The following is a 144,179-nucleotide window of genomic DNA, read 5'->3' on the forward strand; positions in this document are numbered from 1 at the left end:
GTCCTCTTCGTCTTCCTCCTCTTCACTCTCCGCAGGCTCCACAGCTGCTTCAACACCACCATCTGGACCATCCTCCTGCAGGAAGGGCACCTGACGTCGCAATGCCAGATTGTGAAGCATGCAGCAGGCCACGATGATCTGGCACACCTTCTTTGGTGAGTACATCAGGGATCCCCCTGTCATATGTAGACACCTAAACCTGGCCTTTAGGAGGCCAAAGGTTCTTTCAATGACACTCCTAGTTCGCCCATGGGCCTCATTGTACCGTTCCTCTGCCCTGGTCCGGGGATTCCTCACTGGGGTCAATAGCCAAGGCAGGTTGGGGTAACCAGAGTCACCAATTAGCCACACACGTTGTCTCTGTAGCTGTTCCATCACATAAGGGATGCTGCTATTTCGCATCACATACGCGTCATGCACTGACCCAGGGAACATGGCATTCACATGGGAGATGTACTGGTCAGCCAAACAGACCACCTGAACGTTCATCGAATGGTAACTTTTCCTGTTTCTGTACACCTGCTCATCGTCTTTTGGGGGTACTAAAGCCACATGGGTCCCATCAATGGCACCAATTATGTTGGGAATATGTCCAAGGGCATAAAAATCACCCTTCACAGTGGCCAAATCGACCTCCTCAGGGAATACAATGTAGCGCCGCATGTGTTTCGTCAAGGCAGACAACACTCTAGACAAGATCTTTGAAAACATAGGCTGAGACATTCCAGATGACATGGCCACTGTTGTCTGGAATGAGCCACTTGCCAGAAAATGGAGGACTGACAGAACCTGCACTAGAGGGGGAATTCCTGTGGGTTGGTCGGATGGGGGACATCAGGGCTGGCTCCAGCTGGGCACACAGTTCATGTATAGTGGCTCGGTCAAGTCGGTATCGTAGTATGATGTGGCGTTCTTCCATTGTCGACAGGTCCACCAGCGGGCGGTACACGCGAGGATTCATCCTTCTCCTCGCAAGTCCCAGCGGATGGTGCCTAGGAAGGACAACATGGAGCACAGAGTCAAGCAAGTCACAGGTACGTTCACCACTGCATGCACAGTACACGAAAAGGTATGGATGGCTATGTTTGGATGTGTGGCAATGCAAGGCCTAGGCCTGTGTGACGCAGTTGAAATTAAGCCATGTGGGCCCTTGAAATGGTGGCTGCCTGACCGGTGAAGTGGGACAATGGGATGTGAGGTCAATGCGCTGTTGTGGCACACCGTGGCGGTAGGCGGTCGAAGACCGCTATACGAACCCGCATTGGTTAACATTGAACCCTATGGGATTCAGGAGCCAATGACGATGTGCGCCGGCGGTCGCGGTACCGCCATTTTCTATCTGCCTAATCACTCGATACCTGTTCATCCACAGGAGAGGACCTATACTGCAAGTGCTGCTGTGACCTCGGTCTGGAAGTGACAATGGCTGCTGCGACTGGGGAAAGGGGCCCTGCCTTCACGTCTGAAGAGTTGGAGAAACTAGTGGACGGGGTCCTCCCCCAGTATGCTCTACTCTACGGTCCTCCAGACCAACAGGTGAGTACACTGAGTGCACATTGAATGGGTTATGCCTGTGTGGAGTGGGGTGGATGTAAGTTGTTGGGGTGGGGAGAAAATGAGGACTGCAACGCACGACAGATGAGAGAATGGGCCACATGGCAAGGTTGGGGAGGGGGGGGCATGTACTCCAAACATGCCGAAATCTCACGTTTTCTCTTTCCCACCCTGTACATGTCTAACAGGTGAGCGCCCATCAGAAAATCTACATTTGGCGTGCCATCGCCAAGGAAGTCCGGGCCCTGGGGGTCTACACCAGACGGGGCACCCACTGCCGCAAGAGGTGGGAGGACATCCGCCGCGGAACCCGAAAGACCGCCGAGTCACTGCTGGGGATGGCCTCCCGACCTAGGAGGGGTGCCAGTCGTACCCTGACCCCCCTGATGTCCCGGATCCTGGCGGTGGCCTACCCTGATTTGGATGGGCGCTTGAGGACATCACAGCAGACACAAGGGGGTGAGTACCTGCACATTCTGCTATCCTTAAGCGCAGTTGAGGCGTCTGGGTGGGGGAGGAGGGCCGTGGGTGACACTAGGCCAGGGCGCTTTCTGTAGTGTAGTCCCCTCCCTTAGACATGGCCCTGTGCCCCCACCCCCCACCTCTGTAGGGTGCCAAGTACAGCTATCCATGGTCCTGCATCACCCATGTGCACGTCTGTTGTCCCTAGACCTGTTGGCCTAGTCAGAAGTACTGAGTAGTGTACCCCAGTTTCGCAGCTTAGTGCATGAGGCACCTGTGTCTGTCCTCTCCGCCAACGGTATTGACAAGGCATACACTCAACTTTGTTTTATTTCTCCCCCCACCCTTATTCTTTGTCTTCTTGTGCATTAGCATCATCAGGCGGAGGAGAATTGGCGTCGGAGCACGAGGGAGCTGCAAGTCACAATGCCCCGGTGGGCACTGGAACAGACACCGAGGGCACCAGTGATCCGGAGGGCGAGGGGAGCACCACAACGGGGACCGGTGAAGACACCAGCGACACGGACACGTCCTCGTTTGGGAGCTCCCTAGCGGGGGCGGCAACATCCGGGCCCCCCGCCTCCACAGGTACAGCCGCCACCCAGCGCTCCAGCTCCGCCCTCCCAGCAGCCCCTCAGCCTTCGCTCCGTGCCCGCTCGCCCAGGAAGGCGGGCGTCTCCTTCGCCCCAGGCACCTCAGCCCCTGCCCCAGTTACCCCTGCTGCCCTCAGTGCGGAGCTCATTGACCTCGTGAGGACGCTCATTGTTGGGCAGACTACCCTTTTGAATGCCATCCAGGGGGTGGAAAGGGAGGTGCATCAGAGCAATGCCTACCTGGAGGGCATTCATTCGGGTCAGGCTGCCCTTCAACGATCGTTCACTGCTCTGGCCTCAGCACTGACGGCAGCCATTGTCCCTGTCTCCAGCCTCCCTCTTCTAACTGCCTCCACCCTTTCTCTGTCTCCTGTCCCTCAGCCTATCCCAACCACACCATCAGACCAGCCTGCACACACCTCAACACCCAAGGCCAGATCATCCAGACACAAGCACCACAGGACACACAAGCATTCACCCCAGCAACACCCAGATGCAGACATTCCAACAGTCACTACCACCTCTGTGTCCCCCTCCTCCTCGTCTCCCTCCTCCCTCCCTGTGACGTCTACACTCACACCTGCATGCACACCACCATCATCCAGTGCTTCCATCACCAGCACACCCTCCACTACAGTCCTCACATGTGCAGTCACCACCCCCACTGCCATCTACACGTCCCCTGTGTCCTCTCCCACTGTGTCTGTCACCCCCTCTTCCAAGACACATAAACGCAGGCAGACACCCAAACAACAGCCAACCACCTCACGACAGCCTACGCCTCAGTCACCTGCACCCAAAGACAGCACACCTGACTCTCCTACAACCACATCCTCTTCCTCCACTTCCATCACCACTTCTCCTACCCTTTACCTTGGTCCTAAGAAATATTACCTCTCTAATCTTAACCTCTTTCCCTCCCCTGACCCACCCCCTCCATCGGTTAAGAGTCCCAAGAGCACCTCAGCCACCACCAGCCCACCTTCGAGTGTCCAAGTGGTGCATGGCTTCTGGAGTCCACCCTTTGGCGGCAGTGACACTTCACTGAGCAGCAAGGGGACATCCAGCCCACCCCCAGGCAAGAGGACACGTAAACTGAAGGGCCGCCGTGAGAGGACTGAGACGGCTGCCCCCAAGGAGCCAACAACGGCCACTTCACCTGCCACAACAGCCAGGGGAGGCAAGGGCCCGAGAGCCCCATCTAAGGAGCGAAAGGGCAGCAGGGCGGAGAGGTCATCCATCAGGAGCGTGGAGCTGGAGGGCCCCGCAAGCCCCATCCCGCCTGCTAGGGATGACAGCAAAGGGCCCAGGACTCTGTCCCCGAAGGGGCCTGACACTGCACAGTCGGAGGGCGAGTGAGCAGGGTGTCCAGCCCAGGTCTGGCTCCCTAGACTTCCTGGAAGAGCACCGCTGAACAGGGCCCCGCCGTGCAGACAGGCACCGCTGAACAGGGCCCCGCCGTGAAGACAGGCACCGCTGAAGAGGGCCCCGCCATGCAGAAGAGCACCGCTGAAGAGGGCCCCACCGTGAAGACAGGCACCGCTGAACAGGGCCCCGCCGTGAAGACAGGCACCGCTGAACAGGGCCCCGCCCTGCAGACAGGCACCGCTGAACAGGGCCCCGCCGTGAAGACAGGCACCGCTGAAGAGGGCCCCGCCGTGCAGAAGAGCACCGCTGAAGAGGGCCCCGCCGTGCAGAAGAGCACCGCTGAAGAGGGCCCCGCTGTGAAGACAGGCACCGTTGAACAGGGCCCCGCCGTGAAGACACGCACCGCTGAAGAGGGCCCCGCCGTGAAGACAGGCACCGCTGAACAGGCCCCGCCGTGCAGACAGGCACTGCTGAGCAGGGCCCCGCCGTGAAGACAGGCACCGCTGAACAGGGCCCCGCCGTGCAGAAGAGCACCGCTGAAGAGGGCCCCGCCGTGCAGAAGAGCACCGCTGAAGAGGGCCCGCCGTGAAGACAGGCACCGCTGAAGAGGGCCCCGCCGTCTCATGCACCGCTCCGCTGGGCCCTTCCTGTCAAGCACCACTCCGCTTGGCCCCGCTGTCTCATGCACCGCTCCGCTGGGCCCTTCCTGTCAAGCACCGCTCCGCTGGGCCCTTCCTGTCAAGCACCGCTCCGCTGGGCCCTTCCTGTCAAGCACCGCTCCGCTGGGCCCCGCCGTCTCAAGCACCGCTCCGCTGGGCCCTTCCTGTCAGGCACCGCTCCGCTGGGCCCTTCCTGTCAAGCACCGCTCCGCTGGGTCCTTCCTGTCAAGCACCGCTCCGCTGGGCCCCGCCGTCTCAAGCACCGCTCCGCTGGGCCCTTCCTGTCAAGCACCGCTCCGCTGGGCCCGCCGTCTCATGCACCGCTCTGCTGGGCCCTTCCTGTCAAGCACCGCTCCGCTGGGCCCTTCCTGTCAAGCACCGCTCCACTGGGCCCTTCCTGTCAAGCACCGCTCCGCTGGGCCCCGCCGTCTCAAGCACCGCTCCGCTGGGCCCTTCCTGTCAAGCACCGCTCCGCTGGGCCCTTCCTGTCAAGCACCGCTCCGCTGGGCCCTTCCTGTCAAGCACCGCTCCGCTGGGCCCGCCGTCTCAAGCACCGCTCCGCTGGGCCCTTCCTGTCAAGCACCGCTCCGCTGGGCCCCGCCGTCTCATGCACCGCTCCGCTGGGCCCTTCCTGTCAAGCACCGCTCCGCTGGGCCCTTCCTGTCAAGCACCGCTCCGCTGGGCCCTTCCTGTCAAGCACCGCTCCGCTGGGCCCGCCGTCTCAAGCACCGCTCCGCTGGGCCCCGCCGTCTCATGCACCGCTCCGCTGGGCCCTTCCTGTCAAGCACCGCTCCGCTGGGCCCTTCCTGTCAAGCACCGCTCCGCTGGGCCCTTCCTGTCAAGCACCGCTCCGCTGGGCCCCGCCGTCTCAAGCACCGCTCCGCTGGGCCCTTCCTGTCAAGCACCGCTCCGCTGGGCCCTTCCTGTCAAGCACCGCTCCGCTGGGCCCCGCCGTCTCAAGCACCGCTCCGCTGGGCCCTTCCTGTCAAGCACCGCTCCGCTGGGCCCCGCCGTCTCATGCACCGCTCCGCTGGGCCCTTCCTGTCAAGCACCGCTCCGCTGGGCTCCGCCGTCTCATGCACCGCTCCGCTGGGCCCTTCCTGTCAAGCACCACTCCGCTTGGCCCCGCCGTCTCATGCACCGCTCCGCTGGGCCCTTCCTGTCAAGCACCGCTCCGCTGGGCCCTTCCTGTCAAGCACCGCTCCGCTGGGCCCTTCCTGTCAAGCACCGCTCCGCTGGGCCCCGCCGTCTCAAGCACCGCTCCGCTGGGCCCTTCCTGTCAAGCACCGCTCCGCTGGGCCCTTCCTGTCAAGCACCGCTCCGCTGGGCCCTTCCTGTCAAGCACCGCTCCGCTGGGCCCTTCCTGTCAAGCACCGCTCCGCTGGGCCCCGCCGTCTCAAGCACCGCTCCGCTGGGCCCTTCCTGTCAAGCACCGCTCCGCTGGGCCCCGCCGTCTCAAGCACCGCTCCGCTGGGCCCTTCCTGTCAAGCACCGCTCCGCTGGGCCCCGCCGTCTTATGCACCGCTCTGCTGGGCCCTTCCTGTCAAACACCGCTCCGCTGGGCCCTTCCTGTCAAGCACCGCTCCGCTGGGCCCTTCCTGTCAAGCACCGCTCCGCTGGGCCCCGCCGTCTCAAGCACCGCTCCGCTGGGCCCTTCCTGTCAAGCACTGCTCCGCTGGGCCCTTCCTGTCAAGCACCGCTCCGCTGCGCCCCGCCGTCTCAAGCACCGCTCCGCTGGGCCCTTCCTGTCAAGCACCGCTCCGCTGGGCCCCGCCATCTCATGCACCGCTCCGCTGGGCCCTTCCTGTCAAGCACCGCTCCGCTGGGCCCTTCCTGTCAAGCACCGCTCCGCTGGGCCCGCCGTCTCAAGCACCGCTCCACTGGGCCCCGCCGTCTCATGCACCGCTCCGCTGGGCCCTTCCTGTCAAGCACCGCTCCGCTGGGCCCTTCCTGTCAAGCACCGCTCCGCTGGGCCCTTCCTGTCAAGCACCGCTCCGCTGGGCCCCGCCGTCTCAAGCACCGCTCCGCTGGGCCCTTCCTGTCAAGCACCGCTCCGCTGGGCCCTTCCTGTCAAGCACCGCTCCGCTGGGCCCCGCCATCTCAAGCACCGCTCCGCTGGGCCCTTCCTGTCAAGCACCGCTCCGCTGGGCCCTTCCTGTCAAGCAACGCTCCGCTGGGCCCCGACGTCTCATGCACCGCTCCGCTGGGCCCTTCCTGTCAAGCACCGCTCCGCTGGGCTCCGCCGTCTCTAGCACCGCTCCGCTGGGCCCTTCCTGTCAAGCACCGCTCCGCTGGGCCCTTCCTGTCAAGCACCGCTCCGCTGGGCCCTTCCTGTCAAGCACCGCTCCGCTGGGCCCCGCCGTCTCAAGCACCGCTCCGCTGGGCCCTTCCTGTCAAGCAACGCTCCGCTGGGCCCCGCCGTCTCATGCACCGCTCCGCTGGGCCCTTCCTGTCAAGCACCGCTCCGCTGGGCCCCGCCGTCTCATGCACCGCTCCGCTGGGCCCTTCCTGTCAAGCACCGCTCCGCTGGGCCCCGCCGTCTCAAGCACCGCTCCGCTGGGCCCTTCCTGTCAAGCACTCCCCAGGATATGGCAGTGGGCAATCCAACCACTGTAGAGACATTGAGAGACTGTGGCTTTGCACTCCCCAGGATATGGCAGTGGGCAATCCAACCACTGTAGAGACATTGAGAGACTGTGGCTTTGCACTCCCCAGGATATGGCAGTGGGCATGGTGGCCCCTTCGTGGGTCTGGCGTCGTGGACTCATGTGGCTGAGGTGCCCCCCCTTCCCTTCCCCCTGAGGTGCCTGTAGTCTTGCCATCAGATGCCCCTGCAGTGTTCTCTCCAAAGGACTCAGGTCTCGTGTGTGGGCTTTGCGCTTGTGTTGCTACACTTTGGCCCACGGACAAATCGTTACTACGTAAAATGTGCAGGACTGAGTTCTTCAGTTGTCCACTGCTGTGTATATAGACTTTTTAAATGTAAATATTCTGGCTAGTTGACCAATACTTATCGGAGGCTATTTTGGACATAAATATTTATTGTCAATTTTGAAATGTCATTGCATTTTTTACGGGGGTTTGGTTGGTGTCACTGTGACTTGTTGCTCTGCATTGGTGTGTACATATTGGGGGGGGGGGGTTGCATATGTGTGTGCCCGTAACCTTTCGTCCTCCCCCCTCCCGTGTGTCGTAGGTGCTGTACTCACCGTTGACGTCTGCGCCGGAGTTCGTACTCGTGGTAGATGAGCAGGTAGACGAGAGCAGGTATGATGTTCAATTCGGGTTCCATGCAGTCCTCCGTACTCGTGGAGTGCATAGAGGTGAGCGTTTTCACATTCGTAGTCTGTTTCCGCCGTGTTTTTATCGGCGGGGCTCCCGCCCCGGAAAAGGTGGCGGATTGGTGGGTCATGATAGTGTGGGCGGTACATTGTCTGCCGCCAGGTTGTTGGCGGTGACCACCGCGCTGTTTGTCAGTCCTGCCGTGGCGGTCGGAGTGTTAATGTGGCGGGCTGTGTTGGCGGTTCCCGCCAGGGTCAGAATTCCAATTTTTGGACCGCCAGCCTGTTGGCGGGTTGGCCGCCGCTTTATCACCGACCGCCAGGGTTAGAATCACCCCCAAAGTCTTGTGATTTCACATGAGCGCTGCATTTCACCACTGCAATTTCAAGAGGTAACTGAATCGCGTGCAACAACTCCTCAATCCTTTCACCTTTTTTCACTGGAGAACCAGAAGGGGTCATGAAACCCCTCTGTGACCATAACTGGCCAAAATCATGGACAATTCCAAATCCGTATCTGCTGTCAGTATAGATAGTGACTTTCAATTTGTTAGCGGCATGGCATGCCCTAGTAAGAGCAACCAATTCTGCCACTTGAGCAGAGTATACTCGTTCGAGCCAGGATGCTTCCAGGATACCAGTTATTGTACATACAGCATATCCGGCTCTCAGTACTCCGACTGAATCTCTCAGGCATGAACCATCAACAAAGATAATGTTATCACTTTCCTCCAATTGAGTATCTTTTATGTCAGGTCTCGGTTTGGTGCACAGTTCTGTTACCTCAAGACAATCATGTTCTACTTCCTCAGCATCATCAACATCTGTATTCTCATTGGGAAGCGAAGTTGCTGGGTTTAACACAGTACAGCGTTTTAGTAACACATTAGATGACCCCAATATAATCGTTTCGTATTTGGTCAGTCTAGCATTTGTCATGTGCTGGGTCTTGGTTCGGGTGAGTAGTATTTCGACTGAGTGTGGGACCATTACTGGTAAGGGATGCCCCATCACTATACCTTCACATTGAGTGAGGCTTTGACCAACTGCTGCAACTGCATGCAGACAACCCAGTAAGGCTGCTGCGACTGGGTCCAAAGTAGCTGAAAAATATGCTACTGGGCGGTTTGCACCTCCATGAACCTGTGTCAGGACAGACAAAGAACAAGCATCACGTTCATGACAAAGCAGTCCAAAAGGCTTTGTGTAGTCAGGCATACCTAAAGCTGGAGCCCTACACATGCACTCTCTCAGTTCAATGAATGCACTCATCTCTTTCTCAGACATAATTAGGGTATCCAGGCCATCCTTAAGCTCCTTGACGGTCAACCTCACCAATGGCTTGAGAAGTTGGGAATCCACTGGCGACAGTAGCCCACCATTCCCAAAAACATCCTAACGTCTCTCTTGGATGTCGGGGGACTCATCTGTAATATGGCTGTCACTATTTCTTTGGATATTCTTCTTCACCCCTTCTCAATCAGGTGGCCCAAGTACTTCACCTCTTTCTGACAGTACTGCAGCTTCTTTGGGGACACTTTATGACCGTTCTTTCCCAAGAATTCAGTAAGGCAATAGTATCGTACCTACAGTCATCTTTCGTTTTGGACGCGATTAACAAATCATCAATTTACTGTACTAGAGTCAAATTAAAAGGCAGTTCCAATGATTCCAAATCCTTCTTCAATATCTGATTGAAGATGGAAGGCGATTCTGAAAACCCTTGAGGAATTCGACACCAACTGTAAACCTTGCCAGGAATTTGAAACTGAAGAGAAATTGGCTGTCCTCAGGAAGAGGCACAGAAAAGAACGCTTGAGACAGGTCCACAACTGTGAACCACTCCGCATCACATGGAACCTGGAACATGATCACGGCTGGATGTGGCACTATGGGGCAGCATTTTACCACTATCTCATAAATTTTTCTCAGGTCTTGGACATTTCGAACTTTCCCACAAGGCTTTCTCAATCCCATTATTGGTGAATTACATGGGCTGCTCATCACTTCTTTTAAGACCCCTTGCTTCACAAAGTCCGCAATTATCTGTGTCACCTGTATGAGGACATCTTGTGCCATGTGGTTCTGCGGTACCTGGAGAAACACGGCATTTGGCTTCACATCTACTTTGACTGGTTCTACTCCTTTTATCAGTCCCACTTCCTTTCCTGTCAAGTCCCACACCGTCTCTGTGACTGTTCCCTGTAATTCAGTTGGCAAATTGGTCACTGTGAAAATCAGGAAAAAGCTTATCAAAGGGTACTCCTCATCTGTGGTCTCCGTCTCTGGTTCTGAGATCTGACCATCGTCCCCTTCATCATCACTGTTTGTCTGCACCTCAATTCCCTCATTGGAACATGTGATTGAACACATTGGGGGTCATTACGACCCTGGCGGAACAAGTCCGCCAGGGCCGTGGGACGCGGTGGCACCGCCGACAGGCCGGCGGTGCCCCGCGGGGCATTCTGACCGCGGCGGCTCAGCCGCGGTCAGAGAAGGGAAACCGGCGGTCTCCCGCCGGTTTCCCGCTGCCCCAAAGGAATCCTCCAAGCCGGCGCAGCATGCTGCGCCGGCATGGGGATTCCGACTCCCCCTCCCGCCATCCAGTTCCTGGCGGTTCTCCCGCCGGGAACCGGATGGCGGGAGGGGGAGTCGCGGGGCCCCTGGGGGCCCCTGCCGTGCCCATGCCTATGGCATGGGCACGGCAGGGGCCCCCGTAAGAGGGCCCCTAAAAGTATTTCAGTGTCTGCAAAGCAGACACTGAAATACGCGACGGGTGCAACTGCACCCGTCGCACCTTCCCACTCCGCCGGCTCTATTACGAGCCGGCGTCATCGTGGGAAGGGAGTTTTCCCCTGGGCTTCTTGTGAAGACCGCCCGCCAGCCCAGGGGAAAACTCAGAATACCCTCCGCGGTCTTACGACCGCGGAGCGGTATTTCGGAGGGGGGAAGCCTGGCGGGCGGCCTCCGCCGCCCGCCAGGCTCGGAATGAGGGCCATTGTCTTGCACAGCAAGTCTCTCCCCAGTAGGGACACAGGACTTGAATCACAGACTACAAACCTATGTAATCCCTGAAAGGTACCAATCTCAACATGAACCAGATCTGTCATTGGATTAGTCAGGAGCTGATTTGCCACTCCCACTACCTTTATTGTATGCCCTGAAAGGGGCAATTTCGGAACCTCTGCGCTTCTGAATGTGGAGCGTGTAGCTCCTGTGTCAACCAGGAACGAAACCTTGTGACCCATCACCTTCCCTTTCAGATAAGAGCCCCTCTGATCTACGTCTAGGGACCCTGCAAGCCGGCACTCCTCACTATCCGAACAGCCATCCGACCATTCATTGTTTATTCCATTCCCGCCACGCAATGGGAACTGTTGTACTGCATTATTTTGATTCATTGTTTGACCTGTGACCTGTTGAGGAAGCATCGCCTGTTGCTGTCCCATCAGATCTAAAAGCAACTGCATTTTCTGTCTAGGTACCACAGAAATCTGCTGTTGCACTTGCTGCACCTGCACTGGTTGTACACGTGGCATTTGAATTTGTTGCACAGGCTGGAGACCCTGCATCTGAACCATGTTATTCTGAAAGTTCGGATTTGGACCACTCATTCTTGGACCCCTCACATTTTGAAATGCACTGACATCATTGCTTTGTTGAACAACACCATCCTGCACCATCATTGGACATTCCCGCTTCCAGTGTCCCACGCCCCCGCATGCATGGCGACATCTTTTTCATCCGTTGCACATCACTCTGAACCACAACAGTATTCAAATCTGGACCACGGTTCACAAAACCTACCCGACCTCTGCCTCTCGTTTGCGGCTGAAACATTCTGTTTCCTTGCGGTTGCTGCACCATCTGCTGTACTCCATTTCCCTGCATCCCTGCTTGAGCTGCTTTGATTTGCATCACCATCACCTTCTCTTTCAGCTTTCTCTGGTTCAACTCAATCTCATCACTACAGTATTTTCCGTACTGCAATATCTCATCAATCGGTTTCGCTTGCCAACAGATCAAATGATTCTTAATCATCTGACTAATCTCTGGTCTTAATCCTTTGACGAACCTGAACATAAGATGATTCATGTCTTTTGGTTCAATGACCTCTGTGCCACTATAGTGTTTGAACGCCTATAACAACCTCTCATAGTAAGCATGTATCGACTCTTTGGCAGAAAATTGATCGAACGGCACAAGAAGGCAATCAGTAACTTTCGCCGACACCTTCTGCTTCAAAAACTCAATCACTTTATAGTAGTGCTTCATCACCTCAGGAGACAGTGCTCCTGTAGTCCTGCCCCTTGCCGGTTCTGTCGTCGGCCAATCCACACTCCTCTTGCGCTCAAGCCACAAATCGGCTGGAACTAAAATCTCAAACAGTGTATTCAAGTCTTCCCAAAGACGTTTTGCAAGCTTCACAAACCTATCCGTTTGCTGATACCACTCTATCGGCTTTTCACTCAACCTGGGATAATCATTTGTGAATGACAAAATGTCACCTCTAGACCATGGTACATGATCTAGAACCCCTCCAGCTGTCTCTCTCATCGGTAACATATTTATTGTTCCCACGTCTGGTGCAGCTTTCGCCTGCTGCTGTTCCAGACAGTCACTTTTCATCTTATATCTCTTCTTTGCCCATCTGCCTTCCCACTTCTCTAATGCTCCCCAGACTTGAGCACTCTGTAGTATCTCTTTAAGTTGTGCCTTCATCCCAGTAGACCTCATGTGATCAAAATCTTTAGGTTCGAACTCTAGCCTATAACTCCTCTTCAGATGCTTAGTATTGTCCAAGTCTATGCCATATTTGTCTGCCAAGTTCGCTAACCTCTGGTGCACATTACTCACTTCTTTGGTTATTTTCGGGCACAGAAATCTTAATTCTGATTCAGTGTATGATTCTAACCTGTTTACTCCCATGCTCCCTTCAACTAGCTCAGCTGCTTCCACCCCCAGCCTCACAAAATTCAGGTATTCCTCTCTTTCTGACCGCTCTGCTGTCCCAGGAGTGGTCTGTGGAGTGTTAAGCTTGTCTAAGCATTCATTCCACTGTTGCGCAGTTAAACCTTGCAACAAGATATTTCCAGCTGGCACCATCAGAGTTTGTGACGTATTTGCACTCAGTACCTGTGAAGTTAGTAGACCCAAACCTGCTTGTCTCATTGTCTCTAAAGGAACCCCAATCGGACTGAAGTCCAACAAGGAACTAGACCTCTCCGCTGTCTGTTCTCCCGCTGTCATCCCCTGGGAGTTTTCTGTGAACCCTCGTCTTATCACCTCTTGAGTCATTGCTCCTTGGTCACATACACTAGGTTTTGCCTGCGTATATAGCGGTACTGGCGGACCAAAGGTAATTGGCAAAGATATAGCAGCTGGTGTCTGTCCATTTCCCAATCCCGGTGGAGCATTAGCTCCCATAGCTTGATTCATTACAGATGCTGTAACTGACTGCGGTCCTGTGACCAAAGTGTAATTCGGAACCACCTGTTGCTGCGGCTGGGGCAGCAAATGTGGAGGTGGCTCAATCTGCACTAACTTTGATCTTGTGTATACTGGATCAGGCGGCACCATCAAATTCGTAGTCACCTCTAATACAGGGACATCAGGGTAGAGCCTCTGAACTGGTGGCGGCTGCAACTGTATCTGGGCCTCGGGTGCAATGGATACACTAGCACCATTCTGTATCGGAGCTGATGTGGTAGCATTATGTGCCTGTACTGTATTCGTGATCCCCTCATTCTGTGGCAAACTTACAGGACCTGCGCTAGTACTCGGTCTGTTGTCATTAATGGCATATGGTGGTGGTCGATCATGTAACAACTGATTGAGAAACTCATCATCATCTGAATCGTCTGCATCTACCCAGGACTTCTGAGCCTCCTTTTGCCTACTAGAGCCCTTGTCTGTTTTACAAGTGGTCTTTCTTCCCTGTGTTTCGGCTTCTTGAGTTATTGCCGGAAACATCCTAACTCCGTCTATGATTTCCCTTCTCCACGTCTTAGTCTCACTATCCCATCTAGCCTCCGCTAGAGTCTTTTCTGCTTTCCTCATTCTCCTCTTAAATTTCTGTTGCCTCTGTCGTATGGCCATTAAATCCCAAATCGCTAACGCCTCAAACTGAGTCGGTCTCGGAGGCGGCTTTTGCTCATTTAACGCTTTCTGCAAATTCTCTAGAACCCCTATGTTAAAGGTTTCATTCTCTGGAAACGCCAAACACCCATCTTTCTCTGTTCATTTGCACCATTGCTTTAACGAAAGACATGGCGCGACTCCCTTCTCCTCCATTACAGCATACGCCGGAGTATCCTCTGGCGGTGTAGGCTCCCCCACACTCGCTGTTATATACGCATCTCCCCTCAAAGCACTCTTTAAAGCCTTGAAAACTAAATTTGTATGTCTTTTATTTTGTTTAGAATCGAATCAGGAAGTGACTTTAGTTCCCAGAAACACTCTTTGCCTACCTTCTCAACCATTTGCCTCTCACGGACGGCTGCCAATCCGTGCGCAACCCTTCTCACTAGCTGACCTATCCCAGCACGGCTCCAATGACGTCACACTCACACACACTGCAGCTGACAAAGTCTTGTGGCTTGTCTTTCTCACTCTAAATCCACACAAAACTAATGCAATATATTGCGAGCACCTTAACAACAAACTCAAATTTGCCGGTTTACGACAGGAAGGGTAACATAATCGCTTCAGAACTTTACAGAGATTTCACTTGAAGCCTCGGCCGCTACTCTCTCCTTCTCAGATCCCGCACTCGCAAGCAAAATTTGACCCGCAAATTTCACTCTCGACTTGTCAATGGTTCGTCCTAGTGCACTTTAGAACTCACCAAATCTCCATCGAAGGTTTTCACTCACACACTTTGACTCGACTCGTCAACCACACCCAATTGACCTACTAAACCGCGCAAATTACAACATAAACCAAGTGTCTCATACACTTATCAATATACTCCGGAGTGTTAGACCACGCTGGGTTCGCACATTACCAACAACCACGTGGACAATTTTTTACCACAAAGTGCCACACTCACATGAAGTTCGCCGACTTCCCTACTCTCATACTGAAGAGTACACCCACTCCTACTTAAACATTTCCTGACCTGAATTCTCACAAACCTTCACAATTCACCTGCGATATGCATAAGCTGAGTGGTACAGGTTCTCACAGACAACATCGCCGCCTTGTGGTACTACCACAAACAGAGTGGAGCGGGATCATGGCTCTTGTGCGATGAGGATCTACATGTCTGGAAGTGGATGAAAGTGCAGAAGACTTCCCTGATTGCCCTGCACCTACCAGGATCTTTAAACGTCATGGCAGACAAACTCAGCTGATGTTGCCTAGTGGATCATGAATGGCAGTTACACTCAGATGTGGCGCAGAGCATCATCCAACAATGAGAAGGACCTTAGTTTGATATGTTCACCATCACAGAGAGTGTGCAGTGTCAATAATTGAATGCATTGGAATTCCCAAGGCAGCTCTTCCTTGGAGACGCCTTCCGTCTGAACTGGAGCTCAAGACGCTTGTTTGTCTTTCTGCCCCAGCAGTTGTGCAGTGGTGATACTAATGATGCCAAACAAGATTCCACAAATTCAGATTTGTTCCTCAGGACTGCTACCCAGGTAAAATTATCTACATTTATAAATCTTTCTTACATCTACAAGAATGTTGCGTGAAGTCACATAGAGCTATTGAAAGAATGCTTAGAACATCCCTCCAATTATCATTGATTGCATATTACAATGATTTCAATGACGTGAAGGCTCAGGAAACCTCATAATCTAAACTTGAAACTGCAGCAGATGTTGGGACACTAAGAAGGGATCATATGCACATTTATCTCTCACCCAATACAAACAAAAATCAAATGTAGAGATCTGTATGCCTTAATTATTTCCCTCTGAGCTTGATAACGTCCAGGCTTCACTCCTCTGAGATCTGAGCATGGTTGGTGTTGTCAGTTTATGATGAGATACAGAAGGATTTGGGCAATGTTCCTCTTTAGAACCATTGCCATTTGGAACTACAACTGTTTATTTAGATAACTCTTTTCATTCTTTTTTTCTAGTAGAATTGCCCAATGGCACAGACCTATCTACATCCCAGGCAGTTCCCTGAGAGAGACAAATGGCTGATGATGGGCAAGGTAAAAAAATCGTTCATATTTATGAATCAGAATCAAAATCGGAATTTCTTTATAACATGATTAATAAAAAACAGTCACAAAATAAGCATTGCACCTTCTCAAACATAATAGAGAACAGTAAAATTATTAACACAGCACTTAAGCTACCAATGCTAATAAGTAGAATAAGGTATTTAAAACTGACGAAAAAATATGGAAAGACAATAGAACTAAATGAGTGATATTGCTTGTGTAAAAATTTCGGCCACACATCAAGCTCTATTCACCAAAAGGAGTTTCATTATCTGAACTACACAATAACATGTCACTAGCATTGCCTGAAGGTCTGCAGAGAGATTGTTCAAACAAATGTTGACAGCTGAGTCAGCGATAAATTTTCTGCCTGTGATAACGCGTCCCATCTTAGATAATTCAATTTGTCTGGGAGTCGTTTTAGGCCAATGAATCCTTTGACCCTGTATGGAGACACCTTAAGACAAGATAACTACTCAACATGTCAATCAATAAATCGATAACCTCATCAATATTCACAATAACGAATCAATCAAATTGGTTAATGGCATTAATAAGGATCAGAACACACCATGACTTTGCAGCCATGAATAACCACACAGAAGTTAGTAAGATTTATAATATTTATTCCCTATTGGTTATATTTCTACCAGCAAGATTATTAGTCCCAATACCAGAAAACACATCAACAATGTTACAATATGACAACTAGAATAAGATTTCATCAAAGCAAAGATCATAAACATTAGAACAAAGCACAACGTCAACATGGATTAACTTTAGCAGAGTATTATTAGGGCATTATTCAACAAAGCATTGATTCAGTCATTTGTCTATTTGCGTCCGTTTTAGTGAACTCCTTAACTAACCTCGAATTAGCATTAGCATGTTGGGCTTCATGCAAAACAATTTGACGACACAAATTTAGAAAACATCTAAACTATGGTCTCTAGCAAAGAAGCAGTTGGTACCTAGTTGGTACCTAGAAAGGAAAGGCAAACAGACAATTACAATTTCATTATCATATAGTTACCCTCCGTAATGGGTCAGCATACAGAGTCAGTCTTTATCCTCAGGACCTCAGTTGATTCGCCATCAGCCAGGATACACAGCAAAGTTCAGCAAGACAGGCAATACGGGACACTTCCCTCATAAGGAGGAAAAGTATGAATTGGGCAGGACAAAGATAAGGATGGTTTGAAGAATCAAACAGCAAAGTCAGAGCGACAAAGTGGCTAGGTGATAGCAAAAGGCACGTAATGGCTGCTTTCTCCTCGTGTCACAGGGTTATATCAATCTTGTTGTACAGTCCCCTAATTTCCAATTGGGCACATTTTGGTGCATCATTATCTCCATCCAATAATTAGGTAGTCACCTCATTAGGATTGTCACTTTAGAACAGTTCTCACATAGTTTATTGGCTCCTGTAATTGACGTCTCCAATCTGTAGAATGTCAGGTACAAAGTTTTATTCTCTCAGGCTCAGTCAGTAGTTCCATTGTCTTTACCAGTTCAGGGGACCTTGTACCTGATGCAAGTTTACACTGTTGCATTCAGCAAGAATGTCTCCTTGAGCAAGTCGGGTCTCATGAGAAAGAATTTACTACAGTTACACTCATCTTCTAGCTTCTGGAAAAGTACGGGTACATGTCTTTCAGCAAGTCAGCACATTGCATGTTAGAAAAACACATTAAATATGAGTCCGGCAGCTAGGCCCCGACTCATGCTACCTATGGCCTAGTTATTAATTTTTAGCGACATCTAAACATATAACTCTTGATGCTAGTACAAAATCATACATTAGTACATTAATAATTCATCATTAGTAAATTTCATTTATCATCGTATATATTGGTGGCCACTCCCCGTAGCACATTTCAAACATGCGTTTAGTAAAAGCACAGCAATACAATTTCTATACGGCATCATTAGGCATTAATTTGCAACCATTTCATATTAATTTTGATTATAATAACTACACTCCAACACCTGCAAGGATTTGTGTAATGTGTCTGATTAAATGCTTTTTATGCCCCATAGCAAATCTAAGCTTGCTAAACAAAATTATACTCTCCCACTTTCTATAACTCCTTTCCAACTGATCATGAAGTCATGTTTTTGTAGGATACAACACATACCATAACCTGGTCCTGGAAGATAGTTCATAACCAGTCAGCACCAAGGGAAGGCATAGCCATTTTCTGATAACTAGATGTGGTCACAAATGTCATCACATTTGTGCAGATGGCATTAGTATGGACGCACGATTCGGGCCTGTTTCTCTAGAACATTACACTGATTAAACAATTCACATTTATGAATCTTGCTAAAGTGCATGAGAATGTTTATTAAGTCAAATAGAGATTTTGGAAGAAGCCTAGGAGCACTGCTCAATTGGCAATGGATGGATGGTTGGCTATCATAAAAATTTCACTGACATGAATGCTTATGACTCCCCGTCATCTTGGCTTGAGATTGCTCAGTTGCTTTGGGACAGAGGTTGCAGGCATCTACTAAAAGACAGATTTCATTCATCTTGCTAACCAAGAACTTCTGTTCCACCAAATTTAGTTTACAGTTCAGGATAGAAATGAGAGTCAGTGATGCTTGCCCCTAATTATTTTGCCTTCAGAACTTTTCTGAAGGTAACTTCCTGTTTTTTTCACCTCTAAAGTGGCACTGTTAAAAACTATTTGGAAAATATGGAGGGCACAACTTAAAGCACCTAACACATGTGAAGGTCTTTCAACATAATATTTCAAATGTTCCCTTGGGTTACTTTTATAATAGAGCTTGGTGTGGTGCACATCCTCCATTTGTAAACACAATGGCTGTCCTTGTTGAAGGTGAGCAGGTAAAATGTTACAGAACATATTCTGACATGCTCCCCATGACCAGTGCTTAATGTGTGAAAAAGTAAATGCCATGACCCTTCTAAGGAGGCCACATCAGCTTACACGACCCACTGCTCCTACCAGCACTGCCAATGACGGGTGTCAATTCAGGTAATAACTCCCCTCTCCCCCACCACACACAGCCCCCTCCAGTGTGACAATTCAGACTATTCCAGCCCCCCCCAAGGCTATAAAACATACTTTTGATTGTTTATTGTATTACAAAACTGCTGGTATATTCATTTCAAAATTAGACAGCGCTACCATGTGGCAGATTATCATAAGTGCCGGTGTTGATAATTAAGTGCCGATGCCGAGCACCAGAAACCACTAGCTCAACCTAAGGATTGCCCTTGACAAGGCACAATATCTGAGTATTTTCTAGTCAAGGAGATGCTAAGCAGCAGAATAATTGGTAGGGGAATGCAAGGTGACCATTTGAATGGTGCACCCTCTTAACTCTATTCTGGAGCTAGCACATTTATAGAGTTTAAGATGACAAGAAAGGTGGCCTTGGCAGCATCTTTTCAAATGGTCCACAGTTGCATGCACAGGGTTGTCTTAGTGAACCCAAGGGAAAAAGTAATCATATTAACCAAGCATTCCTAGTTCACTCAACCAAATAAAAGTGAAAGGATAGATTAATGAGACACAATGATCCTTAGCTCTGAATCAGCTGCAATTCAAAATATCTCTGGGAAGTACTTTTAGTTTTCACACCTCTTGTGATTGGGAGCATGTTTGGGACCTTCTGTCTATGATGTGGTGAAGACATATTTTGGCAGTGATGCCTTTTAATGATCATTACTATATGCAACTCCATACTTTTTATATTTGTGATTTTTTGTATCTATGTTTCTTTGTAATGTTTCCTGATACCACCAATATCTCTGAGCATCTGATAGAGACTTCTAGCAGCAGATTACTTACCTTAGAATATTCCCCAGGTGTCAGACTGGATCTATAAGTTTTCGAGGAGTGCCCTTGCACGCCGGTAGGTGGCGTCATTCGGCTCCACATCAGAGTTGTCCGCTCCTGAAATGACGTGCACATTAACATCAGTTCTTTTCTTTCCACGCCACATAGCGCTGGTCTGTGAAGAGCTACTCTCTGACAAAAAGTAGAGAAAAGGGCAGTCAAAAAAGTACAAACTCTTTTTCGAGAGATTTTCTCTCCTGGTATGACAGGATGCCCCAAATGAAAGAGCATTCAGTCAAGATCCTTGCTGTCTGATGCCAGACGACCCCATGACGCTCAAGAACCCAGTCATGCAGAAAGTCCTGGGACCATTTGTGGAGCTGCATGTGGTGCTGGTCATCTCATTGGAAGTAGTCGGGTGTGCCCTACTGCAAAAAGAAGTCTAAGAGGTCTTCAAATTTACTGCACCCGTCAAAGTCTTCAGTCTCCAGCCCGGAGGCCATCACTTGCCCGCCTGTGGGATAATGACCCCGTCTATCGCCTTGGTTTCGTGGCAACCTTACCGCCATGAAAACCATGGATGTAGGCACTATCAGTGACAGGGAATCCCTTCCCTGTCACTGATAGGGGTCTTCCTCGCCCCCCTCCGCCATCCCAGACTTCCCTCCCAACCCCCCTTCCTCTCCAGATCCCCACTACAACCACACACCTTCATTCACACACAAACACACTCATTCAAACATGCATACATGCATGCATACATCCATTCACACCCGCATCCACACACACTGACATACATACAAGCACACATGCATTCACACAACACAACATACACACACACACATTCATACATGCACACGCATACAACACACAACACCCCCCGCATACACAGACGCAGAGACATACACCCCCCCACACAAACAACACCCCCCACCCAATCCCCAGTCGGAGCACTCGATTTATCTGCTGTCAGGGGGTCATCTGGCAGGAGACGGGACAGGGAGCTTCTGCCAGCTGCAGCATCCGCCATCCACCGGCATGGCCACAGCCGGATTTCCGCCATCCTTCTGGCAGAAATCCGGCTGTGGTCATAATAGGGCAGACGGCTGGTAGCCCCGGCGATGGTCTTTTGGCAGTCGTCGCCGCTGCGTTAGGCGGTTTTTACCGCTCGGGTCGTAAAGTGCCCCTATATGTCTATACAGAAAATCAGTGGATAGCCTACATCCTCTCTGTTTTCAAACCTCCTTTTCCTCAGGAGGCACTATTTCCTGAAGGTCCTGAAGGTGGTGTGCTGCTAATGTCAAATAGGGATGTCACCCCCCTCTATATCACATGTCTGCATTGTACATATGGTATTAGCCATCTGCTTAGCCTCCTTAGCTGTCTGGTCGGCTTTGTTGTTGCCCTGTGACATTGCATTAAAGCACCCCATGCGCTTGGCATTTTACCACTGCTTGCTTTCTTTCCCCCTCTTCGCAGTTCTATTATTAGTTGTTGCAGGACGTGGTCATGAGCTACTTGGGTACCATCATTATTCTGAAAACCTCTTCTCTGCCACTTGTTGTCCCAGAATGGACAGTAGAGGATACACATGCTGAGTGTGTATATATTGTAACATCATCTGGATGTCTGTACCAGAGCGTGTAATTCCACTGTTTGGGCCAAGAAGTGTGAAGGCAATGGTAAGTACTGCAGTACTGACACATCACATTAGGTAAAGTACCTGTCTGTTCCACTATGGCTGCACCTGTGTTTCTAATTCCTGTCTCCTGATCTATCATAGAGGATCCCTCAGCATATAGTGCTCTGTTTCCCTCAATTGGCGTCTCCTTGTGCTAGGGCAACGTGTTGTTCCTCATGCGTGGCACAATCATGGTCTGTGTCCTTTAAGGGTTCTACTAGAAATTGCGTGGGGTTGACAGAGTGAACACACACTATTTTAATAGCAGCAGTGGAAAGTATTACTTCATAACCGGATGCCTTTTGAGTTGTTAAGAGTGCTCTTAACTTTCTGTAAAACTGAAAAAGGAGCATGTTCATCATGCAATGTAATGGGGCTGCCAGCTGAATTGCTGATGTCTTCTCTACATGAAGGCTGCTAGGGACTGTTCACAGGGAACATTTCCTCTCTGGAAGTAATGCCATGCCATTAAAGCATTTTTCAAGTCTATGACAGAAAAATACTTAGCATCCTTGGATATGTTTGTAAGGATAACTGAGGGATCAGGAGCCACTGGAAATTCCTGCTCCACAATGGTGTTCAAAGGCTGGAAATCCTGGATCATCCTCCAGGAATTCCCATTGGCTTTGCCTACAAGAAAAAAATTGTGTATTACATAGTGAAGAAGAGGGATACAAACCCCTTGTCTAACCAAGGCCTTTATACGTACGCTTATTCCTTCCTGGGCTTCACTAGCACTAGAGTACTGCCTTACTCTAGGTAATTGCACACTACCTTTTAGTTTTATTTTAAAAGTTCTGCACTTAATATCAGTCCTACATCAGGGTGTGGAATTTGATAAGCTATCTACTTGTCCATGGGACAGGTTGCTACATAAATCTACTTGTCCTATAAAGCAATCCACTTGCCCCTTTTGTGCAACATGATGCAGCGATAAATTATGGCACCAAATCCCAGTATGTAAAAGCCTTTATAATAGCCTCTCTAACTATGCCAGGGCTACTACTGTAGTAGGGTTTGAATTGGGGTAATTCCCTCATTTTGCCATCTTTTCACAGATCTACATACTGGGACTGGAGATAACGTTAAGCAGTAGTTTCCGGGTTGGAATGGGCTTTGTAGTCTGTGCACATCTATTAACCTGCATGTTTTAGGGGTTTTCACCAACTCTTTTTTATCTTTTCCCATACTGAGATGGGTTTGAAATTTACTCCTCACAAGGGTAGAAATAATTCTGTCAAAAAGTGGTTGGAGGAAAGTGAACTTGTAAACACTCAACAGATTTTCTCATGAGTGAAATCTACACATGGATATTTGCTTGTGTTATAATGCACTTAAATATATTCCAGGAGGGCAAATTCCTGGCCTACTTCTGTAAATTATTGTAAATTCATAAAAGCTATAAATCTCGCTAGCACAAGGGCTTATACCATGGTTTTATTTTGTGACTTTATTTAAGAATAGGGTCCCTAATTAGGTCTTGAGTTAACTTCTCTTTCTCTATACTCATCTATTCATAGACTGGCTTCACTAGCAGATCCCACAACGATAAAGCTTTTAAAAAACAATGTCTAAACAAGACATGCACTGACAAAAATCAAAAGGCTGACCACCAATGTCAGACCTATTGGTTTTACTAGTGATTGTTTATTTTCATGTTTGCCATACTCTTGACTAAACTGTTTGCACTGATTTTCCATTAATAATATTTTTTAGGATAAATAACATGCATCAACACATTTTAGGAAATGTATTTACCCTGGAGGAAGTTATCACAGCTGTAAATGCAAGTAAAGGTGGTAAGGCGCCGGGCCCAAATTTTATCCCTGTGGACCTACTTAAGGTCAACATTAGCCTTTAGTGCTTACTCAAGTTCTAAATGCATGCTGTAAAGTTGGTTTTCTGGGGTCTTGGTCAGAATCTGTCATTGTGCCAATTTTTAAAAGGGGGACAGGTATAGTCCAACTTGTTACTGGCCATTTTCTTTATTAGATTCCATGGTGAAAGTGGTTGGTCGCATTGTCTTGGAAAGATTACAGGATTGGGCTCAGGAGAAGAATGTTTTATCTGACTTACAGTATGGGTTGCATGCCAGAGTGGGGACTATTGAGTAGGCTCTCAATCTAAAGATACTGATCAAGAAATACTCTATTATCAAACAAGGGAGACTATACCTGCCTTTTGTTGATTTGTCAGCCCATTTCATTGTGTAATTCACAATAAATTGTGTTTACAGATCCCTAGGCAAATGTATCAGGGTTGTAGGGCTAGAGTGCAGTAAGGATAATTGGGTGAATGCACCCAGTTATTTAGCATATAGAGGAGGATAAGGCAGGGATGGCTCATGGCTCCTTTTTTTTCTCTTTAAATATTAATAGTATGGGTACGTTAATTGTTAATTGTAAAAGCTTGCCCCAAATAGGACACCACCATATTCCTGCCCTGCTTTTCGCTGATGATGCCATGCTTATGGCCCGTACACCTCTTGCATTACAGAAGGTATTAACGCAATTTGTATCCTATATGGAGGAATTAGAACAAGACATTTGGTATCAGGTGTAGAAAAGCGATTTCGAAATCTCACAATCTTATGAGAAATGGTACCAGAATTGATTATGTTAAATCCTTTTCATATCTGGGGATTTTGTTTGACCAGGATGGGTCATGGTCATTGGCGATTAAGACTAGGAGGTTTCATTTTCAGAAAACTATCACAGAGTTACATAGCTTTGCTTGTAAACTCAGAAAGAAACCCCTTAGGGAGCTATTAATACTTTATAAGGCTAAATGTATGTCGACAGCCTTTTATGAGGCAGGCTTAAGGGATTATGCAAATAGCGAATCCTTGCAAGTTGTTGAAAAGGCTTTTCTGATTTATCTCCTTTCTCTTCCTCTGAGTAGCTCATCTTATGTATGACATGCTGAATTAGGGGTTTCTTTTATTTCAAGTTTAGATAAGATTTAGCCGATTTTGTTGTGGCATAAGGTATGGACTTCTGAGCATACTAGGTTGGATTCAGGTCCCCTCAAGCAGGAAAAGTTCAGTGGTTAGACTAGATTGAGAACTTTATGATCGACCTGGGGCATCATGGCTATTTTTTATAAACCTGAATTGCTAAGTTGTGTGGCAAGGAAATCCCTAAAGATGAGTGCTTGTCACACTGAACCTTTCAAGCCAAGTGTTTTAAAAAATCAGCTGATTTTAACCTCATTTGGTATGCATTTGTACTTAATTAAGGTGAGCGGTGACAAGCACAGATTTGTTTAACCAGGCTTAGACTGGATATTTTTCATCACCTGGTAAGTTTTCCAACTATGGATGACTGGTCGCAGCCTATAGAAAAATGCCCGTGTTATAAGGGAACTGACCAAAGCACCTTTCATAAAATATTATTTTGTAACTTGTACAAGATACAAAGAGAGGCATTGTTGTTACCGCTGTTGAGATCTTTGGATTTGGCACAATGTCACTCAGCTTATGTGTTTTTACAATCTTTGTCCACCATTTATATTTGTAATGTTATGTCTACATTCTTCTAGGCAACATTTTAAGACACAGAAAGATGAAACATCTTAAAGAGAGTTGGAGTTAGTCCATATCCTAGTTGTAAATGGATTGGTGTTTTGATTATTTATAACAGTTTTTTTATTGCATGCTTTTATGATTTTAACAAAAATAAAAAAAGCTGATTCCGATTCTAGTAGATGATGCTGCAAAGTAATGCTACCTAAAATTTCACAGTAGTTTAGCAAAATGTTTTTTACAAGTTGCACATTTTGTGACCATTTAATTTGAAAGCAAAGACTCATCAATCTTGCTTTGAAGTTTCTGCAAATATTTGCATGTAATCAGAGAGAAGTCTGTGAGCACCATACTTAGCCTCATATTTTTAAACTTTGCAAATGTGTGTACACATTTTTATACTGGGAAAACTGTCATCATTGCAGTCTGAACTTAAAAACTGCTTACAACATTTCTTTAGAGTGAACCATAAATACAAGGATGAACAGCATTGACATATGGACACAAATATTACCTTAACTGCAGACAATGCCCCACCCTGATGACAATGTGGTACTGTAAACCTTCAGCCAAAGGGTTTGTGCTGCAGAGCGTTGGGCCTACCCATCCCAAGGACAAAATAAACATGATAACCCATTGTCCTTGACCCCAAACAGTATGTCCTGGGAGTCCTGGGAGTTGAGCAGATCCAGGACCATAGCTGGGATGGCATGCCAGCAAGACAGGCATTCACATCCTCTACTGTGGTCCTTGACAATTCATGGGGCTGTATCTTCACCTGTATGTCTACCTTTTCTTCAGACACAATCTCCGTGGATCTCAAATTGTCATTAAACAATATGTCATCTGATACTCTTGTCCCTGGCATGGTGAATATTATAGCTGACTATCATCCCTAACACTGATCTACTGCTTCCAATACGTCAGATTTGCTTGTCATCCTTATGCACATCAATGAGAGTACTAATACCTCTCCTGCTTTAGCTTGGGATATTATGATCTGAACAGAATTTTGGATGGTATCTCTAACCACTTGCCTGTCAACGTTGGTTCAGTCATTAGAAAATGTTCAATCCCTGCTTGAAGAAGGGACATATTCAATGGGATCCCTCTTATTTGCGGGTCTCATTTCTCTGGTGCTCTTCTGAGGCTCATGCATTTTAATAGTACCACAGAACTATAGCAAAGCATTGATCCATATTGACAAAATGTGATTATCATATTGCATTTATGCAAGAAATCTCTGCCTACTAAATTTGCAGGGGCCTGAAGGGCATATAACAATGATTCAGAAATTACTGTATCCCTAATTTGGACTGGAATGACACAGGTATATGGTACAGTCATCATTTCACCTGAGAACCCCTGTGTGGGTATTAATGTATGTGAAAGCTACAATCCTGGATCTCTGATGCATCATTTTGTAGCCCCATGGATATATGTTTACAAGTGACCAAGTGTCATTGAATTGAATGATCCCGCCTTTGGCCATGAGTATACACTGTTGCGTGCCCCTTGGTACCATTCCTCACAATGTTTAGCAATTATATTTGAGTCCCTTATAAATACTTTTAACACCTATTGCAAAGGAGAGGAGACCATCAGTAGTTGTATTCAAAAACCTTTCATATTAGACACATAAACTACACATTCACTTATAACACAACATGAATCTGGATATCACAATACTTCCTTCATCTGCTTATACTACTGCCACCACTCTGGTGGCACTTCTTTTCCGCCCACCTTCAATGGTGTGAAATGGTTTACTTTCTACTGCTACACTTACTAAGACACTTAGGTGTTTCTGATCAAAACAAGCATGACCAAACTCATAGTCCACCTCACAAACTGTATCTTAATTTACCTTCTACGACCCTCAAGAAGTAAGGAAAAACTAGGGCAATTCTAAAACTTCAGAGACCGCCCTGGGCTCACTTGTCTGTACGAGTTGCGAGGTTTACACCCCCTCCCTGATGGCAGATTTTGCAAAAACGCTGGTGTCTGCTTACCTGTATGCACACTGATTACCGGAAAGGAGGCAACGGGGATAGTCCCCAGGGCCTGACAGTTCCAGGCCTAAGGGGACTCCTGGCTGGCTTTGCCAGTGTCAACACTGAACAATTTTCCTCCCTCTGCCCTTAGAAATTATCACATCCTTCCGTCTTGGTCATTCCGGATAAACTTTAATTCACAGCCGGGAGACCCACTGAAGTGCTGCATGCAAGAGTCTTAAAAGATAATCTGACTGCGTCCAGTATTTATACACTGCAACAAGCATTGAATACAAATAACTGATGCATACGTTATAATCCGGCAAGTTAGTCATGAGAGGTTTTTCATCTCAGCCTCTATCTTTCTTGTTCGGACACCTTCACTTTCTGGGCTGGAGTGTTCTGCTGCTTGTAGATAAGATAACCTGTTGTGTTTCTTGGAAATGTTTGTGTTCTTTCTCTGCCTACGTCTTGTAACTAATTTGTGTACTGAAACTCAGGGCATAGGACATACTTTATGAATTTGTTTTCTGCAGGCTCATTTGGTTGAGTGGCACAAAATGGAGTCTCCTCAGAAGATGGAGTTAAAATTCTGTTTCCTATCTTCACAAGTGGTAGGTTGTGGGTGCTATTCCTGCTGCTTTCAGGTGCCTAAAAAGGATGGAGGGCTCCATCCTATTCTAGACCTACACCTTTTCAGTCGCTTTCTGAATAGGAGGGGGAATTCAAAACGCTCACACTTGCCCAATTCTTGACTTACCTAGACTCAGCAGACTGGAAGGTGGAATTGGACTTGCAGGATGCATATTTCCGCATCTACATCCTGCCTGCCCACAGACAATCCCTGTTGTTCACAGTGGCCCAAGAGCAATTTCAGTTTGCTGTGCTCCCCTTTGGCCTTACCAGTGCTCCTTAGGTGTTAAGGTGATAGTGGTGGTTGCAGCTCATCTGTAGAGGTCAGGGATTCCAGTCTTTCTCTACTTCGACTATTGACTGTTGAAGGCAGGCTTGCCACAGTCAGTCGTCTCCCACCTCCAGACTATGATAAACCTTTTGCACTCCCTAGGGTTCACTAACGCTCCCTTTCATTGGAGTAGTTCTGGACACTGCAGTTTCCGGACGATCATTTTGAGCTGTGAATACATGATATTCAGGCTATTGTATCAATGTTTCAGCCTGGATTTGTTCGAGAATGACCCAGAGGTTGTTGCGCCTGCAGCCTGCTTGTAGCACATGGCTGTTGGCATATGGGCTCTACAGTGGGACCTGAAGTGCCAGTGGGCACAGCATTGGGAATCTCTCTGAAAAGTGCAGATCTCAGCGGGAACTACAAAAGATATGCATTGGTGGCTGACAAACTTCAATTGGGTCAGTGGCAGACCCATTTCCCTTCCCCAGGAATAGCTGACTGTACTGACAGATCCGTCTCTTCTGAGATGGGGCAGTTATCTGGGATAGGTGGAGATCAGAGAACTCAGGTCTCCAGCAGAGCCCAGGCTTCACATCAACCTGATGGAGGTTTGTGCGATCTGTTTGGAATTGAAAGCGTTTTTTCCTTCGATCAAAGGAAGGCTGATTGTGGTGTTCACGGACAACACCACCACCATGTAGTACTGCCACAAACATTGCTGGGTAGTCTAGTGGACCCTTTGTCACGAAGCTCTGCCTCTCCGGACATCGCAGGAAGGCCAGGGCATTTCCCTTGTGGTTCAACACATGGCAGGTTCGCTGAAAGTCAGGGTGGACAAACTCAGCTGAAAATGCATAACATAATTCACATGGCATCACCATCCAGAGGTGGTGCAAGGTCTCTTTCAAGAGTGGGTAGAGCCTTTGTTAGATCTGTTTGCCACCGACAAGAGCGTGCAATGTCATCAGTTTTGCGTGCTGCAGTTTTTAAGATGGCTCTTGCTCACAGAAGCTTGTCATTTCAAGTGGCACTACGGCCTCCTCTACGCCTTTCTGCCTATACCACTTATTCCCAGAGCTCTCAAAATGATCAGGAGTGACTGGGCCTAAGTTATTTTTGTGGCTCTAGATTGGTGACAGAGAGTCAGGTATTTTGAGCTGTTGAGCATGAGCATCGGTCCCCAGATCAGGCTGCCTCTTCACGAGGATCTTCTGTTGCAGCAACAGCGGAGGGTCCTGCACCCGAAACTGTGCATCCTTCAGCTTCATGGATGAAGGTTGAGCGGCGACAGTTAACATCTTTTAACCTTCCTCCTGAAATCTTTGATATTAGTGTGGCAGTCAGGTGGCCTTCTGTCATGTCAGTATATGCCTGATGCTGGGATAAATGTGTAGCATGGTGTGGTTCTAGGAACATGGATTATATTTCTGCACCTATTTCTCAGATTCTTCTGCTTGTTCTATGTTTGGCCCAGCAAGGCACTGATCTGGGCACGGTTGAAGGTTGTTTTTCGGCCATTCTGTCTTTTGGGGGTTGCCGGACCAACCTTCTTTGTTCAAGTCACCTTCTGTGGCTAGGTTCCTCAATGGCTTTCATCATACCCCAATGGGATTTAAACCTTGGTGTGACTTTCTTAATGTGTGTGCCCTTTGAACCTCTGCACAATTGCTTTTTGTGGTTTTTAACCATAAAGCCTGCTTTTTGGTGTCTGTAACATCAGCCACAAGGGTAAGCGAATTGCAAGCACTCTTGGCACACACTCCTGACATCATGTTTTGTTCGGACAAGCTGGTACTCAGGACACGTGCCTCCTTCCTTCCCAAGGTGTGACTCCTTTCCATGTAGGCTAAAATATCAGCCTGCCTACCTTATTTGTCCTCCTTTCCCCCTCCAAAGAGGAGAAGAGACTCCGCGTCCGGACCCAAAAAGGGTGTTGTTCTGTCTTAATCACACAAAAGAGTTCCGGATGGACGATCCACTCTTGGTGGGGCATGTAGGGGCCAAGAAAGGGAAGGGTGTGCAGAAAAGGTCCATCTCAAGATGGATAGCATCAAGATCTGCTACGCATTGGCCAAGAAGCCAAGGCACCGACCGCTGCATTAGCCTGTAAAGTACCTGTCCTGGACGTCTGTCCAGCAGCAACATGGGCATCTCTCCACATGTTTACCAAGTATTACTGACTGGGCAGTTAGGTTTGTCATGACGGGTACTTTGCCTCTTCGGTCCTGCAGGACTTTCTGGTTTAAATAGGATTCATAGAACCACCTCTGGGGAGACATTGCTTGGGTATCTATTATTAGGTAAAGAATCAGCAGTTAGAAGTCTCTATCAGATGAACATGTTAATTCCCTCCAGTAATGCCTTATCTGGTCAAGGCTATCTATTCCTTACTGGCCCTCCCACCCTCCCCGCTCTGTGAGTTGATTACAGGATAAGGTTCACCATTTTAAGGGCCTTAGAATTTCACCATCAAATCACAAAAACCATGGAAAGTATCCACGGTGGGCAACTGGAGGTTATAGGGATCATCCGGAGGAAGGAGCCAGGACTAGTAGGGGGACGGCGAGGGACGCACCTTGATGTAAGTGTGGCTACAGGGGCTCCATAGCTCTTCCTCCATGGGGCCCAGATGACCCTTAATGAGGGTACTTAAGTGACTTAGGAACATAGGGTGGCAACAAAGGTTAGACGCCCAACATATTGGCATATCAATTGAGTGTATACTCCCAGAGAATCCGATGTCCATCCTAACAAATGCCATGGACTTTTGTGAGACACTAGGCGGAAACATGTTGACGGTTTAGTGGGGCCAGGGTAGTAGTTCCTTTATTCCTCACACCTTTATTTTAATACTAAGTGGTACCCTATATTGAAAAAAGCCAGAATGGGTCACCATATTGTTTTTTAATTGTATCATTCATGGACCCTGAGTTATTGGAAGTGCCTCCCTGATTACAGGGCATAGGCCCGCTTTCCATCAAACTGGGTGTTTGGAGAGCATGGGAATGTCCTATGATGAAGCATGACACCTGGTGGTTGTTTTGCTTTGCTTCTCTTATCTTATGACAGAGCTTACAAAACTTCTCTGGAATGCACTTCTTAGTTTAAAGAAGACATTTATTATTATTATTACATCACCACGAGGTTCCTGAAAGATGAGATTAGTAGGTTGGAAGCACACGTTTAAAAGTAGTCGCAGCAATAAAAGCAAAATATATCAAAGTACTTCTCAATTGCAATGTACACAGCAAATACAGGTGATTATATTATAGCATAACTTCAAAGCAAAGAATAAAAGTCAAAATTGCATCACCGTAGGGCCTGTCACTGCTCGTCATCCTTCTCATACCTGCCAGTTGATGACTCCTGTTCAACTGCGAGAAGGAGATTTTCCACCCAAACGGGAGGCCAGGCAGCTGACGTCCGCTGCTGACTGAAGTCCTGGAGAATCTCCCCTTGCTGCTGCCCAGGGCCACCGTTAAAAAAGCAGGCCCCTTCCTCTCAGATCTGGGAAATAAAACAAGCCATTGGAGATTGGCCAGATCTCCTAAGCCCCTCCTCTTTCAAAGGCGGAGCAGAAAGGAAAACACCAAATATACGCTCTCTTATCACGTTAGGGTTCGTGTGAATTCAATTTGAAAAACACAGCTTGGTCTACCATGTGGAAAAACACAGTTCATCTGCAATGTCTCAACTGCAATGTCTAACTCCACGTTAAAGCCAATAGGCAGCTAACCTAAATACCAAATGCAACGTCCAATGCCATGTTAAAGCCAACAGGAAGCTAAACTGAATACAGAATGTAATGTGCTCCTGATGAACATTGAACAACTAATATGCGCAGTGATGAAACACAAAGTCATTGGTCAAACACAATTAACCTCTTAGCTGCTGGGCCTTACCTCCCCCCACCAACCAGTGCTGAGCCCTTTTTTGACTCTTGGGGTAGTTCGCGCTTAGGCCTTCATAACTTTTTGTCCACATAAGCTATCCATGCCAAATTTGCGTCCTTTTTTCCAACATCCTAGGGATTCTAGAGGTACCCCTGGAGGAGACCAAGAACTTAGCCAAAATACACCTAAAATTGAGTTTTTTTAAAAAAAATGAGAAAAAAGGGCTGCCGAAGAAGGCTTGTGGTTTTTTCCCTGATAAATGGCATCAAGAAAGGGTTTTCGGTGCTAAAATCACCATCTTCCTAGCTTTCAGGAACAGGCAGAGTTGAATCAGAAAACCAAATGTTTCAATACAATTTTGGCATTTTACTGGGACATACTTCATTTTTACTATTTTTGATGCTTTCATCCTCCTTCCAGTTAGTGAGAGGAATGGGTGTGAAACCAACACTGAATCCCAGACAGCTAAGTATTTCTGAAAAGTAGACAAAATTCTGAATTCAGCAAGGGGTCATTTGTGTAGATCCTACAAGGTTTTCCTACAGAAAATAACAGCTGAATTAAAAAAATATTGAAATTGAGCTGAAAAAAACAGCCATTTTTTTCAACGTTTTACTCAGTAACTTTTTCCTGTAATGTCAGATGGTTTAAAGCAATATACTGTTACGTGTGCTGGACTCTTCTGGTTCGCAGGGATATATAGGGCTTGTAGGTTCATCAAGATCCCTAGGTACCCAGAGCCAATAAATGAGCTGCACCTTGCAATGGGTTTTCATTCTATACCGGGTATACAGCAATTCATTTGCTGAAATATAAAGAGTGAAAAATAGGTATCATGAAAACCTTTGTATTTCCAAAATGGGCATAAGATAAGGTATTGATCAGCAGTGGTTATTTGCCCATCTCTGAATTCCGAGGTGACCAGACTAGCATGTGAATTACAGGCCATTTCTCATATAGACGTCTTTTTTACACACTGTCTTACATTTGGAAGGAAAAAATGTAGAGAAAGACAATAGGAAATAACACTTGTTGTGCTATTCTGTATTTCCCCAAGTCTCCCGATAAAAATGATACCTCACTTGTGTGGGTAGGCCTAGTGCCCGCAGCAGGAAATACCCCAAAACACAACGTGGACACATCACATTTTCACAAAGAAAACAGAGCTGTTTTTTGCAAAGTGCCTAGCTGTGGATTTTGGCCGCTACCTCAGCCGGCACCTAGGAAAACCAAGCAAACCTGCACAGTTTTGAAAACTAGACACCTAGGGGAATCCAAGATGGGGTGACTTGTGGGTCTCTGATCTGGTTATGTTACCCAGAATCCTTTGCAAACCTCAAAATGTGTCCAAACAAACACTTTTTCCTCCTTTTTCGGTGACAGAAAGTTCTGGAATCTGAGAGGAGCCACACATTTTCTTCCACCCAGCGTTCCCCCAAGTCTCCCGATAAAAATGATACCTCACTTGTGGGGGTAGACCTAGTGCCCGGGACAGGAAATGCCCTAAAACACAATGTGGACACATCACATTTTCACAAAGAAAACAGAGCTGTTTTTGGAACAGTGCCTAGCTGTGGATTTTGGCCTCTAGTTTAGCTGGAACCTAGGGAAACCTAGCAAACCTGCACAGTTCTGAAAACTAGACACCTAGGGGAATCCAAGATGGGGTGACTTGTGGGGCTCTGATCAGGTTCTGTTACCTAGAATCTTAGCTGCTGGGCCTTACCTCCCCCCACCAACCAGTGCTGAGCCCTTTTTTGGCTATTGGGGTAGTTCGCGCGTAGGCCTTTATAACTTTTTGTCCACATAAGCTATCCACGCCAAATTTGAGTAATTTTTTCCAACATCCTAGGGATTCTAGAGGTACCCCTGGAGCAGACCAAGAACTTAGCCAAAATACACCTAAAATTTAGTTTTTTTTTGAAAAATGAGAAAAAAGGGCTGCCGAAGAAGGCTTGTGTTTTTTCCCTGAAAATGGCACCAACAAAGGGTTTTCGGTGCTAAAATCACCATCTTCCTAGCTTTCAGGAACAGGCAGAGTTGAATCAGAAAACCAAATTTTTCAACACAATTTTGGCATTTTACTGGGACATACTTCATTTTTACTATTTTTGATCCTTTCATCCTCCTTCCAGTTAGTGACAGGAATGGGTGTGAAACCAACACTGGATCCCAGACAGCTAAGTATTTCTGAAAAGTAGACAAAATTCTGAATTCAGCAAGAGGTCATTTGTGTAGATCCTACAAGGTTTTCCTACAGAAAATAACAGCTGAAATAAAACAAATATTGAAATTGAGCTGAAAAAAACTGCCATTTTTCTCAACGTTTTACTCGGTAACTTTTTCCTGCAATGTCAGATGGTTTAAAGCAATATACTATTACGTGTGCTGGACTCTTCTGGTTGCAGGGATATATAGGGCTTGTAGGTTCATCAAGATCCCTAGGTACCCAGAGCCAATAAATGAGCTGCACCTTGCAATGGGTTTTCATTCTATACCGGGTATACAGCAATTCATTTGCTGAAATATAAAGAGTGAAAGGTATCATGAAAACCTTTGTATTTCCAAAATGGGCATAAGATAAGGTATTGAGCAGCAGTGGTTATTTGCCCATTTCTGAATTCCGGGGTGCCCATACTAGCATGTGAATTACAGGCCATTTCTCAAATAGACGTCTTTTTTACACACTGTCTTACATTTGGAAGGAAAAAATGTAAAGAAAGACAAGAGGCAATAATACTTGTTGTGCTATTCTGTATTTCCCCAAGTCTCCCGATAAAAATGATACCTCACTTGTGTGGGTAGGCCTAGTGCCCACAACAGGAAATACTCCAAAACACAATGTGGACACATCACATTTTCACAAAGAAAACAGAGCTGTTTTTTGCAAAGTGCCTAGCTGTGGATTTAGGCCTCTAGTTTAGCTGGAACCTAGGGAAACCTAGCAAACCTGCACAGTTCTGAAAACTAGACACCTAGGGGTATCCAAGATGGGGTGACTTGTGGGGCTCTGATCAGGTTCTGTTACCTAGAATCCTTGCAAACCTCAAAATGTGGCCAAAAAAAACTTTTTCCTCACATTTCGCTGATAGAAAGTTCTGGAACCTGAGAGGACCCACAAATGTCCTTCCACCCAGCATTCCCCCAAGTCCCCCAATAAAAATGGTACCTCACTTGTGTGGGAAGGCAAAGTGCCCACGACAGGAATAGATCACACAATGGTCAATGTTGGTACTGAAATGAGGCAACTGTTGACCCTGGGGTGATCCATTCCTTACGCAGGCACTAGGTATAGGCACTCAAGTTGGGTAGTGTTTTTATCAGGACAGGTGAGGAATCACTGGGTGGTAGGAATTTTGTGGATCACAGCATATTTCTGTAGTTTGTGTGACAGAAATACAAGAAAAATAGAGTTTTAATTCAACATTTAGCTTTGCAGGGTATTCTGGGTAAGAAAACTTCGGAGAATCCACACAAGTCACACCTTTGTGGACTCCCCCGGATGTCTAGTTTCCAGAAATGTTTGGATTTAGTATGTTTCCCTAAATAGCCGCCAAAACCAGGACCAAAAACACAGGTGCTTGCCTTACAAAACCAGTTTGTTCTGTGATAGATAATGTTGATGTCTCCACAATACAATTTGGGCAGTGGAATTTGGAGCTGAACTAAATTGGGGAGCTCCCAAGAGAGCACCCTCTCTGTGCTTGCCCACGCATTCACCTCCACTATTGCCCTGTTGCACAGACTATGCTTGCGAAGGGACAACAGGACTGCCCTCATCACCTCCCTCACAATTTACTGGAATGAGTTATCCAATGGGACTCCTCCAACTGAAAAATCACTCCCAGAGTCTGCGCCATTGTCCTATCCCTCAGATGCTGTCTCCGTATCTGCTGTCTCAGTCTCTGATCCAATGTCAGAGCTGTCCTCTATAACCCGAGTGACGTCAGCAGCAGTCATCCATCAAGATGCCATCTCCGCTATTGGCAAAGCTGTTGCTCTAAAATACTAGCCTACATAGACAATCACAAAATTGCTGGTGTGTGTGTGTGATACGTGCAACAGTAGAGGCCACCTTACATGCGCTTCTTCCCTCAATCAGCACATTCTTTCAAGACACTCAAACACCTTGTCACACACCATTCATCACAGTCTTTAGCACCTCCTGCGCCCATTCCAACAATCATTATTGGTGCTCCCACTCCCATGTCCTCCTCCTCGGATTCCCTCATTATCACCCAGCAATCAGGCTCTTCATCTCTCCATAGCAACCCCCCACTCCGCACATACATTTCATTTGTATTATAGCGCAGGTAGTGGCTGACTTTACTAAAGTACTCAGCTATTTACATAAAATACATATTTGCTCTTTGCAGTAGTCATATAAACCTTCTGTGCTTCTTTATGGCACTAAAACTGCCACTAGACAAAAGTCTGTTCCTTTTGTAGCAGAAACATAATCACAAGACTTACTTGACTTTTTTATTACTGCCTAAAAGCTACAGTTGAAATGCGTCAGTTGAAGTATGTGCACTGCTTTGAAGACGCAAGCTGCAACTGCAAGACAACTGGTGGCAAATATATATATCCAATTGCTTTGCACCAACCTTGAAATTAAAAAATATGGCCCAGGGGGGCTTCCCGTTTTCCGAGGGGGGCCGACCCCCCCAAGTGAAATCCCTGGTGTCTAGTGGCGTTTCCTGGATCGAGGGCCAGGAAACGCATTCAGGAATTTCTCGTGTGAAAGGGGAGAGTCTCCCCTTTCACACAAGGCCTTCCCGAACATGGGGAAGGCCATTTGGGGCAGTCTTCCCCATCGGAGCAGGAAGCGGCCCTATGGCTGCTTTCTGCTCTGATGGGGAAAACAACACTGTGACGTCGGGCAGATGGGGGGCGGGCGAGACATGGGAGAGCTTCGTGTCTCCCAGGGGTTAAAAAAAAAAAATCCTTCCTGGTGTCGGCCACTGGTCGTGACCCGCACCAGGGAGGTAGTGCGGTCGTCGGCCAGTGGCCGACGCCCTCACTTAACGGGTTAATGGCATAACATCTCCACACTATGACCAAAGACTTTTGTTTACATACCTCTCATTTCAAACAAAAACAAACAACAAAAAACATTATAAGCAAATCAGATTTGAATGATAAAAGCAATCACTGTAAAGCAATGGAAGTGGATTAACATATTGATCTCATAACCTTTCAAATCAGATACATCTACAATGAAAAGACTGAAACTTATATACTCTGATTGGGATATTAACTGATTGAATAGTGTCTCTAATACAGCAGGTTGATGTAGCATGAGTTCTACTCATGTAAAGGTGCACGGTCCATCTGAAAGGTTTGCTGGAATGTAAGTGAAAGTCAGGGTTCCACACGAAAAAACACAGACAGTTAACTGGCAAGGTTGCTTTGTTCAAGTGGAAGAATGTAATCAAACAAGTTGACAAACTTTATATTGATACCATGTAGAACTTGAACTGAAGGCGCCAGTTGCGCAAAATGGATCCATGGGTTTTGTACTTTAATCAATCAGGTTCAGGTTGGGGGGCGGTCCCTACCCCGACCCCACACGCACACACCTGAAGGGAGACCACACAGCACACACATGGTCAGTGGCGAGTCGTGGTGGGATCTGTAAAGGAAAAAAGTATGAATTTTCTTGCAAATAACATGTGTCATCTGAAATGTGCCCTTCTTCTTCCTTTCCTTGTTTTATAATCAGCAGGATGTTATTGGGGCCCTTTGTTATGGTTTCTGCAGGTTCTGGAGGGTCATTTGGGGATTTAACCCACACCTTAGCACTGAGGTTTTTTTCTGCTGCACCACAGCTTCCCTTTCCTTGCACTGTCAGCAGGGCTGAGGTAGCCTCCTTCTTTACCAAACTTCAATTCACTGCACTTGTGACAAGTTGGGCAATTCTGTCTCCAATCTGTATGAATAAATCAGATTCTCTTCTAGTTATCAGAATAACTTTGATTTCGACTTGGTAATCTGCAGCAATCACTCCCCCTAAAACCTGATCAATTTGCCATATTTGTCCTGGTAACTTTCCTCTCCCCAACTGATCTTTGGCTGTTTGTGGGACAGATTGCTGTTGTGTGTGCTGACAAATAGGACATTGCAAAATCACAGTTTTTATCAAATCTAGGGGAATGTGCATCTCTCTAATCTCTGCCCACCTATTAGTGGCTTTCTCTCCCAGCTGTCCACATTTCTGGTGCACCCACTTAGCCATCCCCACCAAGTCAGAATTCTGGGTGGACACTTCTGTCTCTGAAATTTTGGGTTTAACATCTGCAAGGGAATTGAACCAGTTATGTACAAGCCATGTGGAAAACCAAATGGCTAATCCATTGGCAGTGAACCAAGAATCAGTGTAAAAATGACAAGTCTCAAGCAGCTCTTGCTTTAAAGTCTGACACACATTGTACAACTCTGCATATTGGTTACTTTTTCCTTCTCCTGTGGTAGACAACAACATTTCAGTCACTGGATTGTATAACACTGCTTTCCATTGTCTTTTAGTACTCATGTATTTCAATGAATCATTAGTCAAACAAACATGCTTTTTATCCTCAGGGACATGAATTCAAATGGTACACTCCATTTCACTGGTGACTCTTTTACCTGTGGTACCTTCTGCACTCTCTCCTCATCCTGTTGCTAACGCTTCCCTTTATGATAATTTATTACACATCAGGACTCGTTTTAGGCCAATGAATTTTTTGACCCAGTTGAGAGACACCTTAGGACGAGATAGCTAATCAATATGTCAATCAATACGTCAATAACATCTTCAGTATTTATCACAATAATACACGTCACTTTGGTCAAAGTCATTAATCAATTCAAGACACTACCATGACCTTGCAGTCATGAATAACCACACCAGTTTAATAGAATTTTATGAGTTTTATTCCCTATTAGTTACAATTCTAAAAGTAGATGTGTTAATCTCAAAACCAAGAAACATAACAGCATAGTCACGATATGGCAACTTTGATAAGATTTCAATAAGGAAAGAATCACAAACATCAAAACATAACACGGTTAAACATAGATCAATTTAGCAGAGTGTCAATAACGCGCCAGTTCAACAAAGCATAGATTCAGTTGTTTGTCTATTTGCGTCATTTTTGTGAACGCCTGTCCTAACCACTAATTAGCATTGGCATGTTGGGCTTCATGCAAAACAATTTAGAATACCAATTTGGAAAACATCTAGCTATGGTCTCTGTCAAAAGTAAGCAGTTGGTACCTGGAAAGGAAAAGCAAACAGACAAATCACAATATCATTGTCATAGTTACACTCCAAGGTTTAGGTCAGCGCACAGGTTCAGTTTTCGTCTTCAGGACATCAGTCTAATCGCCATCAGTCAGAATTCAACACCAGGGCAAAAAGGGGCACTTCCCTCATAAGGAGGCAAAGTGTAATATGGGCAAAACTAAGGACGAGGATGGTTCTGAGCAAACCAATAAGTCACCAAACAGAGGACAAAGTTTCTGGATAAAATCAATAGCATTCCCTAACCCACCTAAATGGCTCCCCGTGTCATGGGTTTTCATCCCTTTTTCATTGTACATTCCCCTAAAATTTCATTGGACTTTGGTTATACCCCACTATCTTCACCCAATAAAAAGATGGATTATGTCATTAATCTTTCACCCCATATTATTTTACAAGCTCTTCATTGGTCCACATGATTGGTGTCTTCAGAGGTAGCACGTCCGGTATGATTTCATCATTCTGTAATTTTTTTGCACATCTTTTGGTCAGTAGCTCCATTGTCTTCACCAGTTTGAACGACCTTGTACATTACATTAATCTATACTGTTGTATTTTGATTAACAATTTCTACAAGCAATGGGGATTTCATGGGAACGAATCTACTATGGTTACATTCAGCTTCTAGTTTGAAGAAAACAAGGGGTCATGTCCTTTAGCGAGTCAGCACACTGCAAGATAGGAAAAATAAGTTTAATATGAGAGCCAAGCAGCTATGCTTCGGCTCATGCTAATTTAAGGCCTACAAAGATTTCAACACAAATTCAATAACGTAATCATTAATAATTAGTATAAAACTTACTCTTCATAGTAAACTAAAGCATTAGTCATTTTTATTAGTCTACGTATACATTGGCGGCCACTCCCCGTGGTCACATTTTCAAGTGCATGTTTAAGCAAAAACTCATTATTTCGATTTCTATGCGGCATTGTCACACATTGATTCATAAACATTTCATGTTAATATAGATTATATAAGCTACGCTCTCTTACTGTAAAGGGACTTGTAACACCTGCTCATGTAGGGCTGCAGTGACTTGAGCTCTGTTTTGTATGTACCAGATCCAGAGTATGATACTAGCCTTCTGTGCCTGTCCTATACTGTGAGATTTAGGTGAACTCATCACCCACTGCATGCTTGATAGTTCAGTTTTCAGAATTACATTATCATTTAATGTCATTTGCTCAGTATTCACTAGAGCCCAACAAGAAGTCAAAAGCTGTTTTTCAAAAGGAGTACAGCGCTCCACAAAGTCAGATAGTTTTCTAATCCAAAGTTCCAGGGGCACTCTTTTCCTCCCCTGTCTGTGCAACAAACTCAAGGTGGCAATTTGTCCCTGGTTTGCATGTAAATCATAGTTTCCCTCTTGCACTGCGCACAGATCTAAAGTCTGTTGACTCAGATGAAGGCTATACTGTTTCTAAAAATCAAACAAGCTTGTGAAACTCAGAGTCTCTTGCTTAGTGCAAACAGTAAGAAACTCTAAAATCTTTTGTTCTACCTGTGACAACATCTGTCTATTTTCTGGATTCCACTGAATTCCCAGAAACTGCACATTTTGCGACAGTACTGCAGCCTTGTCTGAATTGATTTTAAACATCGTACTTTGCAAAAGCGGTCTCAAAATAACATTCTCAACTTCGCGCTCAGTGTAATTTTTTAAGGAATGCACTTCAACTGCCAACAACCGTGGGCTGCTCTGCACACGCTGATCTACACTCTTCTCAACAGGCTCACACTGGCCCCCAGTTTTTAACCTCCTCATTACTGGAATGGGAAAAGCCAGATTCTCCTAAAATAGTTTTATAGATTTCAGCATTATCTTGCAATAATTTGTTCTGGCTAATTTGCTCACCAAATTCTTATTTTCATGTTCTAACTGCCTAACCTCTCAAATGCATTTTTCTGTAAGCAGACAAAAGTATCCAAACCCTTCTGTCAAGAACAAAAGGGACATCATTTCTTTCAAAAAGCACATTTTCAAAGTATGAAAACACTTTTGCTTTATCAAAGCACTCATCCCAAGACTCACAAAGTCCTGATTAACCAGAAAAAATATTTCTCACAGCACCATAAGGCAGTTTAACTTCACATGCATTTTCAAACATGGTCTGCCGTGCTTCTTTAATTCTCTAAACAACAAAAACAATGACACTTTTAAATAGTGCACTTCCAAGCCCCAATTCGACTCACAGACTTTTGGCTAACGCCAAAATGTTTTGCTTTCCTTATCTTATGACCGAGCTGACAACACCTCTCTGAAATGCACTTCTTAGTTTAAAGAAGACATTTATTATTATTATTACTTCACCACCAGGTTCCTGAAAGACTAGATTAGTAGGTTGGAAGCACACGTTTAAAAGTAGTCGCAGCAATAAAAGCAAAATATATCAAAGTACTTCTCAATTACAATGTACACAGCAAATACATGTGTTTATATTATAGCATAACTTAAAAGCAAAGAATAAAAGTCAAAATTGCATCACTGTAGGGCCTATCACTGCTCGTCATCCTTCTCATGCCTGTCAGTTGATGACTCCTGTTCAAATGCGAGAAGGAGATTTTCCACTCAAACGGGAGGCCAGGCAGCTGACGTCCACTCCTGTCTGAAGTCCTGGAGAATCTCCCCTTGCTGCTGCCCAGGGCCACCGTTAAAAAAGCCTGCCCCTTCCTCTCAGACCTGGGAAATAAAACAAGCCATTGGAGATTGGCCAGATCTCCTAAGCCCCTCCTCTTCCCAAGGCTGAGCAGAAAGGAAAACACCAAATATACGCTCTCTTATCACGTTAGGGTTCGTGTGAATTCAATTTGAAAAACACAGCTTGTCCTACCATGTGGAAAAACACGGCTCATCTGCAATGTCTCAACTGCAATGTCTAACTCCACGTTAAAGCCAATAGGCAACTATCCTAAGTACCAAATGTAATGCCTAATGCCATGTTATAGCCAATAGGCAGCTAAACTGAATACAGAATGTAATGTGCTCCTGATGAACATTGAACAACTAATATGTGCAGTGGTGAAACACAAAGTCATTGGTCAAACACAATTAATGGCATAACAGTGGTGTGTGAGGACATCCTGTTACACTTCTTTGTGTAGAGGAGTAAGCTGGAAAGTATGAAACTGTACAAAATGTGGTAAATTATAAATTGATAATGAAATAACCCGGTGGCTTTTTTGTGTGGAACAGCCTTAAAATTTCACACCAGTTGTCAGTCTTCATTGTGGCTCTGTGGTCTTGTCGTGGAAAGATGCGAATGTAACTGACGTCAGCATGCTGTGGTGTCATCAATATAGGTACAGCGCATGTAATTTCCGGCATTGGATGACGCAGATGACGCTCATGCAAAGCCGAATTATGCCACCTACTAGCATGCAGGAGTATTGCTCTAAACTGTTCGGGTCCAGTCTGACACCTGGGGAGTATTCTAAGGTAAGGAATATGCAGCTGGATAGAGTCTACCACATTAAGGCTTTACCAAAGGTAAGTAACTTGTTCTTCTTGTGTCACGGGGTCCATTCCTCGGGATCTGGACGTCGCTGGACAAAAGGCCCACCTCCCGGCGTCACCAACTCAGAAAGCTATTATAGCACAGAGTTATGGTGAAGCCAGTCGGGGGGAAGGGAATTAGGGAAGGGAACAGCAGGGAGAGAGATCTGAAAAGGAAAGGTTAGAACAATATGCATTTACTCATTCATAGAAACTTAAGTCATTTATGGACTCCTGACTAAATGTGTCTCCGAGATATCAGGTGGAGACCTCTTCTGAAATGAGGGCGAAGCCCCTTGTAAAACACGACCTCAGATTCAAGAGATGGCAAGAACGTTGAACTATGACTATACACAGAATATCAATCCTGTAACATTTATGTATTCACAACATAAACCTTTGATCATGACTTAGAAAATCTCAAAGACAAATATGCTTTTCATATCTTAAGTTATTCAAAGAACAATGAAAACTTTGATTTGCTTATCTCCAAAAACACTTTCACATTAATAATAATAAATGCCAAAAAGGTTTTACTCATTAAACCTAAAGCACCTTACTTAATAACACCAGGAAGCACTTTTACTAAAAAGAAGTCTAAATCACTTAGATTATTGTGCCAAGAACCTTTTCCTCCTTGAATTGAATCGCTTTATATCTGGGAACTGAAGTGCCTGAATTATCATGCCAAGAGCGCTTTACATCTAAGAACTGAAGCGCCTGGATTATTGTGCCAAGAATGGACCGCACCTGGCCTTATTCCTGACATTACACCCCTCTCCCAAGCGTGGTCCAAGGCGTGGTTTATTAGGATGGAGGAGGTGAAATTGTCACACCAAACGTGGTGCATGGACATGTCTTGCAGGTTTCCAAGAGTCATTTTCCGGTCTGTATCCTTTCCAGGACACCAAGTTCCAAAGGGACGAACCCCTACATTTAGAGTCTAGAATAGATCGCACCTCATACTCCCAATGACCCTGAACTAATAGAGGAGCAGGTTGTGCGATGCTTGAGGGCGAAGCTGGTTTAAGAAGCGAAGTGTGAAACACTGGATGAATTTTCAAAGACAACGGTCATTTTAGCTTATATGTTACTGGGTTCACTTGTCGTATTACTTCATAGGGCCCTATGAATTTTGGATGAGACATATTTTTGTTTTTGAATACAAAGTTTTTTGTGGACAACCAAACTATCTTTGGTTGTATACTGAGGACCAGGCTGGTGTTTTTTTGTCATGTTGCATTTTATATTTTTTTCTTTGTTTGAATGTTGCATAATATCGTAAATATTGTTTCAGAGTTTGGTTTAATCTCTCTGTTTCACCATCCGTTTGTGGATGATAACTAGTAGATAAAGTTGAATCTATTTGTAGAGCCTTGAACCATTGTTGCCAAAAATGTGCAGAAAATTGTGTTCTTCTAACAGAGAGGATAATTCTTGGAAGTCCGTGAAGCCAAACTATGGCGGTCATTCTGACCCTGGTGGTCAAAGACCGCCAGGGCGGAGGACCGTGGGAGCACCGCCGACAGGCCGGCGGTGCTCCAATGGGGATTCCGACCGCGGCGGTAAAGCCGCGGTCGGACCGGCACCACTGGCGGGCTCCCGCCAGTGTACCGCCGCCCCATTGAATCCTCCACGGCGGCGCAGCTTGCTGCACCGCCGCGGGGATTCCGACCCCCCCTACCGCCATCCAGATCCCGGCGGTCCGACCGCCGGGATCCGGATGGCGGTAGGGGGGGGTCGCGGGGCCCCTGGGGGCCCCTGCAGTGCCCATGCCACTGGCATGGGCATTGCAGGGGCCCCCATAAGAGGGCCCCTACATGTATTTCACTGTCTGCTGCGCAGACAGTGAAATACGCGACGGGTGCAACTGCACCCGTCGCACAGCTTCCACTCCGCCGGCTCGATTCCGAGCCGGCTTCATCGTGGAAGCCTCTTTCCCGCTGGGCTGGCGGGCGGTCTGAAGGCGACCGCCCGCCAGCCCAGCGGGAAAGTCAGAATTACCGCCGCGGTCTTTCGACCGCGGAACGGTAACCTGACGGCGGGACTTTGGCGGGCGGCCTCCGCCGCCCGCCAAGGTCAGAATGACCGCCTATATTTTTTAAGATGATAGTCGCTAAGGTGTCAGATGTTGGGAGTCCCTTACAGGCAATGAAATGTGCATATTTGGTAAGACTGTCTATTACCACTAGAATAGTTGTAAATTGTTTTATTTGCAGAAGATCAGTGATAAAATCCATAGAGATATGTTCCCATGGATGAATGGGAATGGGTAGAGGTATCAATAGACCTTTGGGTTTGCTATGTTCGCTTTTGCATCTTGCACATACTTCACATGATTGTAGCATTTGCTTAAGGTCATGAACGAATGTAGGCCACCAAAAATTCCTTTTCATGAGTTCTATTGTTTTTTTAGGACTTTGGTGACCTGCCAGAGGATGCTTGTGTAACCAATGAAAGCTGTCTCTCTTAACTTTTCAGTAGGCAGAAATACTCGAGATTCATGTAGACGGAAGCCTTGTTGAATAGACCTCTTGGTGTCTTGTTGTAACCACTCTTGCCACTTAGTGATGTGAAAATGATTACGAATGAGATTGAAAATCTTCTCGGCAGCTACTAAACACAACACTTTTGAAGGTGTTATAATAGGCATTTTTTTTCAGTAGGTGTGATTGAAGAATCTTGTCTAGATAATGCATCGGCCTTACGATTATCTATTCCTTGCTAAAAGTCACTATGAAATCAAATTCTGCAAAGAAGAGCATCCATCTTAGTTGTCTTGGAAATAGTAGCCTGGCAGAATTCATAAATTGTAAATTTCTATGATCAGAATATACAGTTATGGTGTGTTTCGATCCCAACAGATAATGGGCCTGATTCTAACTTTGGAGGACGGTGTTAAACCGTCCCAAAAGTGGCGGATATACCACCTACCGTATTACGAGTTCCATAGGATATAATGGACTCGTAATACGGTAGGTGGTATATCCGCCACTTTTGGGACGGTTTAACACCGTCCTCCAAAGTTAGAATCAGGCCCAATGTCTCCATTCTTTAAAAGCATTACGAATTGCTAGTTATTCTTTTCTGCCTTGGTGTAATTCTGTTCAGCTTCATTCAATTTGAAGATGGACTTTTTTCTGAACAACTTGGTGATTGGGGCCACCTTTTTAGAGAAGTGATGGATGAAACGTCGATAAAAATTCACAAAACCCAAAAAACATTGAACATCACGCACTGATTTTGGTGTGGGCCATTCGGATATAGCTTGAATTTTTCTTTCAGTTGTTTGCATGCCGTCAGGTGTTAGAATGACTCCTAGAAATTCAACTTCTTTGGTATGGAATTCACATTTATTTAGTTTACAAAACAAATTATGTTTTTGTAGAGTTTTTAACAGGTTCTTCATGTATATCTCCAGAGTTTGAATAAATCAAAATATCATCAATGTAGATGATGACAAAGATGTCTAGATATTCTCTCAGAACATCGTTTAAGAAATATTGAAAGGCTTCTCCCTCCAGGATGTGGGCAACCTCTTCTGTTGTGGAGTTGGGGTAATGTCCTTGGCCTCGCTCCTTGGGACACTGGCAGCCATGTTGCTTGGCGCACTCCAGAAACCGGTTACAGCTGGCAACACTGTGCCCGGTGATGTGGTGGCTGAGGTGCTGGATTGGGACCTGGATAGGCAGGCCCTAGGGGACGGAAGGGGTAAGGGAGGTGAAGGGAAGAGGTCAAGGTTTGACAGGAAAAGTTTTTTAGACACACTGGGACGGGTATATGGAGGGGGATTGGGAGTGGAGGAAGAGGCAGTGGTTGTAGGAGGTGTTCGTTTGCTGACTTTGGGTGAAGGTGCATGAGCTGGAGGCTGTCGTGAGGTGGATGGCTGTTGGGTGGGTGTTTGACTGCGTTTGTGTACTTTGGAAGGAGGGCTCACAGGCACACTGGTAGAGGACACACGGGATGTGTGAATGGTAGTGGGGGTGGTGATTGCACGTGAGCGGTGTGTGGTGATGGGAGTGCTGGTGATGGAGGTAGTGGCTGAGGATGTAGTGCATGCAGGTGTGAATGGAGACGTGACAGGGAGGGAGGAGGGAGATGTGGAGGAGGGGGACACAGTGGAGGCAGTGGATGTTGGTATGTGTGCATGGGTATGATGCTTGTGTGAGTGCCTGTGGGATGTGTGGTGCTTATGTTTGCCAGAGCTACCCTTGTGTGTTGAGGAGTGTGCTTGCTGGTCTGATGGTGTGCTTGGGATAGGCTGAAGTACAGGGGATTGGGTCTGGGTGGAGGAAGCTGGAGGGGGGAGGTTGGACACAGGGACAATGGCTGCCATCAGTGCTGAGGCCAGAGTCTGAAATGCTCGCTGTTGGGCTGCCTGACCAGAATGAATGCCCTCCAGGTATGCATTTGTCTGTTGCAACTGCCTCTCTACACCCTGGATGGCATTCAGAATGGTAGACTGCCCAACAGTGAGGGATCTCAGGAGGTCAATGGCCTCCTCACTGAGGACAGCAGGGCTGACTGGGGCAGGAGAAAAAGTGCCTGGGGCAAAGGAGATGCCCACCCTCCTGGGTGAGAGGCCACGGGCCACATGCTGAGGGGCTGCTGGGAGGGCGGTGCTGGTAGGGGGGGTGGCGGCTGTACCTGTAGATGCGGGGGGCACAGAGGGGCCCGCCACCGCAAGGGAGCTCCCATCAGAGGAGGAGTCGGTGTCGCTGGTCTCTGCTCCAGTCCATGCCGTGGAGCTCCCCCGCCCTCCGTCCCACTGGTGAATTCTGACTCCGTAGTGTCGCCCTCCAGGGCCATGGGGGATGCAGCTCCCTCCTGTTCCAGTGCCACAGCTCCTCCGCCTGATGATGCTAATGCACACAAGAACAGGGAGACCACAAAAAGGGGGGGAAAGAAAGTAGAAAGACATGTTCAGTACCTGCAATACCGTTACCGTTGGCGGACACTACAGACACAGCAGCCCTCTGCACAACGCCATGCACTTAGAGTTCCCTAATTCCTCACAGGGACATGGGGTACATGTCCTATGCCTGATTGCTGCACACATGGAAGTCACAGGAGTCTGACTAGGTGTAGATGGCTCTTACTACTGGTGGGGTTGGGGTGCCACTTAGCCTGCCTCAGAAAGGGTCCTTGCCTACAAGGCTCGCCCTAGCCTAGGGGAACCCACAGCCCACCTACCACACCTAGAAACCTCCAATGCACGCAGAGTCAGATGGATGTGACTGTACTCACCCCCATGTGGCTGCTGTGATGCCCTCAAGTGCCCATCCAACTCCGGATACGCCACTGCCAGGATCTGGAACATCAGGGGGGTCATGGTGCGACGGGCACCCCTCCCACGTTGGGAGGCCATCCCCAGCTGGGCCTCCACCGTCTTCTTGCTCCAGCGGCGAATGTGCTCCCATCTTTTACCGCAGTGGGTGCTCAGTCTGTGGTGGACCCGCAGGGCCCGGACACCCTTGGCGATGGCACGCCAAATTTCCTTCTTCTGGTGGGCGCTGACCTACAGGAATAGTACAGGGGAAAAGGTACAACATTATTCGTCCGGACCGTCACAGTCATTGGCCCACGTTCCCACCCATGCCCTGACGCACATCCACTCACCGTCGGATCATGCACGCCTCATCCCCCCCATTTCCCATCCACACCACTCCAAATAGGCATTGCCCACACAGCATGCTCACAGTGTACTCACTTGTTTGTCTGGAGGACCGTAGAGTAGCGTGTACTGGGATAGGACCCCATCCACTAGTTTCTCCAACTCCTCCGATGTAAAGGCAGGGGCCCTTTCCCCAAACACATGAGCCATTGTCGCTTCCAGACTGAGGTCACAGCAGCACTTGCAGTGTAGGTCCTCTCCTGTTGAAGATCAGGTATCAAGTGAGTGAACAGAGAGAAAATGACGGTCACGTCTGTGGCGGTGCGTAACGTCACCGCCGGCGTACATCGTCATTGGCTCCTGGGACCCATAGGTTCCAATGTTAACCAATGCAGGATTGTGCTGCGGTCTTCGACTGCCTACCGCGACGGTGTACAATGCCAGCGCAGTTACCTCATATCCCCTTATCCCACATTACAGGTCAGGCAGCCGCCATTCAGGGGGCCACATGGCATTATTTTTAAAGGCGTCACACATATCTAGGCCTTGCATACACACCAAGACAGGCACATAGCGGATTGACAAATGTGTGCAATAAAGTTGTTGTTTTAGTACCTCAGTGTTGGCTGACCCTCTGCCCGCTGTTCTCTTCCATAGGGCACATCCGCTGGGGCAGGTGATGAGATGGCGGCATCCTCCAGTATAGAGACCGCTGGTGGACCTGTCGACAATGGAAGAGCGACATGTAATTGTCACCTACAGACTTGATTGTGCCACAATCCAGGAACTGTGTGTCCAGTTGGAGCCAGACCTGATGTCAGCTATCCACCATCCCAAAGGAATCACCCCTCTAGTGCAGGTCCTGTCAGTACTCCATTTCCTGGCAAGTGGGTCTTTTCAAACAACAGTGGCCATAGCATCAGGGATGTCCCAGCATATGTTCTCAAACGTGTTGTCCAGAGTGTTGTCTGCCCTGCTGAAACACATGCGCAGCAACATCGTTTTCCCTCAGGTGGAGGATTTGCCTACTGTGAAAGGTGACTTTTATGCCTTGGGACATATCTCCAACATCATAGGTGCCATTGATGAGACACATGTGGCCTAGGTACCCACCGCAGGAGTGAACAGGTGTACAGAAACCGGAAGAGCTACCATTCGACTAATGTGCAGATGGTGTGTTTGGCCGACCAGTACATCTCCCATGTGAATGCCAAATTTCCTGGCTCAGAGCATGACGCTTACATTCTGAGGAATAGAAGCATTCCTTATGTGATGGGGCAACTCCAGAGGCACTGTGTGTGGCTATTAGGTGAGGACAAGGACCCTATAAAGTGTGAATAGTTGTCTGGGGTTGTCCCTAATGGTTAGTGTGTGTCTAACAGTTGTCTCTCGACATTTGCAGGTGACTCTGACTACCCCAACCTGTCATGGCTACTGACCCCAGTGAGGAATCCCAGGACAAGGGCAGAAGAACGCTACAATAAGGCGCATGGGCGAACTAGGAGGGTTATAGAGAGGACCTTTGGCCTCCTGAAGGCCAGTTTCCGGTGCCTCCATATGACAAGTGGTTCCCTATACTACTCACCAAAGAAGGTGTGCCAGATCATCGTGGCCTGCTGTATGCTGCACAACTTGGCTTTGCGACAACAGGTGCCTTTTCTGCAGAAGGATGTTCCAGAAGGAGGTCTTGTGGCAGCTGTGGAGCCTGTGGATAGTGAAGAAGAGGAGGCAGAAGAAGAGGACATAGACAACAGAAACACCGTGATCCAGCAATACTTCCAGTGAGACACAGGTAAGAAGACATCACTGCCTCCTACATCTGATAAAATTGTTCGACCTATCATCTGTCTGTCACATCCACCCAGTGTATGGGCCCTAATTTGTCACTTTCCCTTTTGATTTCACAGATGTGGGTTCCACTGTGTGACCTCTGCTATGTTTCCTCATGGACTAGAGCTATGTGACATAGGTATGTTGACAATACAATGGACATTGCTATTTCCCTCAGTTATTGAAAATACACATTTGTGAAAGCACATACTGACTCCAGATTGTTTTGTGATTCAAGGGTGTTTATTTAAGTGCTAAATAGTGGAGGGGGTTGTAAAATGGTTAGGGGTGATGGTGGAGGAATGTCCATGGCAGAGTCCAGTTATTTGTCTCACAGGTGCATTGTCCAAAGGGGCATAGGAAGTGGAGCTAGGGCAGTTTAAGGATGGACAGGGTGACAAAGTGGGACAGAAGGATGACATTCAGGGTGGTCTCATTTCTTGGCGGGGGTCTTGGCATTGTTCTCTGTTTTTGTTCTGGATCTCAGGGACCGCTTGCGGGGTGGTTCTCCATCTGCAGGGGGTGGGGTGCTGGTGTCGTGGTCCTGTGGCGGTGCCTCCTGTCCACTAGCGCCGGCAGAGGTGGTGGGCAGTTCATCATCCAGGCTAGTGTCAGGGGCCCCTTGTTGTGCCACAGTGTCCCTCCTGGTGTTCACGAGGTACTTCAGCTCCCCTACAATGGTGCCCAGGGTGGTGTTGATGGACTTGAGTTCCTCCCTGAACCCCAAATACTGTTCCTCCTGCAGTCGCTGGGTCTCCTGAAACTTGGCCAGTACCATTGCTATCGTCTCCTGGGAATGATGGTACGCTCCCCATGATGTTGGAGAGGGCCTCGTGGAGAGTGGGTTCCCTGGGCCTGTCCTTCCCCTGTCGCACAGCAGACCTCCCAGTTCCCCTGTTTTCCTGGGCCTATGTCCCCTGAACCGTGTGCCCACTGCCCCCAGGTCCCTGCTGTTCTTGTGGTGGTGGGTTGGCCTGGGTTCCCTGTAGTGGTGGACACACTGCTGCTTAACGTGTCCTGGGGATAGAGGTATGGGCCCGCTGGGTAGGTGCTGTGCTGGTGTTTCCTGAGGGGGGAGGCTCTGTGGTGGCCTGTGACTGTGTGAGGGGAACCGACTGTCCGGAGGTCCCCGATGGGCCGGGCTGGTCATCTAGATCTAGTTGGACAGAGCTGCTGTCATCACTGTGGGCCTCTTCTGTGGGGGGAGTGGATATGTCTGGAACCTCCTGTCCGGTGATGTTGGGTAGGGGTCCTGCAGGGGTGTAAAGGCAAGATTATTGCATCTGTGTGTGCCATGGTGTGCAATGGGTGGGTGGCCCTGTACCCCAGTGCTTACATTCTTGTGTAGGACCTTGTGTGATAATTGTTTTGGGGTCTCTGTGGGTATCTGTAGTGGACATACATTGGTGATGGGTGTCCATGCTTTGTTGTTGCATGCAGGGCTTGGTGTTGGGATGTGTGGTTTGTGATAGTGGGACATATGTGAGGAGTTGGAGTGATGGGGGTGAGGGCAAGAGTGGGGGTATGTGATAGCATGCAGGTAGGGTGGATGATGAAATAGTGAAAGATTTGACTTACCAGAGTCCATTCCTCCAGCTTCTCCTGCGAGGCCCTCAGGATGCAGTATAGCCAAGACCTGCTCCCCCCATGTTGTTAGTTGTGGGGAGGAGGTGGGGGTCCGCCGCCAGTCCTCTGAACCGCAATGTGGTGTCTTGAGACCACGGAACGCACCTTCCCCCGTAGGTCGTTCCACCTCTTCCTGATGTCATCCCGTGTTCCTGGGTGCTGTCCCACTGCATTGACGCTGTCCGCGATTGTAGGCCATAGCTTCATCTTCCTAGTTATGGAGGTGTGCTGCACCTGTGATCCGAATAGCTGTGGCTCTACCTGGATGATTTCCTCCACCATGACCCTGAGCTCCTCCTCAGAAAACCTGTGGTGTCTTTGCGGTGCCATGGGGTGGTGTGGGTGATATGTGAGGTGATGTATGTTGTGATATGTGGTGTGATGTTTAGGGAGGTGTGGTGGTTTGTGCGTGGATGTGTATGAGTGATGGTGTTGTGTGCCTCTGTATGCTGGTGTGGTCTTTGCATTGCTGTCTCTCTGCTTCTTCCAAATTGTTCATTGTAAGGGTTTGTGGGTAATGTGGATGTGTGTTTTATATTGTATTGGGTGTGTGGGAGTGGTGTGTGTATGTGTATCAGGTGTGCGTATTTCGAATTGTCCAATGTGGTAGTGTTTTGTAAATGTGTGTGTATTTTGAGCGCGGCATTGTGTACCGCCAATGGAATACCGCGGTTAAAAGACCACCGCGTGGATTTGTGGGTCGTGATAGTGTGGGCGTATTCCTGTTGGCATGACGGTGGAGGTTTTGTTGTCACCAGTTTATCACTGACCTTTGGTGCGGCGGACTTGTGTGGGTGTCTAGTTTTTGGCGGATTCTGAAATGTGGGTCATAATAGCTTTGGCGCGATTCCACGGCCGCGGCGGTGTGTTGCCGGTCTTCTGCACGGCGGTAAGCAGGATTTACCACCAATGTTGCAATGAGGGCCTATGTCTTTTTCCCCTCACAGCCATTTGCTTGTAAGAATCGGAAATGTTTGACATAACGATTTGTGCAAGAGCACACTGAAGGGATTGTCATTTTGCCCAAGATGTCCCCTTAATTTTTTCTTGGGCACTTCAGTTTTCCTGTGAATTTTCTAAAGCAACTGCTATCTTTTTCTTTGTCACAACTGTTGGATCAATCTTGCCTTTGGGTTTCTTTTCGCACTCTCTTATAAAATGACCCTTTTTTCCACAATACAAACGCTGACCCTTTTTTCGTCGCATGTCTTTCTCTTCTTTGGTCAGTGGTGGGCGAACAGTTCCGATATCCATCGGTTCTATCATCGAATCTGAAGACAATTGAAATTGTCTGGATCTTTCCATTCGCCAGTTTGTTTTTTCTCATTTTTTCCTTGCACCTTTTCTTTCAGAAAGTCTGTGATCTATCCGTAGGGTTAGATTAATTAAATAAGTACAAGTTTCTGGTTGTAGTTCAACTTGGGCCAATACATCTTTTAGTTCATCTTTTAGCCACTGATAAAATACTGCTGACCTTTTTTCCTCAGGCCAAGCAGCAACATTGTAATTGTATTGTATTGTAATAGTATTTATATAGCGCTTTCTACCCTTGACGAGGCGTCAAAGCGCTTTTCAGCAAGTAGCACCCTACTCCGGAACCCAAAATGAATTAGTGGTGGATTAGTATAAGGAAATATGAGAACAGTTTTAGTATCATAATGAGTTAATTTGAGCCATGGATATGTGAATTTGTTAGCTGGATTGACTGGAGTAATGGAGGGGGTAGAGGTGGGAGTAATCCAGAAGTGTTAATTGGGAGTTTCTAGTAATAGGATGAGGTTTGGGATGAGTAAAGGAGAGATGGAGGAGGGAAGAGTCTGTGGAAAGGATTAGGGAGATCATAGTAGCAGGAGGAGTTTTGGATGAGTCAAAGGTGAGATAAATGAGAGAGAAGTTAGTAGGGTTGTTTGGGAGATCATGGTAGTAAACTGAGGTTTGGATGAGTTACATGTGGAGGAGGAAGGAAGAGCTTAGGCAGGGTTACTTAGGAGATGAAAGTAGTAGAATGGGGCTGAGATGAGTCAGAGTGGGGATAGAGAATAGATTGTTGAGGACATGTGGTGATGGGTAGACAAAGTAAACCTTACAAGAGAGTACAAATATATTTTTTTATTTATAATTTTAATTATTATATGGAAAATGTCACTTAACCAGTGTACATCTGTTCGTGGCATGAGACGCTGTAGACTGACATGCTGCGCACGATCCCGCCATCCAGCGCTGGGCCCGGAGTGCCACAACATGCTCAAGCTCATCATAAAAATGACTTTTTTGCTTTTTATTTCTATTTATGTAACTTAGTATTAATATTACACAACATTCATCAATTACTTGGCATTTTGGTCTCTTGAGGCTTAAACAAGTTACTGTCTGCTTTTATGATTCATTCACTGGAGATGTCCAACTGAATCGAGATTATGCCTGACTCACCTTAATTATTTGGATGTGGTTTGTATAGTGAGGGCTATTGTTATAAGGATGTTCTAAAAGGGCGGTATGCCTCATAACCTTCTAACTAAACCTGTGAGAGTGTGTAGAGTTTCATCTCTGTTTGGTAGTTCGCAGTTGGGTGTTCTGTTTGTCTCTTTTTGGTGTTGGACACAACTTTTTGCCTTGCTCCTAATGGTAGCTTTACTAGCAGCCCATAGTATTCCAGGTGATGCAACTGTGCCAGTGTTTGTCTCAAAGTAGGGTAATAGCTCAATATATAATAGTTAGTATAGTGTTCATTGGTGAGGTGACATTTGTTGATGTACCAGATAGGCTGCCGAGCCATAGTTGGTTTCCCAAAAGTGAGTGCCAATGGGGAGTGATCTGATATACCTTTAGGGAGGATGGCCATGGATCAGTATTGAGCGTCTTGCGGGGATGAGGAGCAGGTCTATGCAAAAAAAGGGTTTTATGTGCTGCAGAAGTGTAGGTATAATCCTTGCCATGGGAGTGCCAGAGTCTCCAGGCGTTGCGCCCAGGAAGTCGATCCAGATCCTAAATAGCCTGGACTTTTGTGTGCTGGACTCTGAGGATACCCTCACCTGTCCTGAAAGTCTGTCATTATTGATGTTACTGTTAATGAGAAGTTTTCATGAAGGAATATGGCAATGCCGCTGGATCCTCTTGCAAAGCAGAGTGAAATACTGTATCATACCTAAATTGACAGAGAAAAAGGCACTGTGATCCCAGATGTGTCTCTTGTAGCATGAGGACCAATGGGTTGGTGCATTTTGTATATCAGAGGACCACAGCCCACTTCATGCAGTTGAGGAGGCCGTTAACATTTCAAGATAAAACTGTGAATGTTGTTATGTTAGATTACAGGGGGAAAACACAACGGGGAAGGCACAAGTGTTTCTCGCCAGTCTACCCAAGGGTCAGGTCTTAGGAGACAATGTATCGTCAGGCCTAGTCCATAGACAATATAGAGTGTCAAAATAACCATGTGTGTGGGTGAAACAATAGGTAAACATAAAACAAAAAACACATTGCAAACTGTGCAAAACTCCTGTATTACTATTACTCAAACAGCCACCTGTATCACGTGCAGGAGGTGGGCCATCTGATGTGTATATTGTTTGCCAGTTCTGCTAAAAAAAAAATCAAATTTTTTTTGGTTTATCGAAAAACAAGCAAGACCAATCGCAGACTTTAGAACAATGTCCTGGGAGACGGAATGGGGTAACATCCATCGGGGCACTCCACTAAGCTCAACAAAATGCATAGGTATCGTATAGTTCATATCACAATCTCAGGAAAGCAGTTCGCCCAGCTGCTCAAACTCCAATGGGCCATGCAACTCTGAAGAAGTAGGCTAATGGAATGTGACATCTAGGGCGTTAATGGAAAAATGTCTTAGAAAATGCATCATACAGAGTTTTACGGTGTAGTTTTAATGCAATTGAAGCCTACACTTGTGGTGTGCATGACAGTATTCCATCATGAGGTGGGAATATGTAGTCAAGGATATGTTTTAGTGAAGTGTGACCCCTATCATGGCTGGTAAGTGCCATCTTAAGCTTCCCATTTTGCCACTAGTGTGTCCCATCTTTCACTGCCCATGCGTAATTGGCTCTTATGCCTCAACAAACCTCAATCTTTACCCATCCCAAGACCTTGTGGAACCATTTAGTGGTATCCGATGATGTAGGTGCCTTCCAATGCATTGCTTCTTGCCTTTTGAATGAAACAAATGCTAAATCAATCAATCTATGAAGGTATTTGTCCGTCTTGGTTCTGGGTCATACTCCCAATAGACATGATTCAGGAAGAGGTGTCAGTGGGTGCTCCATGATCTCTGCGATCTGGACAGTAATTAAGTGCCATGCATTTAACACAGGGGGACACTCCCACACCATGTGGTAAAATCCCGCCGCTCTTATCCTGCATTGTGGACATTGAGGTGTTGAATTGGGGAGCATGCGGCTGATGCGGTGTGGGGATAAGTAGGCCTGATGATTGTAGTTAAACTGTGTGAACCTGAATTGAGGGTTACGAGAGACCTCCCTTACATGATGTAGTACACCTAGCCATATTGGTGGCGTAAGTTGTTGTGGGAGGACAGCATTCCACCTAGGAAGTGCTCCCTCCTTGAGCATGCCAATGTTTTTATGTAGTGCTGTGTATAGTGATGATATTCTTTTCTGGCCGATGTCTGAGAGCAATGTGTGCAGAACAGGCAATTACGGTGGTTTCTCATCTCCGGTACCCCATGCTTCATGTAGTAATCAGCAGATGGCATGATAAGTCAGGAAGTGGCCTGGCCCCAAGACCGCAAACTCCATGGTGTATGTATAGGACATTATAGTGCTGTCATTAAAGACTTCCCTTGATGTGATACCCCCTTCAGTCCAAGGTGTCAGGTCATGTAGTGTGACTAGCTGGGCCCCCACCGGCATCTGACATATGGGAATCATGAGTGAATATGGAGGGACGCAAGATGTACCCCTCACAAATCAAACCCAGCACCTTTGAGCATTCCCATCAGGCCGGACCCCCTCCCCTTGTGATTGACGTGTGCTATCTGTTAACCACACAGACATGGGGGTGTCACCTATTGTCTCCCTCCCTATCTTTTGTTCTGCGCTCAGACATACACTAAGCCATCATAGGTGCCATTGCAGTTGTGCTGCAGCATAGTAATGTTCGAAATTTGGTGCACTCAATCCTCCCTCTTCAAGTGGGCGTTGGATAATAGTTAAGGCCACCCGCCGTCTTCCTTGCCCCCATATCAATTAGAGTAGTAGGCCATTCAATTCCTGAAAATAACTCCAAGGGAGCCAAATAGGAAGAGCTGCAAAGAAATAGTGCAAACTGGGTAACATTAGCATCTTGGCGATCGCCACCCTTCCCATGGGCGAGAGTGATAAGGAGCTCCAGAAAGGGAGAGAGACCCTGATCGAGCGAAGCATGCAGCCTAAATTGCCATCTTTAATAGCTTCTGTAATGTGATATACTTCTTTGCTCAGGTATTTGATGGACTCATAGCACCAGGGCAGGCGATGCTCCAAACCTGTGTCCCTGAGGTGTGAGGGGATTGGAACCGAAGGGAATAGGCATGACTTCAACCAGTTCACCCTTAGACCTGAAAGATGCCCAAAGGTGTCCAAACGGTTCATCACGTTCACTAAGGAAATATGTACATCTCCAAGATACATCAGTGCGTCATCCGCATATAGTGAGATAACGAGATAAACATCCATATTCGGGAACCCTCAATCTCTCGTTCGCACACCCACGTGTCAGGCTAGGGGCTCCATTGCCAGGGCAACTAAAGAGGTGAAAGTGGACAACCCTGTCTTGTGCCCCTAGAGATCAGAAAGCTATTATAAGTTGTACTGTTTTCACCCTTGCCATCGGCAACGTACAACGTACGGACCTACTTCTGAAATTTGTGTCCGAAGCCCATATGTCGAAGAACCATGAATAGGAACCCCCAGCCAAGGGTGTTGAATGCCTTCTCGATGTCCAGTGACACTGCCACTCAACCATACGCTGCAGGGGTGGGCTCCTGCATTATGTGCATGAGGCGTCCGATGTAATGAAAGGTACTGCAGCCAGGTATGAACCTAGCTTGATCCTCATGGACCAGTGTTTTGTCGATGGGAAGGAGTCTGTTTGCTAATATTTTTCCAAGTATTTTACAGTCAGGATTAAGCAGAGATAAAGATCTACATGACCTTACATCTGTGGGATCCTGTCCTTGTTTGGGTAAGACCACTGTCAGCACCTCACGTTGGGAGGACAGTAGTTCTCCTAGTGTCCATGACTCTTGGAAAACTTCTAACAGTGGTTGGGTGAGATGTGCTGAATATGACGCATAATATTTTATCAGTAGGTCATCTGTACCCAGCATTTTATTTCAGCCATTTGGGCTATAGCTATGTGTATTTCTTCAATGTGGATAGGTTCTTCTGGGGAAAGTCGGGACACAGGAGCACTAGTCATGAATGCCTCTAGTTACACTATATTGAGCATCCCCGCATCCCACCCCTACGTATGATAATAATCATGGAAGGCATCTTTAATGGCAGATTCTGTGGCAGTAATTGTGCCATTGCTTAATTTGATGGCTTCTATGGGTATGTTTTGATGTTCATCACAGACAAGCCAAGCCAGTAGTCTTTTGTGTAATCTTTAAAATCCAGTATCCTACAATAAGATATCTGTAGCAAATGGTATTAAAGACAGAAAAAGACAGATATCAAAAGAGGATACTGGATTTGAAAGATTATACAAAAGAGTCTGAAAAATAAGGAGACTCTGGGAAATCTTACACCTTTCTGAATATCTTGGAACGAAAGACAAGATTGGAATAAGATTATGGACTTGTGCTGATTTGTGAGCAGTGTCCTGTCTGATAATTGTTGGAGGCAGATTTGAGCAATATATGTTGGGAGCATATCTATTTGTCCTGAAGAAGGTAGTGGAAGAATCTTGATATGACCACCGAAACACGTCGACGCTAATTGGACTGCTGGACCCACTGGAAAGGGCCTAAATTCAAATAGAGATTGTGCACAGAAATTGATTGGCCTGCACATACCAAATTTGGGACAGCCTCAAGACATCAGATGATAATAGATGCTTTTTGTTTCCCTGATATGTTTGGTGTTTTCAAACATCAGGGTTTTTATGTAACGTTTCTATGTTTATATGTTGTAGGTAGAATGGTGTATTTTATGGATTGAATATACTAGTTTGGGGATAATCTTATTTAATTTAAAACATTTTTTTTTACTGATTCCTTTGATGGAGATTCATCACTGCAGTGTTTAGTGAATGTGATTGTTTGTGCTGCATCTAAGTTGATGATTGGAATAAAGGGTGACTTGATTAGTGATTGTACACCTTGGGGATTTTTTCTTTCTCTTTGTTCACAGTGCCATGTCCCCTAGGTGATAGGTTCAGGAGGACCCTCTCTCACCTTTCTTTTGGCAGATTACATTTATAGTCATGCTTGCGAAGGCGTGTTTCGGCCTCACTATGAAGTTTGCGGAGTTTATGAAGAAGAGCTGGATCAGCCACCTGACCCACAATCACTGGATCCAGTGGGCGCATTTGGCACTCTAATGCCTCTAATGCCATCACTTCTATGTGTAGTGTATGTCTGACCCCCCCAGCTCATAGAAAAGCAGCAACCCCTCACCACCACTTTGTGTGCATCCTGTTCAGTGGCACGGAGAGTTTTGAATGTCTGTATGGTCCAAGTAGTGCGCAATGCAGGTGGAGAGTTCTGCCCTGAAGTGGGGTTCCAAGAGAGCAGCAGTTTATAAGCTCCATGTGGGTATGTTAGGGTGTGGTGTTCCCGATTGAAGGACTGGTAGTAGTGGACAGTGATCAGATAAGGTGTGGGCAAGGTATTCTACTCTTATTAACTTTTGTCCCATGGGGATGGTACTCAACTAAATCTATCTGGGTGTGTACGTCATGTACTGGGGAATAAAAATAGTATTCTTTCTCTTATGGGTGCTTAAGGCACCATAAATCGTGGAGCCCCCTGCTCGCAATCCATGCACCCAGTTGTTGAAACACCCCTCTATTTGCCACCCCTTGCATCGGAGGGAGCGAGCGGTCCAGTTCCACATCTGGTACACAATTAAAAACCCCTGCCCACAGGCACGGAGTCAGAGGGTCACCAAAGAGCACAGGTGTAAGTGTTTTAAAGAAGTTCCCTTGTGCACAATTTGGAGCATAAACCTCCACGATCGTCAAGGGTGACCCTTCTAAGAACCCCTCCAAGATGAAATATTGGCCTCCGGCATCTTCCCTATGTGTATGAATCATGAGTGGTACCCTGGGTGCTACCCAAACAGCATCGTCAAACGCCGAATGGGCCGTGACATATGTTTGTGTTCGCCATTTTGATTTAAGTTTGCATAGTTCACCTTCAATTAAATGAGTTTCTTGCAGAATGCTAATTTGCACCCAGTGACATTTAAGATAAGTGTATATTCGATAGGTGTGACCATGTGACGGACATTCCAAGTGAGCAGCGTATAGCTCGGCCTGTCATCAATGATGTGATTCCCCCATTATGGTATCTGTAGGAGGCTGGCCTGGCTTATAGTGGGTACCTTGTGGTACTTACACCTTGTGCCAGGTCCAGTTATCCCTCATTAGTAGATTAGTAGTGTTCTAGCAGCTTAGGCTGATGGAGGTAGCTATAGCAGAGCAGCTTAGGCTGAACTAGCAGACGTGCAAAGCTCCTACTATACCACTTATATCACTTAGCACTATATCATAAGAAAACACGATACTCAGAGTTACTAAAAATAAAGGTACTTTATTTTAGTGACAATATGCCAAAAGTATCTCAGATGATATACTCCCTTAGGAGGTAAGTAATATACACAAAATATACACACAAACCAAAATCAGGTAAGTAAACAGTTAGAAAAGTAGTGCAAACACTGTAGGACACAATAGAATACAATAGGAGACAATAGGCCTAGGGGCAACACAAACCATATACTCCAAAAGTGGAATGCGAACCATGAATGGTCACCAGACCTAGTGCAGTGTGTAGAGGGTCACTGGGAGTGTAAGAAAGCACTAAGGGTGTCCAAGATACCCCACCCCAAGACCCTGAAAAGTAGGAGTAAAGTTACCCTACTACTCCAGAAAGACAGTAACGTCGAGATAGGGGATTCTGCAAAGATAACAACTGACTGCAAAGCACTGAAGACGGATTCCTAGACCTGAGGACCTGAAAAGGAAGGGGACCAAGTCCAAGTGTCACGCAAGTGTCCAGGGGGGGCAGGAGCCCACTAAACCCCGGATGAAGGTGCAAAAGGGCTGCCTCAAGGTGGAAGAAGCCAAAGATTCTGCAACAACGAAAGGTGCCAGGAACTTCTCCTTTGGTCAGAAGATGTCCCACAGCGTGCTGGAGGATGTAGAGTTGTTTCCAGGCAGAAAGACTGCAAACAAGCCTTGTTAGCTGCAAGAGTCACAGTTGAATGTTTTGGGTGCTGCCAGGGACCAGGATGGACCTGGAGGTCGCCCCTTGGAGGAGGAAACAGAGGGGGTGCTGAGCAACATGGAGAGCCTACGCAAAAGCAGGCAGCACCTGAACAGGTGTTCAGAAGATCTGAGCATGACAGTCAACTCAGCACAACAAAAGGGAGTCCAATGAAGTCGGAGTCCAACTCAGCAAGTTGGGCAATGCAGGACGCAGTGCTGGGTCTTGGGCTAGGCTGTGCACGGAGGAAGTCTTGCAAGAGTGCACAGAAGCCCTGGCAGCTGCAGTTCACGCAGTACACAGAATTACTGTCTGGCATGGGGAGGCAAGGACTTACCTCCACCAGATTTGGACAGAAGAGCCACTGGTCTGTCGGGACACTTGGATCCAGCTCCTGTGTTCCAGGGACCACGCTTGTCAAGATGAGAGGGGACCCAGAGGACTGGTGATGCAGAGGTTTGGTGCCTGCGTTGGCAGGGGAAAGATTCCGTCGACCCACGGGAGATTTCTTCTTGGCTTCCAGTGTAGGGTGAAGGTAGACAGCCCTCAGAGCATGTACCACCAGGAAACAGTCGGGAAAGCCGGCAGTATGAGGCGCTACAATGTTGCTAGTAGTCTTCTTGCTACTTTGTTGCTGTTTTGCAGGCGTCCTGGAGTAGTCAGCGGTTGATCCTTGGCAGAAGTCGAAGAGGGAAGTGCCGGGTTACTCTGGTGAGCTCTTGCATTCGTTATCTGGTGAGATACCCACAGGAAAGACCCTAAGTAGCCCTCAGAGGAGGATTGGCTACAGAGAAAGGTAAGCACCTATCAGGACGGGTCTCTGACGTCACCTGCTGGCACTGGCCACTCAGAGGTGTCCATTGTGCTCTCACACCTCTGCATCCAAGATGGCAGAGGTCTGGGACACACTGGAGGAGCTCTGGGCACCTCCCCTGGGAGGTGCGGTCAGCAGAGTGGTCACTCCCCTTTCACTTGTCCAGTTTCGTGCCAGAGCAGGGCTGGGGGGATCCCTGAACCGGTGTAGACTGGCTTATGCAAGGAGGGCACCATCTGTGCCCTTCAAAGAATTTCCAGAGGCCAGGAGAGGCTACTCCTCTCAGGCCCTTCACACCTATTTCCAAAGGGAGCGGGTGTAACACCCTCTCTCAGAGGAAATCCTTTGGTCTGCCTTCCTGGGACTGGGCTGCCCAGGCCCCAGGGGGGCAGAAACCTGTCTGAGTGTTGGCAGCAGCGGTAGCTGCAGAGAAAACCCCAGAGAGTTAGTTTGGCTGTACCCGGGCTCTATGCTGGAGCCCCGGGGATGCATGGAATTATCCCCCCAATACCAGAATGGTATTGGGGTGACAATTCCATGATCCTAGAAATGTTACATGGCCATGTTCAGAGTTACCATTGTGACGCTACATATAGGTATTGATCTATATGTAGTGCACGCGTGTAATGGTGTCCCCGCACTCACAAATTCCGGGGAATTTGCCGTGAACAATGTGGGGGCACCTTTGCTAGTGCCAGGGTGCCCTCGCACTAAGTAACTCTGCACCAAACCTTCACTAAGTGAGGGTTAGACATATGGGTGACTTATAAGTTACTTAAGTGCGGTGTAAAATGGCTGTGAAATAATGTGGACGTTATTTCACTCAGCCTGCAGTGGCAGTCCTGTGTAAGAATTGTCTGAGCTCCCTATGGGTGGCAAAAGAAATGCTGCAGCCCATAGGGATCTCCTGGAACCCCAATACCCTGGGTACCTAGGTACCATATACTAGGGAATTATAAGGGTGTTCCAGTGTGCCAATAAGAATTGGTAAAATTAGTCACCAGCCTGCAGTGACAATTTTAAAAGCAGAGAGAGCATAAACACTGAGGTTCTGGTTAGCAGAGCCTCAGTGATACAGTTAGGCACCACACAGGGAACACATACAGGGAGTGCAGAATTATTAGGCAAATGAGTATTTTGACCACATCATCCTCTTTATGCATGTTGTCTTACTCCAAGCTGTATAGGCTCGAAAGCCTACTACCAATTAAGCATATTAGGTGATGTGCATCTCTGTAATGAGAAGGGGTGTGGTCTAATGACATCAACACCCTATATCAGGTGTGCATAATTATTAGGCAACTTCCTTTCCTTTGGCAAAATGGGTCAAAAGAAGGACTTGACAGGCTCAGAAAAGTCAAAAATAGTGAGATATCTTGCAGAGGGATGCAGCACTCTTAAAATTGCATAGCTTCTGAAGCGTGATCATCGAACAATCAAGCGTTTCATTCAAAATAGTCAACAGGGTCGCAAGAAGCGTGTGGAAAAACCAAGGCGCAAAATAACTGCCCATGAACTGAGAAAAGTCAAGCGTGCAGCTGCCACGATGCCACTTGCCACCAGTTTGGCCATATTTCAGAGCTGCAACATCACTGGAGTGCCCAAAAGCACAAGGTGTGCAATACTCAGAGACATGGCCAAGGTAAGAAAGGCTGAAAGACGACCACCACTGAACAAGACACACAAGCTGAAACGTCAAGACTGGGCCAAGAAATATCTCAAGACTGATTTTTCTAAGGTTTTATGGACTGATGAAATGAGAGTGAGTCTTGATGAGCCAGATGGATGGGCCCGTGGCTGGATTGGTAAAGGGCAGAGAGCTCCAGTCCGACTCAGACGCCAGCAAGGTGGAGGTGGAGTACTGGTTTGGGCTGGTATCATCAAAGATGAGCTTGTGGGGCCTTTTCGGGTTGAGGATGGAGTCAAGCTCAACTCCCAGTCCTACTGCCAGTTCCTGGAAGACACCTTCTTCAAGCAGTGGTACAGGAAGAAGTCTGCATCCTTCAATCAAAACATGATTTTCATGCAGGACAATGCTCCATCACACGCGTCCAAGTACTCCACAGCGTGGCTGGCAAGAAAGGGTATAAAAGAAGGAAATCTAATGACATGGCCTCCTTGTTCACCTGATCTGAACCCCATTGAGAACCTGTGGTCCATCATCAAATGTGAGATTTACAAGGAGGGAAAACCGTACACCTCTCTGAACAGTGTCTGGGAGGCTGTGGTTGCTGCTGCACGCAATGTTGATGGTGAACAGATCAAAACACTGACAGAATCCATGGATGGCAGGCTTTTGAGTGTCCTTGCAAAGAAAGGTGGCTATATTGGTCACTGATTTGTTTTTGTTTTGTTTTTGAATGTCAGAAATGTATATTTGTGAATGTTGAGATGTTATATTGGTTTCACTGGTAATAATAAATAATTGAAATGGGTATATATATTTTTTTGTTAAGTTGCCTAATAATTATGCACAGTAATAGTCACCTGCACACACAGATATCCCCCTAACATAGCTAAAACTAAAAACAAACTAAAAACTACTTCCAAAAATATTCAGCTTTGATATTAATGAGTTTTTTGGGTTCATTGAGAACATGGTTGTTGTTCAATAATAAAATTAATCCTCAAAAATACAACTTGCCTAATAATTCTGCACTCCCTGTATAGGCCACAAACATATGAGCACTGGGGTCCTGGCTAGCAGGATCCCAGTGACACATATCAAACACACTGACAACATAGGGTTTCCACTATGAGCACTGGGGTCCTGGCTAGCAGGATCCCAGTGAGACAGTAAAAACACCCTGACATATACTCACAAACAGGCCAAAAGTGGGGGTAACAAGGCTAGAAAGGGGCTACCTTCCTACAGTATCATTTGAAGTAAAATGCCCAATATGTGCCGTCCTTCCTCACTGTGCGACTCCCTGCACATTCTGCATGTGTGTGGAGTAGGCCATCCTGTCATGTGCCACCAGTGCCTTCATCTGTCCCTCTCCCTTCATCCTCTGCGAAAATAAAACAGTTTGAACTAACCAGTGAACAATTAACAATAACCACTCAGGCGGTTGGTCCATGCCCACGCCACCACAATGCCTCATGTTACAGTACATGTGTATCCGATATTATATAGATGCTAAACCTGTCCATGTGGATAACCTGGATTGGGACATAGAATTCCAGCAAGAGTTGCATCCTTGGGCCATGGACCTAGTGAGTAAATTCCCATCCAGTTTTGCAGCAGTAGGTGGGAGCGACGGACCCGACGTAAGGGCCAAATGAGGACCCTCCACAGTCCGCAGGCATCTATCCCCTGGCTCCTCATCTCCGCTCCTCCAGCTTTGTGTGCTCATGGTGTGGATGGGCGTTGTAGGTGGCCTGGCATGAATCAGTCACAGTTCACCTGCAGTGTGAGGTGTAATGAATGGTCCCTTAGACAGACTTAATAAAGTAGAGTGGAGCTCCCAGAATGGTGCCTCTCCTGGAATATTGCGAAAGTGTTTGCTGCATGTTGCGTGGTCTCTTCTAGGGCTTTGGCCCTCTCCTTCGCTGCTTGCATTTTAGTGGGTCTGAGTCTCGATCCATTACGCCGACGACAACGCATTAGCCTGTAGTTGCCATTCACCTGCATCATTATCTCTCAGTGACTGTGGTGCAAACCCCTTAGCATGCATCCACGGCCATGCATCCTGAGAGGTAGGAAAGATGAGAGTCTTTTCCCCATCCACCACTCAGAGCTTAGTGGGAAACAGCAATGCATATTCAATGTTCAATTCCCTGAGACGTTGCTTGACTTTCACATAAGAGCCCCGCTGCCGTTGCACCTCTGCTGTAAAGTCCGGATAGGCCATGACAGTGGAGCTCTCAAAGTGCCATGGGCCTCGTGCTCGAAAGCACTGAAGGATCAAGTCTCGGTCGCAGTAGTTAGGAAGCGGGCAATTAGTGGGTGAGGTGGGGCCCTAGATTCGGGTGACCTTCCTGGGATCCTGTGTGCACGTTCAATCGAGAAGAATTTAGGGATGGTGCTGGTCAGTACATTATCTAGCAACCAATTCTCTATGAAGAGTTCCGTGCAATGGCCTTCTGCTTTTTCAGGGAAGCCCTGGAAGCTGAAATTATTCCTGCAGGAGCATCCTTCAGCATCCTCCATTCTGCGGTGTAGAGTCATCTCTTCTGTGTTATTTCAACTGAATCTGCAATTCTCAGAGGGTGGGATTCACGGTACCCAGTGAGGTCTCGTTTCCTGCAGTTTGTCTGCTAGTTTATGATGGTCAGCACGGGGAGGCCCACACCCTGAGAGACCGAGTCAATTCTGTGTTCCAGCGCGGTTTTGGTTCCCCATTTAGTCTGTAGGATTCAGTCAAACTCCGAGGAATGTGTGAGGAGCATGGATTCCACCTGTTTCAGAGTAGACATAGCGTCTTCCGGGGCAGCGAGGAGTAAGATTGGTTTGGGTCATCTTGTGACTGGGGTTTGAAGAGTTTAGGCTTCACCATCATGTTACGGGACGCGATCGGCATGTCGCCGGTCATCCAGTGGGCCCCTAATTACTGCTGTGCCCGGTGCAATTTGTTTGGACGTCTCTGTGGGGGGTTCAGTGCCTCAGCATGCGATGCAGTCTCTCTGTGGGCGGTCTTTGAACATCCTGTAGAATATATATAATTCCCTCGGTGGGAAAGACTGCACAGCCAATTATAGAACACCAAAGTACAGATCCACACTAGGGATGGACAGTCCTTTAGCCAGCCACCAAAGGAGTAAAATCCGGCATGAGTCTCTCAACCTGGGTCTCCGTGCCTCTAGGACATGCCATTCATTCCCTCGTCGGCCGCCCCCTCAGCCAGTGTGGGTAGGGGGTACTCAAAAATATAAGGCCACTACCTCAAGTGTGCACCACTGTCCCTACCTGTCAATGCGCCGCAGCCGGAGCATACAGGCAGCAGGTGCTATGTTTCAGCACTAACCTCTCCTGTCTCGGGGAGGTGTCCTCGTCCATGGCCTGGTGGTGCCAGGCGCAACGGTCCTCTGTGTATCCCCCGTGGTCTTTCCTGCGACTGGTTGTATGTGTGCCCACTTATCGAGACAACACGCCCCCCACTAACTTTGTCTCTGCTCCTTCGGAGCTCTTCCAAGGCACCGGTGCCCATTTCAGCACCAGCGCCGCTCGACAAGACAGGCCGCGTCTCCAGGCCTCCGTTACTTGTCTCTGGTGTATCTTCCTTTTTTTGACGTTCCAGTGTGCTGCAATACGATTGTCCAAGCCGCCTCAAACTCCTTCCTCAGCTGGTTCGACCTGTAGTACTCCTCCCACTCCACAGGTGACTCCAGCCACGCTTATGGTCCAAATGGAGGATCAGCTCGCCTCCCTCGGGCTCACCTCTGCTTCGTTTGCATTTTAGCAGAGCCCCCCTCCAGTCACTGCTGTCCTTTCAACTGCCGAGCACAGCGCAGCTTTTCCAATGTTCGGCCAAGGCGTCGCACCCAGTCAGGCCCAAGTACCTTGGCAAAGCATGAGCCACTCCTCTGGGTCGCACCTTCCCCCTCTGCAGCTCGCTGCCTCAGTTCCATCGCTCAACACCAGCAGAGATCTCACTTTTCATGCCCCACGTTACAGCATGGGATCTGGAAGTCGAAACAGGTGACTCAGACACTGGATGGGCAAGATTAGGCAGGATATTATGAGGGCCGTAGACAGGCCTATTCAGTAGGCGGCCTACTCCATCGCCATCTTGGCCACACTCCACCAGTTCTGCTAGTTGATGCAGAGTTGGGAAGACACCTTGGTGTGCAAGTGTTCACCTCTAGGCTAGCTGCTGACCATCAGAAAGCAGTTATGTCGAAGGTCCAACATTAGTGTAGACAGAGTCTTAAGAGTCCTTCACCACGGTGGGTTCATGCTCTGCTGGGGTCTCCAGATTCAAATAGTCACAGACGTGGGCATGATCTGTATCGGATGATGTCAGGGTGGGGTGGCTCAGTCTGTAGAGTCTTCGGTACATCATGCAGCACCACGTCACCCGACTTCTGGAGTGTCCAGGGTCGAGTTCCATAGTTTTTTGGAGGTTATGTCCGTGAGTTTTGGGGTTCAGTACATTCCTTTTTTCTACTGCCAACTCCCCGGCGGCTTCAAGGGAACTGAAGAAGTATGAGCAATCTTGAAAAAGCACTATAAGTTTCTCGGAGAAGAGCACAATGTGGCATAATCCTAAATTCAATAATATCTAGAACTCAATACTTTTTATTTGTGACTCTCTTTTGATTTTTTTTCTTCTAGAATGGCCTCATACTCCCAAAATCTGATCAGTCTCCTCAGAAGAACATGTGATGATGTAGAACGTAAGACAAATGCTTTTGTTTATTTTCATTTATATTTCAGAACACTATAAATATTTGAACATGATTTGCTTTATTTGCTTAGGTTTCTTCTGACATAACAAATCACATAACCTCATATTGGAACATAATTCAGACCCAGTAAGAGAGGCTGTAAGTACTCAACTCATCTGAAGATCTTTCTTCATGCTATGTTATGCTATGTTATGTCATGTTATGCTATGCTTATTTTGATTTGTATATCGCACTAATCTCCAGTGAGGGTTTCCTTTGGTCTTTTTATGATAGACAATCCAGATGTGGTCTACATTTTCCATTTTACTACGGATTAGCGCAAGATACTGAAAGGTCAAGGTTTCTATTTTTTCGTGGCAATCTTGTAATTCAAACCAATCCTGTTCCTGAAGATTTCATTTGAATGTTTTCAGATACTGTTTTCACATTCAGCAACCAATCTCTCCAATCTCTTATTTTAGAAGTGTCTTCTTGCATAACAAGCACATTGAAAAGAAATTAAGCTTACCAAAATAGATATAGATGATTTTAATTTGTTTTGTTTCCTAGATCCTTCCATATATTATAATTAGCATAATTTACACTGAATTGGCCTGGGTCACTTTCAGTTCTCCAACACTGGATCTTTTATATTCACAAACTTGAATCATTCCCCGTCATCAGGCAGAGAACTCCCGGTACATTAAAATGGCAGTATACAATGTAAAAAATATACACTATACATATGTATTGAAAAAAGGCCATAGACCTGAACAACATAGTATGTTTAGTAACGCATCCACCTCATTTGAAAGAACTCAAACTTCAGTAAATGAGGTAGGAGATTAATCACTCCCAATCCCCCTAGAGGCTGCCTTAGCTCAGATTTCTAATGCACGTCATGTGTGAGGGAGTCCCCTGTCATGTCACAGCTCTGCTGTAACCTTTCAGTGAACCGGGCATTGTGTCCATTTTGTTATGCCCTGGATTTGAACCAACCCTATCTTCAGCTCTGCTGTACTGTGAGTTATTTTGGGAAAGATTGTTACAATTTCTGGTCCAAGGAGATTTTTTGGCCTGACAAGCAACTGTCACCAACTGCCACCATGGCTAAGAAAAGAGATATCTTTTTAAAACCTGTTCATCTTGTGGCAGCAAGAACATTTTCATTGGTGGCCCACACTCTCAGCATATTTATTGTCTTTTCCCTAAGCATGTCAGTGAAATGTAAGATCTGTAAGTCTCTCTCCACTAAGACTCTTAAAGACAAAGAAAGAAGGCGGCCTTATTTCTTATGAAGAAAGAAAATATTCCTCCTTCTAAAGGAGATGTCCCCTCTTCAGAGGAGGATTCCATGAGAAGTGCCCCCTAACCACTACCATGAAGGCAGTACACAAGAGGAGACTTTTATAGTTTTCTGAGCATGATCTATTTGGTACAGTGCTTGCAACCACCTCCTCTGCTGAAAACCTTAAGCACTACAAAGACTCACCTGTGACAAGAATGAAACCTTGTCAATGACAAGACTGTCAACGTCAAAGTCTTTAATTCGATTGTTGACGACGAAGATAACCTCAGTGATGTCAAGGACAACACCATCAACGTTGAACATTCTATCAATGACAATATCGTCGGTGATGAGCGGGCCGCCGACAGCAAGGGGAACGTCTTTGGCAAACATACCGTCTTTGATCATTCTGTCGATGACGACCGTGCCATTGATAATGACGACAATGCCAATGAGGACAACCATATAGTTGACGACGGTGCCCATACTGTCGGCGAGGATGATACTGTTGACGCCATCACCATTGGGGACACTGCAGTTAATAGAAAATATGGGAGGAAATGTTTTTTCACCTTTAAGGGTGGTGAATGTACCTCCAATACCATTAATGCAGTCTGATCAAGAAGAAGAGGCTATTGTTTATGCCTAACTGACAGCTTACAGCCCAAAGCAGTTGGATGTGAGATATGTACCAGATTATAAAGACGATGAAATGGACGATGAAGAGTCCTAGAGTGCATATGCGTATCAGCAGGAGTACAAGTCTAGAAGTACTCAAATGGATCTAAGACAGAAACCTTCTACATATTATCATGTGCCAGATGTGGTCCAAGTGCCAAAAGCCTTCTTATCAAATGATGGATATTTGTACTAAGTTATTACTACAGCAATCAACTAATAATCCTAACATGGTATTACCTGCTGCTCCCAGTCTCCCGCCTCCTGCTTCCTCAACCTGCACCTATATATATATATGATGCTTGCACTAATAGCTCTACCTATTGTGATATTGTAGGAGAGGAAGATGAACTACCACCAGATGCTGATGGAAGGGATGATAATAGCTGAGATTTTCTTCTTCCAAGTGGAAACGATGGACCAATTCCCCAAGATGCTACAAATTATATCTTTAGCTTTCATTCATTGATTGAAAGAACTGCAGAGACATTCAACCTACCAATGGCCTATGTAGTTCAACCATTTTTTCTTTATGACATTTAAGAACAACTCGAAAATTTTCTAAATCCATATCAATACTTGATTATGTCTGGTCAGCATGTCTAAAATTAATGAAGATACCTGCTGCTGTTCCAATTTTGATTACCTCGGCTAGAAAAGAAAAATAAGGCCCCGGATTTAGCTCCAGCTTGCCTCACTGGTCAAACAAGACTGCATTTAGTAATTGCTTCATCGGCTAAAAGAATAAACAAGACCCCAATAACGTCATCATGTAGTCTGCCGGTCAAGGATAGCAAACGTATTGACAATCTGAGTTGGAGATTACCCTCTATGGCAGCAATTTTAATAAAGACAGCCAATATCCTGTAGGTTGCTATGATTGCCAGATGTGGCATGACATAGCTCCATTACTGAATCTTATTCCAGAGGATAATAGGGAAACAATGAGAGCTTCCTAAAGGAAGGAGAACTAACTTTTTCTTTCACTATTGATGCGCAAATGGATACTTCAAATACAAGTTTTCAGCAGGTGGCAGGAGGGTCGGTGCTAATGAGCCAAGGCTGATTAAAATCCGTAGCCTTCCGTATTGATGTCCAGTCTTAGATCTTTGGCATGTCTTTTGGTGGCCTAACTCTTTTTAGTAAACATGTTAATGAAGTTCTGCAAGGCCTTAAAATGACACTTATAATGCAAAGGCTTTAATACTTTTGCATTATCGCTGATTTGGGATGTCTAATTTTTGCGGATCATGAAGATCACAATATTTCAGAGCAGGATATGATCACTATGGAGTTCAGAGACGATCCTATTATCCTCAAAGATAAACTGGATATGATCACGGGTACTCTATCAATGGAGGCAAATGCATGTAATGGGAGGTTCCTCATAAGCCCAAACCAATGACAAGCAGAAAAGAGCTTGCCTCCCAGCTCGTCCCCCTTTTCCATCTGGTCCTCAAATGTTTTGAGGGGGGAGAATTTCCCATTTTGCACCCACATGGAACAACATAATATCAGGCAAATGGGTGAGACAAATTGCCCAATCAGACCATACTTTGAAATTCATTCAGAGGCCCGAAAGTAACATCATCATCATCATCTGAAGGAGCTGCAAAAGGGAATTCTCATGCTTCTCTTCAAAGGAGCCACATAGATTGCCCCCAAATTGCAAAGGAATCCAGGTTTTAATTCCAGGTTTTTCAAAAAGAAGACGGGACAGTAGAGACCAATTCTGGACCTGAGAGCGCTGAACACGTTTCTAAAGAAACATCCTTTTCAGATGCTTACTCTGTGGGAAGTCCTTCTGATGTCCGTCCACATAGCCATTCATTGAAAACACAGAAAGTACCATTATTTATCAGTAGCAGGCCAGCACTACCAGTCAAGGCTCTCCATTTTGGATTCAAATCAACGCTGAGAATATTCACCAAGTGTCTTGCTTCAGGTACCACTTTTCTCAGGAGAGAAGGCCATTAGGTGTGCACATATCTGTATGACTGATTAGTCAAAGTGCCATCAAAGGAAAGAGCAACAGCTTCCATGAATGCTTGCATCAATCTCTTCTGGAGATTAAATCTCACTTTGAATTGTTCGAAGTCATCGTTAGAACCCCAAACAAGGAGCCAATTTCTGTGAGCAATACTCTGGACTCAGTTGGGAAAAGCCTTTCCATCAGCAGAAAGATCGAGAAAGTTCAGACAATATCAAAGACTATTGCTGGAAAACAATCAGTTACAGTAAGGCATTATATATCCCTGTTAGGCATGATGGCATCAATTATAGCCATCATCTAATTTTGCAGGCTTCATATGAGACCTGTTGAACAAGAGCTGGATTTGAAATGGAAACAGGTAGAAGGCTCATGGGAAGATATGGTCCATGCCACAATGTGCTTGAAACAAGCTCTAATGCAGTGGAGGATTTCAGCAGACCTAATTGCAGGTCTTTCTTTCCTGCCAATAACAGAGAGATTATTACTCACCACAGATGGGGAACTCACCTGCAAGAGCTTTCAACCAGAGGTCTGTGGTCAGATGCAGAGAAGAAGCTCCATATCAATGTGTTGGAACTCCGCACCATAAGACTAGGTTTACAAGCCGTCCTTCCCAGATTGGCAGGTGAGTCAGAACAGACAACATAGCCAAGCAAGGACTAACACTTTCTAGGATCCTTTCAGAACAGTCTCAGCTGCTGTGGAACTGGACCATCTCTTGCAGGACAGGCATTACTGTGGAACATCTGCCAGGCTGCGGGAACAATCAGGCGGATGCGCTCAGCCCACAAATTATGTATTCTCACCAGTGGGAACAGAAACAGGTGGATTTCATTTTCAGTAATTGGGGGAACCCCATAATCGTTCTGTTTGACGATCAGAACACAAGAAATGCCTGTGCATCGTAAGCAGGTTTTGGTATCAAGGGACCATGGGCAATGTTCTTTTGATCAGTTGGCCCAATATACTTACCTATGCCTTTACACCTTTTACCTTGTTCCCCATGGTGTTAAAGAAGGCTAATGCAGAGCATTGCCCTCTGATCCTCATTGCTCTGGCGTGAGCTCACCAGCACTGGTGCAGGGAGCTGCTGCAGTTGGCAGAAAAGGCAGCTATTCTTTGGAAGATGCATCCCGGAATGTTGCCCAGACATCATGAAGAGATTCTCCATCATTGACAGCATGGTACCTGACCACCTAGAATTCAGATGTTTGGATCTTTGACAAGAATGTAAACTGATTCTGACACAGGCTCGTGGACCAACGACAAGTAAGACTTACAACGTTAAATGCAAGTGATCTATGTCTGGTGCAGGAATAATGGTCATCATTTGCTTCAAATAAAACCTTCCCAGATCTTACCATATTTGTTAAGTTTGGGTAAAAGTGGTCTTAAATATTATTCAGTTGGGAGACATCTGGCTGCAGTCTCAAGATTTAGAAGAACTGACAGCTTGGCATCTACACTATTTTCCCAAAGGATTATGAAACAGTTCATGAAAGTACTTATCAGAGCATTTCCACCTCTTCGTCATCCTCCGGTTCCATGGGAATGTGATACAGTCCTCAGTCAGCTGATGTCACCTCCTTTTGAGCCTATGCATAGAGTGGACGTAAATTTGGTTTCCTGGAAAACAGCACTTCTCCTAGCTCTGATGTCCGCCAGGAGAGCGAGAGAGATTCAAGCATACACCACCAGGGAACTTTTTCTCCTCTTCATGAAGGCATGGGCAATTCATAGAACCAACCCTGAGTTTATTCCAAAGGTTCCAAAAGACTATCTCCTAAATGAACCTGTCATTCTTAGATCTTTCTTTCCAACCACATCTTTAACAGCAGAAAGATTGTTAGATTCTTTGGACTTAAGTAGATGGTTCAAAATTCTATGTAGACAGGAATAAGGACATACGAATATCAGATCAGCTGTTTGTGTCGCTTAGTCAACCACGAGAAGGTCAAGCACTGTCCAAGCCGGGGACAGCATGTTGGCTCGCAGCCTTTATTTATTTCTGTCAGCCAAAGCCAGACATCCTTCTCAGGGTAGAGTGGGGGCACATTCCACCAGAGGCATGGATTCAACTGCATCACTTTTTGTTGGGATGCCTTTGAGAGACATCTGCCATGCAGCCACCTGGAGGAGCAGGCATATGTTTACGAAGCATTACTGCCTAGACATGGACATCGAAGCTGATTCAGCAGTAGGACACACACTCCTGAGAAACCTGTTTCACTAAAGATGAGCCTGCTTCCCATTCTGTTGTTTTTTCATAATGTGTATTGCTTGCTATTCTGATTCAAGCATGTGAATATATATAAGATCTGATGTTGGAGAAGAAATAAGTTACTTACCTGTAACTCCAATTCTCCAACACTGGTATCTTTTAAATATATTCACATGCGACCCTCCCTCCTCCCCAATCAGAGGCTCATTGTATTTTATTCTCACACTTGTGCTTTGAAATCTGAGCTATGGTGGCCAACATGGGGAGTAGGAGTGCTTAAGCTTCTTCTTCATTGGCTGAAGTTTGTATTCTTTCAAATGAAGTGGATATATTACTAAACATATTGGTCCTCATTACAACATTGGCGGTAAATCTTGCTTCCCGCCGTGCAGAAGAGCGCCAACAAACCGCTGCGGAATTCCACCATAGCTATTACGACCCACAGCTCAGAATCGGCCAAAATCTAGACACCCACACAAGTCCGCCACACCAAAGGTCAGTGATAAACTGGCGATAACAAAACCTCCCCAGTCACGCCAACAAGAATACGCCCACATTATCACGACCCACTAATCCACGCACATTTACAAAACACTACCACATTGGACAATTCAAAATACACACACCTGATACACATACCATCTCACACACCCAGTACAATATAAAACTCACACCCACATTACCCACAAACCCTTACAACGAACAATTTGGAAGAAGCAGAGAGACAGCAAAGCAAAGACCACACCAGCATACAGAGGCACACAACACCATCACTCATACACATCCACACACAAAACACCACACACCCCTAAACATCACCCCACACATCACAACACACACCACCTCACACATCACCCACACCACCCCATGGCACTGCAAAGACACCCCAGGTTTTCTGAGGAGGAGCTCAGGGTTATGGTGGAGGAAATCATCCGGGTAGAGCCACAGCTATTCAGATCACAGGTGCAGCACACCTCCATAGCTAGGAAGATGGAGCTATGGCGCAGAATCGTGGACAGGGTCAACACAGTGGGACAGCACCCAAGAACACGGGATGACATCAGGAAGAGGTGGAACGACCTACGGGGGAAAGTGCGTTCCGTGGTCTCAAGACACCACATTGCGGTTCAGCGGACTGTCAGTGGACCCCCACCTCCTCTCCCACAACTAACAACATGGGAGGAGCAGGTCTTGGCTATACTGCATCCTGAAGGCCTCGCAGGAGTAGCCGGAGGAATGGACTCTGGTAAGTCAAATCTTTAACTACTTCATCCCCCACCCTACCTGCAGAATGCCATCACATACCCCCACCCCCACCCTCACCCCCATCACTCCTACTCCTCACATATGTCCCACTATCACAAACCACACATCCCAACACTAAGCCCTGCATCCAACAACAAAGCATGGACATCCATCACCAATGCATGTCCACTACAGATACCCACACAGACCCCTAAACAATTATCACACAAGGTCCTACACAAGAATGTAATCACTGGGGTACAGGGTCACCCACCCATTGCACACACAGATGCAATAATCATGCTTTTACACCCCTGCAGGACCCCTACCCTACGTCACCGGACAGGAGGTTCCAGACATGTCCACTCTCCCCACAGAAGAGGCCCACAGTGATGACAGCAACTCTGTCCAACTGGATTAAACTGCCCTAGCTCCATTTCCTATGCCCCTTTGGACAATGCACCTGTGAGACAAATAGACTGGACTCTGCCATGGACATTCCTTCACCATCACCCCTGCCCATTTTACAACCCCCTCCACTATTTAGCACATAAATAAACACCCTTGAATCACAAAACAATCTGGAGTCAGTCTTTGCTTTCACAAATGTGTATTTGCAATAACTGAGAGAAATAGCAATGTCCATTGTATTGTCAACATACCTATGTCACACAGCTCTAGTCCATGAGGTAACATAGCAGAGGTCACACAGTGGGACCCACATCCGTGAAATCGACAGGGAAAGTGACAAATTAGGGTCCATACACTGAGTGAATGTGACAGACAGATGATCGGTCGAACAATTTTATCAGATGTAGGAGGCAGTGATGTCTTACCTGTGTCTCACTGGAAGTATTGCTTGATCACAGTGTTTCTGTTGTCTATGTCCTCTTCTTCTGCCTCCTCTTCTTCACTGTCCACAGGGTCCACAGCTGCCACAAGACCTCCTTCTGGACCATCCTCATGCAGAAAAGGCACTTGTCATCGCAAAGCCAAGTTGTGCAGCATACAGCAGGCCATGATGATCTGGCACACCTTCTTTGGTGAGTAGTATAGGATACTACCTGTCATATGGAGGCACCGGAACCTGACCTTCAGGAGGCCGAAGGTCCTCTCTATAACCCTCGTAGTTCGCCCATGTGCCTCATTGTAGCGTTCCTCTGCCCTTGTCCTGGGATTCCTCACTGGGGTCAGTAGCAATGACAGGTTGGGGTAGCCAGAGTCACCTGCAAATGTTGATGGACAACTGTTAGACACACACTAACCCTTAGGGACAACCCGAGACCCAGACAACTATTCACACTGTATAGGGTTATTGTCCTCACCTAATAGCCACACACGGTGCCTCTGGAGTTGCCCCATCACATAACGGATGCTGCTATTCCTCAGAATGTAAGCGTCATGCACTGAGCCAGGAAACTTGGCGTTCACATGGGAGATGTACTGGTCTGCCAAACACACCATCTGCACATTCATAGAATGGTAGCTCTTCCGGTTTCTGTATACCTGTTCACTCCTGCGGGGGTACCAAGGCCACATGTGTACCACCAATGACACCTATGACGTTGGGGATATGTCCCAGGGCATAGAAGTCACCTTTCACTGTAGGCAAATCCTCCACCTGAGGGAAAACGATGTCGCTGCGCATGGGTTTCAGCAGGGCAGACAACACTCTGGACAACACGTTTGAGAACATAGGCTGGGACATCCCTGATGCTATGGCCACTGTAGTTTGAAAAGACTCACTTGCCAGGAAATGGAGTACTGACAGGACCTGCACTAGAGGGAGAATTCCTGTGGGATGGCGGATAGCTGACATCAGGCCTGGCTCCAACTGGGCACACAGTTCCTGGATTGTGGCACAATCAAATTTGTAGGTGACAATTACATGTCGCTCTTCCATTGTCGACAGGTCCACCAGCGGTCTGTACACCGGAGGATGCCGCCATCTCATCACCTGCCCCAGCGGACATGCTCTATGGATGAGAACAGCGATCAGATGGTCAGCCAACACTGACAAACAACAAATTTATTGCACACATTTGTCAATCCGCTATGTGCCTGTCTTAGTGTGTATGCAAGGCCTAGATATGTGTGACACATTTAAAATTAATGCCATGTGGCCACCTGAAATAGCAGCTGCCTGACCTGTAATGTGGGACAAGGGGATATGAGGTAACTGCGCTAGCGTTGTACACCGTCGCGGTATGCGGTCGAAGACCGCAGCGCAATCCTGCATTGGTTAACATTGGACCTATGGGTCCCAGGAGTCAATGACGATGTACACCGGCGGTGACGGTACGCACCGTCGCGGACGTGACCGCCATTTCCTCTCTGTTCACTCACTTGATACCTGATCTTCAACAGGAGGGGACCTACACTGCAAGTGCTGCTGTGACCTCAGTCTGGAAGCAACAATGGCTCATGTGTCTGGGGAAAGGGCCCCTGCCTTCACATCAGAGGAGTTGGATAAACTGGTGGATGGGGTCCTCCCCCTGTACACGCTACTCTACGGTCCTCCAGACAAACAGGTGAGTAGATTGTGAGCATGCTGTATGGGCAATGCCTGTTTGGAGTGGTGTGGATGGGAGATGGGGGAGGATGAGGCGTGCATGATCCTACGGTAGGTGGATGTGCGTCAGGGCAAGGGTGGGAACGTGGGCCAATGACTGTGACGGTCCGGACGGTTAATGTTGTACCTTTTCCCCTGTACTATTCCTGTAGGTCAGCACCCACCATAAGACGGATATCTGGCGTGCCATCGCCAAGGACGTCTGGGCCCTGGGGGTCCACCACAGACGGAGCACCCACTGCCATAAAAGATGGGAAGACATTTGCCGCTGGAGCAAGAAGACGGCGGAGGGGGGAGGTTGGACACAGGGACAATGGCTGCCATCAGTGCTGAGGCCAGAGTCTGAAATGCTCGCTGTTGGGCTGCCTGGCCAGAATGAATGCCCTCTAGGTATGCATTTGTCTGTTGCAACTGCCTCTCTACACCCTGGATGGCATACAGAATGGTAGACTGCCCAACAGTGAGGGATCTCAGGAGGTCAATGGCCTCCTCACTGAGGGCAGCAGGGCTGACTGGGGCAGGGCCTGAGGTGCCTGGGGCGAAGGAGATGCCCACCCTCCTCGGTGAGGGGCCACGGGGCACACACTGAGGGGCTGCTGGGAGGGTGGTGCTGGTAGTGGGGGTGGCAGCTGTACCTGTAGATGTGGGGGGCACAGAGGGGCCCGCCACTGCAAGGGAGCTCCCATAAGAGGAGGAGTCGGTGTCGCTGGTGTCTGCTGTGGAGCTCCCTACAGCATTCTGGAGTGCGCCAAGCAGCAGGGCTGCCAGTGTCCCAAGGAGCGAGGCCAAGGACATTCCCCCACCTCCAAAACAGAAGTTGCCCACATCCCAGAGGGAGAAGGCCAAAACACCTGCCACCAAGGGCTCAGCCAAGACAACAATTGGGAGTGGCAAGACAGCTGTGCCACCATCCAAGGTGGGGAAGGACCTGAAAAAGAAGGGCAAGTCAACGTCGCCGCCAACCTGCACGGCGGACAAGACCGGCACCGCCACAGGCCCCGCCGCCTCGGGCCCCGCCGCCAGCACCCAAGATACTGAGCCCTTCACCAGCACCACAGACACTGTGCCCTTCAGCAGCACCAAGGTGAGTAAGCTCGCCACCAGCACCGCCGCCCATGACACCGCCACCAGCACAAAGGTCAGTGAACCCCCCCACCAGCACTGCCGCTCATGACACAGCCGCCAGCACCGAGGTCAGTGAGCCCACCGCCAGCACCGAGGTCAGTGAGCCCACCGCCAGCACCGAGGTCAGTGAGCCCACCGCCAGCACCGAGGTCAGTGAGCCCACCGCCAGCACCGAGGTCAGTGAGCCCACCACCAGCACCGCCGCTCAGGGTGTAGAGAGACAGTTGCAACAGACAAATGCATACCTAGAGGGCATTCATTCTGGCCAGGCAGCCCAACAGCGAGCATTTCAGACTCTGGCCACGGCACTGATGGCAGCCATCGTCCCTGTGTCCAACCTCCCCCCTCCAACTTCCTCCACCCGGACCCAATCCCCAGTACCTCAGCCTATCCCAAGCACACCATCAGACCAGCATGCACACACCTCAACCCACCAGGGTAGCTCTGGCAAACATAAGCACCACACATCCTATAGGCACTCACACAAGTATCATACTCATGCACATATGCCAACATCCACTGCCTCCACTGTGTCCCCCTCCTCCACGTCTCCCTCCTCCCTCCCTGTCACGTCTCCACTCACACCTGCATGCACTACATCCTCAGCCACTACCTCCATCACCAGCACGCCCATCACCACACACCGTTCACGTGCAATCACCACCCCACTACCATTCACACATCCCCTGTGTCCTCTACAAGTGTGTCCGTGAGCCCTCCTACCAAAATACACAAACGCAGTCACACACCCACCCAACAGCGTTCCACCTCACGACAGCCTCCAGCCCATGCATCTTCACCCAAAGTCAGCAAACGAACACCTCCTACAACCACTACCTTTTCCTCCACTCCCAAACCCCCTCCATCTACCCGTCCCAGTGTGTCTAAAAAACTTTTCCTGTCAAACCTTGACCTCTTCCCTTCACCTCCCCCACCCCTTCCGTCCCTAGGGCCCGCCTTTCCAGGTCCCAACCCAGCACCTCAGCCACCACATCACCGGGCACAGTGGTGCCAGCAGTAACCGGATTCTGGAGTGCGCCAAGCAGCAGGGCTGCCAGTGTCCCAAGGAGCGAGGCCAAGGACATTCCCCCACCTCCAAAACAGAAGTTGCCCACATCCCAGAGGGAGAAGGCCAAAACACCTGCCACCAAGGGCTCAGCCAAGACAACAATTGGGAGTGGCAAGACAGCTGTGCCACCATCCAAGGTGGGGAAGGACCTGAAAAAGAAAGGCAAGTCAACGTCGCCGCCAACCTGCACGGCGGACAAGACCGGCACCGCCACAGGCCCGCCGCCTCGGGCCCCGCCGCCAGCACCCAAGATACTGAGCCCTTCACCAGCACCACAGACACTGTGCCCTTCAGCAGCACCAAGGTGAGTGAGCCCGCCACCAGCACCGCCGCCCATGACACCGCCACCAGCACCGCCGCTCATGACACCGCCGCCAGCACCGAGGTCAGTGAGCCCCTCACAAGCAGCGCTGCCTAATGACAATGCCACCAGCACCGAGGTCAGTGAGCCCCCCCACCAGCACCACCGCTCATGACACCACCGCCAGCGCTGAGGTCGGTGCCCCCCACCAGCACCGCTGCCCAATGACCGCTGCTACTGAGCCCTCCGCCAGCACCGCCAGTGGCCACGTCACATCCTGAGCCAGTGACACCACGGCAGACATGGCTGCCATCCCCAGTGGTCATTCGTATGAGGCTAGTCGTCAGTTCCTGGGGCCTGGGCAGCTTCCATGTTGGCCCACCGTCAGTGGAGTATCACATCCACTACCTCAGTTATTGACAGGATGAAGCACTCTGGGCACAAAGCCCCCCTCCAGAACAAGTGGAGGAAGACATCCACTTGGGAAATTGTGGCTTTGCACTCCCCAGGATAAAGCAGTGGGCAAACCACCCACTTGAGAGGCTTGAGAGACTGTGGCTTTGCACTCCCCAGGATAAAGCAGTGGGCAAACCACCCACTTGAGAGACTTGAGAGACTGTGGCTTTGCACTCCCCAGGAGCAAGCAGTGGGCAACCCACCCACTTGAGAGACTTGAGAGGCTGTGGCTTTGCACTCCGCAGGATAAAGCAGTGGGCAAACCACCCACTTGAGAGACTTGAGAGACTGTGGCTTTGCACTCCCCATGATAAAGCAGTGGGCAACCCACCCACTGGAGAGACTTGAGAGACTGTGGTTTTGCACTCCCCAGGATAAAGCGGTGGCCAACCCACCCACTTGAGAGACTTAAGAGGCTGTGGCTTTGCACTTCCCAGGATAAAGCAGTGGGCAACCCACCCACTTGAGAGACTTGAGAGACTGTGGCTTTGCACTCCCCATGATAAAGCGGTGGGCAAACCACCCACTGGAGAGACTTGAAAGACTGTGGCTTTGCACTCCCCAGGGTACATCAATGGGCATGGAGCCCCCTCGTGGAGCTGGCGTCATGCACTCATCCGGCTGAGGTGCCCCCCTTCCCTTCCTCCTGAGGTGCCTGTTATTTTTCGATCTGATGCCCCTGCAGTGTTCTCTCCATTTCGATTGGGTATCTTGTGTGGGCCTCGCCCATGAATTTTGGGCCCAGTGGTCCACGGACTATATTGGTGCAGTACCTAGACTTGAATTCTTGGTGTACATATTTGTTTATAATGTATATAAAATTTTGATTAATGGATTTTACATGATTACATTCAACTCATTTTCTTTTGTCATTGCCTTCTTCCGGGGGTGGGGGTGGGGGGGGGGCTGGGGGTGTAAATGCAATGTTTCAGCATATATTGGTGTGTGTGTTGCAGTGGGTGGGGGTGTTGCATGTGTGTGTCACTCTCTTTGCCTTTCCCCCTCCCCTGTGTTGTAGGTGCAGTACTCACTGTGGTCATCGCCGCCGTCAGTCGTGCTTCTGGTAGAGGAGCAGGAAGACAATCGCAGGGAGTATTTGGAGTTCAGGCTCCATGGCGTCCTGGTTCCTCGTGGGTTGTGTGAAGGTGAGTGTTTCCCCTTCCAAGACCTGCTTCCACCGTGTTTTGGTTCGCGTTGAATCCACCCCGGAAAAGGTGGCGGATTGGCCTGTCATAATAGTGTGGGTGGTACATTGTGTTCCGCCTGACTGTTGGCGGTGACTGCCATGCTGTTTGTCTGTACCGCCGTGGCGGTCGGAGTGTTAAAGTGGCTGTCTATGTTGGCGGTTTCCGCCGTGGTCGTAATCCCATTTTTTTTCTGCCGGCCTGTTGGCTGTATTACCGCCGCTTTAACACCGACCGCCAGGGTCGTAATGAGGGCCATTGTGTTGTTTCAGGCCTATGGCCTTTTTGCATTATATATGTTTCACATTTTTCACACTTTATACTCCTATTTTAATGTACCGGGGATTCCCAGCCTGACAACAGGGAATGATTCAAACATGTGACTATATAAAAAAATACCAATGTTGGAAAACTGGAGTGACAGGTAAGTAACTAATTTCTTCTCAGTGCTGCCTTTTGGCTTTACCAGTATACCTCACTTGTTCACAGAGGTGATGGTTATGGTTGTAGCCCATCTGCAGAGGCTGGGAATACCAGTCTACCCATTCTTCGGTGACTGGCTCCCAAAAGCAGGCTTGTCTCAAGCAGTCTTAAGCTACCTGCAGAAGACGGCTGGCCTGTTAACATTGTTGGAATTTTCCATCAACGTCCCTAAGTCACACACGACTACTTTACAGTGGATTCCATTCATCTGAGCAGTCCTTGAAACAATGCTCTTCTGAGCCAATTCTCTGCCTCCACAATTCCAGGGCACATGGGCTACAATTGTGATGCTTCAGCCTTTGGCTTGGGTCTCAGTGTAAGCAGTACTGAGGCGTCTGGGTCTCTTGGCCTCATGTATCCTGCTCATGGACCATACCAGACGGCACATGCAGGCTCGGCAGTGGGATCTAAGGTTCTAGTGGACCCAGCACGAATGGGAAGTATTAGAGACTGTGAAAGACCTGCTGTGGTGCCTGTCAGAAATGGACCAGTGTCAGACTCCCTCTCCTTGCCTTTTCAGTAATTAATGGTTGTGACTGATGCATCGTTGCTGGATTAGGGTGACGAGCTGTGAGAGGTGGTGTTAATGCAAATTACTTAATTGAAAATTATTAATGAATGTTTATGTGTTCTGAAATATTGAATTTGTTAGAAAATGATTAACGTAGAAAAATAATGTGCACGTTTGAAATTGTGACCTCGGAGAATGGCCATCTGAATTCACAAAATGTACTAAATGAGTGATTAACATAAATGAAATATTGAAAACATATTAGAATTATGTAGTGATATGTCATATTGAGAGTTATAACCTATGTCTTGCAATAATTGTAGGCCTTAACTTAGCGAGTGTCTTGGCCTAGTCTCGCCAGGCCTCATGCAGAGAGCTGAATTTCTTAGCGTCTAATAGAAAAATGCTGACGAAATGAACTGACCGTGAACTGCTCATTGTTTTAATAAAATGCTTAAATAGACCTTCTGTGTGAACTGACGGACAGGAGATAATGTTTCTAGTTAATGTAATTAATAATGGATAATGTGCATGAGATGTACTTTCCCAGGATTCGAACAATGAAGGCACTTACTGGAGAAGAAGATGCAACATTTTTGATACCTGACGAGCAGGATGATGAGGACATTGTAAAGCGGACCAATCAACGTCATGTGAACTGTGAAATATTAGAATATATAGATTTGGAATAGTACAACTATTGGGTAGAGTCATAACTTGTGATTAATTGACCTATTGGAAATTGGGGGATAGTCTGGGTAACTTCGATATAACAACGTGACAGAGAGACAAGAGATATAGAGATGTTAGATGCTAGGGGAGTGAGACTGAAAAATTATAGAGGTGATTCGAGATTTTGTCATTGGGCTCATACTCTCTGAGAGCCTGATGTAATGCTGATCAACTGATGACCTGAAAATGAAGACTGACTCTGTTGCTGATTCATACCGAGGATAGGTGGATATGATAATGTGACTGAATTGTATTTTTGTGCCTTTTCTTTTTAGGTACCAACTGCGCTGTCTAAATAGTCTTCTTAGCTAGATGTTTTCCAAACAATTATTGTTCGAAATTGTTTTTGCATGAAGTCCCACATGCTGATGCTAATCTGGGCTAGATGAGGGTTTTCTTATATGTCGATTGACAGATTCAGAGACAAATGGTTGATGGTTTGTATTGCTGAACTCCACAATTAGAAATGATCTACTGCTTCGATTCATTTGCTGACCTATGCTAATGCTTTAGAATGTACTCTGATGCACGTTTTGCTTCGGTTATGTTTTTGGCACCTTCTAATAAATTGATACGGATTTTGATTGAATTGAATTGCGTTTGAATTAATCTCATGACTTAGTATTGTAACTAATAGGGAAATAAAATCACTAAAACGTATAACGAGTTGTGGTTATTCATGACTGAAAGGTCATAGTGAGACGTTCATTGATTCCTTATTAATGATGACTAATGTTTATTGAGTATTGTGTATTGACCATTGGGAACACCGACCATACCCTAGCTAGGATACTTCATGCGAATCAAAAGGTTCATCAACCTATGCGTATCCCCTTGTAAGTTTACTTATTAAGGACCATGTGCGCTATCAGTGGCAATACTTTCGTACATTGGAGTTTCCAAGGCAGCTGTTTCTTAGAGGCACCTTTGGTATGAATTGGGGCTTGGGTTGCATGCATGCCTTTCCATAGTTTCCTCGCCTGCATTCTATCTTTCCCCAGTTCCCAGAGTTTTGCTGTTTTATCATTTTCCTGAAGGCTGAATTTCCTGTGCAAGGCTCCCTACTTCCTCTTGTTGAAGGTGGTTGGTATTTAGAATCTCCATATCTTTTGCAATGGGAATTCAATAATTTTGAGGGGGAATATACAGCATGGTTGAAGGGTATGGCATAAGGGGGTTAGTTGCCCAGGAATCAAGATAAGCTGTGTGAAGGGTGGAGGAGTTTAGAACATTCAAGTCCATTTCAAAAATGTTCTTGTGCTGACTTAAATGGAATGCTTCCTCTTGGGAGAGATTGGTGTCATAGTGTTGCTGGAGCACAATTCACAACTAATCGGTCAGAAGGGAGGATATGGATCAGGAGAATGACACTCATCTGATGGTCTCTGCTGAAGCACATCAGAGTACCTTTTCTAGGGTTTTTGACCCAATAGCTCTGGTAAAAAAAACTCCCTCCCATTGCAGAAAAATGGCACACCCCCTGATATACAGTGCATCTACGTAACCTTAAATCTAAATGTGAATGTTCAGAGTGTAGACAGCGCACCACTAAATCTCTGTCTGACAAAGAAGCCTATAAGCTTATATTAAAAAGCTACCATAAGCAGCTTGAAATAGCTCACAGACACTTTCTCATGGCTACAATTGGCAATGAAGCTACTCAACTAAAGAGCTCTACAAAACTTTGAATAGTTTCATAGAATCCAGTGTTTGTACCCAGTCTGTCTTGGCTTCAAAACTACTGTGTGACTCGTTGGCAGACTTCTTTGAGGATAAAATAAACCTAATTTATAAGAACGGCCCTGGAATTGTATATGAAAGGATATGAAATTAATCAAGCCCCCCCCCCCTAATGTCATCATTACGCCTAGTAATTTTGACTTGTGCTCCTTGGAGCAGGTGCAACGGATTCTATCACTAGCCAAATCAGGATCTCCTCTTGACCCATGTCCCCCTAGAATAATAACTAGTTTGAAAATGGTGATTGCTCCAATTGTAAGGGAGCAATTCAATCTCTCTTTAATCCTAGCTAAGCTTCTGGCAATTTGAAAATGTGCACAAGTTATGCCCTTCCTCAAGAAACTGTCAGCCAAACCCAGAGATTCTTTCCAACTGTCACCTAATCTCTTTGTTACGATCACTTGCCTAAATTTTAGAAGGTTATGTCAACTCCCAGTTGTCATCCTTTCTTGAAGAATATACAATCTCAGACAACTCACAGTCTGGTTTCAAAGCTCCTAGCACAGAGACAGTTCGCGTGGCAGTCTCTGATAATATCAGAGTATCTTTAGAAGCTGGGACCGCGATTTTGATGGTCCTAATGTTTCCTAATGTTTTTGTCGGCGGCCTTTGATACGGTCTCTCACTCCATATCATCCCTAGACTGTATGAGGCTGGCAAATGCGGCAGTGCCTTGGTTTGGCTCAAGGACTTTCTAGACAACTGAACCAAAAATATTTGCCTTTAATCCTTCAGGTCCAAAATCTTAAGAATCAACAAAAGAGTTCCAAAGGGTTCGTGTCTGAGCCTAAATCGATTCAATATCTACATGGCACCTCTAGCACAGAAAGTGAGAACTTGTGGATCTGGGATCAAATTCTTTTTGGATGATATGCAATTGCTTATCTCCTTTGGGCCTGATTTGAGAAAAGTTCAGTCACAGTTCTCACAATGTATGCATGAAATTGCGACATGGATAACCAATAATTGTCTCCAGTTAAATGGAGATAAAATGGAGATTGTGCTTTTTGGCAAGGAACAGGAAATTTGGTCAGCTGACTGCTGGCCGGCTGGCCTTGGCCCAACTTCTGCTCTTAAACAGGTAGTAAAAAATCTGGGGGTTAAAATTGCTCAAACCCTATCCATGAAATACCATGTTGACTCCATCTGTGGTACCTGCTTTGCCACCATGCGGCTCTTAATGAAGCCTTTCCATGGCTTCCCCCAGATACAGAAAAACTCTAGTCCATGCTCTGAATACCAGCTGCATTGATTGTGGAACTGCACTTCTAGGAGAGCAGCTAATGACACCCTGCTATAAAAACTCCAAGTGGGGCAGAACACTGCAGCCTGGCTAATTTGTAACTTGCCCCGCCGTACTTTCATGGCTCCCATTTTAAGGGCCCTTCACTGGATGCCCATAAAAAAAATGCATGTTTTTCAGGACATGTTGAGTGGCACAGAAAGCCCCGATCAAGGACTTGCCCACCTATTTGCATTCCAAGCAACTCTTGTATCAGCCCTCTTGGGTTTTGAGATCCTGTAACATAACCATTCTAAAAATACCTTGCATCCACACAGCCAGATACAGCAGCAGTTCATTTATTTATTTGAAGCCATCTTATTGGAACAAATTTCTAATTTCTATTCGTCTCAGCGAGGATCATGTCAAATTGAAAAAAGCTTTAAAAAAATGGCTGTTCAATGCTTCTCACTAAGTCTCTGGAGACTGTTATGTCAACCTGCTGTGCTTAGTGCTGAGATGTTCCTAAGGGAGTAAGTCACGTGCGATAGCAAGTTACCATAAAGTCAAAATAAAGTAAAGTCTTTCAATAATATTTCTGTTGCTCCAGTGGCTTTTTCATGTCAGACAAAAGAGATGTTGTGAACATCTTCCATTTTCACTGCAGATTGGAGCTCGGATTCTTAAAGGCAAATGTATGATTTTGTTAACCATCTTGGGATTCAGTCCTACACAGACCATGAAGCTCTCATTTTAGTGTTTTCCGACACTGCTTTGACTTAGACAAATTTCCTTTCCTAACACTCCTTTTAGAGGCCACTCTATAAGTAATTAAGAGATAAAAAAAACAGGTTAAGCATTCCAAAAACGTTGAGGATTATTTGAAACATCGCTGTCTACTCTTCCTTCACATTTACGTACCGCAGTAAACTGAACAATCATCAATTTGTAAGTATGTTCTTTGTGACATTATGCATAATAGAGGCTGTGGAGTGGCAGCCAGTGGCCTTTTAATGTAATAGGGGGTTTCTGAGGGTTCTGAAATTATAAATTAGTAAAAAAATAATAAGTCGCTACATTTCATTTACATCGCAAACCAGTATTAGCTACTTCTACAGTTCGTGGTTACTTTGAAAACTCAGAAACTATTGTAAATTTGTGTTCATTTACTCCGGCTCACTTTAGCCACCACCTCTGGCATGGAGCAAGCCAAAGGGGCCAATAAGGCTTAGTAGGACAGTTACCTTACTGTCATACTGTCAAAAAAGTCTCCAGTCCGGTTCCAGGCTCTGTGGGCTAACTTCCATAGACATCCTGATGTCCATGGCAGTTGCAAGAGATACAGGATGTTAAAGATGCTGAAGGATGCTGTGGCTGCTGATCCAGTGACAGGGGTCTTCCTGGGGTCACCCCTTGGTCCATGAACATTGTGGGGCGACTTTGGCCACTGAAGGCAATGTCGTTTGAAATTCACCCAAAAACCCTTTGCCAGTGGTCTCCTGTTTCATCGAAACTAGCTGTTCCTTTAACTGACGGTAGTGTCTGTCTTGGGTGACCAAACTGCACTCTGATGACCCTCCCGGGCCCAGCAGACTCGGGTGCAACTTTTTAGCATTGAGATTTGGTCTCCCAGTCTGCTCGTCAACTGTCAGTGGCAATCAAGGAATTGTGGCTACCAACTTGCCACAGCTGGCTTCTTCAGCTTTTGTGGCCGTAGAGCTGTCATTGAAAGTAAGCCAACTAACTCTTGGAGTTCACCTCTTCTGTCTGGGGCTTGGGAACAACCTTTCTGTGAGTAAGAGCATCACAGACACAGTTCTTTCTTTGCTAACCTAAGGATCAGCAGGAGCAGTCCAGTTTTGGTGCAGCCTATTTTTGCTGGGTGCCAGGAACAGTAATTCAGTCCTTCTTCGGTCTTCCCTATAGTGCAGACAAGACCTGAGGTCTGTGCTTCAGGGGTGCCACTTTTATGCCCACATTTTGTCCTCTGATATGCAGTGACTACTAGCCAATGGGCTGCCAGGTTCCCTTCTGTCTGATGATAATTTCCTGCAAAGTATGGCATCTAGCTATTCCAGAGTGCAGTATTCTGCCTACTTCCAAGATGGCAGAACCCCTCTCTTGGTGTGTGGACTTGGTAGCCCCCCTAGTGGTGTGGTAACCTGAGGGCTACACAGCAATTGGAAAACTGGTTTGGTCACTGTTTCATTGTCTCTCTCTGACATCAACCTGTCTAGCAGAACTAAAGAGTAGCCCTTCCTGAATGGGTCCACTATTTGCCCTTCAAATGTGGCCTCCCATTTGAAGCTGGTCTATTGGGTTCACATCCCTTTTGGCCTTCCAGAGAAAATGGTAACACCTCTTCCAGCGGCAAACCTTTTGTGTTTCTACCAGAAAGTCATCCACACCTCTCCCTTGAAAGGCATAAGGGTGTCTCATGGCTAGCAGTCGTAAACGGTCACTGGATAACTTTGACAATGGAGTGGAAACTTTCTAAAGTTGGATTAAGTTATAATAAATTTGACTTGTACATCAAGTCGGATTTAATATAACACTTCTTTTGACAATTTGAAACACCAACTTTAGCAGTCCCATTCCGAAGTTAGCACAGCTTAATTGTCATTGTGTATCTGTGTACTCACCAGTGGGGCTACTAGCCTACTAGCCTTTCTACAGCAAAAACAACAATTTGGAGTTTTTACTGTTAGGATATATAAAAACACTTTCCCTACTTTTTAATAAACAGCATCCTACCCTTGGGCTTGACAGGCCTACCTTTGCGTTTCAGCAAAAGCCTTTGACTGGGCCATAATATATATACAGAAAGACAGGCGTTTTAAACCAGCATGGAAAAAGTCTTTAAACCCTTTAAACCATTTGATAAAGAGGAGATGTCGAAACGCGTCATGGAGCTTGATTTATGCTGCTTAAGAAATTCTGCCTGTCATTAAATCAACTTGCTAAAGAATTCCCCGGGAGTGCGGTGTTTTTCTCTTGTGTGATTCTATATATATATATATATATATATATTTATTTATATATATATATATATATATATATATAAAATAAAAAGGGAAGGTCTGCACTTAACCATTAGATTAAGTGGGCTACCAGTTCAAAACCTGCTCTGCCAGCCAGTAAAGTCTTGCTTTGCTTTTTCTTACTCTTGTTGGCACTATAAGTGCTGCAGTCCACAAGGGACGCTTTCACTCTTACAGGCTCTGGGTACCCCTGGTACCAAATACTAGAGACTTATAAGTAAATTAACTTATGCCAACTGTGGGTGAGCCAATCAGACATACACTTTCTAAGGGTCAAAGCACTAGCACTGAAGTCTGGTCAACAGCATTCAGTGCACTTTCAGAGTACAAAAGAACAGTAGCATCAGTCCATACCTTTGGGTATGATTAAGCAAAAAGACGCATTTTCTGACAAAGACCGTTTTCATTAAAGGAAATTTGACTCTGTTTTCAAAAAATGTTTTTCTACAAATGTGTTTGAGTGTTTTCAGGGTTTTGCTGGATCACTGCCTACTCTTCACAAACATTTTTTTTTTTTTACAACCAGAAATGGGAAGAAGCTCCAGAGGAATGCCCATGTTTTTAAAAATGCGTTACCTCCCTCTTTAAGGTGTCAGTTATTTCCCAATTCAGTATTTGGAAGAGACCCCTTTAACATGCTTTCCAGAATTGTTACCTCTTTGGAATCCTGTTTTAGGATTTAAAAAAACCTTTCTGTCTCCTAAATGGGGATTAGTAAATTTTTAAGTACATTTCAACATTCCCAATACTGAAGCTTAGTGTCTGTGACTGTTAGAATGCTTATTTCTTCTAGGTCTCTATTCGTTAACATCTAGGATGCCAGACTTTTTATTTTTTGTGACTCTCTTCTGATGCTCTTCTTCTAGAATAGCCTTACACTCAAGTAATCTGGTCAATCTCCTCAGCAGAGTATCTGTCTGGTGACGTAGAAGGTAGGACACATCTTCAGATTTTTCGAGTTACTTTTAGTAATTTTCCTGATTAGATGCTTTTGTTTATTTTCATTTATATTCCAGAACACCATAACTCTTTGAAAATTATTCGCTTTAGTTGCTTAGCTTAATCCTGACATAACAAATAACATAACATAACCTCTTAGTGGAATATAATTCAGACCCAATCAGGAAAGAGGAAGGACGAGAAGCTGTAAGTACTCAAATCACCTGAAGGTATTTCTTCATAACATTTCAATGTTTCCTTTGGCCATTTTATGATAAACAATGTACATGGGGTGTACATTTTCCATGTTTCCATTTTAATAGGTACAGCACGATGTGGTAAAAGTTGATATTTTTTCTTTGCAATCTTGGAATAAAATAAAATCCTGTTCCTGGTGATTTCATGTGAATTTTTTCAGTTTTTTCTTTGACATCCATCCTTTCAGATCACTCATTTTAAAGGCTTCTTCTTGCGTAATGAAGACAAAGGTTAAGCATCCCAAAACTCACACAGATTATTTCAATATTTTCATTTGATCCTTGCACATATTATAATTAACATATTTTACTCTGAATAATCAGCCCTTTTGCAATGTTGTCCTTCTTGTGTTCATACACTTCGGCTGTTGAAGTGGTGTGATGAAATTTGTAAAGTATTGTGGCTGAAATTGAGGGTTGAATATGAGCAGGCAAGAGAGAAAATTTAGTGAGCTTGACCTCTATCAGGAGGCTTAGGAGAAGAGGGGTTACTCGCACAAGAACATTTTAAAAGTTCAAATAGTACTTTTTGCAGAATAATTTTCCAGCACAACGGCTAAAAACGAATTGTTTACACATGGTACTGAGGAATTAATTTACAAAGATGTAATCTCAAACATAATATTCATTTCTAATGGTCAAGGTTCACTAGAGTTACCCATAGCAGGTAAGTCGATTAATGATTCTATTCTGGAGAGAAGAGGCTTCATAACTGATACAGCCTGGGGATCTTATATAGGCTGGCTTTGCCCAGTATTCCCTCTAATATTTTCCCTGTGTAAGCCAATACAGTTGATGCATGCCTGCACACTTTCCTAGATACATGCAGTGCTTAATTTGTGGTTGTTGTTTCCGGTGCTGAGCACCGGCACTTATTTTTGAGGGCCGGGGCTTATTCGTATGCCTCAAACATTTGCTGCGAGCAAAAGACAGATATTGGAAAGACGGATGAAGGGAAAAACGAAAAAGCGTCACAAAGAGAGAAAATAAAAAGCTGCAAGAGTGAGCTGAAGGGGCGGTGAGTGGCTTTATATGGATTGAAGAGGCCCGAGATGGCTTCAGGATTACGCCGCCTCCGTATTCCAAGTTCACACATTTAATTACAGCAGCCGCATGTTTAAGAGGAGGGCTTTGGGCACCGGCACCTCTGTATTTACAAATTAAGCACTGGATACATGCATAACCGGGCGGTGAGCCACTATGGGAGCACTCTTTGAGCATCCCAGCCCTTCTGTCTTGGGTTTACGAGGGTGGGGTACTGATGCAGGACAATTGTACAACCATAAACAACTTCTAGCTCAACAGCAACTTCTAACTCTATCCGGGACCAGCTTGTAAAATGCGGAACTTGAATTGGGGTGAAATAATCTGACAATGAAGCAGTTTGTAGTTTAAACACACTACCTGCACATCCGCATAGATCTGCTGAACGTTTTAGTTATAAAAGGGTTACTGATTATTAGCAGTGGCTTTCATTCACCTTGGGAACTGTTCTTTAAAAATATGTGGCATTTGTTTTTGAATAATTCTCAGTTGTGTACAAACATGTAACCAAATATATAAAATAGTGTGAAAATAGATAGGTATATTTTTACGTCATACTTAATTCCCCTCGAGTACTTTTCTCTGTTTGCCTTTACTGCTCACCCTGATAAAACTTATCCAGGGATGACGCTTATACCAGTACATTACATGTAGAACATTTAGACATTTCTATGTATAGATGTCTAAAATTCAGTCTATTAAGTAGACTGGTTTAAGTAGGGCTCGATGAATACTAGATATTGAGAGTAGAGACTGCAGTACCCTTCCCTGAGACTACAGGCTGTGTTTCTTCAGTATTAACAAGCATAATAGTTTCTGCGAAACAAAGACAAGGAGAAGAATGAAAATGATGGTCCTCATTAAAATCTTGGCAGGCGTCCTGTTTCTCTACTAGGACAACACAGTAAATTACTCCATTGTCCTGATGGAGGTACTGCCTGTCAAATTTAGAATTGCCCTGTGGCCCAGTGGACATTTCTAGCATTGTCAAGAACCACCATCATGGCGGTTCCTGACAATGCATCATAGGTTTGACAGACAGCTTTGTCAACATGAAGGAGTTGTACAGCAAACTTGCAATGTCTTTTTTTATTTTCAAAAAGAATGAATTAAAAACAATGAAAATTTCCTCCCATGGCAAGGGGATTATTTGTGCACTGTCCAATGCCCGTACCCTCAGTTTTTTTCTGGCAGTGACTGGCATTGAAAATCTGCTGTTGCCCGCCGATCTAAATTTGGTGGACGGGCATTCATCCAAACTTCAGACAGCCCTTAACTTACTTCATCAGGATGCCAGAGGGTTTTGACCACGGCAGAGACAGAATAGAAAAATACATTCATGCATCTGGGGTAAGTGCATTACTCACTTGAACTACCATGCCTGCGTCATATCCTAAGAATTAATTGATGCACTGTGTGCTGCTGCTGGTGTATCAATCCTATAAGCCACCTTGCAGGACAGTCTGGGACCAAAGATGTGCTGTACATTACACCTTTCTTGCCAACGGGTAAACAGTTTCAAGGCATGCATCAGCATTTTAAACAGCTCCTGTTCACATTTAAGGACTATGGGGGTCATTCCGCCCTTGGCGGGCGGCTACCGCCATCCGCCAGGCGGAAACAGCCATGCGGCCGCCAATGTGGACGCACTCACGCGGCCCTCATTCTGACATTCCCGCTGGGCCGGCGGGCGCAAACCAAGTTTGCGCCCGCCGGCCCAGCGGGAATGAGGCCGCAACACAGGTGCCGGCTCCGAATGGAGCCGGCGGTGTTGCGCCCGTGCGACGGGTGCAGTTGCACCCGTCGCGCTTTTCACTGTCTGCTATGCAGACAGAGAAAAGCTGGCCGGGGCCCTGTTAGGGGGCCCCTGCACTGCCCATGCCAGTGGCATGAGCAGTGCAGGGGCCCTCAGGGGCCCCAGGACACCCCTTACCACCAGCCTCTTCCTGGCGGTGAAAACCGCCAGAAACAGGCTGGCGGTAAGGGGGTCATAATCCCCAGGGCAGCGCTGCTTGCAGCGCTGCCCTGGCGGATTATCACCGCCGGGGCAGAAATGGCAGAAAACCGCCAGCCCCGGCGGTGCGGCTGCGGCTCTACCGCCGCAGTCGGAATAGAGAAGAAAGCACCGCCAGCCTGTTGGCGGTGCTTTCAGTCATTTAGACCGCCAGGGTCAGAATGACCCCCTATGCATGGGACTTCCACTGATGCCTGCTCAAAGCATCAGAATCTGCTCCAGCCCAGATTGCTACTATTGTAAAGAATCTTTGTTTTAAAAATTATTTGGAAATTACTGTTTAGATGACATTCACATGTGTGCAGGTTGTGACCCCCACCCCACACTCTTTTCAATTTTTGAAATATTTGGTAGAAAACCGTCCTCTTTCTGCTTAAAAAAAATGTATTTTTATAGACATTGCCACTCCCTGGAAAACAATGCAATAGAGCTGCTCTTATTGAAGCCCACTGCTGAAATAATTTGACCAAGAATTCTGAGATCCGGTGACCAGGTTACTCGGAAATTGTCGTTCCAAATCCTCCCAATATCCATATTAAGCATACAGCAACAGGATACAGTGACAGTTCCATCACATAGAGTGAATGATTATGCAACTAAATGTTATGCCCTGTTGATAAAGAGCGTCTCTGCAGTCTGCCGAATCCTCCATTAGCAACCTACAGTGCCACGGTCTGTGACAAGGTGGCGCCAATGTGGAGGGGGCCAGCGGTGAGCTTAAATTTCAGACAATGTTTCCAGTGCTGAGGTAAGAGAGCCTGAGTGTGTGCCATTAAGAAAGTCTGTGCGGCATGGAGGCTGCCCAAGCCACCAAAGTTGCTGCTTGAGACCGCAGCGGTCGTAGATACTGCATGGGGCAGCAGGCGCAGTCCGAAGCCGTGGCCTCTGACCATCACTGCATCTGCCTGTGGATGGTAAGGGACTGGAGTGATGGCCCGGGAGCAGCCGTTGTGGGGGGCTTACTATCATTCCCTCCCCTATCTGTGACTGTGGTTGGACAGGCTGATGCCGGGGCTGGCATGCCATGTTGCACCCCTGCGGTGTCCACTATATCTAGTGCAGCCTGTGCGTGGCCTGGCTAACTCCATTGCCTGTAATATAGAGAACTCCAGACACCAGCAACCCTGACGCCTGATTCTGTGTGTGGATGGCCACAAAGGAATGTGAAAACTGGCTGTGCACTACCCTGGAGGTCTGAGCTTCCAGTTTAGCCACCAACAACCAAGAATATTACATAAACTGCCTTGGATGCATCATAATGGGGCAAATATCTGCAACATGTAAGAGACTGTGATGTGGTTTCTATTATGGTAATAAGACTGCATGTTTTAGGGCAGCAGCACCACCAAGTGTGGGTGACTGAGTCAGTCCCACACCACTTTGGAAGCTATCAGCCTAACTCTTTCCTTGCCCGCAGTTTCTCACCCAGCTTTGGCGAGGAAAGATGATTTATGGCAAGATAATTCTGATACTCTGATTTATCAGCGAAGTAGTGGTGAACACTTCATATCCCTTTTGCTCAGTTATTCAGAAACGCACACATTCCAAGGCAAAACACAAGATGGAAACTGGATTTCAATGCATTTATTGAAGAAATTGCATCCTAGCATAAAAGGAATGAGCTACGATAATTAGGCAGCTGAAACATAATATGGTGATCATAATTACAGTCGGTGTGAAGAGGATAAACAACCTCCCCATGTTTGTATGATCCTAAAAGCCTAGAGATTCCTGCCTACACCTTGTGTCTAAAATCTGATAGCATAACGGTGGTAACCCTTGTGCCTGTTCCAAGCTAAGAGAGGGACCCCGACCCCATATCTGAAGAGGCTGGCAAGGGTCTGCCTGTTGTCTGGATGGCAATCCTCTAAGGTAGCTGAAGAGTCAGTGCCAGGATCAGCAAATCTGTCAACATAATGATGTATGCCCCAGGACGGCCATAACTGGAATGCCCTCTACCCCCTTTAGGCCTATGTGATGTTTATATAATAAATCCTGCAGTGTTATATGAAAAGGTTTGATGAACTAATGTGTTTAGGAACTGACATCTGAGCTCCTGCAGTGGCAATACAATTTAGAATATCATGTACCGAACATGACAGCTTTGAACAGGGCACAAAGTGTAATGTGATAAAATGTGCAATGCGAACAACTATGGCTCTCATTATGACACTGGTGGTAAGTGCCGCTTACGGCCATGCTGACTGCCGCCAACATACAGCGGCGGTATACCGCAACGCGTATTATGACCCACACATAGAAATCTACCACTATACAGACACACACACACAAGTCCGCCACACCAATGGTCAGTGATAAAATGGCAGTACCAAAACCCACACCATTACGCCAACAGAAATACGCCCACAGCATTATGACCCACTAATCACTGCGGCAGACATTCAACCGCAGTAAACCATTGGCGGTACATACCACGCGCTCAAAATACACACAACCTAACAAAAACAACATCACATTGGTCAATACAAACTACACACACCTGACACACATACACCCACACCAATATAAAACACACATCCACATTACCCACAACCCTTTACCACTACAAACAATTTACAACAGAGAGAGAGAGACACGCCAGGAGCACCCACAGAACCAGAGCCACAGAACACCATCACCCATACACCATCCTCGCACCTCACAGCACACACCCCAACACATCACCCCACACACACCATACACACTACACCCATGGCACCACAAAGACACCCCAGATTCTCTGAGCAGGAGCTAAGGGTCATAGTGGAGGAAATCATCAGGGTAGAGCCACAGCTATTCGGATCACAGGTGCAGCAGACATCCATTGCTAGGAAGATGGAGCTATGGCAGAGAGTCGTGGACAGGGTCAACGCCTTGGGACAGCACGCAGGAACAAGGGATGACATCAGGAAGAGGTGGAACGACCTACGTGGGAAGGTGCATTCCGTGGTTGCAACACACCAGATAGCCGTACAGAGGACTGGTGGTGGACACCCATCTCCTTCCCCACAACTAACAACATGGGAGGAGCAAGTCTTGGCAATACTGCATCCTGAGGGCCTGGCAGGAGTAGCAGGAGGATTGGACTCTGGTAAGACAAATCTTAACTACTCCCCCCCCCTACCTGCATGCCATCACATAACCCCACCCCTACCCTCACCCACATCACCCCACCACGTCACATACACCCCACCATCACAACACACCCCTCCCAGTACCCAGCACTGCATGCAACAACAATGCATGGTCACCACTCACAGCTCTACATGGACACCCATTACCACAGCATGCACATTAGTGAAAATCACTTAGCCAACCAAATTACAACTCACACAAGCAAATGCTGCCTTGGTAATAACAACCATAGAGGGAAACATACCTATGCACAAGATGTCTCACGCAGTAACAACACTGCATTTACAAACCCCCAGGACCCCCACACAAAATCACCGGAGAGGAGGTGCCAGCAACATCCAGTCCCCCCGAAGAGGCCCACAGTGATGACAGCAGCTCTGCACGCCTGGGTATGGATGACCAACCTGGCCCATCAGGGAACTCTGGACAGTCGGTTTCCCAGGCACAGTCTCATCTCACCATAGAGCCTCCCCTCTCAGGAAACACCAGCACATCACCCACCCAGCAGGCCCATACCACTGTCCCCAGGACTTGTCAATCAGCAGTGTGTCCACCACTACAGGGACCCCAGGCAACCCCACAAACACAGGAAGATCAGGGACCTGGGGTCAGTGGCAGTGGGCACACGGTTTAGGGGACAGAGGTACAGGACAACAGGGAAACTGGGAGGACTGCTGTGTGACAGGGGGAGGACAGGCCCAGGGAACTGACTCTCTGTGAGCCACTCACCAACATCCTGGGAGCATACCACCATTCCCAGGATACCCTGGGCCAGATACTGGCCAAGTTGCAGGAGACACAGCGGCTGCAGGAGGGACAGTACCTGGGGATCAGGGCGGACCTGAAGGACATCCACACCACCCTGGTCACCATTGCAGGGGTGCTGGCAGACATGGCCAACATCACGAGGGAGGCAGTGGCACACCAACGGGCCCCTGACACTAGCCACACTGATGAACAGCCTTCCACCTCCGCTGCCGCTAGTGTACAGGAGGGCTCACCACAGGAACAACAGGCCACCAGCACCGCACCCCCTGCAGAAGGAGAACCACCTTTGCGATCCAGGCAGAAGCCAGAAACATTGCTAAGACCCCGCCAGGAAATAAAACTCCCCTGATTGCCACCCTTGTGTCCCACTCTGCCACCCTGTCCACCTTGAACTGACATTGCTCCACTCCCTATGGCCTGCTTGGACAATGCACCTGTGATACCAATAGACTGGACCCTATCCTGTACTTTCCTCCACTATCACCCAAGCCCATTGCACATCCCAATTTACTTCTCAGCACTGAAATAAATACCCTTAGGAAATGAAATTATGCATTATGTCAAATGATTTAAGGATGTAGTTGTTTAACAATCAGTAGAAATTGCAAATAGACTGTACAGTGATGCATACATAGTTATGACCTGTAATGTGCTGCAGTCAATACACCAGGAGCCGCAGGAAGGTACAAATATCTGCAAATAGACATGTTAAAGTGTACAGCAAGTGACCTTTGTAGTGGGAACAGCAGCCAGCCAGAGAAAATTCACTTCACAAAACAGCAATGGAAGGTGAGGTTACAGTGTCTTACCTGTGTGTCACTGGAAGTACTGTTGTATTATAGTTGTTCTGTTGTCCACATCCTCTTCCTCTGCCTCCTCTTCATCACTGTCCACAGGATCCACCGCTGCCAGACAACCATCTCCAGCCTCATCCTCCTGCAGAAAAGGCACTTGTTGTCTCAAGGCCAGGTTGTGCAACATGCAACATGCAACGATGATCTGGCAGACCTGCTTGGTGAGTAGCACAGTGATCCACCTGTCAGATGGAGGCACCTGAACCTGGCCTTCAGGAGGCCAAAGGTGCGCTCAATGATCCTCCTTGTTTGCCCACGTGCCTCATTGTAACATTCCTCTGCCCTTGTCCGTGAATTCCTCATGGGGGTCAGTAACCATGAGAGGTGGGGTAACCAGAGTCACCTGTAAATATTGAGGGATATCTGTTAGCCAGACACTATCCCTTAGGGCCAAACCCACACCCATATACCAACAGACACTGGGTGGGGACCATGGGCTCACCTATTAGCCACACCCTGTGCCTCTGGAAGTGAGCTATCACATATGGGATGCTGCTATTCCTCAGGATAAATGTATCATGCACAGACCCAAGATACTTTGCATTCACATGGGAGATGTACTGGTCCACCAGGGAAACTATTTGCACATTCATTGAGTGAAAGCTCTTTTGATTTCTAAACACTTGTTCATTTCTCCGGGGGGGACAAAGTCAATATGTGTACCATCAATATCACCAATTATGTTGGGGATATGTCCCAGTGCATAAAAGTCAGCCTTCTCTGTGGCCAAATCCTCCACCTGGGGGAATACGATGTAGATGCGCAGGTGTTTCATCAGGGCAGACAACACTCTGGTCAGCACTGCTGCCATGGCCACTGTCCCTTTGCAGGAGCCACTTGCCAAGAAATTGAGCACTGATAGGACTTTCACAAGACGGGGGATCCTAGTGGGGTGACGGATAGCTGAGATCAGGTCTGGCTCCAATTGGGCACACAGCTCTTGGATTGTGGCCCTATCAAGTCTGTAGGTTAGGATAATGTGCCTGTCCTCCATTGTTGCAAGGTCCACCAGGGGTCTGTACAGGGGGGTATGTCTCCATCCCCTATTCATCCTCAGCGGTTGAACTCTAGGGTGAAAAACAGTGAGCAGATGGTCATATTCAAACATATCCTCAGAGTAAAATGCCTTACATTTTGTGACAGAAACAGTATGTGAACGTGTAGTTCCGTAAATTTGTCTATGTCTGCTGTGACACAGTTAGGTGCCATGACCTGTTCCCCCCTGAGATGGCGGCTGCCTGACCTGTGTGGAGGGACAAGTGGAAATGAGGTAATTCCGCTGACGTTGTGCGCCGTTGCGGGGGGCAGTCGGCAACCGCCGTGCAACACCTCATTGGTTATCATTGGGCCCTATGGGTTCCAGTAGCCAATAGTGATGTATGCAGGTGGTGACGGTATGCACCGCCGCGGACGTGACCGCCATTTTCTATCTGTTCACTCACTTGCTACCTGACCCTCAACAGGAGAGGACCTACACTGCAAATGCTGCTGTGACCTGTGTCTGGAAGCGACCATGGCTCGAGTGTCTGGGGAAAGGGCTCCTGCCTTCACTGTGGAAGAGTTGGAGAGACTGGTGGATGGGGTCCTACCCCAGTACCGTTTACTTTATGGTCCTCCAGACCAACAAGTGAGTACACTGTGAGCATGATGCATGGGGCATGAATGCATGGAGTGCTGTGTGTGTAAGCCTTGTGTAAGGGGGGGTGGCTGAGGGGTCCTGGGCAGAATGCTGTATGTATGGTGGTCAATGTCTGTGCGTAAGGGGATGGGAGGGATATGGTGGGTCATGAGTGTAACAGGCCAGACGGTAGGACTATTACCTTTTTCTATGTATCTTTTTCTGCAGGTCAGCACCCATCAGAAAAAGGGTATTTGGCGTGCCATCGCCAAGAACGTGCAGACCCTGGGGGTCTGTGACAGACGGACCACCCACTATCGCAAACGGTGGGAGGACCTGCGCCGCTGGGCAAGGAAGACGGCAGATGCCCAGCTGGGGATGGCCTCAGAGCGAGGAAGGGGTGCCCATCGTACCCTGACCCCCCTGATGTTCCACATCCTGGCGGTGGCCTATCTGGAGTTGGATGGGTGCTTGAAGGCATCACAACAGCCACAAGGAGGTGAGTACAGTTTCAGAATCAGAAAATTGCGCGTGTTGAGGTGTTCTCTGGGTGGGAGATGTGGGTCTGTGTGTGCCCCTAGGCCAGGACAAACATGGCAGGGTAGGTTCCATGATGGGCAGGGTCTGATGCACTCCAACCCCCTAATATGCTAGTGGGCACCTACTACTGGGCAGGGTCCTGTGGGTTTCAGGTGTGCTGCTATTGGCATTAGGAAGAGTACTCCATGGCCTGGTGACTAGCGTTGGAACTGGTAGTGCATGGCCTAATGCATAGGGCTGGCTGTTCCCTGTGTGTTGTGTACACAAATGCAAGCACTCAGACACCCAACAGCCATCCACCTCACGACAGCATCCAGCCCATGCACCTGCACCCAAACACAGCAGACAGACACCTCCTACCACCACTCCCTCTTCCTCCACTCCCAAACTTTCACCCTCTTTCAGCCCCAGTGTCCCCAAAAAGCTTTCCTCTCCACTCTTGACCTATTCCCAGCCCCCCACCGTCCTTCACTTCGGGCCAGGGTGGCCAGGACCCAGGCTAGCACCTCAGCAACCACGGCCGCTGTCATTTCTGCAGCCACTGCAGTTGTGAGAGGCACTGTGAAGACACCCATCCACACAGCCAGTGTGCCTGCACCAGCTGCCAAGGGCAAAAAGGGAGCACCAGCTAGCAAACGGAAGAAGGCACCACCAGCTGGCAGAAGCAAGAAGGCACCACCAGTTGGCAGAAGCAAGGAGGCACCACCGGCTGGCAGAAGCAAGGAGGCACCACCAGCTGGCAGAAGCAAAGAGGCACCACCAGCTGCCAAGGCCAGGAAGGGAACACCAGCTGCCAAGGGCAAAGACAAAGGCACAGACGCCGCAGGCAGGATGGATATGGAGCATGGTCCTGGAGCAGCATCTTGGCAAACAACACCATCCATGGCACTTCAGCCGTCCGAGGCTGTGGGGGAAGGGCTGGAGTCTCCCCCCACCACAGGCAGCACCGCCACCAGCACCGCCGCCAGCACCACTGCCAGCACCACTGCCAGCAGCCTCAGCCCCAGTGGGCAGCTGTCCGAGGCTGCAGGGGGAAGGGCTGGAGCCTCCTCCACCACAGGCAGTACCACTGCCGAACAGCCGCCAGAACCGCCACCTGCACCGCCACCAGCACCACTGCCAGCAGCAGCAGCCCCAGTGGGCAGGCGTCCGAGGCTGCAGGGGAAGGGCTGGAGCCTCCACCCGCCACTGGCAGCACCGCCACCAGCCCTGCCACTGCCACCACTGTGCAGCCATCACCGCCGGCGGGCAGTGTGTAGTGGTGCTTCCCATGGGCTGTAGTGCATCCTGGTCCCTGCAAAAACTGTAGGTGTGACACCCAGGTGAGAGACTGTGACCTTGCACCCTCCAAGATCTACATCACAGAGCACAAGGCCCCTCCAGAACCAGTGGAAGAAGGCATCCACTCAACCCCTCCTTGCCAGGATGAAGCACACTAGCCACAAGACCCCCTCCAGAACCAGTGGAAGAAGGCATCCTCTAGAGAGACTGTGGCCTTGCACTCCCCAGGACCAAGCAGTGGGCAAACCACCCACTTGAGAGACTGTGGCACATCACAGAGGGCATATAGCCCCCTCCAGGAGCAGTGGTGTTGTACCATCTTCCTGCTGAGGTGCCCCCCCTTTCCCCTTCCCCCCCGAGGTGCCTGTAGTATTTTCGACCTGATGCCCCTGCAGTGTTCTCTCCGTATTGAAGCAGGAGTCAAGTGGGGCCTTGGCGTATGTGATATGGCCCTGTGGCCCACAAATATTTTGGACTGGGCAGTGTCCCTCCATTTGCATATATTGTAGATACTGTTTTGTTCTTTGAGGATGTATTTCTTGGAATTTATATTATTACACTGACTTTACCCCCTTCCTTTTGTCCTAGCGTTATTCCTGAGGGGTACAGGGTGGATATATAATGTTGCATCTGTTTGTGTGTATGGTGTTGGGGGTGGGGGTGTTGCATGTGTGTGTCACTGTCTTTTTCCTCCCACCCTCCCTTGTGTTCTAGGTGCAGTACTCACCGTGGTCGTCTTCACTGCCATTTGTGTTCCTGGTGTAGGAGGAGGTATACCAGCATGGGTAACACCTGTAGTTTGGGCTCCATGGCATAGTGGTTCTTCCTTGAGTGTCCAGAGGTGAGTCGTTTCCCTTCGGTGTACTGTTTCCACTGTGCTTTTGATGGCATTGATACCGCCCTGGAAAAGCTGGCAGATTGGCTTGTTGTAATAGGGTGGGCGGTACATTGTCTTCCACCTGGCTGTTGGCGGTTACCAGCAAGGTGCTAGTTGCTACCACCGTGGCGGTCGGTGTGTTAAAGTGGCTGTCTGTGTGGGAGGTTTCCACTGTGGTCATAATTCCATTTTTTTTACCGCCGGCCTCTTGGCGGTATTACCGTCGCTTTATCACCGACCACCAGGATTGTAATGAGGGCCTTTGTCTTCTCAGAGTAAAGCAGCTGATTAAAATATAAAATAGAACAAGCTAAAAGCCACCCGTTTGTTCCGGAGCCTTTATTCTGGCTCCGATGCATACTGACTACCTCGCTAGATTTTGCAGGTGATATTGCCACAATATCGTTATTCAAGGAGCCTTACAGATTGGAAAAGTTTTTTGAGTGGATTTAGCTATTGTTTACGGATTCTGAGGCAGTCATTATTTCCCACGTCGTATTTAATTGAGCCTTGAAAAAGTTACGGGGAGTATTCACTCCCATGACGAAACACGTGTTGGCTGGTTGGTTTGTGACACATTAAAGATGAACTTTTCACTTCATGGACTTCCTCTGAACTCTGTTCACCTGTGCATACCATTCGAATCGGATCATTGAGTTACGAATTTAAGAATTACGAACTACCGACTTCACAATTACTTATTATTTTATGAGTGCCTTGGTCTTTGTATTGATATTTGTTGTAACTTATGGAGGAATGGAAGGATCCTCCTAGGCCGGGAGCACTGTACTTTTAATTGATCACTTTCTTTAGTATTAGAGGGGAATTGTTGTGAGCGCTTTCCTTCCCTTAATATTTCTTCCCACTTAGCTTACTAAACAAGCTAAAAGCTGGCTGTGCTAGAAAAATATGAACAGAATAAACATTTGTCTATGTGTAAAAGGCACAGACTACGGACCTGATGCTAGAATAAGAGTGTCCAACCCAGGCACTAAGGAGAATCAACAACAAGACTTTCTAATACTGCATATACCATATTATGGTTATTATCCTGTGGTTTGCTGCCCCAATAGCATGCTAGCACAAGGAAAGAATGATTGATTCTAGTACGACCGCAGGAACAGAAGGCAGATGCTGCGGGAGAGCAAGCCCAAGAGTGTCTAGGGCTTAAATAATGTACCATCGGCATAGTGAAAGATAAGGTAGCAAAGACACCTGCTGCACAGCAAACATTGATATTAGGTCACTGATAACTGCAGGGCAGTTGCTGAATAGAGGCACAAGATGAAATGGAGCCAACATTGAAGGGCATACTCAAAGCAGTGCAAGAATAAGAACCTTGCTAGAATAAACAATGGATGCAGTTGCAATTGATCTGTACTTGGTGAGGTTAGATTTACATAATGTCACAGAGTGGGTATTAGACGTAGAACAGCAGACATCTACTAAAGCAAAAGAAACCTTGTGTCACAAAAGTAGTGGAGGACCTACTACACATAACAACATTCTTAGAGAACCTTGTTGAAGGTGCAGAAAGAAGGCAGATAGCATTGAAACAAAGTGCGCCTGGTCGGCCTTCCTGAGAGAATGTAAAGAGAGTGCCGTGAACACTGTTGAGAAAACTGGATCACTGGCCCACTGGAACATAAAGGTCTGTCCCACTATTTTTCAATTGAAAGGGAGCACAGAATGCCAGCGTCTATACCCGAAATAGGGGCACCTCCTAGAATGCTTATATTTCAGTGTCAGTTACAGACTGTAATGGATTATTGCAAGTGATCACACAGAAAAGTGATGCTATTCCCAGATTAAAGGTAACAGGTACAGAAGCTTTGGCATTTTTTTGAGGCTGTCAAAAATAAATACAGAGTGGAAAATCTGAAATATGATTTTCTACCCCACAAATTGTAAAAATCATCCATGAAGACAAAGCACACTTTTTCACAGAGGCAAATCCTGCACAGGATTGGCTAGAGAAACAAAGAAGTGCCAAGGAACAAATAATTTGTCTGCCTCATTGGTAGAACACAACATGCTCTTGTGACAAAGAGTTGGCCACTAACTGATTCGCTGAACCACACCAATCCACGAGGGCAGAAACTTAGACAACTAGCCAAAGGGAGAGATCCTCCAGGTAGAGTAATGGCACTGATGTAACAGTATGTGGTAGGCATTTGGGAGGCTGCAGCCCATGAACATAAACTTGTGGGGTGAACTGGACGGACACACACACACACACACTTTCCAAACTATTTCACCTTTCCAAGTGCCAGGTCCCATGCAGTCTAGACAAGAGGATCTGCAAAAGTATGAGGCATGACTCTTGTCTACTATTGTTTTCCAGTTGTTTCTTTTTTTATTTTACTATCTCTTTACTAACTTGCTTTTGTTAAAGTTTAAAGTTGTTGTAGTTTATGTGGCATGAGTATCCGTAGAGAATGATATGTAGTTTGTGATATTGTTAAGATGTGGAAGCTCAGATTAAGGTCACCCAAGGGAGCAGGCAGGGGTGCCCTCTGTTGTTTCAGGTGTTTGGGATCTTTATAGAGGCTCTGGCATGTGCCCTGAGAAGCTACTTACGGCAGCTATTCCTGAGTCCCCTAGCCTTAAAATGTGCTCTGATTAGGTGATGCTCTATCTGTATCCAACGCAAACGTAGTTGACAATCTCTTTGCTCTTTTCATGTCTTTCTCAAGGTTAGTTTGGTTTCATATCAATCCTGCCAAAAAAGAATTCTTTTTAATTTAGATGTACATTTGTATGCAAATATTAAAGCCTATATATCTAGGCTATAGAGACCCAAATCTTCATCATGAAGTCAAAAAGGGCCAATATATTAAAATTGAGCATTTAGTATGTTTTGCAAGCAATACACATTTTCTTCACAAACCACTTTTTTATGGTAGATATGAGGGAGAGCAGGGTAGCGTAGCACCCATAGGCTGCCATTATATGACTAAATTACAGGCTGTGTCTTTAATAATCCAGGGACCACCAGTATCTCATCATGCCCAGCTGGTGGCAGTTGCTTCAGTTCTTTTTTCCGGCTCCTGCTGACAGGACCCTTGTGCATTGAACTTGACATTTTATAGATTTTTTCTCAAAAACATTTTTGTCAGAGATTGGTGACAATACCTTCATTCGACTTCTTGTAGCGTTTCCTTCTATTTTCGGATAGAAAACTAAGGCATTTTGTCTGATAAAATGCCTTCACTTTTTGACAAGTGTCCTCGCCGTGGCAGGAAAAAGGGCAAAACAGACCCACATTCGATCTGTATCATCTGCCTTCTTTCCTCTCATCTTCCTGATGCCTGTGACATCTGCAGGACGTTTTCCAGACACACACTGTGAGACAGAGAGGATTCGCCTGCAAGCAAGAGAAGAGGGAAAACAACAAAAACAGCCTGCCAGTGGGACTTCAGAGCGAGGGAAAGTCGGTGTTCCACCAAGGCTCTACTTTCACCCTCCAGTGGATGTGGAAGATCAGAAAAGCATGTTTCTGGCCAGAAACAATGTGAGGCACTGTACGGCTCTGACTTGTTCGCTGTCAAGGGACAGTTTGACATCAGAATAACGCTGACGCTGGCCATCGCCATGACACCCGTCGGCGTTAAGGGTTTATATGTCGTTGTCCCATCACAGGCATTTGACGTTGAGAAGTGCCTTGTCATCGAGAAGTATCAGTTCGCCGTCGACACAGCATGGACGATCAACATCAAGAGCTAAACGGCGATGTGAGAGGTCGAGAAGTGTGTCAATGTCACGGAGGTAGAGGACAAGAATTTATTCTTCATCTGATTCTTCACCTTTTCTTGTGATGTTTACACCCTCTCCATTCCCTCCCACTGACCGCATCGTCTCCATCAGCTTCACCTATACCACATGTGCGTCCTTCACCAGCAGTGCCTCCTACTTTACCCCCACATCTGGTACCTAGAAGCACGCCAGCTCCCAGGACCCCAACTCTCTTACAGTCGTAACACCATTCATATTACACACACTGCTATCACGTCAAGGTATTACCATCACCGTTATGGATCTCATGCTAGATTAAGGTCACGTTCTCATCGGCGGCATACCGATCATTCCTCTTCTTCAATGAGAGACTATTCGCCAACTTTATCAGACACTCCACCACCTTTTGTCTCCCCAATAGACAATGTAACCATTTTTCAAGAGGTGTCAGTCGGAGGGGCTGCCAAACTATACACACTGATGTCAGTTCCCACACCGTCCACATCGGTAATCTTCGAGATGCTACATCAGCGTTCATCTGCAAGGCCGTTGCTTTTTCTGGTTCCAGGTCTCTTCGAGCCAGCCATGGATCTCTTTTTATCTACAGCCATTGCTAAGCCTGTCCCATTCAAAGCTTCAAAAGAAATGCCGGCCTTCAGATCAAGATCCCTGTAACAGGGTTGCGGTAACCCACTTACAGAATAAGAGAACAGGAGGAGAACGCCGGTGTGGAGAGCCAGGAGGAGGACACCGGAATGCAGAACCAGGAGGAGGACACCGGAGGGCTGAGCCAGGAGGAAATCACCAGAGAGGAGAGGCAGGAAGACGCCAGAGAGGAGAGGCAGGAGTACGCCGGAGAGCCGAACCAGAAGGAGGACACCGGAGAACCAAGGCAGGAGACGGAAGAGTCAATCAATCAATCAATCAATCAGTAAATTTCTAAAGCGCGCTACATACCCGTTAGGGTTTCAAGGCGCTGAGGGGGGGAGGGGTGGCTGCTATTGGTCGAAGAGCCAGGTCTTGAGGAGTCTCCTGAAGGTGAGGAGGTCCTGGGTCTGGCGCAGGGGGGTCGGGAGGGAGTTCCAGGTCTTGGCGGCGAGGTAGGAGAAGGATCTGCCGCCGGAGGTCTTGCGTTGGAATCGGGGAACGATGGCGAGGGAGAGGTTGGCAGAGCGGAGTTGGTGGGAAGTGACGTAGAAGTAGAGTCTGTGGTTCAGGTAGGCGGGTCCGGCGTTGTGGAGTGCTTTGTGCGCGTGGGTGAGGAGTTTAAAGGTGATCCTTTTGTCCACGGGGAGGCAGTGGAGGTCCTTCAGGTGGTGGGAGATGTGGCATCGGCAGGGTACGTCGAGGATCAAGCGGGCAGAGGCGTTCCGGATGCGTTGGAGTCGTTGGATGTCTTTTGCTGGGATGCCTGTGTAGAGTGCGTTGCCGTAGTCAAGTCTGCTACTGACAAGGGCCTGGGTCACCGTTTTTCTGGTTTCCGTCGGGATCCACTTGTAGATTCTACGGAGCATGCAGAGGGTGTTGAAGAAGGAGGAGGAGACTGCGTTGACCTGCTTGGACATGGTGAGAGCGGAGTCGAGGATGAAGCCGAGGTTGCATGCATGGTTGGCTGGGGTAGGGGGGGTCCCAGTGTGGTGGGCCACCAGGAGTCGTCCCAGGCCGAGGGGGTGCGTCCGAGGATGAGGACCTCCGTCTTGTCGGAGTTTAATTTCAGGCGGCTGTTTCTCATCCACTCGGCGATGGATTTCAATCCCTCATGGAGGTTGGCTTTGGCGGTGTGTGGCTCTTTGGTGAGGGAGAGGATGAGCTAGGTGTCGTCGGCATAGGAGAGGATGCTGAGGTTGTGCTGACGGGCCAGCTGTACGAGGGGTGTCATGTAGACGTTGAACAGCGTCAGGCTTAGTGAGGAGCCTTGGGGGACGCCGCAAATGAGGTTACTGGCTTCGGAGCGGAAGGGTGAGAGTCGGACTCTCTGGGTTCTGCCGGAGAGGAAAGAAGAGATCCAGTTGAGGGCTTTGTCTTGTATTCCGGCTTCGTGGAGGCGTGTTAGTAGAGTGCAGTGGCAGACTGTATCGAAGGCAGCGGAGAGGTCCAGGAGGATGAGGGCTGAAGTTTCGCCGTTGTCCATTTGCTGTCTGATGTCATCTGTGGCAGCGAGGAGCGCAGTCTCGGTGCTGTGATTGCGTCTGAAGCCGGATTGGGAGGGGTCCAGGATGGAGTTGTCCTCGAGGTAGTGGGTGAGCTGGGAGTTGACGATCTTCTCGATGACCTTCGCTGGGAAGTGGAGGAGGGAGATCGGACGGAAGTTTTTGAGGTCGTTGAGGTGAGCCTTGGGTTTCTTGAGGAGGGCTTGGATATCGGCGTGATTCCAGCTGTCTGGTAAAGTCTCGGTGTCGAAGGATAGGTTGATGAGCTTTCGAAGTTGGGGGGCGATGGTGGAGTGGGCTTTGTTGTAGATGTGATGTGGGCAGGGGTCTGAGGGGGATCCTGAATGGATGGAGTTCATTATCTTTCGAGTTTTGGCGTCATCTACATGGTTCCAGGTGGTAAGGCGGTCGGCGTCAGGGGAGTTGTCGGGGTGGGGTCTGGCGGAGGTGTGGTGTTAAGGCTGTCGTGGATGGCGGCGATCTTCTGGTAGAAGAAGGTGGAGAGTGCGTCGCAGAGTTTCTGGGATGGTGGGACGTCGTTGACGTTGGCGCTGGGGTTGGAGAGCTCCTTCACAATGCAGAAGAGCTCCTTGCTGTCGTGTGCGTTGTTATTTAGGCGTTCAGTGAAGTGGGAGCGTTTGGCGAGTCGGATTAGTTGGTGGTGCTTGCGGGTGGCTTCCTTGTGGTTTGACAGGCTGTCGGGTGTGCGTTCGAGAAGCCATTTCTTCTTAAGTTTCTGGCAGGTGCGTTTGGAAGTGATGAGTTCGTCTGTGAACCAGGCTGCTTTTTTCTTTTCTTGGTTGACAGTGGGCCTCTTGAGTGGTGCGAGGGTGTTGACGCAGTTGAGGATCCACTGTTGGAGGTTGTTGGTGGCGGTGTCCGGGTCGGCAGGCGGGTTCTGGGCGAGGGTGCTGGTTAGTTGGTCTTCGGTGACTTTGCTCCAGCGGCGGTGAGGAGGTAGTAGGGTGCGGTGGTGCTCGGTGTGTTTCTTAAATGTGAAGTGGACGCAGTGGTGGTCAGTCCAGTGGAGTTCGGTGGTGTGGCTGAAGGAGATGTGGTTGCTTGCGGTGAAGACTGGATCGAGCGTGTGGCCGGCGATGTGGGTGGGTGTGTTGACCAGTTGTCTGAGTCCGAGGTTGGAGAGGTTGGTGGTCAGGGATGCGGTGTTGGCGTCGCTGTTGTTCTCCAGGTGGAAGTTGAGGTCTCCAAGGAGGATGTAGTCCGTAGAGGCGAGGGCGTGGGTGCTTGCGAGGTCGGCAATGGTGTCACTGAAGGGGGCTCTTGGTCCTGGCGGTCGGTAGATGAGGGTTCCTCTGAGGGTTGTGTTGGGGTCCGTGTGGATCCGGAAATGAAGGTGTTCAGCTGTCTTGAGGGTGTCGTCCGTGTGGGTGTGGATCTTGAGGGTGGATTTGTGGACGATGGCTATTCCTCCTCCGATTCCGTTGGTGCGATCTGTTCTGGTGATCTTGTAGCCGTCAGATATGGCGATGTCTGGGGCCGAGGAGTCGTTCCACCAGGTTTCGGTCAGGAAGGCTACGTCTGGGGCGGTGGTGTCGAGCAGGTCCCAGAGCTCGATGGAGTGCTTTCGTGCGGAGCGTGTGTTGAGTAGAATGCAGTGGAGGTGGTTGGTCTTGGTTGTTTCGGGCTTCCTTGTTCTGTTGCAGGTGAAGTTGCAGGCGCAGCAGGAGAAGGGTCCTTTGGTGTGCTTCGGTGTGGCCTGGAAGCAGGCTGAGGAGGAGCCGGGGTTGAGGGCGGTGAGTTCGCTGGCCGAGTAGCGAAGTCTGGTGGTGCGGGGAATGCGTGGACCGGGCGGGTGGCGCAGCGCCAGCCATTAAGAAGGGAGGGGGGAGGGAGGAGCAGCTGGGAGGCGGGAGGGAGCAGCGAATGGGCGCGCGAGGGGGGCGGGGCCGCAGGGAGGCAGTGACAGGGGAAAGTGGCTAGGGGGAGTGCCCAAGGGGCGAAAACAAGCGGAGAAAGCACAAAAAGTGAAAAAAGGCACAAGGCAATCGCAAGATACACAGTACAGTCACAAATACGCTAAACGGCACAACACAAGCGGAATACAGCAATTAAAAGATGGCACAAATACAGAATACAGCAATTAAAAATGGCACAAAAGGGGGCAGAGGCGCTGGGAAGCAAGGCGCAGAAAGCAGAATACAGTTAAAGGATACGGCGAAAACAGCACAATGCACACAAGTCTAGCGATGCTTACGAGAAGCCCACTAGACACCAGGGATGAGGCGCAGGAGGAGGCCTGCGGGTGGAGGAGGGCCTCGAACACGCTAGCAGCAGCGTGGGCGGGGGTCAGGGACACGGAGACAGCAGGGTGGTGCTGCGGACGTGGGGGGCGAGCTCCAGACCAAAAACAGGTCAGAGGTCGCTCACCCTCGACGTGCAGCGCCATCCATTAAGAAGGGAGGGGGGAGGGAGGAGCAGCTGGGAGGCGGGAGGGAGCAGCGAATGGGGGCGCGAGGGGGGCGGGGTCGCAGGGAGGCAGCGGCAGGGGAAAGTGGCAAGGGGGAGCGCCCAAGGGGCGAAAACAAGCGGAGAAAGCACAAAAAGTGAAAAAAGGCACAAGGCAATCACAAGATACACAGTACAGTCACAAATACGCTAAACGGCACAACACAAGCGGAATACAGCAATTAAAAGATGGCACAAATACAGAATACAGCAATTAAAAATGGCACAAATGGGGGCAGAAGCGCTGGGAAGCAAGGTGCAGAAAGCAGAATACAGTTAAAGGATACGGCAAAAACGGCACAATGCACACAAGTCTAGCGACGCTTACCAGAAGCCCACTAGACACCAGGGATGAGGCACAGGAGGAGGCCTGCGGGTGGAGGAGGGCCTCGAACACGCTAGCAGCAGCGTGGGCGGGGGTCAGGGACACGGAGACAGCAGGGTGGTGCTGCGGATGTGGGGGGCGAGCTCCAGACAAAAAACAGGTCAGAGGTCGCTCACCCTCGACGCGCAGCGCCAGCCATTAAGAAGGGAGGGGGGAGGGATGAGTAGCTGGGAGGCGGGAGGGAGTGGCAAATTGGGGCGCAAGGGGGGTGGGCCGCAGGGAGGCAGCGGCAGGGGAAAGTGGCAAGGAAGAGCGCCCAAGGGGCGAAAACAATCGGAGAAAGCACAAAAAGTGAAAAAAAGGCACAAGGCAATCGCAAGATACACAGTACAGTTACAAATACGCTAAAGGGCACAACACAAGCGGAATACAGCAATTAAAAGATGGCACAAATACAGAATACAGCAATTAAAAATGGCACAAATGGGGGCAGAAGCGCTGGGAAGCAAGAAATGAAAGCAGAATACAGTTAAAGGATACAGCGAAAACGGCACAATGCACACAAGTCTAGCAACGCTTACCAGAAGCCCACCAGACACCAGGGATGAGGCGCAGGAGGAGGCCTGCGGGTGGAGGAGGGCCTCGAACGCGCTAGCAGCAGCGTGGGCGGGGGTCAGGGACACGGAGACAGCAGGGTGGTGCTGCGGACGTGGGGGGCGAGCTCCAGACCAAAAACAGGTCAGAGGTCGCTCACCCTCGACGAGCAGCGCCAGCCATTAAGAAGGGAGGGGGAAGGGAGGAGCAGCTGGGAGGCAGGAGGGAGCGGCGAATGGGGGCGCGAGGGGGGCAGGGCCGCAGGGAGGCAGCGGCAGGGGAAAGTGGCAAGGGGGAGCACCCAAGGGGCGAAAACAAGCGGAGAAAGCACAAAAAGTGAAAAAAGGCACAAGGCAATCGCAAGATACACAGTACAGTCACAAATACGCTAAACGGCACAACACAAGCGGAATACAGCAATTTAAAGATGGCACAAATACAGAATACAGCAATTAAAAATGGCACAAATGGGGGCAGAAGCGCTGGGAAGCAAGGTGCAGAAAGCAGAATACAGTTAAAGGATAAGGCGAAAACGGCACAATGCACACAAGTCTAGTGACGCTTACCAGAAGCCCACTAGACACCAGGGATGAGGCGCAGGAGGAGGCCTGCGGGTGGTGGAGGGCCTCGAACACGCTAGCAGCAGCGTGGGCGGGGGTCAGGGACACAGAGACAGCAGGGTGGTGCTGCGGACGTGGGGGGCGAGCTCCAGACCAAAAACAGGTCAGAGGTCGCTCACCCTCGACGCGCAGCACCAGCCATTAAGAAGGGAGGGGGGAGGGAGGAGCAGCTGGGAGGCGGGAGGGAGCGGCGAATGGGGGCGCGAGGAGGGCGGGGTCGCAGGGAGGCAGCGGCAGGGGAAAGTGGCAAGGGGGAGCGCCCAAGGGGCGAAAACAAGCGGAGAAAGCACAAAAAGTGAAAAAAGGCACAAGGCAATCGCAAGATACACAGTACAGTCACAAATACGCTAAACGGCACAACAGAAGCGGAATACAGCAATTAAAAGATGGCACAAATACAGAATACAGCAATTAAAAATGGCACAAATGGGGGCAGAAGCGCTGGGAAGCAAGGCATAGAAAGCAGAATACAGTTAAAGGATACGGCGAAAACGGCACAATGCACACAAGTCTAGCGATGCTTACCAGAAGCCCACTAGACACCAGGGATGAGGCACAGGAGGACCCCTGCGGGTGGAGGAGGGCCTCGAACACGCTAGCAGCAGCGTGGGCGGGGGTCAGGGACACGGAGACAGCAGGGTGGTGCTGCGGTTGTGGGGGGCGAACTCCAGACCAAAAACAGGTCAGAGGTCTGTCACCCTCGACGCGCAGTGCCAGCCATTAAGAAGGGAGGGAGGAGCAGCTGGGAGGCGGGAGGGAGCGGCGAATGGGGGCGCAAGGGGGACGGGCCGCAGGGAGGCAGCGGCAGGGGAAAGTGGCAAGGGGGAGTGCCCAAGGGGCGAAAACAAGCAGAGAAAGCACAAAAAGTGAAAAAAGGCACAAGGCAATGGCAAGATACACAGTACAGTTACAAATACGCTAAACGGCAAAACACAAGCGGAATACAGCAATTTAAAGATGGCACAAATACAGAATACAGCAATTAAAAATGGCAAAAATGGGGGCAGAAGCGCTGGGAAGCAAGAAATGAAAGCAGAATACAGTTAAAGGATATAGCGAAAACGGCACAATGCACACAAGTCTAGTGATGCTTACCAGAAGCCCACCAGACACCAGGGATGAGGCGCAGGAGGAGGCCTGCGGGTGGAGGAGGGCCTCGAACACGCTAGCAGCAGCGTGGGCGGGGGTCAGGGACACGGAGACAGCAGGGTGGTGCTGCGGACGTGGGGGGCGAGCTCCAGACCAAAAACAGGTCAGAGGTTGCTCACCATCGACGCGCAGCGCCAGCCATTAAGAAGGGAGGGGGGAGGGAGGAGCAGCTTGGAGGCGGGAGGAAGCGGCGAATGGGGGCGCGAGGGGGGCGGGGCCGCAGGGAGGCAGCGGCAGGGGAAAGTGGCAAGGGGGAGTACCCAAGGGGCGAAAACAAGCGGAGAAAGCACAAAAAGTGAAAAAAGGCACAAGGCAATCGCAAGATACACAGTACAGTCACAAATACGCTAAACGGCAAAACACAAGCGGAATACAGCAATTTAAAGATGGCACAAATACAGAATACAGCAATTAAAAATAGCAAAAATGGGGGCAGAAGCGCTGGGAAGCAAGAAATGAAAGCAGAATACAGTTAAAGGATATAGCGAAAACGGCACAATGCACACAAGTCTAGTGATGCTTACCAGAAGCCCACCAGACACCAGGGATGAGGCGCAGGAGGAGGCCTGCGGGTGGAGGAGGGCCTCGAACACGCTAGCATCAGCGTGGGCGGGGGTCAGGGACACGGAGACAGCAGGGTGGTGCTGCTGACGTGGGGTGCGAGCTCCAGACCAAAAACAGGTCAGAGGTCGCTCACCCTCGACGCGCAGCGCCAGCCATTAAGAAGGGAGTGGGAGGGAGGAGCAGCTGGGAGGCGGGAGGGAGCGGCGAATGGGGGCGCAAGGGAGGCGGGCCGCAGGGAGGCAGCGGCAGGGGAAAGTGGCAAGGAGGAGCGCCCAAGGGGCGAAAACAAGTAGAGAAAGCACAAAAAGTGAAAAAAGGCACAAGGCAATCGCAAGATACACAGTACAGTTACAAATACGCTAAACGGCACAACACAAGCGGAATACAGCAATTAAAAGATGGCACAAATACAGAATACAGCAATTAAAAATGGCACAAATGGGGGCAGAAGCGCTGGGAAGCAAGGCGCAGAAAGCAGAATACAGTTAAAGGATACGGCGAAAACGGCACAATGCACACAAGTCTAGCGACGCTTACCAGAAGCCCACTAGACACCAGGGATGAGGCGCAGGAGGAGGCCTGCGGGTGGAGGAGGGCCTCGAACACGCTAGCAGCAGCGTGGGCGGGGGTCAGGGACACGGAGACAGCAGGGTGGTGCTGCGGACGTGGGGGGCGAGCTCCAGACCAAAAACAGGTCAGAGGTCGCTCACCCTCGACGCGCAGCGCCAGCCATTAAGAAGGGAGGGGGGGAGGGAGGAGCAGCTGGGAAGCGGGAGGGAGCGGCGAATGGGGGCACAAGGGGGGTGGGGCCGCAGAGAGGCAGCGGCAGGGGAAGTGGCAAGGGGGAGCGCCCAAGAGGCGAAAACAAGCAGAGAAAGCACAAAAAGTGAAAAAAGGCACAAGGCAATCGCAAGATACACAGTACAGTTGCAAATACGCTAAACGGCACAACACAAGCGGAATACAGCAATTAAAAGATGGCACAAATACAGAATACAGCAATTAAAAATGGCACAAATGGGGGAAGCTGGAAAGCAAGGCGCAGAAAGCAGAATACAGTTAAAGGATACGGCGAAAACGGCACAATGCACACAAGTCTAGCGACGCTTACCAGAAGCCCACTAGACACCAGGGATGAGGCGCAGGAGGAGGCCTGCGGGTGGAGGAGGGCCTCGAACACCCTAGCAGCAGCGTGGGCGGGGGTCAGGGACACGGAGACAGCAGGGTGGTGCTGTGGACGTGGGGGGCGAGCTCCAGACCAAAAACAGGTCAGAGGTCGCTCACCCTCGACGCGCAGCGCCAGCCATTAAGAAGGGAGGGAGGAGCAGCTGGGAGGCGGCAGGGAGCGGCGAATGGGGGCGCAAGGAGGGCGGGGCCGCAGGGAGGCAGCGGCAAGTGGCAAGGGGGAGCGCCCAAGGGACAAAAACAAGCGGAGAAAGCACAAAAAGTGAAAAAAGGCACAAAGCAATCGCAAGATACACAGTACAGTCACAAATTCGCTAAACGGAACAACACATGCGGAATACAGCAATTAAAAGATGGCACAAATACAGAATACAGCAATTAAAAATGGCACAAATGGGGGCAGAAGCGCTGGGAAGCAAGGCGCAGAAAGCAGAATACAGTTCAAGGATACGGCGAAAACGGCACAATGCACACAAGTCTAGCGACGCTTACCAGAAGCCCACTAGACACCAGGGATGAGGCGCAGGAGGAGCCCTGCGGGTGGAGGAGGGCCTCGAACACGCTAGGAGCAGCGTGGGCGGGGGTCAGGGACACGGAGACCACAGGGTGGTGCTGCGGACGTGGGGGGCGAGCTCCAGACCAAAAACAGGTCTGAGGTCGCTCACCCTCGACACGTAGCGCCAGCCATTAAGAAGGGAGGGAGGAGGGAGGAGCAGCTGGGAGGCGGGAGGGAGCGGCGAATGGGGGCGGAAGGAGGGCGTGGCCGCAGGGAGGCAGCGGCAGGGGAAAGTGGCAAGGGGGAGCGCCCAAGGGGCAAAGACAAACGGAGAAAGCACATAAAGTGAAAAAAGGTACAAGGCAATCGCAAGATACACAGTACAGTCACAAATACGCTAAACGGCACAACACAAGCGGAATACAGCAATTAAAAGATGGCACAAATACAGAATACAGCAATTAAAAATGGCACAAATGGGGGCAGAAGCGCTGGGAAGCAAGGCGCAGAAAGCAGAATACAGTTAAAGGATACGGCGAAAACGGCACAATGCACACAAGTCTAGCGACGCTTACCAGAAGCCCACTAGACACCAGGGATGAGGTGCAGGAGGAGGCCTGCGGGTGGAGGAGGGCCTCGAACACGCTAGCATCAGCGTGGGCGGGGGTCAGGGACACGGAGACAGCAGGTTGGTACTGCGGATGTGGGGGGCGAGCACCAGACCAAAAAAGAGTGGCACCGGGGTGCCAAAAGAGACAAGAGAACGTGACAGAAACCTCAAGGTGGGACAAGACGAGAACTCCAGCCACATCCTTGGAGGGACGTCGCTCATGCAGTTGTGTGCACGTTTCCAGAACCCCACAGGGCATTGGTGGGACTGGGGAAGCGGGAAGGACACTTGGGCAAACCAAAACGAACACTTATAAAAAGGGAATAAATACCTATTCACCTGGGTGTTCTCGATAATACTGTTATATTTTATGAGAATGTGATGCGCACGCCCACCATGGGGTGCACTATACTATATAAATAACAAACTTCACCGGAATCACTTCTTACTTTACTCACCAATATCTCCCTTCCCAGCACTTTATTTGTATTTACAAGAAAAGAAGAATACCGGAGGCACTTACCTGTTTTTCATGGTTCTGTTTTTCTTTCGCATGGTCCCGCCCACGTCAGAGGTGGATTTAATAGGAGATAAGGACCTAAGGGAAGAAAAAAGGAAATAAAAGGACATCGGAGACAACCGATCAAAACAAGGAAAACAAAAGAACAGGATAGGTTAAGACTGCTGACCTATGCATTCAAACCTGAAAATAAAAATCTAGAGATCGTTAAAACATTTGTGTATGTCTTCCTTAAATTCCCCAAACAGAATCCCGTAACAATCCCTTATTTTTACGCTTGGATTCTGCACCCAAATCAGTCATGATCTTGGCTGTGAAAAAGGTCCATTCCACCTCTCCATCATACTCTTCATCTGCAGATAAGGAGAGTAGAAAATTGGTTTCAGAAAGCCGCAAAGTCGCAGAACAGCTTCCACTTCCTTCTTGTGAAGATATGACCAAGCCCTTTTGGATTCTATCCAACATTTTGCTGAGAACCTTCCAAGGGATAAAAGAGAAGACTTCCTTGAGATCGTAAATGAGGACACAATGGTCTCAAACCAAATTATCAGTGCAGCTGCAGACTGTTCCCTTCTTTCTGCACATGGCTATTGCCATGGGATAACTCTTTGGAGGCACACTTAGCTCAAACTAACATCACTGAAACTGGAAGCACAACACTGCATCCAAAATTTGCCGTTCTCTGGTCCCACATTATTTGGCAGCCATGCTGAGGACGAGAGGGCGAAGATGAAATCAAAAATAGACACATTAAAAACAGTAGGTCTGGAGAAACTCAGAGAACAATGCAAATTGTTCAGGCCCTACCAATGTCATTTTTCATCACAGAGGGTTCAAACCCCTCACTGGCTTCCAAGTAGATTTCAGCAACATCAGAGATCTTACCAAACATGTAAGCAATCAAGAGGAAACTCTACCCATTAGCCCCCCAAGGTGGGAAACAAATATCAGGCACAGAACCCTAAGTCTTCCTTCCTCCTCTTCTGTTATCCCCTCTGGTAGGGGGAAGCATTTCACATTACCTTGTAGAGTGGAAACACATCACAACAGACACCTGGGTTTTGAATATTGTGCAGAATGAGTACTGTCCCAAGTTAACCACCCCACCACCGTCCATTCCAACAAAGCAGTCCACTTCTCATTGTGACTTACTCCCCCCAGAATAGAATCAACTGCCACTAACTGGGCATGATGGAATACTGGTGGTCCCTGGATTCATAAAAGCACAGCCTGTATTTTAGCCATATGAGGGCAGCCTATGAGGCTACTCTACCCTATATAACTACTACTCTATATAAATAAATAAGTAATATATACAATTGTTATTAAGACCTAAAGAAGGTCTAGATATTTTGAAAACCATAGAACATATACAAAGCTATTTAGATAACTAAATACATACATAGAATCAAAATTATAAATGTTTACATACACAGAGACATACACAAGGATGTGCTCTACACTAGTGTTTGAGTATGGCTATTATGTGGGAAAAGAGCCAAGTTTTGAGTAGTCTTCAAAAGATAATATAGTTATTCATGGATCTTAGTTTGACTGCTTAAACAGAGAAAGATGTACCACTCATGTTTTTTTCTTGTATGGTGGGGTTTTGAGGCGGGGAGCAAATCTGCTCTCTTTCCTCTCTATCATATAAAAGGGTTTGTGAAGGAGATTTATTCTGTTTTCAAAGCATACTAAATTATGATAAATTTTAATACATTGTCCCTTTTCTGACTTTATGTTAAAGAATTGGGTCATTGTAGCCTATATACATAGTCTGCATTATTGATTTCTTTCTTAAGTGTCTTTACAGGCCTTCCTGAAGAAAGGCAAAAATATCTATTTAAAAGATATGTTAAAGAAATGTTCTGGGGTCCCCGCACATGGGAGGGACTATTCAGTGCTTATGACTTATCATGGAAATATCCCTATAGGAGAACAGAAGTTATAGGTAAGAAACTATTCCTTCTATACCAGATAGATGGCATAACCTAATGATCACCATAAGAGGATTGGTGGCGATGATTACATTTGACATTTTACTTTTGCTGAACTTCTTGTTCTCTGCAGCCCTTGTGCACTTACCCCTGGGCTAAATACAAAGATCACCAGCTTTATCAGAAGTAAGAAACCACCTCTGATAACCCTAGAGAAATTACATTTTTTTTTGGGGGGGGAAGAGTGGTATGACCCTTCCAGCGTGGGAAGCCTATTACCTGGCAGCTTTTCTAATCACATACATCATATATTCATACATATATATTTTTATATCTATATATCTATATATATGTATATATTTATATAATTATTTTTAATTAGGTTTTTACAGTGTAAATTAACATGAGAGATGTTACACAGTGATTAGGGCCACTTGTGCCAATATATCGCACGTCACCATGCCTGATCCCAATCTCACCGCCTGTATCCTAGCTGATGCCAGTCGGGACAGTAAGCTTTTTAAACATTTCTAAACAATTTTCTCTCAAACATGATTCATGAAATCCTAGCAGGGTAAAATCATCTTAGCACACACCACAATTCCTAAAATTAGTACGGTACCATCAGCAAATGATTTATATTGTAACTAACATTTGTTATCAACCTTTATACTTTCTGCTTTTGTGACCCTCTAAACCTGCCATTTACTACAATGCATTTCAATGGGTGCTATAATTATTATTGATCCCAAGATGCCTGCCATCAATTTCTGGTTGAAGTGCTGACAGCCAATCACATCTCACCATGAGATCTGTGCTTAGGCTCCGCCCAGATATACAAATTTGGATTTCCTTTAATATCTGAAACTACTGAATGATTCACACCAAATTACAAAAAGCATGATCTCCGTACCAAAAGCTACCTTTCTGCCAAATTTGGTGTTATTCCATCCAGCAATTTGGACTGCAGGCTTGTCTAAAAACTCAATGTGAACTAACATGGGAAAACACCCTTTTTTTTTCAACCCCCCCCTTTTAATTTTTCCCGATCTCCGCTTGACAGATCATCCCAAAACTTTCTATGAACTACGTGACCCTAGATGGCCCTTTTTGTGGAAAGGTTTGTGGAGATTTGCAAAACGGTGCCAAGGAGATAGACAAGTAAAAAAATGCTTTTGCTGTGAAAACTAGGTCCTAACTATACCTACTGGCGACTGCCAGTAGGTTATATATATATGTGTATATGTATATATATATATGTATATATATGTGTGTGTGTATATATATGTATATATATGTGTGTGTGTGTGTGTGTGTGTATGTATATATATATATGTATATATAAATAAATAAGTAATATATACAATTGTTATTAAGACCTAAAGAAGGTCTAGATATTTTGAAAACCATAGAACATATACAAAGCTATTTAGATAACTAAATACATACATATAATCAAAATTATAAATGTTTACATACACAGAGACATACACAAGGATGTGCTCTACACTAGTGTTTGAGTATGGCTATTATGTGGGAAAAGAGCCAAGTTTTGAGTAGTCTTCAAAAGATAAGATAGTTATTCGTGGATCTTAGTTTGACTGCTTAAACAGAGAAAGATGTACCACTCATGTTTTTTTCTTGTATGGTGGGGTTTTGAGGCGGGGAGCAAATCTTGAGCGGAGGTTCATTTGTTTAAATGTATTTAATGATTTTATTCCTGATGAAAAGTGATCCTGTTCTATGTATTGCTTTGCGGGTGGTACAAAGCAGCTTGCAGGTGGATCTTCTGGCAACCGGTAACCAATGCAGGGCCCTCAAGGCAGGGAAGATGTTGGTTTGTGGCTTTATATTTAGGAGTAGTCTGGTAGCAGAGTCTGAATTTGGTGCAGGTTTTTCATGGTTGAAGAAGATGAGACATGGTAGAGACTACTGGCGTAACCAAGTTTAGACAGTACAAGAGAGATAGTAGCCTATGGCTTGGGTAGAAATCTTGTGTGGGCGAAGATGTGTCACACAATTTTCATAGTAATGAAGCTTGATTTTGCTAAGTTGTCCTCTTGGGCAGTCATTGTTAACTTGGAGTCCATAGTAATTCCATGGTTTCTTACTTCCTTAGATACTTTAGGAGGTGGTCCCAGATCATCAGGCCAAGCGCAGAGTGAGTCATAATTTTTGAAGTGGCCACATGTATTTCACTTTTGAAGCATTCGGGGCCTGATTTATACTTTATTAGCGCCGCATTTGTGTCATTTTTTTACGCAAAAGCAGCGCAAACTTACAAGCTACAATTGTATTTTGTAAATTTGCGCCGTTTTTGCGTCAAAAAGCGACGCAAATGCGGTGCTGAATAAAGTATAAATAAGGGCCTCAGTATGAAAAGGCTCCATGTCATCCAGTGCTCAATGGATATGAGGCAACTGTAGAGTTTTGAGTTTCCAATGTGTTTGGGGCTTTCCAGTTTATTTGTGTGTCATCTGCATAGTTCTAGCACATGTGCTGAAATTCATTGATCATTGCCGGTAATGATTTCATGTAGATGTTGAAAATCACGGGTGAGATGATAGACTTAGAGGGACCCCTGTTTTTGTGAAGTACGGTTTGGATGAGAAAGGTGGAGTATGGATGACATTTGTTCTTTTTTGAAGGTAGGATGTGATCCCGTCGAGAGCAGATCCCTCTATGCTGGCTTTGTAGAGACTTCCTAGTAGATTGCCATGGTCAACTGTGTCAAAGGCAGCTGAGAGGTCCAACAGCAGTAGTGCAGCGACCCAGTTCCGGTCCACTGCGTTTTTTAAGACCATCCCAGCTGGCGATGAGTGCAGACTCAGTGCCTCTTCCTGGGTGGAATCCTGTTCGGAAATTGGAAATTATGGACTGATCTTCAATGAATTATGACATCCGGGTGAATGTTGTTCCTCCTATTATTTTTCCCAGGAAAGGTCCATTTGTAATTGGACTGTTATTGTTGAAGACATAGGCGTCCAGGTTTGTTTTCTTTAATAATGGGCCTATGTATTCCTTTTTTAGGTCTTCAGAAAAGATTTGTGGTGTTATGGAATTATTCAAGATTCTTCTTTCTGGTGGGGCAACAGAGATAGTTAAAATAATGTTCTTGAATATTTGTGGTGGACAAGGGTCAGAAGCGCAGCCGGCTGGCCTACTTGTTTTGATAAGATCCATAAATTCCCTTTGTGATAGTTGTTTGAAGGAATGCAGAGGCTGGGTTAGCCTATTCTTGAAGGGAATTATTGGAAATGGGTTGGTGCTGGTGGTTTTCCTTTGATTTAAATAGGAGCCCAATATGTCTATCTGCTTTGGTTGTGAAATGAGTTGCCAGTTTGTTAATAAATTGAGTAATGAGAGCTATTCCTTCTGTGCATTTAGGTTTACAAAATTAATTGAGAATTTTATAAAATTATTTATTTGTACTGTTTTGTTGTTCTTAGTGGTATTAGGGTTTCAAAAGCTTCCTGTAGCCACTCATAAAGCTTTTGAACAGATAGTTTTTGGGTTTGTCAAACCTAACGTTTAGGTTACCATGAATGCATAGGTTGGAGCGTAGTGCTATAAGGTGTCAAACTGTGTCTAGAAACATGTCTGGGAATGTTGCATTCCTAGGCGGTGGTCTGTAAAGGAGGATGAAGTTGCAGGAGGAAGTTGGTGTAGGATTGCATTTGGTGAAGAGGGTCTCACAATTTTGCATGGGAACATCAGTTTTTGTGAGATTGATTGTTTGCTTGAATATAGCAGCTAATCCACCTCCTCCTTTGCCTATATGATTTTGTATGGCAGTTTGATAGCCTGGAAGAACAGATTTGTGCAACACTTGAGCTATGTCAGGTCCCAACCATGATTCAGTTATGAAGAGTAAGTCAGGTTGTGTGTCAGTGAGTCACTCATAAATGTAATGCTCGTTTTTAGAGTGCCATCAAGCATTTATTATTAGGCAGTTTAGCCATTGCGTTATGGTGTTGGTGTGACTTTGTTTCCTAGAAGAGTGATTAGTATTCTTAGAACTTGTAGCAGGTGTGTCATTAGAGCTGGTATTAACTGTATGAGGATAGCAGTAGTCTTGTTTTTCTACATCATATTTCTTGTCTAGCAGGCTTACAAGGTTTTTTGTTAGGTCTGCATGTGTAGGTGGTGGAGATGGTGGTTGGGAGTGAGTTGGGCAGCTGTGTTGTTTTCATAGAGTAACCTTGTTGTGTAACACACACAGAGATGCAATGTTGTGAAGAGCAGCATGTTTATTTTGTTTGTATCTGTTAAGGGTGGAAGGTGTATGGGTTAGGAGTGGTGGTAAAGCATGTGGATCATGTTGTAAGGCTCAAATTGTGCAGTGGATGAGAGGCAAGTGAATAAGAGTTGTGCTGGTGTATTTGTTGTATGTGTTGCTGACAATAGCAAATTTGGGAGTAAAGATAGCTAGGATGTGTATTTTTTGTGTAGTCATGAAGGTGGGAGTGAGTGTGTGTTTCTATTTATGTGACGGAATGTATTATGAAATTGTGTTTGAGAGAGATGTTGATGTGCTTGTGAGTGTGTTTGTGTTTGTTGAGCACTGAGAGGAGATATTGATGTAGTCATTTTCTGTGAAGGATTTGTACGTGAAGGGGGTGGTGCTGTCTCTTGGAAAAGAATGTATGTGGTGTGTGAGAGGGGACAACAAGCGTTATGACTGTTAGATTTGATAGATAGAAGAGGAATATGTGTGGGGGATTGGACTGTAAGGATTGTTTTGTGTGTTTTTGGTAAAAAGAGGAGTGTAGATGGATGATATGATGGAGGGCTGAGTATACGTTGGTGGTGATAGAAAGCGGTCTGTTAGGAGCAAGTAGAGGGTAGAGCTGGTGTTTTGCATGGGTAGGGAGTGTGTGTCTGGATGGATTAAGTTTAGGTATAATGTTGGGCTTGTGTTGTGTTGGTGATGTGTGGATTTGTTAGTGGTATAAGACAGAGTGGTGTTTTGTGTGAGATGGAAGGTGTCATTGTGTGACAGTTGGGGTAAAACTGTGTCTTGTTGTGGTTTGTGTAGTATTGTAGTGGTTGTTGAACCACTAAAATGTGGATAGGGTTTATTTGTAGTAAATGAGTAGAGTGCATTTGCTGAGAGCGTGTTATTCTGTTTGTGGATGAGTCAAGGTGGTGGCTGGTGAATGGAAAAAAAGGCCGGATTTGTGGCCTTAGGTGCAGCCCTGCCTCAACTGGCCAAATCAGGCAGCTGCCCTTGTCCTCTCCGTCCTTAGACTCGCTGCCTGAGCTGAAAAGCCCTGAGCCCTATGATTATATAGGCTTAGGTTAGGTGACAGCTTTTGAAAATCAGAACCTAGCCCTAACCAATCAGACCTCTAAACCCTAGGACCAATGGGAGACCTTGCTATATCAACCAGTCACAGGCCTAGCCCTATCAATAAGCAAAATTCAAACCCTAAGCCCAAAGTCCAATAGAAACCCTACTCCCTATAAACCAGTCATAACCCTAGCCCTATCGGCCAATCAAAACACGAACCCTAAGCCCAGAATAAACTCTCCCTCTAGGAACCAATCAGAGCCCTAGCCCTATCGACCAATCAAAACACAAACCCTAAGCCCAATACAAACTCTACCCTCTATGAGCCAGTCAGAACACAGATGCCACAATCAGTAAGAAAGTTATATGAGAGGCATTACCTTAAGCACAGGTTGGTGACCAGGAGGGCAGGGTGTTGCTCCTGAAGCCAGAATCTCCTTGGGTACAGACAGACTCAATCCACACTTTGTAGTTCTTGTTTAACCCAGCAGGTAAGGACAGATACATTTAAACAGTCTGCACAGTGCTGTTCCCAATGGCCATGCCCAAGGAACATTCGTCCCCTGGGCATTGCCATTGGGGTGGTGGACATGGCTCCAGTCTTTACTAAGACAGGAGCCATGATAATGGGGATTGTGTGCCAGAAAATGGTACTACACTTCTTAGAGGCAATTCTTCTGCCTCTAAACAGTGTAGCACCATAATTTGGCACACAAGCCCCGGTTTCTCCTACGCCTTCCCGCCCTGTTAGCGTCCTTTCCAAGGATGCTAACAAGGCATTAGCACCAGCTAGCTCCATTCCATAAATATGGCGCCCGGCCGGTGTCTTGGAATGGCGCTAGTTGGCGCTATACTTTTTCACGCAAAACTGTACTAAAGGCCAAAATGCCTTCTCATGGAAATATTCTCATAATAGCAGGGTCTTACAGTCCACCAACTACTGATCTGTTTGTCCCAGCAATGGAAAGAGCCTTAAGAGAAGGTGGTCTCTGAAATGACACTAGATCTACAATTCTCTTAGAGAGTCTTTAACATTGGTTCACCTTGTTTCAATGGTGGTGAGGCAGAAATGTTCTCCAGCTTCAGGCTGGAGAACATTTCTGCAATCTCCACATCAGGTGATAGTGCAACAGACTGTTCTGCTTTGTGATGCAGTGGGATACATTGAAAAACTATAATAACACACCCTGGATCATTCTCTGAAGGTCTAGATTTGAGCCAACATTTAGTAGCTCAGGAAACTTCATCTAGCTTTGAAAATGTATCTGTCACTTCCATCACAATGATGTTGTGGGTCTGGCAGATATTTGTTTTAAAACAAGGAGTGAATTTATGTTGTTATATTGAGTCGGTGAACACTCACCCTTCTTTTCAGACATCATAACTCACACACCTCATTACTTCAAATGACGAGGATTCAAAGAAAGAGTCTAGGAAAACTAGACAGGATAATTATTGAGTCAGTGGTAGTATTGTCATAGTAGTCTTTTATTTAGCTCTATATAATCAAGTAGGCACGTATACTCTCTCCATTGAACATGTGGCAATTCATTTGGCTAGTAAAAGATAGTTGAATTTGAACGTTATTACATATGCAGAATGCGGCAGTAATAATGAGTGTGCAAGTGCAACACTGTATCATAAATGTGTGTCATAAACTATGATGACAGTTTCCACATTACACCATGACACACTATACATAAAATACACATTACTATGAAGCACTGATTTTCCTCAAATATTTAAAATTTGCATTCCATACATGTTTCAAATTTAAATTGTCATAGAATGTAAATCAAACATTGGTACTTTGTTTTCTACATTGTCATACGCTGACAATTTCCCAATGTGCAAAAAGTGAAAGATCTTGGCATTTGGCACTGTGTACCTGTATTGGTACCATTTTTGCTGCTGCTGTAAATGAGAACCTTCTCTTTTATTGCATTCTGCAATAAAGGCTTCACCATCTCTTTAGGTTTCTCAAAGCAGAGGCATTCAAATTGAGGATCTCAAAATGAAAGCATAACTAGTGTGACAAAATATTCCTTCTCAGAAATTGTGCATTTTTTGTCACCACCCTACATAGAAGCCCGCAAATGCTTTATTTGTTCATTTCAATCTGTACTTCTGATGTCGCATTTCTGTGGAATGATTGGTATTATGGAGTATGGTGTGTGTTGGGCCAGCGGAGGAAGTTGTTAGCCTAGTAGATGCACATGATTATAGTAGCTCTAAATTTTGTCCTACTCTGGCCCCAAATGACACTGTGGAATATTCCAGATTAGTAACTTCTGTGGTGCTGGTTCAATGGTTGCATACTTCACTTCTGGGTCCTTGCTCAAGTTGAATTGTTTGCAACTCAGCCAAAATATACTTATTATTTTAGTGTATGTTTTAGTAAACATTACTACTGCTTTGACTCTGTTGCACAAGCAAGCATAACATGACACTTTTTTCCCCTAGTCACCACGCCTAAGGAGGTACCTTCTCTGCAGCTTGCATCTTTGGATCCCTAATCTGCAGAAGAAACATCTAAAGAGAATGTTGCTTCTGAGAAGAAAGTATTCAATAAAGTGGTTTTGTTAAGGCTGAAGAGATTTATGAAACCAGTAATTATGTGTTGCATGAAATTAAGCTTCAGTTGTTGAAATAGGATCTGAAGATACAGAAACAGCAGAGGAGCAGGAAGGTTACTGCTAAGCCTGGTATCAAACCAGTCAAGCCTGCCACAAGTTACTCTTCTTGCCAAACAGAAGAGAACAACAGTAACAGCCTGACAGAGAGATCACACTTACTATATGAGATGGCCTGAAAATAATCCCACACATCCACCCATTTCAAAGTTCCCTCCTAGCATCCACATTACTAAGGAGTTTGTCTAGTGTTTTTCTGGCATTGTGCATCATAACATGCTTCTCCAATACAAGTATGCTGCTTACTGCTGCCCAGTTGCATCTCGGGACTTGGCTGTTTTCCCACATGATCCAAAGAGTCTTGGGGACTTCAGCTGCCTTTTGTTCTTCCAGAGGCTGGTATTGATGATAAGGAGGGTGTGCATGGTGAGAACCAGACTTGAGGCTCCCACAGAGAGGCTTGACTATCGGAAGAGAAAGCAAGAAGGTGTTGATCCCCTCCTGCCTATAAAATGTTGCTGTGGGAACAGCCCCCTGGATTTCACGTATAGCTGCAGTGGCAGCCAGGAGAGAAAGCAATACAAAATGTTATTCTTTGTCCACCACCAAAAAAATGCAGCTTTCTGATAAAGAGACATTCTGGAATGCCAGGAAAGCACCTCATAATTGTCTTGAGATTTATCAGGTAGACTTAAGAGCACATATTTTTAGTCAACACTTTAGAATTTCTTAGTTAATATTCATAGGCATTTAAGGTTTAGTACATTGTTAAGTCCTTACCTTTAAGACAATTGTTTATACTTGCCATAAGAGACTATGGGGCGCATTTATAGGCCCCTAGTGCCACAGGGGCATCACTTTTGGTGACGCTTCTGTGGCGCTAAGCACTGCACCGTATTTACAAGGTAGCCTTAAGCCACTTTTTGTGGCTTAACGCCACCTTGTAAATACTGCCCCTTCCCACGCAGCATTGTACATGGAAGGGTCGTGCAATAGGTTTTGCTGGGGCGTGCCACAGCAACGCCCATTACATTTTGACGCTGCCTCAGATTTATGAAATTTCATAAACCTGAGGCAGCGCCAAAATCTAAACCACTCCCAAGGGTGGCAGTAGTAGTGTGCAACGAGGAGAAATACTTTTATTCCTCCTCGTTTTTTGCTTCTAGAAGAGCAAAATGCCAGAAATGATTGTTTATGTGCGGGAAGGTGTCCCTTCCTGCACACAAACAATCATTTGAAAATGAAGCATTGGCACTTCTGTGTGTGCTGCATTGTGCAGCATACACTGAAGTGCCACAGCACCATTAGTGATTGTTAATGTGCAGGAAGGGACACCTTCCCACACATAAACAATCATACCCCTCAACGCAGACATCCTTGCATGATGGTGCAAGGATGCCTGCGCTGGCAGCTAAATTTAGCACCAGTGCGAGGGACAACACAGGGGTGCACCATATTAACTTAAATATGGCGTATCTCTGAGTTTCTAAAGTGACGCAGCGCCGCACTGCCAATTGTGGCACAGCACCGCGCTGCATCACTTTTCCATAAATCTGGCCCTATGTGCTTATGCAATGCTAATGCAATTTATTAAATAAAGGCTCCTCTCTTTTCTCTGTCAAGAACACCTTTATAGCTCACAATGAAGCTTTTTCAGAGCCCCATGGTAAGCTGTCTCACAGCAATTTTCCTTTTAGATGTAACACCCCCACATTGAGCTCTTTTTACACTTTCCTGAACATCCCGGAGACATCCATAACAAATGACACACTAGAACCAACCAAACGTACATTGGGAGCACACATGCTTTTAAAAACAAACCGAATAGCATCATTGTAGAGCTGAACATCCGTTTCTTTTACATAAAAAGGGATGTAATGAGCCAGCGTAGCTCTGGGATCTATAATCAGAGATTGGGTTTGTCCCTAATTGTGTAATGCAAAGGGGTCAGGCACGTGAGCACTGAAGGCATTGCAGGTACATGTCCTATACACAACCTTCCTCAACTGGACTATTAGAATGTTGTTTTTACTTTGAAACTCCTCTCCCATCTTTAAAACATCCAAATGAGAGCTAAAGTATGAGGAATAGTAATATTTCGAACAAAATGTATCATTTGAAATATGATTCCTACAGTAAATCTGATCATTTGAAATTACTTCTACTTTCTTTTTCAGCTTAGTTTCTTGCCTTACTTTCTCAGGACATCTCTGTTTTGAATCCTGGGCTATATATCTCAAACTTCCCCAACTTACAGGCTGCTCACTACCTGGATCTATAAGACTTGCGGAGCACAACTAATCACCCGTGAAGGTATTCAGATGCTAGGATCACGCTGTGGTCAGTCAAAGAGCCAGGTCTTGAGTCCCTTTCTGAATTCTGTGAAAGAGGACGCTGTTCGGAGGTGGAGGGGAAGGTTGTTGCAGGCCCTTATGGTGAGATAGGAGAAGGAGTGTCCTCCGTTGTAGCTCCAATGGATGCGGGTAGTGTGATGAAGGATGAGGGAGGCCAAGCTCAGGTGTATCAAGGGTTGGTGGTAGTTCAAGAGGAGGTTGGTGCATGCTTGTCCTTTGTCGTGGAGGGCCTTGTAGGTGTGTATCAGCATCTTGAATTGGCATCTTTTCTGTAAAGGGAGCCAGTGAAGGTTCCTGAGGTGGGGGGTGATATGGGTTTGTTTGGGTAGGTTGAAGATAAGTCTGGTAGCTGAGTTCTGTGTCGTCTGGAGGCTCTTCAGGAGTTGGGTGGTGATTCCTGCTTAAAGCGTATTACCATGGTCGAGTCGACTGGTGACTAGTGCTTGGGTGACAGTTTTCCTGGTACTGACAGGGATTCATCTAAAGACCTTTTGGAGCATGCGAAGGGTGTGGAAGCAAGTGGAGCTTACTGTGTTGATCTGGCGTTTCATAGTGAGTTTGCTGTCCAGGGTGTTCCCAAGTTTGCGTGCATGGTCTGTTGGTGTGGGTTTGAGTTCGGAAGGCCATCAGGTGTTTTTCCATGGGGAGGTGTTGTTTCCAAAGATCAGCACTTCAGTTTTGTCCATGTTGAGCTTCAGCTAGTTGGTCGCCATCCATTTGGTGACACTCGTCAAGAGGTTGTGGAAGTTGATCCTGGTGGTGGGGGGGGGTCTTCTGAGAGCTAGAGGATGAGTTGAGTGTTGCCTGCATAGGAAGAGATGTTGAAGCTATGGGCTCTGTCGATGTTGGCCAGGGGCACGTCATGTAGGCGTTGATCAGGTTGGGCACGAGGGATGAACCCTGCGGGGTGCCGCAGATGATGTTCTTAGGTTCCGCTGTAAAGAGTGGTAGGCGGATTCTCTGAGTTTATTCTGTGAGGAAGGACGCAATCCATTCAAGGGTGCCTCCCTGGATCCCGATGAGGTGAAGTCTCTTGATGAGGATCCTGTGGGATATGGTATTGAACGCAGATGAGTGGTCGAGGAGGATCAGGGCTACTGTGTCTCCCTGGTCAAGAGGGGGAGCAGTGAGATGGCGCAGTAGCTCTTGAAGTCATTAGGGTCGGCGGAGGGTTTCTTTAGGAGAGGTCTAGCCTGTGTGTGTTTCCATTGATCGGGGAAGGTGGCCGTGGTGATGGATGCATTGAGAATGGAGGTGAGTTTGCAGCAGACTTTCTTGCTCTCAAGGCTGAAGTAGTATGGATCTTTAGGGAAAAGAGTGTGAAGCTTAGCGCTTGCTTGCTCATCTCCTCATGTGCCCTACTGGGGAAGAAATAAACAATAAGAGGTTAGATCTAAGGGCATAAGTTGCTGTTTCTACTTACACCCAGCCAGAGTAGATATTCTTGAAACTACACTGGACGTTGTACTTCATTCAAACTGTCCAGGGGTGCCGCCCCCACCATCCCCTCCTGTTTGTCCATTTGCCGTCAGTGTTGGTGCCTTATACATTCCTGTCATGAAAGAATTCTTTCAGGGGGTGTATGGAGGATATGATAAATATGAGGACCTAAAGGATTGCAACCTAGAAGATCGGCTGTTGGAGGCTATATGCAGCTTGGTTTAGGAGTCTGTGAATAAGGCTTTGGTTGTTGCACTGCAATCTTTTAGACGGCCTTTAAAGTTCTATGTGCTCCAATCACTGAGTAAAGATCTCCCAGTAACCAGTGGCCTCCTCAATTTGTCTAGCTTTTAACACATCTGAACAGTCCTGGCTCCATAGAAGGGCCTGGACAAGATGGCTTGAGAAGCTGTACTTAACCATGGCTATTGGGTTTCGGATCTTGAGGGCCACTCTAGCGCTTCAGTGCATGCTGATGCAATGGGAGGTGGCGAAATGTCTCTGTCCTCTAATTCCAATGTCTCTTAAGATGAGTGTCCTCCTCAGGTGCAGAAGCGCAAACTCAGGACTCACTTACTTGACCTGCAATGCTCCCAGGGCAGACTTCTGGATTTTGTTCCAGAGGGAATTGTACACCTGAGGTCAATGGAGTCGTGTCCATCTTCCGAGTTGGTTGACTATGCTCAATCCAGGCTGCGCAAAGGGTTCAAGAAAGAGGTCAAAGCGAAATTGTGTACAGAACACAATCGTCCTTCTCTTCCTGGGATGGCTGCTGACATGCTTGAAATCGATCAGGGTATTTCGGTCTTTATGAAAAAGTTCTCCAAGGACAGAAAAAAGGCATCCGCAGCACCTTGTGCGGCTGTCAGGACAAGGTCCTGGACTTATTAGGTCTTTTGACCAAAATATGTGAGATTGCAGTTCAAGCTAAAGAGACAGGACCGCCCATAGTCCCAGATATCCTTATGGGATGGACCCAGCAAACTATATGATTGTTTGGCAATGCAAACTGTTCAGTCTCCTCAGTGACACATCGTTCCATCATAATGCATATTGATCCAAAACTAGGAGAGCTAGCTCCATTGAACACAGGCTCACTGGCAAACGGGCAAGTGTTCGGTTGTAATTTTGTGAAGGATTTGGGGAAATGTGTAGAGGCCAAGCGTCAGGCCAGGGATGCAGCCAAGCCTCACACAGAGGTTCACATCCCAGGGCAGAGGGGGTTGGAGTAACATTCCGAATCAAGGCAACTTCTACCCTTCCAGAACCCGACATGAATGAGGCCGTTTCCACAGGGCCACCTATTGAGATGGAGCAGCTGCATTCCAGACTTCATATTCAAGTACCCATTATTCCTCGTTCGAAGGTCATACTTGGGGGCAGAGTGCTTCATTTCCTCCCTAATTTGTGCCAGATACAACCGACTCTTGGGTATTGGAGCTTATGCCGGGATTCAAACGGGAGTTCTATGGCACACCGGTTCAGCAAGCACTTCCCCATCCTAATTTTTTTCCCAACAAGAAATGCACTTCGTCGATGCAAAGATTCTATCACTCTTGTGCAAAAGAAGTATCATATACACACACCCTTATCCCAAAGGTTTTGTCAGCACAATCTTTCTCGTGCAGAAGGGGGTGTTTGCAGTTTGATTCAGAACCTCAAACAATTCAGTGGTGGGTGATCTATTACCATTTTAAAATGGAAGGCATTCATTTGTTTCAAAACCACCTTCAGGAAAAAAATTGGTTAGTCAGGTTTGACCTGAAAGATGCTTATCTGACAGTGCCTATTTTGCCACCGCATAGGTGGTTTCTTCATTCCAAATGGGCTCCCCAGTGGTATGAATTTGCTACACTTCCTTTTTGGCTCTCTTCGCCCCTTGGTATTTCACCAATTGATGAGACAATTTCAGACTCCGGGTGTGAAATTGATCATTTATCTAGACAACCTGATCATAAGGACGTTGGATCGGGACAGGGTCCTGCTACATTTAAGCTGGATGATTCAGTTGTTGCAAGACTTGGGGCTCATCACCAATGTCCTGAAATCGTGTCTGATTCCCTCTCAGTCTCTGTAATTTTTTGGCTTCCAGACAGATTCAGTTCAGGTCCATTTGTAGCTTGCTGTTCAAAAGATTATGTCTATCAAGAAGGACCCAAAGCGAGCTCTCTCGTCTTCAATGGTCGCTTTGAGAGCCCTCGCCAGGATTGTGGGATCTGGGAGGTCTGGGCGGATAGAGAAACGCAGAGGTTGAATGTATTTCCTAATTTTGCTGTTTATTATATCTTTGGCACAAAGCAAAAAGGTTGCCAGGATGCGGTTGTCTTTAATCAGTCCGTCTTGGTTTATTTTTCTTCCAGAGGATCCTTCCCTTAGAATGGCACTGCCCGGAGTTTCACAGGCATGAGAAAGAGTAGCGGTAAGTATGAGTCTGAAAATACTCCTTTCCTTATATGTCACCACACCCTTCAGGGGAATTTTAGAGCAAAGATAGGGACTGATTGGGGATGAACTCTGCATGCACCTCGTTGGGTTGTGAATAGAATCTCACGCATTAGCCCTATTCATGCAGGCCTGCATTCTCCTTCCCTTTTTATCAGGGTAAAGTATTAAGCCAGGTTACCCTCACCTGGAATCAATGACTTTTGTCCCCTCTGCTACCCGCTCACTCCCCGCAAGAATCGAAGCCTGTATTCAGGCTGTTACAAAGTCCGGAGCTCTTGGTTTTTAATGTATGCCAGGTTAGTTTGTACTCCAGGGACCTTCCTTAAGCGGTTCCCAGCCAATGCATAAAAACCATCCCCTTCCAACCCCAACAATCACACACCCTTCCCCTCTGACACTCATCAGCTACGACGCAACTCTCCAGCTTCCTCCGGTGGCATCCCCCACTTCTTACTTCAGCAGTCAGGGGTCTCATCCAGGCCGGCTGCATCCTCCAACACATCAACTGAACTGGATGGCTTCTTGCTTCCTTGCTGCTCTGTTTCTCCATCTCCTTTTCTGGCTCTCCTCTCACCTTCTTTCCTTCCTGTGGTGTCATCCTTTTCTCCTCCTCCGGATTGGTCCTGGCTAGTAGTAACTCTTCCTCTCTGCCCAAAGCCATGGTAGTCCTCTGTTAGTGTGAATTGTTTTTTCCTGTAGTAATCCCATTCCCTCATACAGGTGTTCCAGTGGCTTCTCGAGATGGCAGTGTGGACTCGGGACAAACACAAGGTAATTTGGGGGGGGGATTAGGGGCCTGTTTCCTCAAGTCCCTTTTCCTTAACTTTCTTACTAGTAAGAAAGTTCCTGGGAATATCTGGACAATAAGTTTGCATTCACCTGCTCTGTTCCCTTCCTGTGTAAGATCTGAAAGCGGAATGGCTGCAAGGCTAAAAATCAATGAAGTACCCGTTCATTGTTGCATTTGTTGTGAGCCATCCACTCAAGTGGGGCATGATCCGTAAAGAGGGTTGATTCTCAACCTTCTAGAAAGTAACACAGTGTTTCTATGGCCCATTTGATGGTTAATGCTTCTTTTTCCACCACTGCGTAATTTTGTGCTCTTGAGAACAGTTTCCTTCTGATGTATAAAACTGTGCGTTCCTCTCCCTTCTCATCTGTCTGTGACAACACTGCCCACAGACCCAATTCTGATGCATCTGTTTGTAAGATGAATGGTTTTAGTGTAATCATGGCTGATAAGGACTGGCTCAGAGATGAAGGTCTGTTTCAGAGTATGGAGGGCCTTCAGGACTTCCAGAGAGGGCTGTTGTTCCTCCAGCTCAGTTTTTGTGGATTTCTTTTACAAATCTGTGAAGGGGGCCAAGATCTGTGAGAAGCAGGGAATGAAAAATTTATAATACCCAAGAAGCCCTATAAAGGCACACAGTTCTCTTTTGTTTCTGGGCAAAGGAACATTGGAAATGGGTATTACTTTTTTGTGTTTGGCTCATCTGAGGCCTTCCCCTAGAGGAAACCCTAAGTACTTAAAAGTCTGGGCTGCTAAGTGGCTCTTGACAGGGTTGATCTTCAACCCACACATACATAGGGCTTGTACAATGGCTTGTGGATGTACTAAGTGTTGATCCCATGAAGAACTGTATCTGATAATGTCTATGTAGGTGGCAGAATATTGTTCATGTGGTTTAAGTATAGTGTTCATCATGCGTTGGAAGGTTGCTGGGGCCTCGCGGAGTCCGAAAGACAATACAGTAAGGTGACATAAACTCCCTGGAGTAGATAAGTCTGTCTTCTCCTTGTCCTGTTCCCTAAGGGGTGCTTGCCAGCACCTCTTACAGAGATCCAGAGTACTGATGTACTTAGCCCCTCTCAATCTCCCTACCATTTCATCTACTGTCAGTAGCAGGTAAGTGTGAAACTTTGATATTTTATTCACCTCTCTAAAATCTATACAGAAATGGACAGATTTGTCAGGTTTTTGGACCAGCACAATCTGGAAATTCCATTCACTGATGGATGGTTCAATGACACCCATGTGTAGCATTTGTTTTACTTCCTGTTCAATAGTGTTGCCTTCTTACTTTGGGTATGCGGTTTGGTTGTAATCATAACTTTTTCCCAGAGGGAGTATTAATGGGGTGTTCCAACAGGGCTGTTTTACCCAACATCAGGAAGAACTCTTCTTGAAGGGTTTGAAATTGTTGGGTAAACTCCAGCTTTCGGTTAGCCGGTGGATCTGTATCTGTGCTCTGCATATACAAAAGTGTGTCTTGTCTATAGAACCCTACAAGCATAAGTACTGGGCCTTCCCATTTCTCTAAGAGGTTAACGGGATAGATCAGAGTTGTTTTCTTGGTGGAATCTATTTCAGTGTGATAGGTAACAGGTGTCACCTTTTCTGTGATCACACAGGGACCCTGCCATTGTCCTAACAGTTTGTGATGGGAAGAAGCCATTTTTAAGAAGACGGGATCCCCTACTTTGAAGGACCTTCCTTTGCTTTTTCATCATACTGGTTCTTTTGGCAAATTTGGCCTGTTCCATTTTGGATTCAACTATACTTCTGATTTGTCCCAAATGGGTTTTGAGATTGGTTATGTACTCCAATATGGGTTTAGCTCCGTCTTTCTCTTTCTCCACTCCTCTTTGGTCATGTCCATTAGAGAGCATAAAGGAGCTCGAATGGAGAAAATCCCGTACATTTCTGTTCTTTACATCTGATAGCAAACAAGGCAAGGGACAGCATGTCCTTCTATTTCATTGTCTCAAGATCTAGCAGTTTTTTAAAGGTACTCTTCAAGGTTGCATTATATTGCTTGCCAAGCCCATTGGTTTTCAGATGATAAGCCGCAGTACAGATTTGTTTGATCCTCTACTGTTAGCAAACTTGTCGCATGGGTTTAGAATGAAATGGGGTCCCCTGGTCAGTTGAGATCTCCTTTGGAAATCCTACTCTTGAGAAGATGTTGATCATAGCTTTGGCTATGTGTATGGTGTTGGGTTGTCTTCATACCATGGCTTCATGAAAGCGAGTTGTGTAATCAACAAGAACCAATACGTACTGGCACGCACTATGGAAGGGTAGAAGAGGGCCTAGTATGTCCATGCCTACTCTTCTGAATGGTTCTTCTATGACTAGTAAGGCCATGGGGGACTTTACTGGGACAGCATTGGCTGCTTTTCTGGCACATGGGACACTCTCTACAGTATTTTTTACTTGTTGGTAAAACTCTGGCCAGCAGAATTTATCTAAAATGGCTCTCTCAGTTTTCTCAGAACTAAAGTGACCACCCAATATAAGACAATGTTCCAAGAACAGGACCTTTCTTCAGAAGGGAGCGGGTACTAACAGTTAGGGTGGTTAGGTTTTCCCTCCTTTCTGTTATAGTAACCCTTCTTTCAGGATGTACTTGGGACCTACATGGTCAGGGTCTTCTTGTTCAGAGGCATTATTCCAAGCCTCACAAAACGAAGGATCTTCTCTCTGAGCAGCTTGGAAGTTCTGATCCATCCCCCAGATAGTGTCACCTGTATATGCCGGCAGTACTAGTTGAGCAATTTTCTTCTCTTCCTCTCTTTCTCTTCTACGTTTTCTGATTTTTGATGAGGGCAACTCATGGTCTTTGGCTTGGGAAAAGGATGCAGTTTCCCACCACGCATCTCCCTCCTTCCAGGTTTCCTGAACCAGGGTTTCTAAATGAGGATAATTGTTTTCCGTGATCAATGGTTCTGGTAGCTTTTGTATAAGTCCTATCCTCAGGGGAACCACGGGGTCAGTTTGGTGTTGGATTTGAATCTTTGTTATTGGATACCTCTTGTTATCTCCATTGGATGTTCATGGATCTGGTAGTATGGGCTACACCTCCTGGGAGGACCTGAGGATGCATCACACTCTGCAGACATCGTGTATCCAGGAGGGCAGTGACAGGTTGGCCATTCACAGATAGGCAACAGTGTTAGGGAGGTCTGACTTCCAAGCGAGAGCAATACAGAGACATCTCCAGCCCTATATCCAGGGATTTTTCCTTTTGAGGGCAGAATCTGCAATGTGGCCAAAACTGCCACACTGTAATCATTGCAGACCTGGAGGGGTAAGCCTGGGTATGGGTTCAGGAATCACTGTCTCTGACGTTTTGGGCATTGTATACCTCTGGGGACTTAGGATTCCCCCTCCTGGATGCCTCCAATTGGAATCCCCTCTTCCCCTCTGTAGCTCATGAGCTTGTGTAGTGAATCCTAGTTCGTTTTAATGGGATAACAGGAGTTAGCTTAGCCCTTGGCTTGTAGACTCGTGCCCCCGTCACCTAGTGACTTTTAACCTACTTAGCTTGCTCTGTCTTAGCCCATTTAATTATTTATTTCTTCTAGGATGGCTGCCTTGTTTATAGTTAGGCCACTTGTTATGGGTAACATTATCAGTGTCATCGGGACAAGGCGTCAAGATCAAGCACCAAAGACAAACAAACAGTAGGTGTTCACACTTAGGGATTTTCCCTCTTTATACTTTCGAGGGATAATTGCCGTCCCAAGCATGTCTGTTATCTATTGTTTAGGAACACACCTACGTCAGGGGACCTTGTAGATCTGTATAAATACATCACACTTTAGACAGATAATCAGAGGGATTCCGACCAGAGGGCTTCGCCACCATCGCTGGTCTTGACGCTGACCCAGTATTCGTGTCCCTGTGGAGTCTGAGGTAGTGACCTCATTCCAAGGTAACGAGGGTTGGAGGCTCCTCTCATGGACATGGCATTGGCAGATTAGGTTTAAAAAACCCAGCTCTCCTCTAGGTAGGAGTTTTGGCCTTTCACATTAGGGCATTAGGGCATATTACATCTCATATATCATTTCTAGGTATTGCAAGATGGTGGGGTCTTTGTAATAATGACTCTCGTCTTCACAATTCTGTTTCTTGCATTATTCATTATCCTAATCATTGCAGCCCATGCAACTTATCGCAAATTGAAGTTATGTTAAATAAAAACTATTGTAACTCTACTGCATCTGTGTCATTGCCTGTGTTTGTATGAGACATGATATATCTGTGAGAAAAGGGTAATCTCATTTTTAACCACAACACTCCCTAAGAAATCTTATTCTCGAGTCCATGCGTAACATCTGTCATAAATCACCTTTTACTATTGTGTTTCTCGTGAGGTGCTGCTAGTTAGCCGGTAAGGTTGGGACCACAGTTGCAACTTGTTGTAGGAAAGACGTAGTCGCTTACAAACAAAAGAACTGTCATCCCTAAACCAGCAGTCTTGCCCAGAGCAAGAGTCCAAACTACGACACTTGACTGAAGGTGCTCGCTATTTCTACTGTGTTCTCCAGGTCTAGCTGTGTGTGCTGAAGGACCCACATCTGTATAAGGGTAAGAAGGGAGGTGAGGTACTGGTCTAAATATATCTTTCCAAGAATGTCTCCTTTTGAGGCAGTGAGAGGTTTTAGCCATTGATGATGTATCTTTTATATGGTATTATAAGGCTCGTGGGGTTTCTTGGGGTCCTTCTTTAATTTGACGTAGTCTGATCCCGTAGGCATCCTCGTCCAACCCCAGTCGTTCGAGGATACTTCTCTTAATGTCACCATAGGGAGTGGTTCCCTGTGGGTTGGAAGCCTCGTAGGGAGCCTAGAGGTTGCCAGATAGCAAAGGGCATATTTACTGTCCCCAACTATCTGCAGGCCAGGCAGCGGCCTGAGCCATGCCCTCAAAGTTATTGAAAAAGAAGTCTGGATCCTCTTCTCTAACATACGTCTTTAATACCACAGAGGGTAGGGCTGTATGGCCCCTTTGTTGTCCCAAAACATCTGCGAACTTTCCAATAGCCATCTCCTGTGGCTGGGTTTGGCCTGTCAGAGCTTTGTGTAGAATTTCTCTCTTCTGGCGCTGTGGATAGGAATGTTTCCATGATCTACTCTAATTTTTCTTGACTCTCCACCATTTCATTGACCACAGCCTCTACATTGCCGGATCCCACTTCTGACACCACCTGTGGGAGGGCTGGGCAGATATAGAAATGCGGAGTCTGAATGTATTTCTTAATTTTACTGTTTATCACATCCTGGGTGCAAAGAATAAAGATTAATGCAAATACAGGCCAGAATGTGCTGGTCTTTAATCAGTCTGTCTTGGTTAGTTTTTGTTCTAGAGGATCCTTCCCTCAGAATGGTTCCTCCCGAACTCTCAAAGGAATGAGAAAAAGTAGTGGTAAGTATGAGTATGGAAATACTCCTTTCCTTATGTCACCACACCCTTCTATGGAACTTTACAGTAAAGATAGGGGTTTATTCAGGAGTGGTTAGTGCCTGGGGATGAATGCTGCATGCACTTCATTGAGTTTTGAATAGAATCTCACCATTAGCCCTATTCATGCAGTCCTTCATTCTCCTTCCCTTTTTATCAGGGTAAAGGATTAAACCAGGTTACTCTCATCTGAAACCAATGTCTTGTGTCCTCTCTGCCCCCCCCCCCCCAACACCGAAGGATCGGAGCCCGTATTCTGGCTGTTTCAATGTCCGGAGCACTTGGTTTTTATTGTATGCCAGGATAGTTTGTACTCCAGGGATCTTTCTTAAGCAGTTCCCAGCTGACGCATAACAACCAACAGTGACCCCCCTGTGCTCAGCCCCACACCTGCTCCCCTTCTAACCCACAACAAACACACAACCCTTCCCTCTGACACTCACCCGCTATGCCACAACTCTCCTGAGTTAGAGCAGCTCTCCCGCTTCCTCCAGAGGCATCCACCACTCCTCACTCCAAGAGTCAGGGGTCTTGCTTGGCCACTGGCATCCTCCAACAAGTAGGCTGCATAGGATGGCTTCTCGCTTCCTTGCTCCTTCGTTTCTCTATTGCCGGGTCTCCTCTCGCCCTCCATCCTTCTGTGGTTCGCCCTTTTCTCCTCCTCTTCCGGATTGGTCCTGGCTAAGGGTAACTCCCTCTCACCCCAAAAACACGATAGTCCTTTGTTAGTGTCAGTTGTTTTTTTCCAGTAGTAATCCTTTTTCTATTTATCCTACAGGTGTTCTGGTGGCTTCTGGAGTCGGTGGTGTGGACTCAGGGACAAACACAAGGTAATTGGGGGGGGAAGGGTCAGGCTGTTTCCTCATGTGGGACTACTGGCGTCATCCGTCAGGTGATTTTTCCTGGTCCCCCTCCATACTCAAGCTATCCAGCACCTAAAGATCCTCCATTTGCAGAAAGGTTTATCATACTTGGAGCAGATTTCCCTATCTGAAGAAGTTAAAATAGAGATAGCTTGGTGGCTGGGCCAAATGGATGCTTGGAACAGCAGAACCATCTTCGGCAGCATTCCAGGTGTCATTATGGAATCAGATGCCAAGGAATGGGACTGGGGAGCGCAAATTTGGCCGAACATCTCCAGAGGATTTGCAACTGTATATCAACTGCTTGGAACTGTTGGCGGTGGGGTTTGCAGTCAAGATGTTACCCTCGCACAAGACTTAGGGGGTTATTACAACTTTGGAGGAGGTGTTAATCCGTCCCAAAAGTGACTGTAAAGTGACAGATATACCACCAGCCGTATTACGAGTTCCATAGGATATAATGGACTCGTAATACCGCTGGTGGTATATCCGTCACTTTACCGTCACTTTTGGGACGGATTAACACCTCCTCCAAAGTTGTAATAACCCCCTTAGTGCTGTATTGTCCTGCGGTGAGAAACAGCAATAAGATGGGGGGTACCTGGCCCCGACTCTTAGCAGAGATTACTAAGCATTTTTGTCATTTTTGTCTCCAACACACTTCACTAATAGCAGAGTACAACCCGGGGAAGACAAATGTGGTAGCGGACTGGAATTCCCGCTTAATTAGAGCCTTTAGCGACTGGAGGTTGCACACCATAGTTTTCTGATGTCTTAACCAGCAGTGGGGCCCTGTGTGGTGGATATCTTTGCCTCTTGTCTGAACTCACAGCTCCCAATCCTCTCCAGCTGGAGGCCGGATCCCCTAGCAGAGAGCTTGGATGCTTTCTTCCAGAACTGGCGGAAGACAACCATTATGCATTTCCCCCTTTCATCATGATCCCAAGAGTCATTTCTCAGATGAAAGTCGAATTGGTGGAACTGGTTCTAGGGATGCCTTATTGGAGGGCTCAGCCCTGGTTCCCTTTGTTGCTGGAAATGTAATGTCAGACTCAGATTCTGATTCCAACCTTCCAGGACCTTCTCACTGATCCCTTGGGATTTCTTCACCCTCCAGTTCTGTCAGGCTGACTGGTGTTACTGGCTTGCAGGGTTTCAGGAGATGCTGGCAAATGCACTCAAACGATATTCTTCAGCATGGAAGTGATGGGTATTTTCGAGTGACAAACGAGGTGTGGATCCAGTGGGCGCAAATTCTCATCTGATCATCAATTTCATTTCATAGCCGGCAGACCAGTGATTGGCTTCTAGATCGGTCAATATTTTTTGCTCGGCTGTTTCTGCAAGTCATCACCCTATGGATGGTAAACGATGGGGAAACATCCCTTCGTTTGTAAGTTGTTATGGGGCATCCATTTGATATTCAGTCTTGTTGGATGTGGACTTAGTCCTTAGATGTTGAGATCCTGGCTGGCTAACAAAGTTCTCTCCAGGAAACAATTGTCAATGAAGATTACTGTATGTTTATGCCTCATTTCATGCAGTTGAGTTTTGACGTTCGTGCACTGGACTTAACAGGTAGAGTTTTTTTCAGCTAGTGAAGTGGTTTTTAGGGTTTCTAATCATACTAAAATGCATTCATGTGTGTTAGTTACCTGGCTTTCCCATAAATCCAAAGGCTTTCCATAGTGTGCTGATTAAAAGCTTATGAGGATTGCACCAGGGAGTTATGCCAATCCGTTGGCAGGCAATTGCTTATTTCCTTGCAGAAACATTGTGAGCCTGTGAAATCAGCCACTCCAGCCAGATGGGTTAAGTGGGTGTTGTCAGAGGCAGGTGTAGACCAAGGCTTAATTTGTGCTTGTTGATTCTGGTGTGGAGCAACAACACTTATTTTTGAGGGCCGGCGCTTATGTTTCTGCCTTAATCATTTTCTGCGAGCAAAAGACACACATGGGAAAGACAGAGGAAGAGAAAAATGAAAAAGCGTCACAATGGGAGAAAGCAGAAAGCTGTAAGAGTGAGCTGAAGGGGCAGGGAGTGGCTATAAATGGATTGAAGAGGCCTGAGATGGCTTCCGGATTATGCTGCCTCAGTATTATGTACCTGCACATTTAATTGCAACAGCCCCATGTTTAAGATGAGGGCTTTGAGCACCGGCCCATTTTTATTTACAAATTAAGCACTGGTGTAGACACTTCCTTATTTGGTGCATATTCAATAAGAGGTGCAATGGCCTCCACGCCTTACTCGTCTGGGTGCCACTTTGATGACATTATGGCGGCTGCCGATTGGTCTTCATACTCTACCTTTAAGGTCAACTATCAGAGACTAATTATTGTTGGTTTTGTTGTGGATCAGCTTTCAACTAACATAACGTGAAGTTTCCAGTCCTGACATTGAATAAAAAAAATGTATAGCTAGCTCGTTAAAGTCTGTTATGGACACGTAGGCAAGGATTTTACCACCCATATGAATGTTATTGTATTTTATTAATGCTTTTTAATGAAAATGATATGTTCTAATGCACTGTTGTTCATAGGATACTAGCCACCCTTGTTATAGGTAAAAGATTGAGTGATATTACGGACTGTGTATTTTTTTCACAGGTTCGGACGGCAAAAATGGGTGAATACCAGAGTTCCGGGCTTGGGTTTGGTTGAGCTCTTTCAGTTCATTCAGAAACATTTGGCTTTTCATCACAGGAGGCATCCAGATGGCATACTCCAGCAAACTGTGAGACGATCAGTGTTGGAGATTAGCATGTTTTTTCTGGATCATTGTTTGTTGCAAATCTTGTGGTTCTGTTTTGGCTAGGAGTCTGGCAAAGAAAGAACAAAAGACAATGGCGACATCAGGTATAGTATGCCTTCCAAGGCACCGATTGATGGAAAGTGTGCTGATGTTTTAGGGAAGATCATGGGAAATTAAATTGTGTTGTGTTTACTGTAATGTTTACTGTAACTTTATTGACTGCTGTGTTTTGCAGTAAATTAAGAGAAGCAT

This window comes from Pleurodeles waltl, chromosome 8 (assembly GCF_031143425.1).
Source record: "Pleurodeles waltl isolate 20211129_DDA chromosome 8, aPleWal1.hap1.20221129, whole genome shotgun sequence".
Lineage (NCBI taxonomy): Eukaryota > Metazoa > Chordata > Amphibia > Caudata > Salamandridae > Pleurodeles > Pleurodeles waltl.